At 40.5% G+C, this 106,412-nt stretch overlaps 10 protein-coding genes across 12 annotated transcripts in view; 6 read left to right on the top strand and 4 right to left on the bottom strand.

The window, feature by feature from the left end:
* Positions 1 to 2,491: 2,491 nt before the first annotated feature.
* cdx4 (caudal type homeobox 4) lies at positions 2,492 to 4,311 on the top strand. Its single transcript, XM_033973856.2, has 3 exons — positions 2,492 to 2,927; positions 3,716 to 3,861; positions 4,078 to 4,311. Exons 1-3 carry the CDS (start codon positions 2,492 to 2,494, stop codon positions 4,309 to 4,311), a joined length of 816 nt encoding a protein of 271 aa, XP_033829747.1.
* Positions 4,312 to 5,106: 795 nt separating this feature from the next.
* On the top strand, positions 5,107 to 9,451 carry chic1 (cysteine-rich hydrophobic domain 1). Its single transcript, XM_033973866.2, has 6 exons — positions 5,107 to 5,254; positions 6,113 to 6,167; positions 7,012 to 7,167; positions 7,548 to 7,604; positions 7,983 to 8,042; positions 8,260 to 9,451. Exons 1-6 carry the CDS (start codon positions 5,109 to 5,111, stop codon positions 8,308 to 8,310), a joined length of 525 nt encoding a protein of 174 aa, XP_033829757.1. The 5' UTR covers positions 5,107 to 5,108; the 3' UTR covers positions 8,311 to 9,451.
* A 608-nt stretch (positions 9,452 to 10,059) lies between these two features.
* lnx2b (ligand of numb-protein X 2b) lies at positions 10,060 to 19,730 on the bottom strand. The gene is made up of 10 exons (XM_033973837.2): positions 19,417 to 19,730; positions 15,495 to 16,041; positions 14,820 to 15,007; positions 14,052 to 14,251; positions 13,172 to 13,582; positions 12,903 to 13,046; positions 11,669 to 11,843; positions 11,358 to 11,598; positions 11,107 to 11,265; positions 10,060 to 11,033 (listed from the first exon to the last, which is right to left on the bottom strand). Exons 2-10 carry the CDS (start codon positions 15,899 to 15,901, stop codon positions 10,898 to 10,900), a joined length of 2,061 nt encoding a protein of 686 aa, XP_033829728.1. The 5' UTR covers positions 15,902 to 16,041; positions 19,417 to 19,730; the 3' UTR covers positions 10,060 to 10,897.
* Positions 19,731 to 27,279: 7,549 nt separating this feature from the next.
* slc25a43 (solute carrier family 25 member 43) lies at positions 27,280 to 30,978 on the top strand. Its single transcript, XM_033973850.2, has 5 exons — positions 27,280 to 27,718; positions 28,474 to 28,715; positions 28,946 to 29,118; positions 30,072 to 30,206; positions 30,582 to 30,978. Exons 1-5 carry the CDS (start codon positions 27,447 to 27,449, stop codon positions 30,792 to 30,794), a joined length of 1,035 nt encoding a protein of 344 aa, XP_033829741.1. The 5' UTR covers positions 27,280 to 27,446; the 3' UTR covers positions 30,795 to 30,978.
* A 619-nt stretch (positions 30,979 to 31,597) lies between these two features.
* Positions 31,598 to 33,655, top strand: slc25a5 (solute carrier family 25 member 5). The gene is made up of 4 exons (XM_033973852.2): positions 31,598 to 31,827; positions 32,434 to 32,920; positions 33,003 to 33,143; positions 33,236 to 33,655. The coding sequence occupies exons 1-4, from the start codon at positions 31,717 to 31,719 to the stop codon at positions 33,391 to 33,393; spliced, it is 897 nt and encodes a 298-aa protein (XP_033829743.1). The 5' UTR covers positions 31,598 to 31,716; the 3' UTR covers positions 33,394 to 33,655.
* A 1,097-nt stretch (positions 33,656 to 34,752) lies between these two features.
* Positions 34,753 to 45,893, top strand: si:rp71-46j2.7 (uncharacterized). 3 transcript variants are annotated; one of them, XM_033974361.2, is made up of 16 exons: positions 34,753 to 35,198; positions 35,544 to 35,652; positions 36,629 to 36,842; positions 37,059 to 37,201; positions 38,024 to 38,210; positions 38,329 to 38,384; positions 38,984 to 39,171; positions 39,524 to 39,634; positions 39,739 to 39,864; positions 41,447 to 41,545; positions 41,616 to 41,774; positions 43,024 to 43,600; positions 44,528 to 44,591; positions 44,903 to 45,078; positions 45,154 to 45,242; positions 45,329 to 45,893. In XM_033974361.2, exons 1-16 carry the CDS (start codon positions 35,010 to 35,012, stop codon positions 45,419 to 45,421), a joined length of 2,580 nt encoding a protein of 859 aa, XP_033830252.1. In that variant the 5' UTR covers positions 34,753 to 35,009; the 3' UTR covers positions 45,422 to 45,893. The 3 variants fall into 3 exon arrangements, with proteins under 3 accessions (XP_033830252.1, XP_055080836.1, XP_055080837.1); XM_055224861.1 differs by having other exon boundaries at positions 34,786 to 35,198; positions 37,074 to 37,201; XM_055224862.1 differs by lacking the exons at positions 36,629 to 36,842; positions 37,059 to 37,201 and having other exon boundaries at positions 34,786 to 35,198.
* A 476-nt stretch (positions 45,894 to 46,369) lies between these two features.
* On the top strand, positions 46,370 to 83,195 carry mrpl11 (mitochondrial ribosomal protein L11). Its single transcript, XM_033974505.2, has 7 exons — positions 46,370 to 46,456; positions 60,451 to 60,563; positions 60,861 to 60,909; positions 77,849 to 77,944; positions 79,607 to 79,700; positions 81,323 to 81,482; positions 82,964 to 83,195. The coding sequence occupies exons 2-7, from the start codon at positions 60,490 to 60,492 to the stop codon at positions 83,079 to 83,081; spliced, it is 591 nt and encodes a 196-aa protein (XP_033830396.1). The 5' UTR covers positions 46,370 to 46,456; positions 60,451 to 60,489; the 3' UTR covers positions 83,082 to 83,195.
* tmem265 (transmembrane protein 265) lies at positions 66,827 to 72,323 on the bottom strand. The gene is made up of 2 exons (XM_033974504.2): positions 71,545 to 72,323; positions 66,827 to 69,349 (listed from the first exon to the last, which is right to left on the bottom strand). The coding sequence occupies exons 1-2, from the start codon at positions 71,561 to 71,563 to the stop codon at positions 68,313 to 68,315; spliced, it is 1,056 nt and encodes a 351-aa protein (XP_033830395.1). The 5' UTR covers positions 71,564 to 72,323; the 3' UTR covers positions 66,827 to 68,312.
* Positions 83,196 to 87,634: 4,439 nt separating the features above from the next.
* npas4a (neuronal PAS domain protein 4a) lies at positions 87,635 to 91,556 on the bottom strand. Its single transcript, XM_033974680.2, has 8 exons — positions 91,225 to 91,556; positions 90,822 to 90,982; positions 90,636 to 90,738; positions 90,208 to 90,523; positions 89,996 to 90,105; positions 89,730 to 89,865; positions 87,905 to 89,640; positions 87,635 to 87,809 (listed from the first exon to the last, which is right to left on the bottom strand). The coding sequence occupies exons 1-8, from the start codon at positions 91,397 to 91,399 to the stop codon at positions 87,778 to 87,780; spliced, it is 2,769 nt and encodes a 922-aa protein (XP_033830571.1). The 5' UTR covers positions 91,400 to 91,556; the 3' UTR covers positions 87,635 to 87,777.
* Positions 91,557 to 102,108: 10,552 nt separating this feature from the next.
* The window catches only part of efemp2a (EGF containing fibulin extracellular matrix protein 2a), a 6,960-nt gene continuing 2,656 nt past the window's right edge, over positions 102,109 to 106,412 (bottom strand). The window contains exons 3-11 of the mRNA XM_033974388.2: positions 105,999 to 106,047; positions 105,746 to 105,934; positions 105,259 to 105,381; positions 105,062 to 105,178; positions 104,689 to 104,808; positions 104,496 to 104,615; positions 104,292 to 104,418; positions 103,768 to 103,963; positions 102,109 to 102,832 (exon numbers count right to left, since the gene is read on the bottom strand). Coding sequence (XP_033830279.1) covers positions 102,659 to 102,832; positions 103,768 to 103,963; positions 104,292 to 104,418; positions 104,496 to 104,615; positions 104,689 to 104,808; positions 105,062 to 105,178; positions 105,259 to 105,381; positions 105,746 to 105,934; positions 105,999 to 106,047 — 1,215 coding nt within the window. The 3' untranslated portion in view covers positions 102,109 to 102,658. The remainder of the gene's footprint in view (positions 102,833 to 103,767; positions 103,964 to 104,291; positions 104,419 to 104,495; positions 104,616 to 104,688; positions 104,809 to 105,061; positions 105,179 to 105,258; positions 105,382 to 105,745; positions 105,935 to 105,998; positions 106,048 to 106,412) is intronic.

Genomic DNA, 106,412 nt, shown 5'->3' with positions numbered 1-106,412 from the left:
CTTTCTAAAGCATCTTAGCGCTTTGGCCTTCAGTAGTTAGAGGCCTATAACTTCTCCTGCCCTCTTGTGGTTCGTTTTGTCACCCATGCTGGATGCTACAGAAGAGGTATAACTGATGCCTGTCATTTATACACAGTTATATTGAATAGCTTAACTCAGTCATTTAAACGTGACAAACACTAGGCTATACAAACACAGATTATTAGTATCTTGGAAGCAGGTGGAAAATAAACCTGAAAAGGTTTTTATGTACAGGACAGATGGACAGATAGGCTATTTGGTGAAGTGCATTTAACTAAAGCAGTTTTATAGAAATATCATAGACAGGTCAAAGTTTGATCACATGGTGTCAAATTCTTTCCTCTGTAATTACTGGGTCTATCCAAATCTCGCACAAAATAATAATAATAATAATAATAATAATAATAATAATAATAATAATAATAATAATAATAATAATAATAATAATAATAATAATAATAATAATAATAATAATAATATTCGTCGTTGTTGTTGTTAGTGGTACTTGTAGTTGTAGTTGTAGTTGTTGTAGTATTTCACAGTTACTTCAGAAAGATGTGCCATTATCCATCCCCAAAGACACGATGCGTTGTCAGTTGACAGTTGTCAGTTGGACTTTAATCCAGCCATAATCCAGCAAATTTGTAGATCCTAATCCCTTACAAATAATAAGAGGTTCAACATTTGTGAACTGTAACTGTGGAGATCATAGTTTTAGTATTGGCTCCTGTCTGAAACGTGTGTTGTTGTTTTTTGTTTTAGTTTTTTTTTTTTTTTTTTTTTTTTTTTTTTTTTTTTTGGCAGAATTTTGGTCTGTTGTTCCGACTGAGTCCAAAAGGGGGCAGCAGTGAGAAAGGCGCAGCGCAGAGACAGAGACCCAGAGGCGTGAGGTCTCCAGAGGCGCGAGCTGTCCCTGTGAGTGACCCACGCCTTGGACAGATGAAAGGGAGTCTTATCTGATGAAGCCGCTTTCGGGTCTCACTGCACTTTTATGACACATTAAATAACTGAAATGCCTTTCTTTATTTTTGACATCTTATCAAACCCTTTCACACATCTGTAGGTCAATCAAAATAGCCCATTTGACGCAGTACATATTAGAATTTGATTAGGCAGAGCCCATGTATTCTATCTGTACTTTTTTTTCTCAATTGAACGACGTTGTTGCTGAATAAATCTAAACTTCAGGATGAATATCCCTTATATCTTGTCCTTTACATTTTACCTCTACCTCTATGAGGTACGGACTAGCCAGTAAATTTTGTAGGCAATAAACACTTTCTTCACAAGCATCCATCAACGTTTAATTAGCCTAGTTTATGTCAAACTTTTGACAAACCAATTAGTGCGTCATGAAAAGTCCATGTGCACCTGTCAGCAGAGGACACTGCGTGTTGGTTAAAAACAAAATAACACTTAATGCCATACATTTCCTTCATGTTAAAATTGGCGAAAGAGAACACATTAAACTCAGAGAGAATACCTCATGGAGGCTGCTCTACTTTGTGCTTTGCTTATGCAAGATGTTTATGGCAAAGAGCTCCTGAGAGCGCGGCCTGGGATGACAGATACTTATGTCTTGTCGGTTTTATGAATACAGCGGGAGTTTGGTGGGACTGCAGACTGTTGTGTTGAAAGGCGCTGTTTGTCACAGAGGGGGTTGTTAGAGTTTCCTTTAAACCGGAATTAGCCGTGAAGTGCGACCTTGAGGTGTGAAGATGGAATACGAAAGCGCTGGTTTGTTTCAAGTAAAAAGTCATACTTTGCACCTCGTTTGCAAGAAGCCTAAATATCTTCTCGAGTATTCTGTGGTTTCAGTATAGCATTGATAACAGTATTAATAAATGTAAGCAAAGCACTGAAATCGTAACTGATAATAATATAAAAACAACAAAACATTAAAATTAAGTAAAACAGAAAAGTCTTTGGAAGAAAAAGGATCACTTCAAAATTACACAAGAGGCCATAGTTTGCAGTCGTGCAGTAAAGCGTGCGTAATTACGCACCAAGTCATGTGGTTCCATTTGGAAATACAGTTGTGGACTCTCGAAGTTAATGTATTCATTACATTTAATGTATTCACCCATCCCTTAGCTGGATAGGCCAGCTGAGGAGTGATGACGCTGTATAGGACAGGGGACATCTGGGCCGCGCAGCCAGTGCATTTGGATGTAAATGGGCCCTGCGTAAGGAGGAGAGCTGACGTCAGGAGGGCCTTGGTTATACCTCTAGCATCTTGTCAACACACACACACATGATGAGAGACTGTATCACGAGAGGAGCTACGTCGCATTTGTGACTGAGGAGTCGCTTTGGACTATTACACTTTTTTAAAACAAAACTTCAGTATAGAGGGATTATTTTAGTGGTGCAACAAATATGTTACCATAAAATCGGAGCACGAGGTCCCTTTTTCTATCCTAATTGAGCTTTAATTGAGGGTTTTTATTTTTTATTTTTTGCACAAACCATGTATGTGGGATACCTATTGGATAAAGAGAGCAGCATGTACCACCAAGGACCCGTCAGAAGATCAGGCATCAACTTGCCTCCACAAAACTTTGTTTCCACGCCACAGTACCCCGATTTTAGCGGATACCATCACATGCCAAACATGGACACGCATGCACAGTCTACGGGCAGCTGGGGGCCTACATATGGGGCCCCGAGGGAGGATTGGGGCGCCTACAGTCTGGGGCCTCCAAACAGCATCCCTGCGCCTATGAACAACTCGTCTCCGGGGCAAGTGTCGTACTGCTCACCCGAGTACAGTCATATGCATCCACCCAGCGCCGCCGTGCTGCAGCCACCGCCAGAAAACGTTACAGCCTCTCAAATGTCTCCAGACAGAGAAAGGCGCAACTCATTTCAGTGGATGAGCAAAACTGCACAATCGTCCTCAACAGGTGAGCGTCACAAATATTCCACAACAGGCTGATGGTTCGTGACTTTTGTGTAGGCGTCATCCAGAAGCTGAACATGCAATGCAGATGTTTGATTTTACATTGACTGAAAATATGACAGTGAGTTTTCGGTGGGAATGAGTCAGAAAGGTGCAGGAAGCGGCGCCAGGCCACTTGTGATGTTAATGCCTTGAGTGTGGGAGATGCGAGCCTGACTTCCCCGTCACATTGTTGCGCTCCGTCATATCCAGACGAGGGCCTCTGTTTTCAACACCTCCTCACTTTGATATGCACCCAGCTCTGTTCCTCTGTTTTATTACCGGACAAAGTGGCACTCTTCACAGCTTGTGTTAAGTCCTCACAGTGAAAACATGTCAGGCCAAATCACCTAACAATTTAAAAGATTAGCTAAACCATTTAATATTTCTTTTGCGCCACTGGTTGCAAATATTTAAATAAATATATGTTTATTTATTTGGTTTTGCAACTTTGAACACAGTAAAGTAGTCTAATTTGATATCTTAAACGTGAAGGCCTATGGTATTAATTCTTTCGAGTTTTTGGTCCGATGTTTTGTTAAACGTTGTACAAATACGATGTCTTTGATATTCAAAGCGTGCATTTGTCACCAAAGCAAAGATCAGACGCGCAATTTGCGTATGCACAGAGAGAATGAAGATCATGTGCATTGATAGACCGGTCCTGGCATGCGGATTCCTGCAAGAAATCCCGTTGAACAACTCAGCTGTGGGGTAAAAATAATTAACATTTTGTTTATTGCCCTTTCACAGGCAAAACCAGAACGAAGGAGAAATACAGGGTTGTGTACACGGACCATCAGAGACTGGAGCTGGAGAAAGAGTTTCATTTCAACAGATACATCACTATCAGGAGGAAGTCTGAACTCGCGGTCAACCTGGGCCTCTCCGAAAGACAGGTACAAATCCACCACAGCCTTGGGTTTTTCCAGTAAATACATGTGTGTAATCAAATCTCCAGTAGCCTGCAATATATAGACTATCTCTGCGATCTATTAGGCCTACATTTGATCTGTAACGCTTAAATGAATACTTGATTTATTAGTAGGCCTGTTATTAAATGATGGGTTGCTCCGTATGTCAGTATCTCAAGCTTATTTCTGTTTCATTTGCAGGTCAAAATCTGGTTTCAGAACCGCAGGGCCAAAGAGAGGAAACTGATTAAGAAGAAGATGGGTCAGTCTGACGGCAGCAGTGGCTCCGTGCACAGTGACCCCGGGTCAGTGAGTCCACTCCCTGTGCCAGGCTCTCTCAGCCCCTCAGACATCCATGGGTCTCTGTACCCACCTCAGCCCATGAACACCTTGCCTTCGATTAGGAATATACAGCAAGTGACTGTGACACAGTGACGGAGAGACTCGAGCTCTGGGACTCGAACATAACAGAGCACTCCGCTGACGGACACTTTACGCGCAGCAGACACAGACTCTATCCGTGCGTCAGGACGCATAGAGCTGCGGACTAAAACAAAGCTGATACACTGGAGGCTCTTCAAATATTTTCGCAGAATTGTTTATTAATGTAGGAGAAGACGTCAAAGAATAAAAAACGTCAATTTTATTAAAATATAAATATCATTTTATTATGTGATGGAATGTATGTGTTTGTGAATAACATGTGATTCAACGACCTTTAAATAACTTTCAAACTGGACTGTAAAATGACCATAGTCTATTTTAGATTTGACAAATCAAGTCTTTGAGTGTGCTTTGCCAAATATATAAGCTTTAGTAAAGCTGGCCAGAGTGAGCAGTTATATGGGTATAACTATTGTTTTTTGGCAATATTGAAATGTAAATAAAATGTTTTGCTTAACAATTTTTCAAAACTAGTTTATTTCTATACTGTGCATGGGCTTTGTCTAGTTATCGGGACAGTTTGTTCTTAAATTGGTTAACTTAATCGAGGCCTATAGGCTGCATGGTGCAGTGGGCACTGGATAGGCCTGTGCGTAAATTTAAGGACCAGCTCTGGAATTGGTAAAATGCAGTGTATCCATTGTATTGCTGTACAACCGACAAACATGTAACACATCTACCCGTGTAATAAGCGCTCACATTAGTGTCCAAAGATTCTCTCCAGATGCTGTCAGTGCCGCTTTGGTGCCGGAGACATGCGCACAGCTGCGACTGCGCAGACTGACGTCATGAGCGTCTTACTGCCCAACATGGCGGACTTTGATACAATTTATGAGTTAGAAGACGAAGAGGATGAGCACGTAGTGAGTGAAGAGCACTTGCCCAGATACTGTCCGGAGCCTGTGGTCATGCGAGGGGCCGGGCACATCACTGTGTAAGCAGAAACATGTTTATAGAAATCTGTCGCTCTAGTATTTTGTGTCTGAACCTTTAGCCTTTAGCTTCGGCTAACCAGTTAGCTAACGCAAATCACAACAGTCACTACTTGCCGAGGGTTTTAGCTGTAATAACATGTTACTTCTGTTGTTACCGACATGTATCTGTGTCACAGTGTGTCATATCAAAGTGCCATAATTATAGTCTACTTTACCATGTTTTGTCATGTTGCGTTATCACTGTCAAATGTAACCTTATTGATAAGGTTATCCTCTGAGATCACAGAGGATCTGTCACTCCAGCACTGGTGCCTCATTCGGAAGGGTTTATATTATGTTTAGACTTAATTACAGGAGATCTAAACCTAAGTAACACAATCTCACCTGCTTTCTCCATGACTGGTCTAAAATGTCGACGTTTTTCTTAAAGGGATGAAGGATTGCACAAATGCCAAATTGTAGATATTTGATTATTAGTTTTATATTGCATCCCGATGTGTGAAAATATAGCAGATGTTTTCTTGAACATTGGTTTATTTCCCTTTTATTTTGGCGTGCATCATGGCAGAGATGACTGGATTGGATTGGGAACATTAAAGGCGCATTTAATCCCATACTGTGCCACAGTATGGGATTAAATTTATCTACCTCCATAGAGACAAGCACGTGATACCACCCGGCCAAGTTACAAGTCAGATCTGTGGCGCATAGTGTTAATGCCTTGTTTTTCACGTTTTTTGATGAAAATGGAGACAAAAAGTTGGCAGGCTCTCTAGGCTACCAGAACAGTTATTTAGTGCCCCTTTAACAATAATAAGATACAGTATCTTAATAACAATAAATACATGTGTTTTCAGGTTTGGACTGAGCAACAGATTTGACACAGAGTTTCCTTCTGTTCTCACAGGAAAGGTACAGCTCCATTTTATGCATTTAATGTGATCTTTGTTTAGTGTAATTACATGTATGTAAACTAGTCTCATCTGCATAAACCTTGACTATCCCAAACCATCCTGGTATAACTTGTTCCAGAGGCTGGGCTGCACAGTCAGTTAGAAAGAGATGCAGTGTTTCTCAGTCCAGCTCTGTAAATGAGTAAGCCATCTAAGGGCCACAGTTGGCGGGGACACAGGGTTTTGGAGGGTCCAACTCCAGGTGATAAAATAATGAAATGAAGACTCGCTGCAGACAAGAAAGGAAAGCTTCCTGGGTCGAACGCTTAAACACAAAAAGGCTGCAGGGGTAAAAGCAGGCCGAGGGAAGTGTGGGGCAATAAAAAGAAGCCTCAGCATTGTGACCCATGGCGACATGTGATGAATGAGCTCACAATTATGATGATTGAAGGGTGCAGATCAGGCCCTGCTGGGCTTTATTTTGAGGTCTTTGGCTGTTTGCAAAGAGACCTTTGCATCCTGTCATAAAAGATTACGACCCCAGTTTTATGACGTACAGACTGGGCCAGGAATGAGCATCCATTCAAGTTGTTTGGCCTGCACTGCCACAGGCACTGGCCTTATCTCCCTGTAGGCCCTCCTTGCCTTGACCAGTCTGGAGCATGGTTAGCTAGTCAGCCTTAGTGTTTAAAGATCTCATCTCAGGACAGCATCTGCAAATATCTGCCTGCTGTGATTTCAAAGCCTTTGATCTTCCCAGACAAGATCTTTCGAACATTTAGGAAACCTTCATGATTAGACCCCATAGATAATATTTTCTTTTTCCTTAAACCATTTGTCTTAATAAATTGTTTATTTTATAGGTAGCTCCAGAGGAATTTAAAACCAGCATTGGCAGAGTGAATGCATGTTTGAAGAAAAACCTGCCTGTCAATGTGAAGTGGCTGCTCTGCGGGTGCTTGTGTTGCTGCTGTACAGTTGGCTGCAGTCTTTGGCCTGTTATTTGTCTCAATAAGAGAGTGAGTCCCGACCTGTGACACGCGCCGGACACTTTTACTCTCTCTTACATCATTGCTCATTACTCAAGGGCTACTTCAGGACAATTCAGCTGCAGTGGGCTAGGTGTAATAACATACTGTGTTCACTTAGTGGCTGTGTGCAGAAATAATGCATTTACCACATTGTGTGCCTATACCTGCTCCATGGGTTTGTCTTTACAGCTGGTATTATAGCACGAGTTATAGACAACAAAGTGAAAATTACTAGTTGGTAAAATAGGAGTCAAGTCTATAAATCCTAACACAGCTGTAGTTAACTGATAGCTGTTATGCCTGTCACTGTCATTACTTTCATTAACGACTTTACAACTTCCATTAATGCTGCTCTCCTCTTTGTACAGACGAGACGATCCATTCAGAAATTGTTAGAATGGGAAAATAACAGATTATATCACAAGGTAAGAACACATCATCACCATTGTCAAAGTGTTTAAAACGTGTGTGAGGTACAGATAATATTTTGTAAACACTTAAACTCCAAACTACTAATTCTTGTAAGTCTTATCTGCCAGACTGATTGAGCTGGCTGCGAACTCAGCAGTAGAATCCTGTGTTAATTTTGCTTTGTCTCGCAGCAACAAATGACCGCTAGTAGCTGAGGACAGGCATAAAAAGAAGCTGTTGAGGGTGTCTGGCCACAGTTTGACCCCTGTGAGACCAGACAGCCCTGTTACCAAATTCCCCTGACACTGACGAGGAGATCTCAGACAGATTTTTCTTTGTCTTTGAGAGGAGGTGTTCATTCATTGTGTCTGTGTCTTTTCTTCTCTCTTCAGCTGGGGCTGCATTGGAAACTCAGCAAAAGAAAATGTGAAAGCAGTAATATGATGGAATATGTAAGAAAAACGTTTTGGTCTTTTACAATTTACAAATAATCTGAAAAAAAACTTTAATCCCATTTTAACATTTTCACAAACATTTTAACACCCATAAAATCATCATTTAATTTTGTGTTCTATTAACCCAAGTCTTTTGTTTAAGTTTTTTCAAATGTTCCCATAGCTTTCTTCCTTCCTTTTTTAGTGATCACTTTGTCTGTGTTATTCTTCACAGGTAATTCTTATAGAATTCTTACCCAAATATCCTATATTTCGACCAGACTGAGGAGGCTGATGTGAAGTGGATGTGGGGCCCTTGAATTTTCTCCTTAGTGCCTTGTATATACAGTACAAAATGTTGGAATAAGGGTCTGCACCAGTGTCCCGGGAGGACTCTGTTAATCTGTCTGTGTATTAGACGCTGTCACTTTGCTTTAGAGCAGAATTTGCACATTTTTCAACAAACATGTCCCTTGTTTCACTCCAATATTTTTGTTACATGTCACTAAAGAGTCAACATCAAAGTGCATTTACCCCAAAGAACCATCCTCTGCCCCCATTTCAACTATCAATAAATCCTTGGAACGATAGTGACGCTCCCTCAATCTAATCCTAAAACAGCCTTACCTGATGTGTCTTTTTGTTACTTTGTGTTGTGGAAAAGAGGCAGCATTGTTGCAAGTAGAAGAGAGGATCAAAAATGCCTACCGTACAGAGTATCTAATCAGCTATTTTCTATAACTGTCTGTAGTTGAGGACAAACGAGTTGAAACTTGACCTGTAAATACCAGAAGTAACTGTACAGTGTTTAATTATTGTTTACAGAAAGTTACGTAGCTATTTACTTATTTTTTTCTTCTTTTTTGCCAATCTGTTTCCATAGTTTTGATTAATACAAGTATATGTACCTGTAGTTGCTATGGACCTGTTTACCTTGTAAGCCATATAATTTCAGTGTTGCCAGAGTTAGACTGATCAATGCACTCAAGCCCAGTCTGATGTCAGTACAGAGAGTCGAGGTTAAAGCACGTAAAGCAGTGCATATTTTTGCCAAGACCTTTAATCGCTCGTCACCTGTTTTAGCTGGAGACTGATGCATTTTAAACAAATGAAAATATTATTTTGCTCCGATATTTTTTGTGCAATTTCATTTCATCTATTTTGTATCCCCTCATAATATGGGAATCACATGGACTAACCATACACCATGTGTTGAGCAAATTTCCTTTTTGTTAAGACACTGCTGCAATGCATTGTGTTATTAGTGCCTCTGGATTAGCTTAAGTATGGGTTGAACTATAAAGCTCTTGTAAAAAAGAAGATGTGACTTTCCTCTGAGCATTGTCCCTGTTACATAATCTGTTTTACTACAGAGATCCAATGGCTCCCTTTGGAGAAAGAAAATAAATTGGTCTTTTTTATTTTTATTTGTGTCTTGTTTCATTTCATTTTAAATTACAATGAGTAAATATATTATTAATATTACTAATATAATTTATCAGTTAAACTAATATTAATATTAGTTTAACTGATAAATGATGAGCCACTTAAGTAGAACAAACCCCAGTGATCTGTGGTAATGCTCTCCGGCCACAACCAGCAACAGTACAACATAACTGGGGCCATTTATCATGTTTAACTAGGCCATGAATCGTTAACTTTAACAGGATGGCTTGTTAACACATTTGTAAAAGTCAAATTTTATACAGTTAAAGGGTTGGTTTCTCCCTCTACTTATACACAAAATGTGTGATTTTCCTTAAAAGTTACCACAAACCCCCAAAGCAAAGGCAGACCAGGCTGCTGGGTTTTATGACCCTTTGTGCTGTTGTTTCACATTCACATGTCTCTTTAGCTCGAGGTTCAAACATTCACTTACTGAACAATTAAGTGTTTATAAAACTTGCTAGCATATAAATGAAAACGTATTATAACGTTCTTATTCGAATAAAAATTAAAAAAATGTACATGTTTGTCCACTAGAGGTCAGGTGTGTCTGGTAAATGAACAGATTATGACACACTTGGGACTGCTGTTCAAATCTGTTTTATTCATGTATACACATTATATACACAACTCCACAAGTACATCCTTAAACCTAAAAGCAACCAAATTTCAAATTGAACAGTTTACATAAATGCAGTTATGGTTTGATTTTAGGATCAAATGTATTTGGTAAGGGAACAACATTTTGTCAATATGTATCAGTTACTTTATTAGCTAGACCAAATGGACAAATTGAAAAATAACTTTGTTGATCAAGGCCACTTTTTGTGTTGATCTAAAATTTTAAGAGACAAAGCCATAAAGCTTCACTTATAGAACAGTATTTCCCAAGCAACTTTGGTCATTTAAGGCATTTCAGAGCTTATTGTCCTTCAGTGTTACAAGGCACTCACTTGGAAAAATTCAAATGAAATAAGTGCTTAAAGCTAGAACATACATATAACTGCAAATAATACATGCTGCATACACACACTGAGGCTTTTAATGTCACAATGAATTAACAAGTTAAAAAGATGTTTCTTCAAACTTTGGCAAGCTGATGCAACCAGTTACAATAAGGTGTACATCATTATATATATAATTAAAAGGTATATATAATTAAAACTACACATCCCAATCTAGAAGCAAACACATGAATGTATTCACTAAAAGACAGCTAAATGCATTCAAACAATCATTTGCTTTAAAAATATAATCTGTTGATTGTCACTTAACTACTAGAGCTACTTTATCTGATTATGGCATCCAAGAACGTCATTTAAACTGTGCAAATGTTGCTTCCCAGCTTGATCTTGGAGGATAAAGGATCATTTGAGAGGTCCTTGGACACTGTACATTTCTGAAAGCATGTCCAGAGGGAGCAGGTGCTAAACTAGACTCCCAGGCCATGACACGACAGTCAGAGTCACTTTATTCTTTTGTAGCTTCAGCATTGGGATGAGAGAGCTGTTGTTCATTCCCACTGTAGTAGCTCCATTTACAGCCACGATCTCATCACCGCATCTGAGGACAAGAGCAAAGGTAAATGTCACTGCAGTCATGTGGTGTGTCTCATAAGAGAGCACTAAAGTCTTACTTCAGGCGACCATCAAAGTGAGCAGGTGTTCCAGGCACAATGGTTTTAATGTAGAATGGCTGCTGGCCGTGACTTTCTTCATAGCCTCCAACTATACTGAAGCCCCAGCTCTCGTTGTTGGTCTTGTGCAGTACAATGTCTCGGCACCAGTGCATATGACTGATTTGGGAGGAACAAAAAAAATTGTTACACATTCTCGTTTCTCAAACATGAATAATTTGAAATCTCAGCAGGAGATATGAGGGAGATACCTTGGCAAGCCTAACCAGCGAGTCCATAGCGGGGTCCAGTTGAGAGCGTCCTCTCGGGGGTCATCAGATAGGTCCAACTCATCTTTACTGGTGTCCAGCTCCTCTTCAAAGTCCTCAGACAGAGTCTGAATGACCCGCAGAACCACCTGAGACTGTGCCGTCTGAGCCTTCAGCACAGACACCGCTTCACTGTATGTCAACTGTGTCAGGTCCGCTCCATTGATACTGAGCAAAACATCACCTACAACACAAATGCTTTCAGCAATAGGTCTAATGTGAAATGTAGTGCCATAGAATTCATGTTGGTGCACCTCTTTTGATAGTGCCTTCTCGATGTAGACAGCCAACCGGCTGTACACTGGTGATGTAGACAGGCAGGCGGCTGCGGCAGTCTCTGCCTCCAGCAATAGTAATTCCCAGAGAAAGTCGAGGCTCCTTCTTCATGCTAACAGTTTTCTCTTGACTAGAAAAGCCACCTGGAGGGTCCTAGATGAACAAAAAGATTTTAAAATAACTAATGTTATTGATGACCTATGTTTAAAAAGTAAAATATCTGCCAGATTGACACAATATAGCTGATAGCCTTGGAAACGTTATAGAAAGGTCTTTAGAAAACGTGAACTCTAACAATTATTTTTAAAGACAGTAGAGAAGAAAATACTTATAGTAAAAATATAATACATTTTTAAAATGTGAATTTACTATGGATTTAAATATTAATACTGGTATTAACTTATTCAAATATGTTGTTGAGAAGTTAGTAGCATTTTGTTTTGTGAGGGCTATTTACATAGATAATGTCCCAGTACACATTATTTTTTGCAAACTACTCGTACAAACAAATGTGAAACATTTTAGGTACAGCTGAGAGTCTCAGTTAATGTGTGAATTTAGACACTGATCTCTCGTAACTGAGACGTGTTGAAAATAACAGCTTTAGTTTGAGCTTCTTGTGCCAAGCCAGTTTCTGAAGGGGAAGTGGGGGGAGAAGGGGTGATGCGCTTCCTCCAACCAGCAGGAAACCCATCCCCCCAGAAAGACGCAAAGGCTAAACTCGGCAGGCGAAAGCTAACTGTTACCAGCTTTGATCCTGTTCCATCCAAAGAAACAAGAAAAAACAACAAGACAGTGGTCTGTAGCAGCAGAGTGAGCAGCGCCCCAGGCCTTTTGATCAGGACAGAGCAGACCATACAGGGGGGCAGGTGTCCCCCTTCTGAAACACTCACCCCCCACTGGGGCCCACACATCTACTCTACTGTAAGTGCACAGACTCACAAAGCAGTCATGGGGGCAATTACACAGTTTAAAGGCATTAGATAGAGCTCAGTTTGGTCCACACAAAACACCCAGCTCCTGATACAGTTGAATGTATCAGGAGCTGGGTGCCTTCCAATGCTTCAGGTCCAGAGCACAGATCATTGCTACATGAGCAAGTGACATCACCCAAACACAGTGAAAGTGTTCATATCAAATAAACGTTTCACCAAAATGCACAGTTAAAGTGAGGATTCAAGTAGGGATAACGAAGACCTTACTGTCACTCACCTTCATATATGTGGACCGGCGTCTGAAGTACTGAGGATCAGGGGTTCTTCTGGCAGCTCTGGCAGACTGGCCCTCTCTGCTCCCTCCCTCATCCGGATTCTCTGCTGCCCTCATAACCACAAAGTTCACACGCACCTCGCTGGCCTACATGAAAAAGAAACATCCGATTTCAAAACATGATTCACTGGCATCTCTAACCAGCAGTCTGACTGACAAATGAACAGATGGACTTTATGTGTGGGTGAGTCTGTAACATGCACTAGTGTTACCTGTATGATCTGGGCTGCACTTTCTGGAGTGCCATGCCTTAGGTCCTGTCCATTGATGGCCAACACTTTGTCATTGTTCCTCAGTTTTCCATCTTTAGCAGCTAAACCTCCCGAGAGCAAATCCAGGATAAAGACTCCGCTCTCGTCTGACTTTCGTATGAGTTTGATCCCGAGGGGTTCAGACCGGTGGCTTTTCATGAGCGTGACCTGCAGCACTGTGCCCGGGCTGGGGTGAACGGGCTGGGAATGGGGGACAGAGGACATGGAGGAGTTGTTGGTATGGAGGTCAGACCTGGGATCCCTTATTTTAAAACCCTTTTCTTGCATCACAGTGAGTCTGAGCAGGGAGGGCTGTCGTAGCAGAACAATGGCCCGGGAATGAGGGACTGACGCCAAACTGATGTCATTTACCTGGAAATTCAAATCAAAATTCCATTAAAACCATCAATCAGAAGAGTTTACCTGCTTATAGTATGTGACGGCAATCCAATAGCAACAAAAACAATAATAATAAAACTACATGTGTTACGTAACTAGGAAAATATGTAGATGAAGCAATTCATAACAGTGCTGTAAGAGCAATGACAAAATGAAGTCTACAATGTGTGTAACTACTGCTGAAGCTATGACTCCAATAAGAATTTACACATAACTCTTTTAAAACATGATAACTGCAAAGACTGGCGTATAAAAATCAAAACTTGGTTCACAAAAACTGATCTCAGCAAAGCATGCGACATACTCATTACCATGGAGATAAAACGTGTTTATCCGGTACAGCCACTTTTGACGCTTTGCTGCAAATCCTTGTTTATAGTGACATGTGCGTACTGTTTATGCAAAAGCAACTACAATTTAACTTTTTAAATATTATTTTTACCTCCAAAATATGATCCCCTGGGGCCAGTCTGCCATCACGAGCTGCTAGAGAGTCTCGAACAATTTCCTGGATCACAATGTTTCCCAGTGGAGTGTCTTTACCGCCCACGATACGAAACCCCAGTTCCTCATCAGGCTCTTCTCTGAGGAGCTCCACCACATTGGCCTCTGCCACCAAACTCGACCGCAGAGGAGTATTGTCTGAAAGAGATCAAAACATGTAAGCAGAGGCTAGTTCAGCTGCTCCAAAACAAAAAAGGACATGTTTCAATGGATGCAGTGCTTAATATGATCTTATATATATATATATATATATATATATATACACACACATATATACATGTAGTATCAAACATACTAGCACAATGTCAGGTTTTACTAACAAAGTCAATCAGACAATTCAAGCTACCTTTTGTAATTCTTCTGATCGACCAGGCCGCGTTATATTTTCACACAACACCACTAGATGCTATCTATGTTACTGCTGCCTGACAGAATGCCGGCTTTGGCCTGCCAGAAAAAGACCAGAACACCTTTATTTAGATGAGCCTAAATAAAGGCCAGGTGAGGGAAGGAGGGAGGGGAAAACAGGTTTCAAATCTACCATCTAGTGATAGGTAGCTGCTTTAAGGGGTTTAGAATAATTTTACCAATAAAATCTTTCTGTCTATGCATATGTTTATTGTCTAAACATGAGCAATTTCATGTACGAAAATATGTGGTTATAATTTAGGATTTGGATTGATCATCTTGTTGACATGATTCATACCTTCCTCACATTCCTCATAAGCAGGATTGATAAGTCCAGGGTCTGGCTCTCTACTGGACGTCCGTGGTAAAGCGGTCTGTTTAGCATCAGCAGAAATGTCTCCGTCCCCCCTTCGCCCCTTTAACTCATTCCATGAAGGTCGCTTCCTTTTTTCAGCTTCCTCTCGCAATCTTCGAAAAACAGGACATCTACGAGGGAATAGAACCACCACAAAACTATAAACATTACAGCAAGAAATATTTTTAAGTAAATATTGGGAAAAAACAGAAATGTTACATAATATGTTTTAAATAGACCGATAGTATTGGATAGGATTTAGTAAAGCATAACAAAAAGCAGCACTACTGCTGCTTCCTGAAGCCTGAACTTTGCTCCTGTTGTGTGCACAGTGACATCAGCTGCCCACAGCTGACTTCATTCTTGGCCACAGAGCTGATAAGCACCTCAGTGGAAAACACAAACCTGTACACTTAAAATACCCCTATAACAAACATGTTCTCACATCAATGTATGTGGTTTTGCTTTTAAAAAAAGGGTATTCAGTGAAATACAAGTGCATAACCTTTTAACATGTTAAGCCCTTTATTAGCAGTCCCTGCCTAGACACTTCTCTGCAGTAGTTAAACTCAGATGGTCCAGAGCTGGTGGAGGTGTTGAGCACATGAGTGGTCGTACCTGTTGTGGAGGTGGGGCTGCAGCTCACAGCGCTGCATCTGTGCCTGACACTCAGTGGAGTGAGGGCAGGCCACACTGAGCTTGTCCAGCAGGTTCCTCACCAGCAGACTGGACGGGCGGCACTGCTGCAGCTGCAGTCGTTGTCGGTCCACGGGGCAGAAGTCCTGCTCCTTCAGAAAGTTACTCAGGCAGTGGAAGCAGTATGTGTGCCCACAGGGGGTGTCCATGGGGCGCAGCAGTGGCTGGAGGCAAATGTGACACACAAGCTCGTCGTCCACATCCTCCTGGTACTCGTACAGGTGGCTGTCCTGACAGTCGTGCTGCTGGCCACACTCTTTACACACACGTGCCCACGACAGACCCGTGCTGCCACTGCTGCCTGCGGCTTTGCTCTCTGTTGTAGACATTGTTTTTTTCCAGTCCAAAAAGCTAAAAAGTGTGTGTAAAACTCCTCAAAATATGTACAATTTGTACAGCCTATGGGTAAAAGCAGTAATAGTCCATTATCCCCCACAGTGTTATCTCCAGGTCTTCATTCAGCTGTTTTCTGTTGAGAAAGAGAGAAACACTTTTAGGTGAATGTCAAAGTTGGACTCGTCCTCTCCGTTTCAACCAGATTCACAGGAAATGACAAATCCACACAGAAGCACCAATATGGCAGCCAGCCGCAGCTGCTTCCTCTCAGCAAGTTTCCTGAGGGACAAAAGGAATTCTCATCTCAGCAAAACTCTATGGTGTGCTTTAATTGAAAAGAGCTAAACTGTGAAAACGGTGGATGGGGGAGGCGACTAATAAGGAGTCTGAAGTCAAGCCTCCAGTGAGGGAGGGAACAAAGCATTGGTATGAGTGGTGAAAATTATGGTCAGAAATACAATCCCATCAGTAATGGCCCTATGCAGCCCCATAACCACAGTGCACTTTCTAATCTCCACTAATTCCATTTCATAAGGGCAGTGCTGATTAGGAAGACATTCTTCAGATAACTTTTAGCTGCACAGTCCAAAACATCTCACAGTTTTAACCCATTACTACATTATAATATATGTTTGTATGCAGAATTAAACCATCTTTAACAACACAAAACTTTGACCTACATTTACATTTAATCCTTCTAATTTTTAAAAAGACACAAATCAACATCTTATTCTGTTGCCACTAGGGCTGCACGATTTGCGAAAAATTGTGAAACATGAACTGACAACTTATGCAAGAATCACATTTTAGAACATGTTTGTACACATCTAAACTACAGGGCTAGCAGTTTTTTTAATGCAGAAGAAGACATAAGGTTTCTGTGAAGGAAATGACGGCACTTCAAAAACTGTCCATGCAAATTTTTTATTCTATTAAAATTAATCTTGCAGCACTTGTTGTAACATAAACAGATTTCTGGAAGAGACCACAGTAGCTTTGGGCAACTAACCTAAGACGATGATATCTTGCACCACATCACTAGACCATAACCTCACAGCTTCATTGGCCGCCCGAAGCCTGAGTGAAACCAGAGCTGCTCCGTAACACAATTATGTGTGTGATACTTTTGTGTGCGCACAGTTGTGTTTGTGTGTGCTCCCCCGCTGCTCTGCTGTGGGAAAAGCGGGAGGGACACGGTTATAACGAGGCAGACTGGAGACATACTGAAATCCATGCAGTAAGGAGGTTTTTGTTTTTGTTTTGGGCAGCATTTTAAGCTACTGGTGCAGCCCTCCAGGTGGGACTACAAACACCAACCTGGACTTGAAACACACAAACATACAAACGCTGAGGTCATCTAAGCCACTTCTCTCCTTCCCTCTGCCTTTTACTTCGCAAAAGTGATACCCATTCCTGTAACGGATAGGGGCCACCAATCCTGACTGTAACAAAGCCAAAGAGGGAGACCAAGACACCCAAGCCAACACAGGATTCCTTGTCAATAGCTCATTCACTCTTATTCCAATTCCTTCTGCTTTAATAAAGGTTAGGACACGTAGGATTTCCCAGAGGAAGTAGCCCATCTTCATTAGTCACTGCTTTGACGGAGGATAGACTATGACCTCCGACTTGATTTGCGCTCCCAGTTTACGGTCTCTGGAGGAGGGACGCGTCCAGTTGAGCAAGCTGATAACACACAACTCCTCAAGGATGCAGAAAATCTATATATTTACTCATCTTACTATGGACTTTGTCTTCCATAGAGCTGGGTGACATGCAAAAATCCACTTCCACTTAGAATTTTTTCGCTTGTATTTTCTATTTTTGTTCTGTTTTTTTCCAAGCTGTAAAACACAACTTATCTGGTCAATGTGACAGTAATTGTGAATAATCATAAAATCTGATATCGTGATATTTTTAGAAGGATAGTAACACCAGCGCTAATGCAATCATCATTTGGCTATATCTAAACAACTGTAGACAAGCATATTTCCATTGTGTAAATTGTTTCCATAGTGAACATTGGACTGAGAAAATACTTACATAATGGTCATAATTGTCATGTGACGCGTTTCTGAGTAAATGTTCCAGGTCTGTAACATCTCTGAAGGATTACTAACAGAGGTCCTCCTTCACGGCTGAGCCAAGTCACTCGCTATAATGGCTAATATGAGCAAGTCACATGTAACAACACACCCTCAGCTAACACGGGTGAGGCCATGACAAAAACACAAAAATACTTCTTCAGCACGACAAAAATGGACAAATTTTAGACATTCGACAGAACTAAAATTAACAGGTCAAAGGTTTTATTTACCAATATGTAAATAAAACCAGCAAGAACATGTAAAGTCAATATTTGCATTCAGACGCAACTCCAAGAGCCAATAATGACAACTGGACATTCACATAGACTGTATATCAGATGGCACCTGCTTCTATTACATAACTTACTCCTTGCTTAGAGATGGCAAGGGGGTGGGGGTCCTAAATGTCCTGACTTTTACAACTATGCTTTTACTAGTGTGCACGTTCTCACGTTTCTGGAGTGTGTATAGGATTTCTAAAAATTGGAAGTTGCAAATGTTCAGTAACAAAAGCAGGAAATATCTGTGTAATCCCTTAGTCATCCAGGTATGATCCATAATAAAAGAAAAATTCAAATCTGGACAAAAATGTTATAGGAGTGAAGAAATTTCGCTGCTCATCCAAGTCAGAACTGAAGAAGTGGCTTGGATGAGCAGCGAAACATCTTCACTCCTACAACTTTTTGCCCAGGTGACAGGTTCTTTTAGTAAAGTTCAGTTCTTTTACTAAAAATCAAGAAAGCTCTTCGATCCACATACCACAGGGCAAGTTTAGTGGATGTATATTTGCACTTGAAGTTGGTCAAATCAATGAGTAATCTACATTTTCTTTTATGTTAGACAGTACAGTGACAAATTACAAACTAGACTCCAGCAGCAGTCCAAAAGTCTGTTTTAATAATTAATCTATGTCCTAGGTGTCTTATTTCACTACAATATTGGTCCAATTTATTTAAAACAATACTCATCAAAGCAGCTAAACTAACAGGACTACTATAACACAACTTGGGCCCAAACTTGTGAAATCCTCCTGTCTCTGTGTCATCAGGCTCCATAAATCACTCACTGCCCTTGTCGGTCCGTGTTCGTTTGTTTCCCATCTCCACAGCGATGTGACAGATGCAAAACACTCGAAAGGTCGTAAATGTGGGTTGTATACTTTTTTTGACAGTGAAGTTGACATTATTATGGGCCTCAAAGTGACCAAACTCTGATCTGACAGGGCTCCACCGCCACAGCGCAGGAGCTCACCTTGTTCACGTAAACAAGTAAACATTTACAGGACTTTTTACAACAATCGCCACATTTTGAATCAGCAATTCCAATTAGTATAACAAATCAAAAGCGTATTAAATGTTTCACAGCTTTATCGTTACGTATATCGCATTTTTCCAGTTGAGAGCGAAACTCTTTGATCTTACCTGTGTGGAGGAGGTCTTTTACCGGAAGCAGCTAATTCAGGCTAGCTCCACTGAAACCTACAGAGAAAACGCCTTTAAAACATCCACTAAACCCAAACACACACGGCTGTGTCTCATCTGCTCCTCTCAGCACCGCCGCACTGAGCTGGAGCACCGCGGCTTCGGCTCAGGTGAAGCTCCCGGGACCTTAAGGATCGGGCGACTTTCCCAGTTTCGAGCAAACGTCCCGGAGCAGAGCGCAGCGCAGACCAGGGCAGCACCGCGTAGCACCGGAGCAGGAAGAGCGCGCGGCACGGCGCGGCACGGGGCGGCACGGCACGGGGCGGCACGCAGGTAGCACCGTGCGCCACTGCGCCCCGGCCTGGACCAGAGAGCAGAGAGCAGCTGGAGTCTGTACAAGACCCTCAATCATCCAGTCTGACCCCATACACAACAATTATGAATAATAACATGAATAATTATAAAGGTGTGCCTTTTTCTGTCTGTGCAGAGGTATGTCTTTATTATTTATGTTATTGCTAGCCTAATTATATGTGTATATGCTCATAGATTCAATTGGAAGGGCAGAAACATTAAGACTCCCTTCATTGTAAACGCAAAACTATTTTAAGCATTAATTATAATAGACATGAAGAGCTGAGGGATGGACTGACAGACATGAACAATTGTTTGTCCTTTCTCATTTCGAAGTTGACATCAATCACTCAAAACTATATTTCTAGATGTGTAATTAAGTAAAATATGTGGGCTATAGATTTTTGTAGTTATGTTTAACATCATAGTGTTGATTGACAGAATCAACTGAGACAAATTCAAGAGGATTTGAGCAATATAGAATTAGTTCTTAAAATTCACATCATGTACCAGTTTTTAATATGGCCAAGAGGTATGACATATATAAAAATATACAATACTGCAATTCCTAAAATCTCAACTAGCACAAGTCCTGATTTTGCAGGAACAAGGAAATAAAGACTACACCACAAACCACATAATCTAGGTAATCTGATACTCTGTGTTAAAATGATATTTTACAGTAGTAAAGTGCAGTTGTGTGCCAACCCAGAATGCTATCGTGCGACTCTTTCTATTGTCTTATGTTTGATGATGTTTTCCAAAGGCTGGTGTAGAAATATGAAAGGGCAGTGACATCTGAGGGTGGTAGAAGGCACACTACCCCCTGCAGAAAGGAGGGGAAGTTTGCCATAAAACCTCTGTTTTCACCAGGATTTATGGCTCTGGAAGGAAACCTCAGATCCAAGTGGCATTTGCTGATTCCAATCACAGAATCAGACACTTAACAGTGTTAACATGGACACATCACTCAATATTTCATAATTCTGCACAAAAGCTTTTTATTATTTGACTTTGGAAATAGTAGTTTATATCAACATTTGGCATTTTTTTCTGTCCTTACAGTTCAAATATTAAACCTTGATATTTAGTGGCAAACTTACTTGACCATTTGTCCATGCTGTTTTGTTTCAGAAACAACTCAACATGTACATTTTCTATCAAAAACAGATGTCTAATGAAGGGAAGAAATATTAAAAGTGGTTTATGTTTTATAATTTGCATCAGTGTACAGTTTGAAGATGAGTTCATTAATATGACAGTAAGTACAAGAGTGACACCATGTGGAAACATAGGTCCATTATTAATATTTCTTTTGGTTCAACTATTGGAGTAAAAGATAAAAGCATGACTTCAGTGTCGCTCTATAAACCAAAACTTGTTCAGTCTTTTTTGACATTAAGTTTTCAAGTATCATTTGTAACTGATGGCAAGCTGTGGTGAAGAAACAAAATAAACAGTGAACAAACACATACAGCACATCTGGAAACAATGTTGCTCTCTCGGGCATGCACGGACACACACACACGCACACCCCCCCACACGCACACACACACACACACACACACACACACACACACACATAGACCACAGCAACCAACAAACACGAACGTGGCTGTTTATCTTTCCTGGGATCAGTCAACATCGTCTACACAAACATGTGCTCACAATCTTACACCATTAGCATGGGCAGCTGCACTCTCACTCTGCCACAGCTTTGATCTGTTCTGAGAGCACTGATAATGATGCCACGCACACCTCTCCTATAGCCACAGAACAGTGGTGCAAAGTGGACTAATGCTCCTGTACAAATGAAAGCAAAAGACACTTTCTGTATTTGATTCTATTACCATTTATTTGTCATTGATCCGCAAAGCCAATGTAATATGTAGAGATGATGCGTAAAAGATCAATGGTAGCCATGGGCATTTTGTTTACATGTTGCTAAGAGACAGGGGAAGCTAACATCTGCAGTAACTCGCTAACCCACCCCCTTTAGCCACAGGCAAAATCCAGGATCTTGCCTTTAGCAAGACATCAAGGCATTTGGTTCAAGCTACAGCTTGTAATGAAGCCCCAGGTTCTGTTCACCCTCCATACAAAACCTTTTGACTTCCCAACCCCACAATAATGTTATAAACACTGGGAGTGCTTACATGCAATTAGTATTAGTGAGTATTATTACATTTTTGCCATTAAAATGACATGTAAACAGCAAAATAATCTCTTTGGTTTCTGATCATAGTCCTTCTGATCACTTACATGATTTTGTGTTTTGCATGCAAATTTAATCATCTTAAACTTTAAAAAATAAGGTAATAATTAGATTTAGGTGCTCATATAAACAAAGCCACTGTTTGTGATGGTACTTCAGTGGTGTTTCTGGCATAATCAAATGTATGGTTTTAGCCTTGAACATTTACGCTCTGCACAGTAATATATTGACAATGCCGAGCCTTGTTTTCTGTCCCTATATGAGATTTGTTTGCAGTGTAAATGTGTGTCACTGTAGATGAGCTTCAATGGCTCACTTGTTTGTACCTGCTGTTGTCCTGCTCGTCCTCCCAGCAGGACCCTCTGTATCCCAGGATTAGCCTCTCCAACATCAAAAGGCCGCAGTGATTCTTATCAGATAATATTCTTGTCGGGCTTCCCTCCCCTTTGAGTGCAGCTCAACCTGGACCTGGACCATGTACACTGTGCTCTGGCCCTTTGGCCTTTCCTCATCTTATCACCGTGATGACCTGTGATAAGACAGCTCAGCCTCAGGACTTCTCTGACCACTTCACCTGCATGATTCACATGTGCTGTACAGTATGATATTATTGTATTTTTTGTGTGCATATTTTCTCATGATGGCCGCACTTGTTTTATTAAATTCAAGAGCCAAGTTATTAAGATAATGAATTAAATTCATAATAAAATTGACAGTGGGAATTAATTAAAGCCATTTCATAATATTGCAAAAGAACTGTGTGAGTGAGTGAATGTACAGATTTTCTGAGAAGGCAGACAGACAGAGGACTGGTGTCCAAAGTCATGACCCTGCCCTGACCTGGTTGAAGGAAATGGTCACGCTGCTTCAGACAAAGCAGTGCCCGGGAGAGTCTGAGGGGCTGGCTGGCCAGCATAGAACAATGGATTCGTGCTCTAAGACCAATAGCCACACAAAGGCCAGAGAAACCCCCCAATTCCCATTGCTACATTGTAATAGAACTGGCATTTCACACCGGTCTGTGAACAGCCATTCAATCAAACTACTGTTTAACCTGACCCCTGGCCTACACAGAAATTTTAGGTTTTTGGTGACTGACCTTAGTGACCCTCTATAGCACCTCACACTGGTAATTCCACATAAATGACTTGTGGGTAGCTTTATAAAATAAAGAAGCTTACACACACAATAAAAGATGACTACTGTAAATATGCATGCAATCAATGCAAGATAATAAATAATGTTTGTAGTGATGGGTGCACAACCCAATAGCTCCCGGGGGAACAGGAGACCTCAGCAGACCCTACGTCTGGGTCAACTCCCCTCAAGCCAGGGCAGAAGGAAGCAAGCACATGACCCTTTCTGTGGCTAAAATGCTGCTCCTCCCTGTTACCTGTCCAGGGCCTGAATCAAGGTGTGGGGGCTGCATATCAAACACCCAGGCCCCTTTGAAGTGGATGGAAACACAAACACTGATCTGAGAAGAGTCGTAACAGCTTATTTGTTCCCTTTAGTCATTCATGGAGCTCATTGTTGAATGTGTATGTCTTCAAAGAGGGGCTGCTTGCTGCGGTGGTACAGTAGCCAAGGAGGTCCTAGGGCCCTGTGCCGACTGCTTGGAGAATAGGCCATCTGGCTTCCTGTTTCTTAGATTTGATATTGATTTATTGGATGTACACTGGAAGATAAGGGCACACCAGCTGTGCCTCATTTTGTCTACATCCTTTGTCTTCAGATACACTAAAACAATCATTCCTGTTCACAGATTTCAGTATATAAAATAGTTTATAAATGAAAACTAATTTAAAATGTGATACTGTCTTATATGGTAATACATTTATACAACCAAAATAAATGTAATAAACTCATTCTACTAGGCAAAAGTAAGTAAAAGTTCTATTGCGTTAGTAGTCGAAATAAGTGTTACTAATACTTAAATGCTAAATATCAAATCCATTGTACGCGAACGTGAGTTTACACACTTTTTGTTAGCTAATTTACTGTCCTTCAAAGGTGAGAAAATGGTGCCCTGAATGTTTGCTGTAATAAAGATTGTCCCCATTAATGAGGTGAAAAATTGCATTTACTATTCTTAACAAACGCTTACCATTAACAGTGAAACCTCTCACAGAAACCATTATTGCAGTATTAGGCTGTTATGCATAACAAGTCGTTCAGTGTTGTGAAGTGAGCCGGAGAGGGGCAGCTGTTGGTCTGGGCTCTGTATGTGGAAGTGTGAACATGGTGCCAGGATGACTAATACTTTGTCTTATTTTTCTCACTTGTGCACCCCCACACTTTGAAAGAAGCTAACATACAGACAGGGCATGGTGTCGACTCAGGCCTGTTCCTCTTCCCTCCCCCCACCCCTTTCTTTCCTTTCTTCCAGTCCTCTGATGTGACTGTCTCAGATAATGAGGTGAGAATTTTATTGCACCTTGGCACCAGTCTGTGAGGACAGGGACCTAGGCCACAGACACACCAGTACAGGACATGGGCGCCCTCTGTTGACCACTGCGGAGTAGATATACACTGTGGGTTGTCAGGTCACCAAGATGCACTTCAAAGTGAGAGATCAAGGACTGACTTGCGCATGACAGGCAGAGAATGACAATGCCACAGCCAGACTACACCTACTGTCCCATGCTCGTCCCACAGACACAAAGGCACACAGGCAGCTCTCGCACTACTTTAGAGGAAGTGCACAAGTAGGGGGGCCTACAGTACATACAGGAAGAAGGCAGCGCTCTATCTGAATTCTATACAAATACAAGCTCGGGAAAAGGTCAGGTTAGGAGCCAAAGGAAGGGCAACGGAGGAGACAGAGTGGCCGCAGTTTTAAAGCCATCGTGTTTGATTACTGAAGCATATTGATAAGATAGTGAGATGCAGAGGGAAACCACATGCCACATCTCTTGAGTTAGTGTCTTTATCAGTGAAGGTTCTTGGACTAAATCATCAATGTTAATAGTAAGTCTAATATAACCATTGACTCCAATCAAAGAGTTGAGATCATATGTTTTCACTATTATATAATATTGTACATTTTAATATTTACAGAATGAAATAAATCATGTAATAACTATATAATTATTAGCAAATATTCTAAGAACATGTAACTTGTAATAGTCATTCAGTGTCAATCATTACACGGGACTGGAGAATATTATTTCTTCCCCCCACTCTCTTTTCAGACTATATGATTGTATAATTATCATGTACTCAAGCTTGAAATAAGGAGGCCTAAATATTTATTATCAATAGGCCTGTCATAATAATTACTATACTGACTTATCCTTCAATACATGAAAGTTGGAACAATATATTTTGGGGCTCAATATTTATCACGTGTACAATTTCTTTGCAGTAATAGTGAGATTTTTTCATTTTAAAGTATAAGATTTAAGCTGCAGAGGGTTCTTTCTGTTGCAGCTCAGGCCTTTTAATGATACTGCATTTTTAAAAATAGGTTCAAAGGAATTATCTTGCTTTTTATCAGAGCGGTAAAGTAGTTTCAGTATTATCATTTATTGCAATTTTTTTTTAATGATATTTAGTCCTTCAACTATTATCTTGTTGATTTATTTTTAGTTTGTACCTCCCCTGGATGAATGAGGGATTACACCGTCTAGTATGCTATTCATGATTCATGATTATGTCAGCGGGCGTGGTTCTGTGCACTCTCAAAATGAGATTATTAACAGTTTTATGAGCTATTAAAATGACATGTAAATGTCAAAATTATCTAAATTCATTTGGATCATTGCTGCTGTGATTACTCAGATTTGGAGGTTTCATTTTATTTTAAATGATCTTAAATGCCTTGAAATCAGATTATGATCATATTTTGGTGTGCATGTGAATATAACCACTGATAACTATGATCTCTAACGATTCATACAAGGACCAAATGGATCATGTGCAAAAATACAGCCTCACCGTGCCAGGCCTGAGAGCAAACAGGGAAGTGAAGGGGGTCTTACAGACAGAACCATGCACGTTGTCATCCCAGCAGGAGAGGGAGTCTGCCTTGAGAGCCAGTACAAGGAAAAAACAAACAATTCATTGACAAAAAGGGCAGCCACTGATCCCTGCTGAGAAGCACTAGTCATACATTAAGTGTGATCTTACATGTGTAAATGATAAATTAGGAAATAGACATGTTCCATTCAGAAATATATAATGAAATGTATCATAGCATTTTGAACATAAAGCCGAGAAAAGGACTAAACACCACCTACACATCTGTAAAATACAGTATCATAATCTAGATACACAACAATAATTACAACTTGACTGAACATAGATTGACTGAAAAACTCTCTAAGAAACAAGTCAAATATAAAAAATAAAATATCTCTCCCTCTCTCTTCCTCTTTCTCTCTCCCCCTCTCTCTCTCCCTCTCTCCTTCTCTTTCTCTCTCTCTTCCTTTCTCTCTCTCTCTCTCTCTCCCTCTTTCTCTCTCTTTTTCTCCCTCTCTCTCTTCCTCTCCCTCTCCTTTCTCTCCCTCTTTCTCTCTCTCTTTTCTCTCCCTCTCTTTCATTCTCTCTCTTGCTTTCCCCCTATCCTTCTCTCTCTTTCTTTCTCTCTCTCCCTCTCTTCCTCTCTCTCCGTCTCTCTCTCCTTCCCTCTTTCTCCTTCTCTCTCTCTCTTTGTCTCTCTCCTTCTTTCTCTTTCTCTCTCTCCTACTCTTTCTCTCTGCGTCGTTCTCTCTCTTTTTCTCTCTCTCTCCTCTCTCTTTTTCTCGCTCTCTTTCTCTCTCTTCCTCTCTCTCTTTTAATGTTGACATTTATCTTCTTAAAGTTCTAGTAAAATGTGTTCATTTTAATACTTGCAGTACAGTTTGAAGCATTTGATACAGACTTGGTAAAGATTAAGTACGACCATGCACACATACAGAAATAATCTAAATATATTCCTAGATACTATAACGATGAGCTACAAATATACAATAATATATAAAGTCTTACTTGATGGTGAACCGCGTGCCCACGCCACGTTTGATAAGTCCATGATGCCACGTGCCTGATCGATCCGCCGGCTTCTTTATCTTCCCTTCTTTTATTACAGTAACAATAAAAACGGGTCACACGTGATTTTGAATGTAAGTCTTTAGTATCTTAATTTTTATATGGGATATTATTCCTATTAAGTTACGCGCGAATTACATAACGGTGATTAAAAAAATAATAATAATCCCAATATTCAACAATGCTTAGGTGCCTATGGACCAAAAGTAAAGCCATTGGTGCCATCTAGCGGTCGAGGCGTGGCCTGTCAGTTTCTCTTCAGGAAAAGGTTGCTGGAGTTTATTTGTCACAGGACACTGCTGCATTGGACAAGAGCCCCATTCGTCTGCCTTTCTATATTTGGACACTAAACGATATTAACATTTTTTTCTGGGGCAACTACACTCAAATCGTCGCAGAAGACGTGTTTTTTGTGGATGGGCCTGAGATTATGGCCACAGTCAAAACGGATAACAGACTGACGAGCTCTCAAAGCTTTGTATGTGTCGGATTTGCAGGAATATTTAGTAAAACTTTAACTTCTCCATTGGAAGTGGTGAAAATTAAAAGTCAAGTGGGGACTTTTCACTGCAAAAAAGGCTTCTGGCAAAATTTTGTTCTGATCTATCAAAATGAGGGACTTCGAGCGTTTTGGAAAGGAAACCTGGTCTCTTGTCTACGGTTGTTTCCCTACACAGCGGTTCATATTACTACATATAAACAGTAAGTGTTTAGGTTATATCTTGTTACCATTTGTCATAAGTTTGTTTGTGGTTGTGTAACCTTAAAGCTAAAGACTTAAGACTTAACGTGAGCCAACAATGAGCAGTGCCTTGAGATTGTTTATTTCAGTAATATTAACAACAATATAATAAATGTCACCCAAATAGGATAGCGTGTTTATTAAAATAATCATTGTCTAAACTATTTTAACTTATTTCCCCTCGAGTTTATTTGGTTAGTCTTACTTCCTTATATTTTCAGCCAATCAGAAGGGGGCATTTGCTCATTCGATTTTTAAAGGCGTTTTTTCCCACAGTTTTACCTCACAGGTTTAAACGTACCACAATGCACCACGATATCAAGTACTATTGTGCAATGCTGTGTATTTATATATCGATTTAGTAAACATTACAGTTAATTATATTCTAAAATTGTAAAGTTTTTGTGGCAGTTGTAGCAGCGGTTTTGCCTGTGTGCCAAAAACCAGGTAGTAGCGAAGGAACTCTGGCCATGTTACTATAGGGCAAACTTATAGACCATGCATAATATGACCATGTAGTGGGCACACAATATTGTTGTGGCCTTGGTAGTATTTGAATTAATGTAGTAAGTAAGCAGCGTTGGTGGGTATAATCTACTCATTGCACAACAGTAAAAGTAACACAGTGAATCTCACATGCTAAGGCACTTCTTATTGGGTTGGTTATGAACAAATACAACAATGTATAATGTACTGCAATGTTCAATGTTTTAAGGATAGTTCATCTTCACATGGATCAAGCGGGCTTTATTTCCCAGTGGCGGGCCATATTCGCAGGTGGGCTAGCAGGTGTTGCAGCTGCCCTCACCACTTACCCCCTGGAGGTGGCAGAGACCCGGCTGATTGTGCAGAACAGCAAAGAGCCCACATATATTGGCACAGTTCACACTATCTCGAAGATATACAGAAATGAAGGCCTATCCTCTCTCTACAGAGGATTCTCCCTGACAGTCCTCGGTGCGTTTGCATAATAAATAGCAATCCTCTAAAGTGCATGTTACAATTGATATTTTTATTTCTTTATGGTTAAAATTAGTGTTCAGAATTTATCTTTATTTTCTTATCAATGAGCAAAATTCAGAAACTCAGATAATAAACTAACGTATATTCAATATCAAAGTTATTAACATTAACTATAGCAATATTTTAATAGCAATATTTTAATACTAATTGTTCTCTTTCCCTAGGAGCATTTCCGTTCTCTGTTGGCTGCTATGCTGTTTACATGAATCTGGATCAACTTTGGCAGGAGCCACAGTTTCGCTTTACCCCCCTACAGAACCTGATAAGTGGCTGTGTTGCAGCTGGTGTGGCTCAAACCCTTTCTTATCCATTTGAAACTGTAAAGCGTAAGATACAGGTAAGATAAAAACAGTCTATATCTTTAAACACACATTAACCATGCAACTTCACTGGTCTTAGACTTACTTTGTCACTTATTATCATGTGTTCTTATGAGGGCAGTATAAGAGACCAAAGTCAAGCTTGTTTGGTCAGTACAGTTACCCTAACTCAGAACACTGACACTTGTGCTTGTGCTCTCAGATTGGTATTGATTATTGGATTGATTACATGTTGTTTTGTACAAACTAGATGTTTGGACAGGTTCAATGTACGTATAGTTTTAAAAGACAGATCTCTATCCTACTTCTGACTCTCTAAATTACATAAACAATGGCACTGCAAAGGGCAGAATACTACATCCGGTTTATCAGCCTATTATTAGCAACCACAAGGTTTAACAGCAGCTGGGAATGTGAATGTGTCCCGTGACTGCACAAACTATAGATAAGTTCTCTAAAGATAGCGAGTAACTGTCAGACAACAGGCAGGCTTTATTTGCACTATAGAATGGATAATCAACAAAAATGAAGTAGGTTTGGCCGAGGACTAGGGTAATAGATGTTTAACCATGTTATTTTCTTAGCTGAAGACCACTAAAAGAGTTCAAATCTAATCATGCAGTTCTTCTGTCACCTGATTTTCAGTGAGGTTGTTTTTGGCAGCAGACATAAAGGCACACGATATTTGTCTTACAGATGTTGAAACAAATTCTTTTTTTTTTTTTTCATTTTTAATCTCCATACACGCGTGTGTACACATACACCTATTTATCTTTTTAAGCCCCTACATTGTGCATTATTTTGACAACTTTAGGAAACCCGCATTGGTATCAAAGATTAAAATGTCTTGTTTGTAGCATAGAGCAAGCTAAAAAATAGGACCATTAAAACCTTTTTTTAGGTTAAACTGGGCAAAAAGATGAAATTGTGTTCTGTTGCTAGTTCTGAATCATTTTTTATTTCCCTTTAGGCGCAGAGTTCCCGGCTTCCCCATTTTGGTGGTGTTGATGTCCATTTCAATGGGATGATTAACTGTTTTGTTCAGGTCGTGAAAAATAACGGTTTCTTTTCATTGTGGAATGGTCTCACAGCAAGCACAGTAAAGGTACGTCTACGTGTTTACTGATGCACTGTTGCATTATATGTAAGGGTACTAGCTCCCTTGACCTGTCTTAGAAACTATAATGACAACCAAAATAACTGCGCTGCACATGCTTGGGAACATGAGTGGCTTTATGACGGAGAACAAAATGTAACCTGTGACGGACACTTTGGGCTTTGAAGAGGGAGGGGCGTGGAAAGCTATGTTCGGAGGTACTTTGTGGCAGGAATACAGCAAATAAAATTAGGAACAGCATGACACAAATGTCTTCATAGTGTAATATCTTTTTGAAAGGAAAATTGAAGGAAAATATATGTAAATGACAAATGATCTACATGCCAAAGGTTAAAAACTGACATAAAACTATTGTTTTTACAGATTGTTCCCTACTTTTGCCTTCTCTTTACTTGCTTTGAGATGTGCAAACAAGTTTTCCTTTACCGCAATGGATATATTATCTCTCCCCTGAGCTATAAACCTGCACCGGGAGTGGACCAGAGCCTTAGACCTTATGAGCTTGAAGAGGTGAAGCGCTACTTGAGAAACAGAAACTTTGAATCGGAAGAATCTTCATTACGAAAATGTTGGTGAATGTTCAGCTTCACAAGATGGCTATACAAGACTTTACCATAACCACAAGACCTCTCTTGCCTCTTACAAAGCACTTTTGTATGTTTATGAAAACTTTCTAACTTAATGTAAACTGGTTCTGTTATTACAGTATTGTATATTATTAAGCCTATAAGCCTACATTATTTTGGACAAAAATAATAAATCACTCACCATAGTAGTGTTAATAATGGACAGGCCTACTGTTGCCGAAAAGTCTGATGTTTTACTTTAGTTTACAGGTCATCAACATTTTTCACTATGAAAATTGTAATATAAATGTTTTAAACTTTTATTAAACTAATTTTCAGATGTACAATTGAGCTTGTATTTGATGTGAAGTTTCTTTAAGTTTCTTTAGGTAAAAGACAGTCATGATAAGTTTTTTGAATAATCAACAACTATGTGAGCCAGTCTGCTAATCTAATCACTTTTCCCTACTCCACACAGTCGTGACACCAAAGGACATATACAAAAGTGATGACCTTTAGCCGCCATAGTCCCAAGTCATTCATCTCAGCTGTTACAACTGACATTTCCTACGACCTTGAGCCAACAAACCCTGTCAAAACTACTTCAAACTCAAACAGCTACACAGACATATAAGCAAAGGATTCCTGGAGATGCTTTAGTTAAATGGTTTTCGAATAAATCGGGACGATAGTAGTTAAACTTATAATTTATGTGAGTGATGCGAGACGGCACCAAATCCGAATCCAAGGACATCGTTTAGCCCCGCCCACTCGCCCCTCCGCGGACCAATCAGGAGCGGGGGTCGAAGTTACGTTTGTTCTCGCGCTCGGTTCTCTTAAAATCCGCTCTCTTCAACATCGCTGTCGTCCATTTAGACCCCACCAGCAACCTCCTCTGACCACCTCCCCTCAGCTGCTGCAGACGTCTGAACATGGGTGACCAAGCGATTTCTTTCCTCAAGGACTTCTTGGCTGGTGGTATTGCTGCTGCTATTTCAAAAACAGCTGTAGCTCCCATCGAGAGAGTGAAGCTGCTTCTTCAGGTAAGAGCCATTAGAACTAACCAGCTGTGTTCAGCATTTAGGGCAAACCTCTGCAGCAAAAGGAGGCGCGCTAATTCACACCCTTTTGCAGTCTGTTTGGGACGCACGGTGTATTAGCCTAAGTGATGAGAGAAAAAGATGATACGAGATGTGTTTCTATATATGGACAGACAGAACATGCATGTCAAAGATGGTGCAGTCACCGATGCAGCGCGCGGACGTAATTGTGGCGTATCAGACCTGTTACGTAATACACTGATCAAGCTGCAGTTGGATAGATCATTCAATGTGTGATATAAATGAACCAGAAATGGCGAAAAAGGCTGTGTCAAGCTTTCAAATGTCCACATCTGTCACTTTTATGGTTTAATTCAGAGTGACAATAAAACATCCAAGGTCACAACAAGGTTTACGCCATTATTCCCCTCCCCTGCATCGGGCCTGGTCCCAGCAGAGGGAGGCGGGGCTGTGAATTGTTGAATGGATGCCGTCACAGGCACGTGGATGCAAATATACTCACTGGGGCAGGCAAAAGATGTCACGTTTTTATGTATCTGCTTCTGTACTTGTCTCTCAATGTTAATACAGTACTTTTATTTTCTTTAGGTGCAACATGCCAGCAAACAGATAGCAGCCGATCAGCAGTACAAGGGTATAATCGACTGTGTGGTCCGTATCCCCAAGGAGCAAGGCTTCCTCTCGTTTTGGAGGGGTAACCTGGCTAACGTCATCAGATATTTCCCAACTCAGGCCCTCAACTTTGCTTTCAAGGACAAATACAAGAAGATTTTCCTTGATGGTGTTGACAAGCGCACACAGTTCTGGAGATACTTTGCAGGAAATCTGGCCTCTGGTGGAGCAGCTGGAGCAACGTCTCTGTGTTTTGTTTACCCCCTGGACTTTGCCAGAACACGACTCGCAGCTGATGTTGGTAAAGCAGGAGCTGAGCGTGAATTTAAAGGTTTAGGAGACTGCTTGGTGAAGATCACAAAGTCTGATGGCATCAAAGGTCTGTACCAGGGATTCGGTGTCTCCGTACAGGGCATTATCATCTACAGAGCTGCTTACTTTGGCGTCTATGACACAGCAAAGGGTAAGTTCAAAACATGCTTGAATATTGTTAGTTGCTCAATGAAACTGTGAATAATTGTATTTTTCTTGATCATTTTTTGCAGGAATGCTTCCTGACCCAAAGAATACACACATTGTTGTCAGCTGGATGATTGCTCAGACTGTGACCGCAGTTTCTGGTGTTGTGTCCTATCCCTTTGACACTGTCCGTCGTCGTATGATGATGCAGTCTGGACGCAAAGGAGGTAATTGACATAGCGAAGCACTAGTAGAATCTGGTGACCAAGGTGTATGTTCATTTTGTCTATAATAATCTAAAAATGTTACGTTTTTGCAGCTGACATCATGTACTCTGGCACCATTGACTGCTGGAAGAAGATCGCCCGCGATGAAGGTGCCAAGGCTTTCTTCAAAGGAGCATGGTCCAATGTTCTTAGAGGCATGGGTGGTGCTTTTGTACTTGTCTTGTATGATGAGCTTAAGAAAGTTATCTAAATTTTATCTTCACTGTTCTATTCTAAGGATTAATTGTAACAATTGTAACATATCTTGTACATTTGGAAGGATTTAAATGATGTGATTATATTTATTGGGACCAGCTAGTGGTAAGCTGCTAGTTGAAAGGAGGGAATCTGTTACGTACGTTTCTCCTGACCATTGCCATTTCTTTTTGCTTGTTTTGCCCACACCAGAATGTTGTTCCCTGAGCACAGAAATGTTGCTGGTATTGAGAAATAAAGGTAACCCTATGAGTAAATGCTTCATTTATTTTTGAATCCCGTAGCACTGGCTGTGCACACACAAAACATGACCGAGTTGGCAATTCATTCACGTCAGAGCAGGAGCTCATTTAAATATTTCACAGCTTCCTTTCTGAAATGTAACCTTATAACAAGAACTGCCCCCTCAGTTGTAACTGGAACAGAGCCAAAATCTGCAGAGAAAGCTGAGCAGTTTACAGTGTTCTCTGAGGGCATAAGCACTTCAGAACAATGGTGTGGAAATAATTACAAGCATTATGAATTCTGGCAAACTTTATTTTTAATTCCACATTGTTCAACTCTGCAAACACCCACATCACACTCAGAGAAACTGCTGATATAATGGTTTAAATTTCAAGAAATCATATGTATAGGCATTATGTAATTTTCAAATTAATCAAAATATTGAATTGTCTTTGAAACAATGTCTCTACACACAACATGTTAATTGCATGCATGTTGTGTTGCATTTTAATCGCTCAGTTGACTGACAAACTGAATAACTTTCAAGGGGTTGAAGTAAGGTCAGGGGGCTTTAATTAACACCACAACGTTGGACTCGGGTCTCATAATGGTGAGCTCACATGATGGACCCATTAGCAAAGGGATGTAAACAAACATCTATTCTATAGGCCTAACCAGGGGAGTCGATAGGGGGGGCAAAGGGGTTTCTTGCCCCGGGCCCCCACATTTCTGTTGACGGGCCTGGGCCTAACTGTATGTTTTATTCCTTTGTTGCATTTTGTAAATTTACATTTTTGAATATAAAACTATCTAGCCCTGTTATTATCCATAAGCTTGCAGGGTAGTAGCCAGTCAGACCTAACTTCTTTTTCGATGCATAGCCTACTCTATAGTCAATAAATTGTGTATAGGCAACAGACATTTTAACCTGTTTAAGCAAAGAAAAACTACGTTGTTCACAAAACCATGAGTCACAAAAAACATGAGCCTTGCCATCACACAGACACTGATTTTTTTTCTTACCTTTCCAAAAAAAAGTTGACTTGGACAGCTGCTCTAAAGTCTAGCACTAGTGTTTTCTGAGAGCATCCTCGGTACTGTCATCTACACTTGGCCTGTAGATGGCGTCACGATTCTGATAATTAAGAGCACACACCCGGGAAGTCCATGTCCCCAATCACCACAGCGAAAGTGGTTTAGCACTTTGATGAAGTTCTTGGCCTTTTCCGCCTTTTGATTACGCGCATATTCAAAGTGCTTCTTTTTTTAGATCATATTTTCGGTTTAGGATGAGACAGAACAATGGGCGCACTTTTGCATGCAAACCCCTCAGCTCAGTCTAAGCCTCGGCACGCCTGCAAAACAAGCCTCTCGTAGGAACTGAGGATGTATCTATGGCGCGTCTCCATCGCTGTAACACTTGGCTTGGTTTGGTATTTTTCAGACTGTGGCCGCGTTATTGCGCAGTACTTTTTATGCTTTCTTTTCTGTTTTACTACTCCTCTGGTTTGGGGGAACGCTGGACGAGAGAGCAGCACCCAGACTGACGAGCACAGCCAGGAGAGAAGTCTTCTGGTAATGATTGTAATGATTACCCTTGTTGTTCTCAGCTGTTCTAATGGACGCTCTGCTGTTATCACTGAACTGGTCATGTGGTCTTAGCTTCTTTTATCTACCCTATAAACATGTGACACACTGTGATTACTACTTGTGGAGCAGGCAATGGTATGTCACCACAACATCAGGGTTTAATTATAGTTGGATAGCCTGGGGGTGTCTAAACTTTACAAATACTTAGGCTAAGTGTTGTCGTTATTATGAGTAGCCTGAGGTTGTAACTCCATCCACCCAGTGCAGGTGACAGGGAGTTCAACAAAAGCTTGTTTGTGATGTCTTCTCGTCATTTTTCTGTGTTTTCAGGAAACTATTGGGGAGCAGCTCTTTGGTGACTTGTCAGATGGAGCATGTGGCAGTAAACCAGAGCCACTGGAGTCCCAGTACCCACAAGTGAAAGGCTCTCTGCAGCAAGGTGAGGCATGTTTTTGCAAAATGGAAGAATGGCTTTAAGTTATGATGTTTTATAGATGGAAAAATGTAGTTTCTTTTATCTTCAAAGCCTTGGAATTGACCTTGTTTTATTGTGAATGTTCTTGGTCAGCATATAGGTAGTTTGTTGTTTTTACATGACACAAAAGAGTTTTGCATAGACACAGTTGTTGCCAGGGGTCATGTTACATGTGCAGCTATAGGAGGGACTTATTTGAAAGAATGTGAAAAAACAGATCCTATTGGTGGCTTGGGTTAGAGATGAGTTATGATTCTTGCTCTTCCTTTCTACCAGTTGTTTCTCATCTTCAGGTTTCATATCTATTTCATCTATCTAAAAAGAGTCATGCTCCTTTTTAGCTTCACGTAGGTGTATGCTATAAATATAATATACAATTACAGGGATATATGGAAATGGGTGTATTTTGCCCTATTATGCGGGGCCAGTTAATAACCACTACATTCAGCTTTTTTCCAACTGAGGAGCATTTCACTCAACAAAAAAAAATGTGAGCCTTCCCCATCATGCCTCAGAAATAATCTAATTAACTGATGACAAGTGAATAATCACCTTTTGAACAAAGATAAGTCATTCTTTTGATCATATCCTTGACCCTAATTCATATGTTGCATTGTGACACAAAACATTGTAACATCAAACAGCAAAAACCACTAGCAAATGTGTAGAAAAACCCCACCATTGTATTTTACTTGTTGTAGAAGTAATGAATCATTTAAATTGATGCTATAAAGTGCTTGCTTTGAATACCAGAGAGTTTGTTTTTTCTCAGACTTTTATTGGACATAATGTACAATATGTGTCTTTAACTCTTATGGGAATCTTATTCACACTTTTTGTGAAACGGTTTAAAGGCTTCAGTTCTTCTTTGGTTGATTTTCCCTGTAATTATGTGGGAGTTGAACATCTGATTGATGACTGACTTTGGCTGCTCCTTCAGTGTTTGAATGTGCCTACGCTCAGCTGGTTCTGCCATGGTACATTGTCCCAGAGCCGTGTGAAGACCAGCCTCTGCACCAGGTGCTAAGTAGGGAGTTTGACTTTGTCATCGATCGCATCATTGACCGAGCCAAAGACTTTGATGTGTCCCAGGCAGTTGTGGGTTCAATCCGCATTCTGACCCAGCACTTGCACAACGCTAAGCAGAGTGACAGGTGAGGCTCTCTTATTCTATGTGCAACCTGTTACATGCACCCTTTGCTCTCATTAAGTTTACTGCAAGAAGTCACAATACCTTTTATAGACATGACCTTCAGTGCTCCCCTGTTGGTGGCTCTATAGAAAACACTCACACAATTAAGAGTAAATGCAATATGTTGTATGTAGTGATGTATGGTACACTAAAGAAAACTTGTGCTGTTTCTGTAAAGAGAGCTCTTGTTCAGCTCCAGAGCAGAGGAGGTTGCAGTCCTACGAGAGTTTTCTGATGCACTTGTTCGTAACCTTTTTCCCAAGAGCCTCTGGGGCCATGAAGTCAACCATTGTGCCTTAAATGAGATTGTTGCTTTAAAGGGTAAGAAACCATTACATTTCCCCTTTTGCTGTAACACAGAAGCTTACACAAGGCCTAAGACTCTGTGACAACGTTTACTTGATAATCCCTTGTTGTCAATGCCATTACACAGCTTAGGTCAAGACTGTGTGCTCTACAGGAGGCTTTCTACTATCACTTTAAAATTCACCTCAAAACACCATAGTGCATTTCTCAAAGATGGATGTTACAATCTATTATTAAATATGTCTAAACTGTTATATACTATAATTTTTCCATTTATCTTTGTTTGAAAATGTGATCTTCTGCAAATGGCCCTTTGATTGATGGCATCAGAAAGGCACTCATTCCTCTAGTTGTATTTTAGGCTCACCTCACTACTGCATTTGGCAGATCTCCAGCACTCAATCATTTAAAAAATACATCTAGCCTGTGTTAAAAGTGCATGAACTGTATGTTTTCAGATCAGTCCAGAGCCAACAGAAAACTTTAGGGCAGCTTTATAACACCTGCTGTTAGCTGTATGGGCACTGCTGAACTTTGTGATCTCTAGCCATTGAAAACCTTAGGCAATTCTTATGAAAAGGTCTTGTTTCTTATGTGTGATGTTATTTTCATTTCCCTTGTACACAAATATTTAAGAAGGAACTGAAACATTGAGCTTGACATTTTTGTCTTTAACCACAACAATCTGTTCCCATGCGCAGTAGCTTGTTTTAAAATGTCAAATTATATTAACATGCACTAAATAACTTTAAATCAGTTTTGGATTTAGATGAAGGTTACTTTTAGCTGTTTCACTAAATCCTACTTTTCATGAGTTGTATATTTGTTTTCCCTCAGGGTTGGGTCTACTGGTGTCATGGCTCTCTGACCCAGACAACCTAAACCATCTGGTGGTTAGCCAGTTGGACAGTGCGTCCCCCAAAGGTTCCGTGTATGAACCGCATGGATTGGACCCAGACCAAACCTCTCTGATGTCTCAGGACTATGAGGCCGATGTGGAGCACGAGGGAGAGGGCAGTGAAGTGTGAGTGTCATCTTCTGCATCCCACTGATCTGCCCCACTCAGGGCATCCACTGTAACTGCCTCCTTCTGTGTTTGAAATTGGAACTGACGGCGGGATTGTGTGGTTTGGGTTTTCTAGGAGCCTGGAAGGAATAGGACTTGAGTCCTGTAATGGCATCAAAGGCAAAAAGAGAGGTTAGTCTGTTTAAAGGTTTTAATCTGCTGTATTAAAAAAAAAAAAATACAGCTTCCAAATTAGTTTTCCTTTTCCTAATGTTTTCTTTGTGGGCAAGATGACTCTAAATGTAATAGTCACAATCAGATTCAAAGGCCTGGATCTAAGATTTTCTTTTTTTTCTTTTTGTATTCTTTTTGTATTCTTTTTGTAATTTTCTTTTGTCTTTGTTGTAATAGAAAGGATGACAGATGTAACAAGGTTCATGTTGTTGTGAGCTATGCGTTTGTTAGTTTTGATGTATATTTTGTTGAATATGGACTTCAGAATCAGAATTCTTTTATTGGCATCGTTTGTGAACACAATTCACAAACTAGAAATGAGTGACTTGGATGAGCTTGTCCTGATGCCTGAATACACAAATAACTGCTTAGAAACAAAACAGTCATCAACTTCATAGCCCTTCATGTGTACCCTTTTACTGTGTACACAATAACTTAGCTTTGGCTATTGGCATAACCCTGGTAATATAACACATTTTAATTAAGTCTGTTTGTGGTACAGCAACATTGTAAAAACATTATTGGCGCCCATTCATGTGACTTTGTCTTTTTTTAAGACAAATTAAGAAAAGGATGGAACAGATTTGTGGACAAGATGAAGTTAAAAAGGGTCAAAAAGAAGAGGATGAAGCAAATGGAGCATGAGCTGGTGAGGAGGATCATGGCGATTCAGGGCGACGTGTCCAATGAAGAAGATGTGAGCAGCCGAGAGGGCTCTGTCCACAGCCAGCAGGACTCCGACAGGGTGAGGCAGCACGCTAGGCCTGTCACGATAAATACTGTATCAACTTATTGTTTAGTATATGTTAGATGGAACACTGGGGTCAGTATTTATTGTGGGTACTTTTTCTTTCTTAGTACTAGTCTGAAACTTTTATTTTTTTTTTCCTGGGGATAATAATTCTACTTTAAGGTTTTTGTGTCAGTGGCATAAATTTGCTTAAATATTGTCATTTATTGTCTCTTTTTTCTTCGGCAATATATATATCATACTTCAAAATGTGTTATTGTGACAGGCCTACAGCATTTCCTGTAAATAAGGTGAATATTTGTGAAGTTAGACACATTCAAACCTGCTTGTGGCCAAACACAATTAGGAGGACAGTGATCTGGAAAACTACCTGACAAGTGTCCGAGAAGATATGATGGAATTCAAGCTGTCGTATGAGATGTGGCGCGCTGGCCAGTGGGCTGTCAGCATCCCTCAGGTGAGTTATAAATATAATCGCTGCTGTGCTCTCTCCAGGAGGCTTGTCACATGTCTTCTGCTGTCCTTGAATTTGTTGTTAATGTTGACGTTCATGTGTTGTAGGCTGATGTTGAGAATGAGGAGATCATCTTCACAGTTCATTTGGAGGAAAAGGGCAGCCCTGAGAATCTGCAGTGGGACATCCGAAAGTCTTACCATGACGTCATACACTTCTACAACAGATGGCAGGTTAGACGCCTGATTATAATGCACTGGAGTGAATGTGAGTTGTTATTTGTCCGTCCCTACCTCAAACAGATCTAGGTTATTCAGAGAGTCATAACCATCCATTGGATATAAAATCTATTTTTTCCATTATAAGGAATTTCATTAAGCACAGACTAATCAGTTATATCAACTATCAAATTGAATATTGATCCGTACCTAAAATGGTAAATGGTCACATTTTTATATAGCACTTTTCCATCTTCAAGGCACAATAAGCACTTTATATACATTCATACAGCAATGTACGCAGACACTGGGAGTGTGGTGGGTTAAGTGTCTTGCCCAAGTACACAATGACGGCATTCAGCTGGAATCGCGTCCCAACCTGTGGGTCAGTGAATCTGACCAATGATGTTTATGTCGAGAGCGGGATTTGAACCGCCAACCTGCGGCTCGGTTTAGAGCAGCTGAGTTGGTAGAGTGCTTCTCCACTATTTCCTTTACTTGTGGCTTGTTCATAGCACTAGTCACGATCAGACCTTTTCTTTTTGTAAAATGTCTTCATTAAAGTCAGGCTTCTGTGTAAATGGGAAATGGGGTGAGGTTCCCCCAGAGCCTCCTGCTGCCAGTGATGGAGGTACAGTGTCAGGCAGCTGATTAAAACTTTTATCTGTCTCCATGGATGTGATAGGGCAGCTGCCAGTTGTCTGCAAACTGCAGTGATGGAGAGCCGAACACCACATAGGCCGATAACACCAGCTGGGTCTAAAACTTTCTTTATTTTATTGTTAGGAGATTTTTGGAAAATGTTTCCATGAAATGAAAATGTTGTCAGTTTATGTATAAACTTAAATGTGTCAGTTTATACAACAACAGAAATAGTTTTGCACTTTTTTTTTTGCACTTTTTGCACTTTGTCTAATCTACATCATTTATTTATTCACCAATCTTTCTCGAATATGCTCAAATGAAAAAAATCTGACAAAATTATGAAATATTGTATGTGTCGATAATGACCAGTGTGGATGGAGGAGAAGGATTATATCTGGGAGAAAGAGCTGACATTCACCATAAGACTAAATGAGAGAAAAGACAGATTTCTAATTGAGCTTTTGCCAGAGGCCCATAGAAATCAAACTTGGTCCATATGTTCTCTACCCTTGGTCCATATGTTCTCCACTCTTGTGCTGCAATATCAAGTGTAAGCAATAATTGGAAAAATGCTTGCTGCTTTAGCTTCAACATTTTTAATTTAAAGACCAAGCGCACATTTTCCTTGTGCGTCATGAGGCTAATATGTCCATGTTTTTATGCTAACAAATGACAGAATTAAAAGGAATCCTTTTCTTGTTTAAATCCCTTTTCATTTTTCTATTTTCCATTTAAAATAAGAAGGAATTTAATTAGTGTCTTTTCTGAGAAGCTAAAAATATATATATAATTCGAAAGGAACTAGTGAATAAGAATTGACAACAGAACACTGATCTAATTTAAAATGCTGCATATGTGAACACACTTTTATTTTTTTCCTTTTTACATTTGGAAGTTTAATTAGTTTAAATAATTGTATGCTTTCTTTTTTTTTATTTTTATACATTTCCAGGACTCAAGCAGTCTACCCACCATCTTAATTCTAGAGGAAAACCAAGAAATGGATGAAGTTAAGGAAGAAACCCGACTATCAGTGGAGCACTTTCTGCAAGTGAATACAGCTTTTATACTGTATAATCTAAAATTTAACCTCTTCACTCAGTACTATTTTGGTTTTATAGGAAGTGGTTTCTGATGAAATAATTGGCCACTCTCAACCAGTGTTCCAGTTTCTGTGTCCACTTGATAAATTGCTTAATGAGGAGGTACATTATGGAGGAGTGTGGGGTCTTCTCAGTGGCTTGGCATACTTCCTGACACCTGGGCAAGAAGAAGAGGAGGTAAAATCACACAAATGTTTGTCGAACACCAGCTGCTTTCCTCTACCTGCACTGTGGGGAAGTGGGATTCTGTAGATATATGCTGCCCCTTTAATTTAATGATAAAATTTGCAACATGACTTGAGCAATAACAAGTCCAGCCAAGTCAAATCCAGCCAATTCGGTGATGTTATAAAAGGTTCGAGTGTTTCTCAAATACCACTTAAAGGTCCTATATTACACAAAACTGACTCTTGTGAGCTTTAAGTCATGTTAATTTGTTGTTACCTCATCAAAAACAGACCTGGAGTTGTTTTGTTCCGTTCACACATTTGAGTAATCCTTTATTATTATTAGTCTATCTACGTCGCCAAAGCTCAAAATGCTCTACTCCACCTTGTGATGTCATGAAGTGGCAGTTTTCAAGTTAACAGCTACCTTTTTACCTTTTAGATTAGTAGAGCTAGGCAAATCCAGAGCTGAAATCATCCAAATGATTCTAGTGAAGGTGTATGGTGTTTAAAAACACAGTGGAGCACTTCCTGTATTACCACATGACATCGCAAGGTAGAACAGAGTGTTTTCTGTTTGAGAGAAGAACTCAGCCTAAGTATGCAGGATTTGTGAATGAAACAACATAACAGATCAGACAATGGTATAATATAGGCCCTTTAAATAAAAATGCAAAAACGACCTATTTAAAGCTACATTACCTGGTTTTTCCATCACAAATGGAAAAAGTAGGTATTCAAATTTAAACAAGTAGTTCTTGGCTCTCACTTACCTTTTGGCACATCTGCAGTATTTACATACATGAGTTTTTGGATATGGCCACAGCTTTAGAACAGCTTTTTCAGGCTGCAAAGTGTAGTGGAGTGGACCTTCAGCACTCAATTCAAGCTCAGCAATCAATAAAACATTTAACAATGAGATGCAGACAGCCCGCAGCTGTCAGGTTTTTTTTTTCACAAAGTGGAGCAATTACATTAAACTCTGTGCAGGGGAAACAAAATTTACTTTAACTTTCATTCAAAATAAACATTGGCTTGGTTGTTATATACAGCCAAAGACTGTCACCATTTGGAAAATCATTGTAATTCTTCTCATGCTTGACTTCTTGTACTTGGAATAGTAAGGACAGATTTATGAGTATTTCTGTCCTCATTCCACTAAAAGTAGCAATGCTACAATATTATACAATTCACTTATGTGAACTGAAAAGAAATCTTTTCAGCTGTAATCGTTGTAACCTACAATCTTTTCTTTACAGATGGGTAGCCAACAAAATGAATTCCCCAAAGAGGTCACAATGTCACAATCCAAATCAAAGTCTCCTCCAGACAGTCCGAGCATTTCATCTGAAAGCGATAGCTCGAGCCCTGCCATACCTACTATTATTATCTCCCCTTGTGACACTCCTGAAGAGCCACCTAAAGAGAATGAAGCAGAAAATGAGTCGCCGTCTGCCACCACCTCTGCCCAAGACAGAACAGAGGACTCTGATAATCCTATTACCTCTCACTTTAAAATGCTGTTTAAAGGATTGAGCCGCTCCAAGTCACAGGAGTCGCTATCCCAAAAGAAAATCTTTGATGACGAGGAGCAGTGCAGTCAGAATGGAGAGGCTGAGACTGCAGAGGAGACTTCCACTCAGCATTCAGTCTTTACACGATCAAATAAAAAGGAGAAAATAAGTTTCAAAGTGTCTAATGGGCCAAGCAAGACTAAAACAAAAGACCAGGGAACCTTACCAAGAGGAGAAGATTCCCCCGGTCAGAAAGGTCAAGCCAACTGGGAACAGCAGGAGACCACCAAAGTCATTTTTGATCTGCTCAAAGAGATCTCTGGTCAGTGACAATTTTCACCTATATGTAATTAGTATGGGTATTTTCATGGCCGATTCCCATTGTTTAGAATCCAGAGAAACTGATCCCCGATAAGCTCCTCAAATTATATCATTTAAATTTGCTACAAACTCACCCACAGCCCTTTTAAATCTATAAGAGAGTTCTGTATTCTTTGTGCAGTAATCTCTTTGCACTAAAATTTTCAAATAAACCTTTATGGATCTGCAAAAGAAATTAAATCCATGTGAAAAACAAGAAAAACAAAAAAGTAAGCTTCTATGTGTATTAAAAGTCCTTATACCGAAAAATTCACCTTATTTATTGAATGACCCTCGTACCAAACTGTTTCTACATACTTATCTTTGTAATCATAAGAGGCCAAACCAACTTCCTGTTACCATTGGAAGATTATTCAGCTATAGTACACTGAAATGAACTTGATGATTTGACAAGAAAAAATAATTATAATGCTATTTTTGTATACCAGTGTAGTGTACTTTTTAAAATGTCTAACTCTAACATTGGATTACTTGGAAGAGTTATGTTATAGTGAATGCTCATTTTTATTTAATGGCACTTTTTGAAGGTGAAATGTCTCCTGGGTGCGTTCATGTGTTTTGTTTCAAACCCAGTGAGATTGACAGATGAAAGCTTCCAAATTTTGTGCTCAGAAAATCAAACTGAAGAACAAACAGATGCTATAGAAGCCTAATTGCAGCGCTATGTTTGTTGAGAAGTGTGTCATGTGTGAAGGGAATCATTGCAGCCTCTGTCAGCCTCGCTTTTATGTTTACTCTGACATTTGCTCTCATAAATAGCTCTGTGTGAAGGGTAATCTGTTCATTGAGGTACACTGCTGCATCACAATTCACTTTAGGCCCTGCTCACTGTATCGCCTCCAGAAATAATGTGGCTTTGTTTCAACAGGAAACTCCATCCTATTAAACATATTTGATGCTATCCTGAAACCCGTCATGCCAATTTTGAAAAAGTAAGTAATTTTTGTTTGGTTTTTTTTTTCCTTTGTTTGTGGGAGGAATCATGGACATAATCAAGTGGCTTCCTATAATAACCAGAAGTTAAAAAATCTGCTCCCACCTTTGGTATAAAAATAACTTGCCAACATTTTTAATGATTATTGTCTTTCATAAATATTTTGTGGACAGCCATATTGTAGGGTGATTTTATAGCAGTGCGAGTGGAGTACATATGAATCCACAATGGTGATGCATTAATTCATTGCGGTTCCCTGACTCTATAATGTGAGTGTTTTTTGTGTGGGTGTATTTTTCGCCTCCACAGAAAAATAAACTCCTTCTTGAACAAAATGAACCCGACCGAAGCACAGATGGCGGTATATATCGACACGCTTCGTGCCAAACTGTGGCCATCCAGTCCTGCAGCTCCAAGTGCTCCTCGCACAGAAGAAGAGAAAAACGAGACCCGAGAGCGAGCGCACAGCCTCATCAATGCTAAATGTTAGCAGTAGCTCCTTTCATACAATTATCTTTAAATGTCCATCATCTGAAATGTTAATATTCTTATTCTTTCAGATTCAAATGTTCTTGTGCTAAAGAAGACCGATATGGAGACAGTGTTTAATATTTTTCAGGACAGCGAAGCCAATAAAACATTGGTTTATGTAAGTACAGGGCAACAGTTCTACATAATGTTTGTTTTTGAATTCTCTGTAATAAAACTGCTCTGTTTTTCATGGCCTGTTGATAGATGCTCCTGTCTTTCCTATTGCGGGAGTTTTTACCAAATGAACACTGCCTTAATGTGAGTACTGCTGCTCTCCAAAAAGTGACCAATAACTGACCTATGGATTACTGATTTTAAATTATGTATAATAGGTTTTAAATGCATTTTTTATAATTCTAGTGTTGTTTTTTTGTTTTTACCTCAAATCCAAAAATCATGCTGTGAATGTCTTTACTTTTTTACTGCACATATTTTTTTTTATAAAAACTTATATTTTGTCACTATGAACATGCTTAATCTGTGAAAAAGTGGATACTATCACGTGCCATGATTTCTAAACTCAGGGTAGTTCAACCGGATTTATGTCTCATTGAAGAACATCTTTTCACATCAATTTGCTAAAATAATTTGGTCACTAGTGCACTTTCTTGTTACTGTTTATTTTGATTTACATTTTATCAAGTACCAAATCACTTGATCATCACTTCATAGAAGAGACTGAATCATCAGAAGACACATGAATGTTATATTATGTTGCAATGTAAATTTATACATTCCAAATAAATGTTAAGTAAAAACACAGGGTAAATGGGACTTTTTATTATGTATTTTCAAGTTGTAAGGGCTTCAGAAATAAAATGGCAATGGTAAATGGTTAATGTCACATTTTTATATACCACTTTTCCACCTGCTGGGCACTCAAAGCACATGAGCTACACCAGATATAACTAAGCTGAACTGTGCGTAACGAAAACCCCTTCTTCTGAACCACCAGATGCTGGGCTGTATCAATAAAATCTTTATTCACTGAAGGTGTCATTTATTTTCCCATTGAAAGACTTTAGCTGCTTAGCTGAGGAAAAAATGACCTTGACTGCTCTTTGTATTGACCAACCATGAACTATAACCTACACAATGACTATTCTGATGAGTCAATGACTATATTTAGGACCAAGAAATAATTGTTACGTTTTTGTTTTTTGTTTTGTTTTTTGGAGATAAATTACTTTTAAATAACCTAAGAGTACCCTTTGAGCGTGAAACTCCTCCGCGCCAGCAGGGGGCGCTTAGGAGACCAGCGCCTGTATCCAACATGTCTGCGCCCTGAGACAGCAGACGGCGGCGTGAAGGTTTAAGACGTCAAACAAACAGGTAAAACAGGCATTTAGTGGACTTAAGTGATGCAGTGTTTCGTCTGTCACAAAGTTATTACATCTGTTTGATGGCAGCTCTCTGTTTTTACCGGTGCGAAGCTGCGGCTGTGCGCTGCTCAATGTGACTGTGGTCAGTGGCTCTACTGGCCCCATGCTATTGTGTCTTTACATCAGTCAAGTTTACAGTTAACGTCTTGAGACTTGGTTGGTTACTCCTTGGTTGGCCTTAAAAAGACATAATAGCTCGGTATATTGAGTTTACCTAAAAAAGCAGAGATCTTTACCTTGTCCTTATTTCACCCTGCTTTGTGTAGCCTACAGTTTTATTTTCACACAGCCAGGGTTATGCAGCAGATTTATTCCACAGGGAGGAGGCATATCTGGACCTTGAGTCGGGGTGAATCAAATACGTGTCTAGACTGATTTAATGAAACATGTTTGCAACTGTCAGATTAAAATATTGACATGTTTGGTACAGGCTACAGTGCTGCAGGTAAAAACAAGTTCAGGTGTATCATAAAATATTTGAGCAGAAACTGTTCAGCTTTAGATTATCCCACTAAAGCCGCCTCTTTTTCAGGAGCTCAAGGGGCTTGAAAAAGACTAAATCTACCAGAGCTGTAGTGAAGCCCTGAAAAAGGCAAGGCAAGTTTATTCGTATAGCACATAAACTCGCAACACAACAAATCAAAACATAAATAATCACAAATATTCATTATAAAATATTAAAAATAATAATATTAAAAGAGAAGAGTGCAGAATAAAAACCTTTCAGTCATATGCATGGCTAAACAGAACTGTTTTGAGCCTGGATTTAAACATTCTTAAAGTAGAGTCACATCTTCAGATAGACTGTTCCAGGTTGTGAGTGTGAGATGGTACATATTGCACAAAATCACTGTTGAAGAACCCCAAGGAGAACTCGCATCCACCAAAAACAGCGATAGTTCCTTCTCCTCACTGCTCCTTACTCTTCTTCGGTCCTTATTGGTTCATATTGTTGACCCCTTGATGTAGGCCTGATTTCAGATGCAGCCCCAGTGTTTCATCATCATGCCCATGGCTCAGGATCCATGCAATTTATTATTACAATCTTAAATAGGCTATGTGATCCCTAGAAAAGAAGGCAGCTTCATATTTAAGGTGCACTGTACTGCACTGTGGAACATTTCAGGCAAACCAAGCAATGACATCTCCATAGATCAAGAAGTAGGCGGTGTACTCCCTCACTAGAAAAGTTATTTATAAAGTTATTATTATTAGAACTTTCCAGGCCCTAGCGGTGCCCAAAGTAGAAGTAGGGCTTATGGGCACAATTTCCACTTTAACCCTAATTAGGCTTGTCAGGAGGTGCTAAGATTTGGAAGGAGTATCTAGTATTTTGATTAAATTTAGCTCTAAAAAGACAGCAAAAAGATGAGGATTGCATCTCCTTTACATATTGTGTTGACAATTTACATGTAATATCCGTATGTATTTTCAATTTTCACTTTTTTTTGGTATCCAAGATCTGCTTAAAAGTCTTATCATTTTTCTTGTGTATCTTTAATTGGAGGCATCATTAATTGCATCTTAAAACTTAATCCCCCCGTGACGGTCCATAAGATGAAAGCTGCATCGAAACCTTTAATGTCATTTTGCTGCTTTCGAATTTTGCCTCGTTTTTATTTTTATTCACGTCTTTGCGTTCCTCTTGGGTTGGTCCTACGTTGTTGCGGTTTGTTGTAGATTTATTCCCACGGCTGGCAGTTTGTAACATTTTCTGTCGTGCCATTCAAAGTGATGGGGAGAGAGGGAAATGTAAATCACACAAGCCAGTAAAGAAAACTGCCTCACTGGGACTTGATCACAGGCAGTGGAGGGATAATGCATGCAGCGACCAACGCCCATCGCTCTTCACACAAACTCTGGATTGAACTACGCATGGTGGCTGCTGTGATGGGCATTTCAAAGTGGAACCCATCTGCTCCGCCATCTAATCATATTTGTTTTGCTTTGTCATTTCAGCCTAGGCATCACATGACAATCAATATAAGACACCTAAATCATTAAGTCGTCACAAAGTTATGATATGGTTCAAGTTTAACCGTTTTGCTAATGGTGGGTTGCTTTTATCTTCCAGTAATGAATGGTATGTTTCATTTTTTCCCCTTTGGCTAATCTTGTTGTGGCTTCTCATTTAGCTTAAGCTTAGAATCAATATTTTGTAGGCACAGGGTATTAGGCCTTAATGTGTATACGTTCTGGCTCTGATGGGTGGTTTTTGGGTGTATCATAGGAATGGCAAGCACTCACCCGTCACGCATATCAAGGTTGTAGGAGAACGTTGCTGTTTTCAGACTTTGAAATGGCTGCATTTGTTATTACTTATAGAAAAATTCAAATACCACCTAAGTTGAACTGTCACCATAACTTATTGTTCAATAAATGGAAGCTGGAACGATATATTTTGGGGCTTAATGTACAATTTATTTGCAAAAGTGGGGTAATTTTTATGTTTTTATTTAATAAAGTAAGAGTTGAGCTATAGAGGGTAAATTAAATCACTTTTATGGCTAATTATTCGTTCATTCTGCTATTTATGTGTTGCAGCTCAGGCCTTTTGATGATAACGTCTATTTAAAGTAGTTTCAATATTACTGTTTGTCGCAATATTTTTGTGTAGCGATATATCGTTATTCTGAAAGGTCTACTAAGTTCATATGTTTATTGTGTCCTAAATAAAGTTATTAGTTTGCCTGTCAGATAATGAGTCTTAATACCGGTATGTCCTCCCATTGTGTGACCTTGTATCAAGAGTCCTCCTGGGACACCTGTCTACCTCCTGTGCAAAGACATATGCAAATGAATTGGTGAATCTAATTTACATATAGTGGTTGTAGTGAGAGAGTATGTTTCACTTCCAAGACAGTGGACATAAGCTCCAACCAGCATGTAACAGGAGAACGCTGCAAGGAGAAAGGGACAAAATGCAAATGTGATCTGCCGTTAATTCTGCGAAAATTAAATGGTTGTCAATATTGTGATAAACTATATTTTGTCTGTCTATAACTGAGTCAGTCTAAACCATCTACGCTTACGACGTCTGAACCAGGATTATAACAAGGCTGATGAAATGTAGTACATTTTTAATGTGTAAAAAGTCTCCAACATCCCAGTATATGTATTCTGTTTTTTCATTTCAAAATGTTATCCTCCTAAAAAGTCTCTTTAGAAATTTTGGATATATTGTAAACCATGAAAAAACATGAACAAATGGAGCCAAAAGTGAGCGCACATCGACCCCAATCAAAGAAAAGTCATAAATAAGTAACAACCTAAAAATAAAGTAGTCCTATTTGATAACGAAATGACCATTTTATTGTACCTTAGACTTTAACAAGTGAGATATAAAATCAATAATTGATTCAGGGTGAAATATCTGCTCTGTTCAATGGGAAAGACGCGTAGGCACGTATTTATTTTCATAGTACTGTGAAAAGATCATTGACCAGGTACTTATTGATACTATTACTATTACTACTGCCGCCACTTTCACCACCATCACCACCGCTACCACTACCGCCGCTACCACCACCACTACCACCATCACCACCACCCCTACCACCACCACTACATCACCACCGCTACCACTACCACCGCTACCACCATCACTATCACTACCACTACCACTGCTACCACCATCACTATCACTACCACCACCATCACCACTACTACCACCACTATCACCACCACCATCACCACCACTACCACCACCATCACAACCATCACCACCACCATCACCACCGCTACCACTACCACCATCACTATCACTACCACCACCATCACCACAGCTACCACTACTTCCACCGCCACTACCACCACCACCATTACTACCACCACCATTACCACCTGTCTCCTATCATGATAGGCCTAACTACTACTACCACTAGACTACAGTAATACTACACTACACTAATACTAGTACTACATTAATACTAATACTACAGCTACACTACACTAATATTAATACTACATCAGAGTAACACAAATACTGCAACTAAACTACCCTAATACTACACTAGTACTACACTGCACAAATACTACACTAATACTAATACTGCACTAGACAAATACTAATACTACATTAATACTAATACTACACCAATACTACACTACACTAATACTAATAATATACTAATACTGCATTAAAATGAACACGGATGCTACACTAATGCTAATACTATACTAATACAATACTATATTATTACTATACTAATACTACACTACACTAATACTTTACGTATACTATACTAATACTACACTATAAACTACAAACTGTTCATCTTGGTCAAAGGTATATGACCACATTAAACTACTACTATTCTAAATAACATTACATATATTCTTCAGTTAATATTATGAAATGGAGATAGTAAATAAGATCTGCAGATCCTTTGAATTCACTGTGTGGAACAGTTTGCTCTCATTGTGGTATTGTAATTGCTGTAAAGCTTTTCCCATAATATTAATAAATGCGTTTTAGTATCAGGGCAAGACTAATCCATAGAATGTGAATGTCATTAGCGGTGACATCCAGCCCATTAAAACGTTTAATTATCCCTGTCAAGTTACAACTGCATTTCATTTTGCTCCTATCTGTTTTTATTTCAGAAAGTTGGCAAGATGTGATTTTTGAGTTATAATGATTTTAGACTCAAATGATAGCCTGTCAGTCAAATCCCAGATCCCATCCGCTGGTGCGTTCACTAAAATTAAAGTAACATGTAGTCCAGCTTTACTCTGCTACCCTTGTTTCTATATTGTGTATTAGGGGAGATTAAAGAGGCTGCTGGCTGTAAAAGGGTGACACCACTGTCTTGAGGGATCGTTCAGAGTCTTTTGGAGTACTTGGTTTTATTTGACTGGCCTTTAGCACTTGGCATCCAGCAATCAATAGCTCTAGAGATTGAAGGCATGAATACTAATGCAGCAGAACAGCTTTGGCATGAGTTATCTCTTCATTTTACTTGTGAATGACCTTTGCCCTAGTATTTTCTGAAGTATTTTTCGTTTCATTTTTGGGCTTTTCATTTCCAGGGTCAAAACAACAAAGTGCCTCATGTGAGTGGCACCGCGCATATGCTCTTGGCAAAATAAGCCTCTGCTTGTAACTAATGAAATAATAAGAAAAAGAAAAGTCACCATCAAAGCTAACCCAACCAGTGATTAAACCAACTGCAAAGCTCAGTGAAAATTAATTGAATAAAATAGCAACAGTATCCAAAACTCAGCACTAATTTGTATTCAGTGTAACGTTATTGTGATGCATGACTCTTGTTTTTTGGCCATATTCCATCGATTGTTCATTTATTTCTCTTGCCTTGTGACAGCAGGTGTATTCACGAAATTCAGGCAAATGATTAATTCCTCATTTCAAAGATTAAACGGTATGACTTGCTTAAAGGTACACCATATAACTTTTCTTGGTGAAGGGCTCAAAAAATAGCTTGGAAAAACATGTGTCTCCACTGATCTGACTTGAAACTTTACCTAGTGGCATCACCTGCTTATTTCCATACAGATACATATATTTAATCCCATACTTTGTAACATTCCAGGGAAAGCAATGACATTTCCTTGGAGGCAAGCGGGGGGCAGACCCACCACCAAGTTACACTGTGCACTTTTTATATCTATGGCAACAGAGAAGCCTGAAACTCTTGAATACCAATCTTTTGACAGGGGAAAAAAACACTGCGCCTATTGTGATTTGGATTGCTAATTGCTATGGCACTAGTCTCACTTTTCTTTTGGCTGGAGTTTTTGTATTGTTTCTATGGTCACGGTTTTTAGTCCCTCAATTATTATTAGAGTTGCTTCCTTGCACTGAGGGTCTGTCATTGCTCCTCTCAAGGTCTCCCTGCTCTTGTTTATTGTGCTGTTAGCATTACATTTTGTATATTCAAGGTCAAAGCCTGTTTACTATGTCAGGAATGGCAGTACAACTTTATGCTAAAGCGTGCAGATATCTGAAATCACTATTAAAATGTAGTCCCCCCACACCTCATCAGTGCCTAGGGACACTGGTCTGTCTCCTTCTCCAATACCTGTCTCCTCATTTGCTATGTATGTTTTACTATCTTGCAGAGGACATGCAAAAGACTTCCACGTGTAATTGGAGGCTTGGGTAGCTTAGTATTAATGCAAAAGTTGTCATTATCTCTTGATGGGCTAGCAAACGTACTGGAAAGCACAGTTGATTGGCAGATCTACTTTTAATATGGGAGAGATAAGAAATAATCGGTGTCAAGTCACTTTTTTCATACTAATTTCCTCACTGCCGACTGTCAGACTTGATCTATTATGTACATGGGAACAAAGTGGCTTCTATGCTTAAGACTGTGCACAGACAGACTACTACAGTATCACTTTATTAAGCCTCAACAAGAGGAAGGGTTTATCAAATAATGGATCAGAAATCTCAAGTAGAAAGTTTGTTGAATAAATTTATTATATCGGGAAAAATCACTGTAATTACCATTGGGAACTCCGGGCTCAAATGTACCGTGTAATCGCGATAACAGGAGGGAGTAGCGCTAGCAAATTATACACGTTAACCAGTGATGAACAGAGGACTTCTAACTGTTCAGTTTGTTTGATTTTCTGTCTATAGGTTGATTTGATGGACAAAAGGGGATGAGAGAAAAGTGGTATGTGCTTATGTGCAGGGCAATGCGGCTGGCAGCTGTTCTTACTCACTAATTAGTCCTAAGGATACCATTTTTGTCATAATTCTCACATACACATTTGAAATTAAGGTTGGGGCTGCACAAGTAATTGAATTTTACTAGAAAATGTACCGGTAGTGTTTTTGATTAAGAGGTCGCTAATGCTCATGTCAATGTCAGTAAAAAACGTGCAGTTGGGAGCAGAGTTGAGGCTTTGGAAGAAGAAATTGTACTATTTTTTTGTGTTAAATGGGAAGGATTTCAAGCCTGTATTGATAATGTTTACAAAATAATATTGATAAAGATGTTCCTAATTCCATTTTAATCATACAAAAAATGTTATTCATTTTTCCTACTGTTCAGTCCTGACAGAAATTACACTACCGGTCAAAAGTTTGGACACACTCATTAAATTTTTCCTTTCTTTATATTTACTACTTTCTACATTTTATATACATATAGAAGACATCAAATACATGAAGTAAGATGTATGGAATTGTGTAGCAAAGAAGAAATGGTAAATAACTTAAATATTTTATCTTCAAATCCTCAGAGAATCCACTCTTCGCTTTGTCAAAGAATATTTAGTAGAGTTATTTAGCGTATTGTCTTTGCTACATATCTTGTTTCATATATTTGATGTCTTCCACTTGTATTTAAAATGTAGAAAGTAGTAAAAATAAAGAAGAAAACACTTTGAATGAGTGGGTGTGTACAAATGTTTGCCTGGTGTTGTCCCTGTTCAGAAGTCAAAGAAATGCACAACTTTAATAGCAAGTGTAGAGATGTTTTCCCCTTGATTACTGAGAAATAAGGCTTTAAAAAGTATAATTTTTTTTCCATAAGATGTTTTGAGCGACTCGTAGCACACTCAACAAAACCGTAACAAGTTGCCGCTTCCCTTGCAGCCGCAGTGCCTTTTCTTCTTCATTTTTCGCTTTTATTACAAATGACAGCAGAGAAATGGCAGGAAACCAGGGAGAGAGAGAGAAAAATGACAACAAAAGAGATATAAACCATGGCTGTCTGCTTCACGCTGCCCCCCTTAAAAGAGAAACTTTCTACCAGCTGCAAAATAACTACTCGCGCTATGCCTTCATGACACACAGGTGAGCATCTGTAGCTCTGCACACATCCACTCTCTATTATCTTAAATGTGCGGAGTTTAGCCCTCGTGGGATCAGATTCAGTGTTATAGTTTCTCCCGACGTAAAAGCCAAAACAAGAGCATTTATCTACACCACCTGCTGCTACTGGATTATCAGCAGACGATGATCCAACAGCAGAATTGATTTTAGAAGCCAAATGTTTTCTAGCCTTCCAATAAACACACCGAGCACAAGCCACATTCATCCCTATGTGGTAAAAGGAGACATGTGGTACGTAATAAAAGCCTTTGAATAGAACTAACAATGCAGGGCTCGGTGTAAACGGACTTGTTTATGGCTGCACAAATGTGATTTTTCTGATTGTGATAAGATTTGCAATGCATGTCAGGATTCCATTCACAGACAGAATTTTAAACAGCCAGATATGCTTGAGAAGATTAGCTCTCTTAGTTGTTTCAAACCTGGTAAGAAAGTTTTGTTTTTTGTGCCGAGAACATTGCATTCCCTGTTGGATCCTATGCTGTTTGATAATTGTGGGGTTTGTTGTTTTTTTTTGGGGGGGGGGGTTCCATCTACTTTTTTAATTTGATCAATTTTGCAGCCCCATTTTCAAATGACCTCACCTATTAACTTTGACAATTTTGCGTCTTATTGCTTTGCTCATAGTAATAAACAGGGCAGCAGTAAAATGTAGCAAGTGTGGACTAAATATATTTATGTAGTATTTATTTTGTTGTTGCCTTTTGAACCCGGAGCCCATAATTCAGTTGCAAAACATAATTATTCTTGTGTTGTTTCTCGTGACACAGGCGTCACAATTGCTGATGTATTGCGTTAACAGCTTGCGCGATTAATGCGTGAAGCCCAAGGTACAACTCTAATTTAAATTCTGAGCTCCCATCAATTCATTATGTCCTAACTTTCCTTATTACCTAGTGTTATGCTGGAAATTGCATGTTCTAGGAGGTTGTTAACATTGCGTTTAGGCTGGCTAGAGTTGAGGTAATTGTTGAAAATTAATGAGCAAAACAAGCCAACGTATTGAGTGTCCAAGAATAGATTTCTGTGTAAACTATGTGGCTGTTTAGTGCTATTTTGACAGCACCCCCTGGCCTGCTTAGTGTAGCCATCTTATCACTATGCAAATCATTACAATGAGTTTTATTGTTTATTTTATGTTACCGAGCAAACAACAAAATGGAGCTGCAAAAATGGTTTACAATTCAGTGAGAATAAGGAAAAACATTCATCTCGAGACACACTGTAAAAGAAAACCTAATGAAGCATCTCTGGACACAAACATTTCAAATTAGCCATTGTCACAACAGCAGAGTGCTTTTTCGAATGCTTTTTTCCCTCGTAATGTATTCTAGCCGTGCACCCGGCGTTGGCATTGGAAGAAGATTTGACTTGTCTTTTTCAGATGTAATTTGGCTGAGAGATGAAGACCCCGAGGCGGATGCGGAGTTACAAAGGTTATCCGACATGAACCGTCTCAGGTACGAGCGGAGCCCCACAGAGAAGTCAATTAGCATCCTGCCTTTATTTCATCAAACCGCTGTGTAAAAGACGGATAGACCTGGAATATGCCACTGTTTCCCCCTGGCGTACTGGTTTCATATGTCTGCACTGGGGCTTGCTGGGCGAGCATATTGTGAACACAGTGCTTCTCTTCAGTGTTTAATGTGGCGCTATACTCAGACACTTTTCCTCACCCTCTCCCATGGGTCAGTCTCCATCATGCTCGCCAAATAAACCAATCGAAGTTAAGTGTGAACCGTCAGAAGAAAAAGAAGGTGGTTACTCACGTTTTAAACATGGTGTAACAAGTGTGATGATTGGGAGCTAATAGGGCTGCAAGATTTATCCAACCAAAACAAACCTCTACAAAAATATAGGCAAAGTAAGGCAAGTTTGTGTACGAATTGTGCTATACAAATAAAGTAATTAAAAGTTCTTTACAGAAAAGAAATACATTAAAATCACTATACAACAAATCAAAACATAAATAATCATTATAAAACTAACATTAAAAGAGAAGAGTGTAGAATAAAAACCTTTCAGTCATATGCACAGCTAAACAGAACCATTTTGAGCCTGGATTTAAACATTGTGAAGTAGAGACCTGTCTCACATCTTCAGGAAGACTGTTCCAGAGCTGCTTTAAAGTCTATTCCCTGAGCTATAGGAAGCCAGTGCAGAGAACTGAGCACAGGACTTATGTGCTCGCTCTTCCTGGTTCTAGTCAGGACCTGAGCAGCAGCGTTCTGGATGTGCTGCAGCTGTCTTAATGCTCGTTACTGAAATGAATGCGATTGTTTGCATTAGTTTAGCAGTTAGTTTAGCATATTTTAGTCTTTTCTCAAATATGAATGCTCCTAGACATGAATCCCACTCGTAAATCCAATCACAATTTCAATGTGAGAAAAACTGCATAGATAGTTTCATTTCAGTTCATGTTTTCTAAGGTCTTAAAGTGTGACATTATTTTTTTGGCATATTGCCCACCCCTTGTCTGCACTATTTATTTTGGAGTTTGAAAACCACAGCCATCCATCGTTCAATTCAGAGCATTGTCACGCTGTTATCTCAGACTAGTAAATGCCAGCACATTTCAGGGCTGGCGCCTATTGACGCTGCCTTTGTTTGCCTTGTCTCTGTAATGAAGACTAAAGAGTGTCTAATAGCCCACACAACAGAAGGCTTCACCAGTTCTGTGTTAAGTCCATATTGTTAATAGCAACTTGATTAATATGCTTAATCAAAGTAAGCGCTATCCTTGAAGAGCAGTCCATTTTAATTAGGCTAAAAGACCACAAAATCGGCAGTTAGAAGTCCTTCAGAAAGATCAGGCGTGTAATAATGAACAGATAATAAAATCTAATGGGTTTTTAGGAGGGGGAGTTTGGTTAAAGATCCCTCTCTAGAGCTGTTTATGTCAGCTTTACTGTGACAGCTGGGGTTTGGGCTGCCTCTCCTCTCTCTGCTCACTTTTATTGACGTGTTTACCTCTGTCAGACATGTTCTGCTCCATCCCTAGTAGTTTGTTTGACACTCCGCGGGGCTGCTTCAAAATCTTCACATTTTATCTTTTCCAATAAATTTGACAGACAAATAAAAACTGGAGCAGAACAGCAGTGGTTCAGATTTTCACAGATACTATAACCAAAAAGTGTGGGATCACATTTGGCAATAAAAACGAAGACAAAACAGAAATCTACTTTGCATGTTTTTTAAAATTTTGATAATGCCTCCGTAATCTAGTGCTTTTTTAAAATAGTTGATTGACTTTGCATTATTCATCCACTCTCCACTCTGTCCAAAGTTGCCCTGAGGTTGAAAAACTGCACTCTGCACCAACAATTACTCCCACATCACATTCATACTGAAGAGGTAAAGTCCCTTGCCTATGGACACAGCAGCAGTTTGATCTATGGTCCATATTGCTGGGTTTCAGATGACATCACAACATATATATTTAATACAGATGGGGGGCAGATAAAATTAATATTGGTAAAGTGCAGATTTTTGTTGTAATACAGTGAGTTCTTGGGTCTCATCACTAAAAGAAATAGATCTGGTTCAACATTTGTGCATTTACCTTTTGGATATTTCAACAGAAAGTACATTGTAATCAATAGAGGAAATCTGACTCTTGCTTCCCATCTGGTAGAATAGCATCATCACATTTTAGAATCTGAAAACCGCCAACTGGAAGCATTTGTCTACTGATCTAAAGGTTGGCGGTTTGAATTCCCCTCTTGACATAAACATCATTGCGGACAGATCCACTGACCCAGGTGTTGAAGGTGTGATTCCAGCTCCCACAGATGAATGCTGTTATGGTTTCCTTAACCCCCCGCACTCCCAGTGTCTGCGTACATCGATGTATGAATGTGTGTGTGAATGGGTGAGTCGTAAAGCACTTTGAATTCCTTGAAGGTGGAAAAGCACTATATAAAAATGTGGCCATTTACCATTTATCTCTTCATTTCTCCTGTCTTGCCCTGATTGAGTGACAGGTGCATTTAACCAATGAAAGTAAAGTGTGCACTTTCAGAAACAGCAGATGCCGGATGTTACCTGTTATAAGCAATATACATTTAGTACGTGCACTTGACTAGAAAATGGTGATCTTGGCTGTAAGAAAATTAGCTGGGATTGAACTGCTAATCCTCTAGTTTTAAAATGGCTACTCCACCGCCTAAGCCTCAGTCTTGAACAGAAATGGTCTAGTTGACCACTTTAGAAACAGTAGCACAATCTTGTCTTGGTGAAGGCTTTTGGTTCATTATGGCCCAACTTTCTTTATCAAGTTGAGATTTAAATTCAGCCTTTGTGCTGTTCAATTCATCAAACAGATTTAAGACAAACACTTACTACAGATTTAAGGCAAACACTTTACTGCTGGAGCTCTGTCCAAATAAATTGCTCCTCCTGCACGCTCCTTGTTATCAACGGCACTGTTTCCAGTAATTGCCGTAAGAATGTAATATCCCAGCTAAAGAACGCCTCCTCGGTTGCTCTTGAATTACTGTGCCTTTGATTTGATTATTCACAGCCAAAATAAACCTAGTCCTTGTTGAGGCTTAGTGTTCAGCCTTGATGTGTATTTCCACCTCTCTGAGTTAATGCAGCTTTATTCCTTAAATCTAACGTAAATTCATTGGAGTGAAACGCACTGTCAGCGTAGTTGAGTTGCCTTATGTAGGTCGATTCTTCGCTGCTGCTTGGCCTTGTGATGACTGATTTCATTTTGCTAGCAAACGCTGCTTTTATTATTCATACTCCAACTGAAATGGAGTTATGGTGCATTAAAGCATGGCGCTGTCAGTCCCCCCCTCTCAAAACTGGTATTATCTGCACCAAATTACAATTAAAAATTTGCTGCTGGCTTTCATTTTTATCCTCATTTGGCAGCGACGCTTCTATTTTAAGGATTTAGAGAGCTTGTGTTGTTTGAGATTATTTCTCAAAAAAACGCACATTGTTTACTGCCACTTTGTTGCATGTGGTTAATAGTTGAAGTGTTTTTTTTCTTCAGTTTTAATGCAAACATCTCTCTGAGTTTAGCTGTCTCCCTTTAGATTGATCTGAACTGCAATGTGATTTTTCTCCAACGAAATAGCAGAACACACTAGGCACGCAGCGTGAAATTGACCTCCCCAAAGCAGCAGGCTCTGTGAGTGCTGTTGAAAAGGCTGCTATTGGAGAAGATCAAGCCAAATGGATTCTTCTTTGTGCACCGCGTGTTATCAGCTCTAATGCCCTCACAAATACAGCCATGGTGGGTGCACCTTAGCCAACTGCTCCTGCTTATTCAACTGATACGACGACAACTTTCCCTGGGTGCACTAAACTTTCCCCTTTGTTGCACTGACGCAGCATGAGGTCCCATATATCTTTAAGCCACTGTCTCCTCTGTTGATCTAATTGGATGCCCTCTGTTGCTTGCAATGAATCATAGCTACAACTCTTCTCTGCACTATAGTACTTATTTTTATTGAATGGTGAGTTTCCCTGAATCATAAGCCACAACCTTAAAACTCGAGATGGTCTCTTGGCCCTGTGTATTGATTTAACTTTCTTTTTTCCCCCGGCTGTATCACTATCTGGTTTATTTTTATACAAGATTATGGTTTTACTTTTATGAGTTTCACAGCTTCACTGAGGGGCCACTGGTTAGGGTCATCTCACCCACTCCACTAATTGCATCCTAATTTGTAAAGTGGTTCTATGATTTAATGTAGCAACCAGCCTTTTCATGCTGTTACATGAAACAAGGACACTCTTGCTTGAGTATTTGTACTTATCCCTCCTCCTCCCTTGGCATTTGACCCTCACAGCACATATCAAATATAAGTTAGCCGATTTGACATGCTCTGTGATTTCAGAGTGCAGAGAAAATCCTGTCATCTCGTGGGAATCCAAACACATCCAGTGGGCCGCTGCTCCAAAATGCCTCCAGATTAGTGTCTCTTGCCGAAATGATCGAAGCCAAAGATTTTTTTAATTACTTTGTGCTGAAAGGAATGGTAAGAGTGGAGTTTAGCCCATGGTTATAGTATCGACTGAGGTATATGATGTTTTAATGAGTCCAGTGTGTTGTTGCAGTTATTGTAACCTAAGAGAACCTAATTTGTTGTTTTGTGTGTGTGTGTGTTTCTTTTCAGTGGATGGATTCACTACTGGTTTGAAGTAAATCGACCAGAATGTCTAAGATCTCCAAGGCAGCGAAGGCGGTGAAGAAGCTGGATACAGGTGGCATTATCAGGACGATTGTCAGGTCAGTAGGGATGGGACAGATAATCTCCAACAAAGATAACCATAACCATTATATCACTAGAATGTTCAGAAAAAAGCTACTTATTCATAATGTTCTCTGCTAGATCGTAGTTGTTTTCACTGATACAAGCACAATTATAATTTTAATGTTATGAATAAGTTTAAGTATGGTATTAATGCCCATAACATTCTTAAACTGTCAGCAACGTAAATGTTTATTGTGATATTATCATTAATCTAAATTATTTTGGAGATGAAAATCGTGACCCAAAATTTCAATATTGTCCCATGCCTACAGGTCAGGACAAGCGGCCCCGGGACCCCCACTTGGACCTATTCTGGGACAGGTACTTGTAACTTTCTCTTCTCCTTGGTCTGCCCCTAAGTAATCAGTGGTAATTGCAGAAGCCATTCTCATTAAGCACCGCTTCCCAATCTCTTGATCAACCCCATGCACCTACATCACCCCTGCCCTGCCTATTCTTATTCTTGCCACATAGCTCCTTTGTGCAGACAGAGCACACACTCCAGCCTTTGTGCTCAGCTGTGCTCTCTGTATTTCTTGGCGACATGTGCTCACACCGTGCACTGTAGCACCTGCCTTTGTGAATTATCCTTGGTCCTTGGGGGGGAATTGGATGGAATGAGATCGAAACCAGTCAAGGTTTACCTTAAATTCATGTACACTTTGGTGTGCTTCACTTGCACTTTGGAAACATCCCGAGGTTTCTTGTTTTGTTCCATTTGACTCCAACCTCCTACTCACTACTGTTGTCCAATCTATCTAAAATAAATGTGTTTGTCGCTTGGCCTAAAGAATACTTAATGAAAGCCTTGAATGAACTGTGCAAGTTCATTTATGAGCAGGATGAATCAAGCAACAAAGTAAGGCTAAAAGTTTAGGCAGTTACCTTTAACACCCCCAACTATTGTTTAAAATCGTCTGTCAAGTTTATATTGTCCACTATAAAGACACAATCTGCGCGCACTTAAACTGGTGTTCATCTATTACAGTTTGATTGTCCTCTACAAATTGAACCAAAGCAGCCCCCTGCCTCGTCCAGCACATACAAATGATCTTGTTAGCTCCCTTTAATGGACAGTGCTCATCAGCTCTGGATGCTATTCCCCCTGTAGGAAACCAGATCAATTCTCACGCCTAATCCATCTCTGTGACTTAATGACGACACTCGTGGTAGAGAATGAAAAGTGAACACGCACGGCAGGGAGTAGGCGTCTGTAATGAATAGTTTCACAAAGAAATAACGGCTCTGGAACATTTATCATTGGACGTCTAAAGGAGTAAAATTCTATTAACTTTATTGTTCGCTTCAAAGTGATGTTCACTGTCAGCAGTTGCAAGATGTAAAATCAAACACAATATCTACTTGTTACTGGGAACCTGTTCTCTTTACAAAGTCAGGCTTAGATTAGAGATGACATTTGCCAGCAGAGATTTTTATTAAGGCCATCTTGTATAGCACATTTTGGATACATTGACAGGAAGTACTAAAAAAATACTTCATGCAATGCAAGGAAAATATATTTCAAATTGCAGTATTACAGTCGACATGGATTACTTCCAATCGGGTCATGTTTGGTGTTGGCTGTGTTCAAAATGTGATGGTTGGAAGCATAAGTAATGAACAATTTTTATTTTTTTTTTATGAAGTTCTTTTATTGTGAATAAATAAAGAATATGAGAATCATCATAAGGCATTTATAAATTACATATTTTTGACTTGTAAACAATTGTGTTTCTTGAGATCTCCTTTTCCTGTTTTCACCAATGTTAGACTAATAAGGTGAAATACCCTTTAAATGATAGAGAAGAACTGATAAAGGTAATTAAAAGATATTTTACTTGTCCAGATTAAGAAAAAATGTTCAGTTTATATGTGTGTATATATATATATATATATGTGTGTGTGTATGTATGTGTATAGGGGTGTGTGTGTGTGTGTGTGTGTGTGTGTATATATATATATTTCTTGTATCCATTAAATTGGACTAAAAGAACAAAACTTTCACTGTAAAGCTATACGTGTTTATATAAATGTTTTTTCGTCCCCACAACATCTGTCTAGAAGATTCTAAACAACTTGGCTAGATTTCTGTCAAAACACAACTCACAATTCTGTAGCGTAGATGTACTGTGAACACACTTTTAAACAAATGCTACTTCTTTTGGTAAATGCCCACTGTAGCCCTTGTTCTCATTCCCTTGGACCGGCGCAGACTAAGCTGTCTTTGAAATGGGTTCTGTCGTCACAGGTGGCTGCCTCATTAATGTCTCCCCATGATTCCTTTATTCATGTGAGTGTCGGGGTTGAAATAATAGAAAATGTGGAGGTAGAAAATGGCGAGCAGTAGGTGGTCAATGACCCAGTTGCAAATCTGAGCACTCGTCCAGAAACCTACATCGAGCCAAATGACAATGAGCCTGGACTGACCTGACTGAACTGAAGGGGGCGGGGAATGATGTAAAGAAATGTAATGTTTGTTGTTGTTGTTTGAATTTGACAATGAATGAGTGACATGTCTTGAACAATGCTTTTCTCCCACACTATTTAGACAGGTTCATTTTGCCTTCTACGCTTTTATTTGTGACTTTTATTTAAAGCATTTACAGGTAATGACTGAGGCTTACCTGGATTTAGAATGTGTGGCTGTCTTCATGTTTTGTATTGTTAAACATTAGCTTCTTTAGTCAGCTCTTTGCTCATATTTCATATGTGAATATTATTATAGCGGTATGCAAATATCATTGTCTCTTTGCTCAAGTCTACTCTGACCCACTCTCCCACTCCATAATGAAAAATGTGTTTATAATAAGAATTAAGTACTTGTGCAAATTTGAATAGTAAGTAAAAGATAATGAAATGCTTCACGGGTGTTGAGGTGATTCATTTACCCTACACCAAATGCCTCATTAAATTATATTGCTCTGCAGTTTGAATTAATTTAATCTATAAAGATTAAAAAGAACACACCAAGAAGGACGCACATTCCAGTTTCCCCCATCAACCCAAAACCTGTGGACTAGAACCACCTTGGCTTTAAGGATTTACCCTAACAAAGTCTAGCTCAATATCTGGAGATGGGTCCTCAGTGCTTCTGACAGATAGCCCACTATTAATTAAGTATGTGTTAACCTTCATGCAGCCTTCATGTAACATGTCACTCCTTTGCTTCAAATCATTCATATTCAATGTAAGATTTCTTTGTGCAGAAGAACTTTATCTGGCAACTCTTTATTTGACAGCCAATGACAGTGATATTTTTTCTATCCTACCACACACACACACACACACACACACACACCTCCCCACCCCCACACACACGCACACACACACACACACACACACACACACATATATATATGTGTGTCTTTCCGAGTTTTTCTGTCAGATGTGTCTTTTATAAGCAGACTAGTGAGTACAAACAGAAATACAAAAGCAATTAGGATAAAAAATATAGCTGTACACAGTTATGCAACAAATTATTTCAGGTCCAAGATTAAATCAATCAGTATTTTATTTATTTTTATTTTTTTTTACAAAAGACCAACAGACAAAGACCAACATGTCTTGGGTCTTCTCCAGGACCTCCTCCTAGTGCAACATGGCCAAAACACTTCTCTGAGAAGCATCCGGAACAGATGCCTAAGCCACCTCTCGACATGCAGAAGCAGTGACTCTAATCCAAGTTCTTCTCATTTGACTGAGCTACTCACCCTGTCTTTAAGGGAGCATCCAGCTTCTCTGTGGAGGACATTCATTTTGACCCACTTGTTCTTTTGTCATTACTCAAAGCTCATGAATATAGGTGAGAGTAGGAATGTATACTGACTGATAAATTGGGAGCTTTGCCTTTTTATCCGATACAACAATAACCATAAGTGAAAGTTTCACACAAAGCCACTATGTACCAGTTATGTGAATTTAGTTTAACAAATCACATTTAGCCGAAATAACAATAAAAAGTTTGTTCTTGAGCTGTTTGGCAGACCTCTCCTTTTGCCTTTTGAGTTGGAGCAGAGTTTTAGTCGCCTCTGATTTGGTTATTCCTGTTTGATGTCCATCCACTGAAACTTCAAATATAAAACTTTTCTTACCTCCCATTGCATAATAAAAGACAACTCTGACACTGTGTGAAAACATGTTTTTACAGCAGACCTCCATCACTCACTGCTCACTTCTTTTGAAAAAGGAATGAATTTCTGAACAATGCATCAGTCTGTAGGCCAGTGACATGAGGCAGGCATGTCGACTGGTTATAGGATGGTCTCATTTGAAGTTTTAAAAGTTGTATTTGCTTCGATGTCGTGCTGGTTGTCATGGAGCTGTGAAGGCTGTTTTTTCTTTTAGTCAATGCTGTCAAGTGCTGCAAGATTTCTCTTCAAAAGTATTGGTTATTGATGTGTCATAGAAATTATTAATTTTTGATGTGTACCAATGATGCTGTGGACATTTCTTCACAAAAATCCTTGAGAATAGTATGGGGTTGAATGTAAGAAACGGCAACTTCATGTTCCGTTTTGAATCCTGTCTCTGATTCTGTTTAGTGTTTCTTTGGGGAGGAAACTACACTTTGAAGCCCACCCAGAAGCAGTAGTGTTGATGATGTGTGCTGTGATGAATGATTTAGACATGTCCGTTAAACGCTGATTCGCTCTAACTCTTTGGCTCAGGCTTGTGGGCATCCTGTAGCGATCACCACATCAAGGGTAATGAGATGAAATGGGTATCAGCCAAGGCAGAATACAAACTGGTGTCGCCTTTAGGTGTCTCTGGGACATGTGTATATAGAGTCATTATTGTCAAGTGTGTGGTCGTCCTTCTCATGCTAGCTCCTACAAGCACCGCTCGGACAACTATAAAAAATGGAAGCTACCAGCCACTGTGCCTTAGGCGGTTACCTCAGATCTTTAATCTCAGCTTGTCTTGACTCTTCATTTTGTTTCCCCTCTCGCCATGACTAACAACCCTCGACAGGGAAGTGCAGAGGGGTAGGTTGCCTGTCGACTCTGGGGCAAATTTGAACAAATGAGAGAAATAAAAGAAGCAAAGGGTGATGGATAAAGAGAGAGTGACAGCTTGGGTCCAGGAGAATAATTACAGGCCACAGTGAAATTAGTTGCAGTGAACAGAACACTGAATATACGGTGACTACAGAACAGAAAATGGTGGCACAAGTGCTCGTTTCTTCTGGAGCTGCTTCTGAGTTAGTGGGTGCTGAGAGAAAATGCTGAGTATTGTGTTCAGGCCCTAACAGGTGTAACAAATTCAAGAAGGTAGTCATTTGTGGAGGCTGCAGCTTTTGCGATCACTGCTTTTAGTATAATAAAAATGTGAGGAGTTGCCGACAGGGAGTGCACACTGAACGCATGTGTTTAAAATGTAAAGTGAAAGATGAGGCGGGAGATGAAAGACACCGTAGAGCTGCGTGGATGCTGTCTGCTACACCACATATCCCTGTGCTAGTTTCCTTTAAAGTTGCTGAACCCGAAAAAAAAATCCCCCGAGAGTTTTTGTGGCTGAGAAAGTACATTAGTCTTAATACATTTTGTAAACATAGGCTGTAAATCTAGCATAAAGCAGGGTAAATACGTTACGCATTTTGACGAATGTGCTCAGTTTAAATTAATAGCACCATTAAAGCTTGGAGAAGTCGGTGTTCATCCAGGGCGCCAAGTGCTATTCATTGACTGTGGATACTGTGCCACTTGATGAGCTTCACACACTTAACCAGTTCTTCACATAGCAGCAGAGAAGCAGACTACACTTTGCCGAGTCACACGGTTTCTGCCTGTGGATCTGGGATGACAGGGCCATGGGAGTAATTGAGATAAATTGTGGCCTTTTGTCTCAGAAATAGCTGGAATATGTGGGGTTTCCCGATCAAAACAATGTGCAGCCTCTGACTTTATGTGAGTTCAAACCAGGCACTGGGCTTTTTCAATTCAATGCTTTCTTCTTTAAGGGTGAATAATTTGGACCAAGCTGTTCTCATTCGGGCATTTAGGGAATGACAGGCTGCCAGTCGGCCCCTATGCAATGGCCAATGAGCTGTCAAAGCCAGGCGAGTATGAGACACTTTATTAGTTTGCACTCTGTCCTGGAGGTGTAGCTGACAACAGCTGCTGTGGAGCTAACACTACACATGGCATATGTCCAAGATCCACATGGAGCTTTGTGAACACCAGGACCAACATGGAAAAGATACACTGAACACTGGAGAAAGGTCAGACAGAAACCTTTACAAGTTGTAATTTTTCATTTTCTTTATCAAACTGCACACAGACAGTAAAAGTGCAAATATAACATCAATATTTCAGGAGTAAAGGGATTACTTACATAGTTTTCTTTCAAAAAAGTGTAGTAAAACTGATCTTTGTCACAACAACATTTTAAACATGTTTGGGGATTGATGTTAAAATTTTGCTTGGTTAATGAAATGGTTTATAGAAATTTGTTGCTCTGACATATGTGTGAAAGTGGTTTTAAACATTAAAATACTAGACTGCTATAGTCCATCTTAAATCATACCAGAAGCAGACTTTCACCAAAGGCAAAGTCAGTGTTTTTCTGATTACCATTTTGTGCCCAACATAAAAACGTGTCTCCAAGCGCGCTGCACCCTATAGCTCCACAGTAGATGTTTTCAGATGCAGAGTGGGTAGACTCCTGCTGGTACAGGGTGTATGTCTTGGACCCCAAAAACAACCATTGCAAAATGCAAATGTGTCATTTTGCTTCATTCCTATAACATACCGTAATTCCATTGTCAGTTAAAACACATTTATTAATACAGTGTTATTATTTGATTACCGTGATATAATCTTGCAACACCAGCTGAGTGCTTTGCTGTTCCTCAGGGTCTCCCAGCTCTCATTTGGAGACTGCTATTGTCTAATACAGTGGTTTACAAAATTATTTGAAGCAGCCAAATAAGTGTTACTTTTACTTGATTTTAACTGTGGTTTGTAGCGTATCGACACCTCTGGAGGAAAATGTGAACGTTTCCAGTTGTTGAGCTGCACAAACAGATGTAATGGACAGTCTATGAATGACATGAAGAGCCACATAAAGAGCCACATAAAGAGCCACATAAAGAGCCACATAAAGGCTCTCACATATACTCACTGTTAGGATAGAACTCAACTTTACTCAATTAGCAAGTCACATGACTGTCAAAGGCGATGGGTTATATTCCCTTGTTTATTATTATTTGGCTGCATCCTTTTCCAGCTGAGGACACTTCAGCTATAGATCAGTACATTTCCAATGGTTATCTTTTACAGTTTTTCAGCTTTTTTTTTAAATCTAGTTTTGATTCCCCTGATCAGAATTGTAATTTAGCTTTTTTCTTTAGATAAAAAAAAAACCCCAACTGGCAACATTAACAGCATGAAATTGATTCAGATTAACATGGATAACTCGGGGGGAGTGCACTGAGTGGGTGTAAATCTGAACTGATATTAAGAATGTACTGCCCAAAGTTATTCGGGCACTTGGGTCAGTGAAAAAATTATTATTATGAGACTTTAGCAGACAATGTTCTTTTCGCACATACTTCAGTTCCCAATGTTCAATTTAAATAATGACACACAAAAATCACACCGATGCAATTTGAATTGCTTCAGAAATCCACGTTGAGCACAGCTTTAAACGCATGAGTGAGGGACCGAGGCTTAGTGCAGATATCTGTTTGAAATAGATACAGGCGTCTGTGTGCTGTGCACTCTCTATAGTTCATGAGAAATGAAAGAAGGTCCTAAGGCCGTCTCTGAGGGCTGGAGGCTCACATGAGACAGTGTGTGGCTCTGAGAGCGCGTCAGAGAGTGGTAATGAGATGGTAACTCTTTAGCCTGGGCCTCTCTGGGCTCTGAGCTCTGGCTCGGCCCACTGGAGTCTCCTGCTTCCACTGTCGTGCCTCCAGCGCGTCGGTCCTGTCTGTGCCTCTCCCATGCCGAGTTCAGCTTCACTGCCAGAGCCAGCAGGTTCTTCCCCAGGAACACAGTGGAGATCCGAGGGTCCCGGTACCACAGCATGCCTGTGCCCCTCAAGGCCAGAGTGAAGAGGTTGATGGTGACCAAACTGAGCCAAGGATACAGAGCCTCCTTTCGGGGCCCTCTCTGCCCTGGCAGTCCAGTGGCCCCTAGCTCTGTGAGAGCCACACATGGCAGCAGCAGCAGCAGTGCATAGCAGTAAAAAAACACCAGGCCTTCGGCCCATATGGGTAGCTTCTGGTCCCCAGGGAGCACTGTTCCCCCTTGAGACTCCCACAATCCTGCCTGAAGATCCAGGACATCCAGCAGGTCCACCACCACCCACAGCAGCCGACCACGCACCTCCTGCTTCCTTCGCTGGGGGCTCATGTGGTCAGCCCCAGTCAGTATGAGGAACAGGGAGGGCAGACAGATGGACAGCAGTAGGGTCAGTGTCTTTCGGGCCAACGGATCGGGCGGGCGCCGCTCCTGCCGGTAGTTGTGGCAAACAAAGAAGAGCTTAAGTTGAAGCAGAGACAGGAACATGAACCATAGGGCGTTGGCAAAACCACGGCGTGGAGACCGAGCCTCTGAGACCACACCGGCTGACACAAAGCGCAGTGCAAGGAGGAAGCCCACGTCACCTAGCAACACGGCCACACACTGCCACACACTAGGTCCCGAAACACCGCGAGCTCCCAGCATGCTCTGCTCCAGCAGGTAGAGGTCCACCACAGCCATTGTGCTCACCGTCACCAGGGTTGATACGCACACCTGGGGTGTGGGCACCATGCCTAAAAAGATCAAAATGGCTTAATAAGAATGCAACACGGACTTGGCTTTAACCTATGCTATGTACATTGTTGTGTTCAGCCACCCGTCTATTGTAAATACTATACAGGACAGATGAGAACACGCCTTTACCTGCTGTGCTATTTAGGAAACAAATGTAAAGTAGTTTGTTGCTATGGTTAAAGACACTGGCGCTTAGTAAGCAATGAGCGCTCTTCATCTTTGGCCAGAGCTCCATCTACCCTGGTTTCTCACACAGAGCAGACGGCTGTTTTTTCTTCTCATTTTCTTTGAATTACATTTTGTTCGTTTTACATACAAACATGTTGGCATTGTTTTTTTTAGTTTTTTTTTTTCTTTTTAAAGGAGATATTGTCTTGGCTTTTGCTTTTCATTGTGCAATGATTTCACCCTCCTTAGTATTCATGTATTAATTGTGTTCAGATGCACATGCCTGGTCAAACTGTTTGTTTGATTGTGTTGTCTCTGATGCCTGATCGCCCTCCCTGCTGCAGCCTTTAATCATCTCAAATTCAGCTCCTTTTGCAGATGAATATTGATAACCTGCTATTTGTTTAGAGCTGCTTTGACTCGTGAATGTGTGTACACACACTGTGTACATCTGCGTGAGCGCTTGCAGCCAATGCTAATTTGGCTTGAAATGTGCTTTCATTTTTTTTGTCCTGCTCATATTTCAGTCTGAGACAGTATAAACCTCAGTATTGATCTTGACTTGAGAAATGATCATTGACTTTACAGTGCGATCGAAAAAACGTCTCTTTGTCGTATTTAGCTGAAAAGCAGGGCACAGACCACTGGACTGTGTTTTATCTGCTCAGTGCTGCTCCGTGTCAACCCCTCACCACAATCAATGGTATTATAATATAAAATCATTACTAGCTCAGATGTGCCATAATGGCAACAGTTGAGCCTGATCGAACAAGAGATATCCAGCATGATTGCATGAAAGTGATAAATGTATTGATATCTGGCTGATGGAAGACACAACTTCCCCAGTGTTAGACTAACAGGGGATGTGCCATCTTTTGTGTGCCCACTGAATCATTGAAGAAGGAAATCCTCAGGGGATCTGGGCTGTATTTGGGATAGGGCTTGGAGTTAAAGATTAATAGTCAATTTGGCTGTCTACACACCTATAAAGTGTTACACCAGGATGGCAATAGTTCATAAATAATCTCCCGGTGGGAAACCTGAAGTTGAGCGGAGAAATACTCAAATTCAGATTTAAAAAGGACTCTCCACACACTGCAGAGACCAGCATCAGCATGGCCTGACTGATCCTGAGATATAGAGACATGGGTTTTGTTCTGCATCAGATGAATCAAAGACATGGGAGAAGAAGCGATCTTGAGTGATTAATCTGCCGTGAGGCACAGGGGGAAGGCTGCTGTGGATCATGGCACCATTCGTAATATCAGATTGTCTATGAAGCCTTTTGTCTCTGAGAGCAACTCGATTTACCATGCCCCAGAAATGAATGAATTTCACCGAGCAGCAGATTGAGAGGATATTGCTATTTATATGTGTTATTTCTTTTCCTCGCCTTATAGGAGAATGGAGAGGTTGATGGCTGGCTTTCTTGAGGTTGAATTTCTTAGTTCAACCTGCAGCATAAATTTCACCATGGAAATATCCCTGTCAGTGCCTGTTTGTGTTGTGAGTGGCCGTCAGCGCTGTGTAATTTATTCTGCTCCGAGTGAGGCAGAGAGACGACAGCGCGTGTGTCCACTCAGCTCATCAATAATGACCAAATTCATCATTTCTCTGTCACCGAAAATGACACTTCTGTTGACAAGGTGAGGCAAAGCATTTCACTTTAAGCATGAGTAATGCTATGTAATGGTGTGCAGGCGAGATGTGTGTTCAAATTCAATTCACCTAAAATACCTTTCTCCTACTTTGTCCTGGACACATACATGATTATGAACTATATTTCTCTTAAATCAAGATTGTGATTTTCCAGTTAGTTTACACAAAATGTATGCAAATAAACATGTTAAACTTCTTACTTGATCTCTAAATTACAACCCAGACCTACAGTACAACTTATCACAAGTGCATTGTGCTCCAAGGACATCTGGACAGCCGCTGTGCCATTATGGGTGTAATTAATAGAGTGAGGCGGTGTGCAATCCCCGATAATGCATTGCTAAATTAACCCAGTCCCCAGACTTACAGCCACATGACTGAAGCATCTGTTGATTTATCAGGTGGTACCCCCAAGTGTAGCCTCCGGGGCTTGTTGTGCCAGTTTCACAGTTTATCCCGCTCTCTGTTCTCCTCAAACGCGTATCATTAGCTGGCCGTGGAGCAGTGCTGTCGACTCGCTTCTTGCATCCTTTGGCAGTTTGAAAACCTCAGTTAAAGCCCTTCTCCGCAACACCTGTTTCATAACTGCCCTATTATTGGCAGGTATCGGGGTTGGCGGTCTCCGTGTGCCGCTCTCATCAAAGTAAAACAGTTGTTCCCACAGCCATTCGTCTCGCAATCGATGCCCTTTGCGTTCATTTACGCCGTCATTTTCACAAGTAGAAGAGCGGTGCTGACCAGTAAAGTGCCTTTTATGGTGCTTAATGACGGGCTGATCCTCGTGTCCGTGCAGTTCTCTTGTTTGGAGATAGTCTGGCGTTAGATGGTGAAGAAAGTCATTGTGCGGCCACGCCAAGCAAAGTCTGCTCCGTAGTTTGGAAGCTTCTGGTCCTGCACAGGCATGGCAGAAAGAAACCTTCGGCTCAAAAGGGCTGGCTGCGCGGACAGCACGCTGGCAGCTCCGGTGGTTATGCAGAGGCTCCGTGATGTGGATCCGGCCGTGCAGTGTCGCCTCCTGCAGTGTCCAGCTGCGTCGGCGCGCGGCACAAGAGCCAGACCAGTGCAGCGCGAGAGGGAGGCGAGGGTAAAGAAACTCGCGCTGCTTGAGTTTGGTCGTGCTGTTAATTTGTACGCAGGTTACGTCCCTTTCTCCAGACCCCCACCCTCCCTCCTCCTCATCCCTCCCCCATCAGCTGTTGAAATTTCGCTGGGAGAAAATGTAATGCTCCGCGTTACAATAATATGCTATTATGTTAATGCTATTGCCAGGAGATTAGTGTCTTTGTTTGGAAAATGATGCTCCTTCCTTATTTAGCATCCCTCTTTTGAAGGAAGTGGAGCGAGCAATGCCTGTAAGACACGTTTAGAGCCCAAAAAGCAGATGTTAGAACTTTAATTATACCTCCTTCTGTTTGCTCTCATTTTCAGTCTCAAAAGGGACTTCTCTATGGAAACAATATACTTACTGCTATACTATTATATGTTGTCTATAATGTTAATAAAACTAAGTTGAGCTCCACACTGATTAGTTTAACATGTCCGGGGAACCTCAAGGCATTTTGTTCGAAATGATAGTCTAATGAACAGATTAAGCAAATGTGGCATAAAAGGGATATATTTTAGCTATATATCCTACACACTACTCTGGTTAATCTTTTGGAGTTAAAATTGCTTTTGCAGTTCTGGAACATATACAATATTTGTAGCAAATATTCATCTGATACTGTACTTTGAGACTTGGTTACTTTTCATATTGGAGGTTGTGCTTGCACTTTATAGGTGGGATTTTGAAGCGTTTCAAGGTCCTGCTTCTGTTGGAGTATCAGTAGCATGTCAGCGCATGTCTGTAGTAACTGGGGCCTTCAGCACCACTGCTCTGGGGCTCCCATGGTGCCGGGTTCATTCTGGAGTGAGAGTTTTAATCAGACTGGCGAGAAAGAGGATGGAGACTCATCTTTCTTGTCAGATTCAGCTCTGCGCTCTGCTGATTTCCAAGAGAAGAGCTTTTCTATTTTCCACACTTCGGCCATGCATTTTTCAGTTTTTCCCTCTTTTTCCCCACCTGCCCTGTCTTTTATGTTTATGCCCATCTCTCCCCTCTCTGGATACTCGCTCCCCTGTTTTCTTGTTTGTGTTTCCCCTGGGTGTGGCTGAAGGTCACTGGTACCAGCTCATGCCTCAGCCAGGCCGGCCACAGTATTGTGCACTCATCACTTCTAGCTCTGGCCATGATTGGAGAAGGGCACAGAGGGTTACGGTCTGTCCGAGAATGGTAAAGGACATCAGCATGATCTATGGGCTACTTCAGGGCTGATACTGGCCACCAGGAAATGGATAAACATCTACATTCTTCAATTACCATAACAATACTCTAATACATACAAAAAAAATCTAAATAATCTACACAATATTCTACAAACATACTATGCTTTCATCGTCACCATTTGCTGCCATGTTTAGCAAAATAGCCCATAAATTTATTACATTTTAAATAAATTATACAACTATATAAATTATACATTACACAGAGATATTGTCCAAGTCTATATTTCAAAGGACTAAAAGCTCACATCTGTCCCAAGCGACCATTAAAGGTGACATTTTTGTTCTAAATTATGATTTAGTTTGTTAGAAGATCTGTCCCTAAATTTGAAGAGCTCTTCTTTGATTGAGGTATTGTATGTTTACTGTTTTGAAGCCAGAATGTATAAGTGCAAACAATGTTTTTCTTGTAAACAGAGCACATGAAAATGACAAATTTTAATCATGCATAAAAGGCCACTCACAAACACTTTTTTTTCCTTCTTTCCATGGCTGTGTTTCTGTAAGTGTTGCCTGTTGATTGTTTATTTATGAATGAATATATATTTTCCTTATAACTCACCCACCCACTGTTTGATTCTAGGGTTTCACCTTCTTCTGCTGTCTTTCCCTTTGCTTGTATGGCCAATCTGAAAGAAATGTAAAGAAATCACAAATGACAAATCTAAATGAGGCATGAAATGTCAGTCTATGTCCATTACCTGCGGCCTCTCACATGATTCATATTTTATAGCCCAGCTTGTTATTAATCAGTCTGACGCTGCAGCCTTAGAACTGCTATTCCCCTCTGAATCTTGCTTTGTAGATCTGTCACCATCTATTGTTTCATTGTGACTTTGTTGTTCCAAACTCTCTAGCTCCCTGTCAGGGCACCTTTGATTTCTCCAGTGAGGATGTAGATGGTCTTTTCTGCCTCTCCAGTCTCGTGTGATTAATCATGTGATGTGGCAAAAAAGCACAAAGCATCACATCTGTGAGAGGTGCCTAATGGGGTTGAAAATGGGGATGTTTTGTAGCACCACGATTCATTTTGTTCTACTGTAGCTGGATGGCTTTTCCTCTGACTATGCCCTCAAACAGGAAATTATTCTTATTCTTTATACAAAGGTGAAGCCAGTGTCTATTTTAAGCAACCATTCAGAGCACTGCACAACTTTTGGCTTGATTTGGTTGTCCCTGAATTTTCTTTACTCTGTGCATTCTTGTGCCTATTCTCCACACTTCTAAAAGCAACACTATATATTGGCCTTCAATTCTGGGTTAAAGCTGTTTTCACTCTAGAATTAATCCTGAATCGAAAATAAAGAGAAATATCCAGCAATAGCTCAAAATTATGAGGTACTTACTCTTGATGTAGTTACAGGACCCAAACGGACCTGGTGAGGCTCTCTTGGTACTCTTTCATCTCGAACTTTCCCCTCTGCAGAGTGGGTGGTTCCCGACATGACACCTAATCACCTGCATGACACTGCAAGGGGGCAGAGTATGATAAAATGCCAACAGCAACGCAGATTAAATGAACAGAGTAATGACTGTAATGAATGAGAGTGTTCCTGCTGAAGACTTTAATTAACCTCGCCTCCCACCAGGCTCTCTCTCCCTGCGTAACACCTTCATCATTGCGTCGCACATCCCTCTGTCCACTGCTCATGGCCGTTTATCCTGTGGCCTCGTGTGCCAGTAGCAATTAATCCTGTCTGATGCCCAGGGCCACGTCCTATGTCTGTGTCCTTTATAGCCATGTTTGCCACGCTTCCTTAAACACAGCAGTGCTTCTGACCTGCTCAGGCTCTATCTTTGACCCTTCTTCAAGTGTCATGTTTTCCTCCTCTCAGATACAAAGACACCTGGTTCCTCCCTATCAGCAAATTCTCGCAGTTTATTATATGCACATATCCAGATAGACTTGTCAGATTAAAATTAGGTCCAGGTGTTCATACATAAACATCTGTGCAGATGAATCCTGGACATTTTGATGAGAGCCTCCCTCTAGTTTTGCTCGGCCCTGTTCCCCTCGGTCAAGCAAACCTTTTTCATTGTGCAAATAGTGGCCGCTACATTCTGACAAGTTTAATGTACCTCAGCTGTCTCTTCTATCCCATTTTCTGCTTCTCCTTTGTGCCCATCAACTCTCCTCCTTCTGCCACACTAGAGCTACATCTTGTTAAAATGAGTTAGTCAAGCCGAAAGGCCAATCACATTAACACGAATGTCAAAACGACTGCAGAGAATGTGGTGACGGGGTCGATTCAAACGGACACTGCACATATTTTAATTGCAAATGCTGAATTGCTCTTATAATCACAACTAATGTAACTCTACTCATGTTGTTGATGATACAGCAGTTGCTTACCATATGTGCAGCTGGATTTTATGATAAGAAATGTCTTCTAGATTAGCATTTAATCCCAATGACCAGCATCTCAATTGTCTTTTGATGATTTATGGCTGAGTGTCCTGGTCCCTCTGTGTTTGACGGCCCTGCCTTGGGTGATCGGCTGCAGTCGGTTTATACTGGAGAGCGCTCTAATCAGTCCTGGTGCACGAGAGGGATTTATCTAGTAACTAGGGCTCTGGGATGATTAGATGCTCAGATGCAGTGAATGGGGAAAGTGATTTGGCCTGAGCATAAATGTTGCTGTGCCAGTTCCCACTCTGATAAATGTCATATGAGGTTGGAAAAGCAAATCTTGCTGCTTTTATGGCCTGCCGTGCCCCCACAACATTTAAAGATTGTGATTTCCACCTCTACTAGCATGACCAAATTGTTGTAATTACAGCAATTAAACTATTAAATAGCCTGGAGACAAAGTAAAAAATGGCTTCTGCTCTCATCTTCAGAGACTGAGTTGTCTGGACTGCCATGGACGGCTCATGAAAAATATTGCCACCGGTCTCGAGTGCATTCCTAACCGTGTACAAACCCAGGGCCTCCCTGCGTCCATGGTGCTGTCTTTAGAGCTGTTGTCCACTATATACATAACTGTCCAAGCTTAAGCACATTTTTGAACCAAGGCTTTGTGTGCTGCTGGTCGGGAAGGTCTTTTTATGGCATTGTGTGGCATGAAAGGGCAGTCTGAATCAGTGGGAGAGATCATTATCCAACTGTGGCTGTACAGAGGGAAAGAAACAGGAGCTGAATGTCCACAGCTAAGCCAGAGGCTGTACTTCTACTCATATGTAACATCACAGTCTTATATAAATCCATATTTAATTATGCCCTGGCCCCCACACACCCTGCTTGTTTACTTTGCAGTGTTGTTTTGTGTTAGGGGCAGGTTGGAGAGGAAGGTAGTGAGGCTGACATGGGATTACTATTAATAAGCACTAGAGGGAAAGATAAGGTAAAGGCTAGAAATGCTCCTGGGACAAAAACTGCTTTTCATTTTATTAGCAGGAGATTTAAATTCAAATATCACCTAAATATGTGTAAAATGTGTATTGATTGAAGTGGTGTGTAGAAATAACAGTTTGTGGTCACTGTGTTGTGCACATAAGACACTTTGGTGTCTTATGAAGCAATGGGGTTGCACTGATCACAACTGATTACTATGCAGCAGGTGCTTTGTAGGCCTTTAGTGGGATGATGTGCACTAAAGCTTCTGCTCTGTTAGTTTCAAATAAATGCCTTCCTTCTCTGTCAGTAGAAAATTTCTCATGATGACTGACTTTTCATCAGATTCATTATTTGTATCTGGGGGCTCTGCACTCTTGAGTTCAGTCACACCACAGCTGACTTGTTATTTCATAATCCCCTTTTCCTATGCTAATTTCTGAAATTAACATTTAGATAAAATTGTTCTGTTTGGGGATGTAGGTGGTTTGCATTGACTTTTAATTTACACTAGTGATAATAATTTGATTCTTTGCGTCCTGCTTCAAAAACCCATGGTGCAGGGGAACAGTGCTGGACGGGTGTTGACTTAATGTCACCCATCCATTTTGTTTTCGCTCTGGTTGGCCTCGCTGGAGCTGGAAAATGGGAGGGTCATTCATCACTGGGTTTCTCTGGCTCTGGGCGCCAACATGCATTCAGTCATAGAAAGAATGACAGACACACAAACAACACTGCTGTATACACACACAAAGGCATTTCACTGTGAATATAATGAGAAAGTAGCATGAAGTTTAAAAATGTTTCCTCAAAATGTTGCAGTGCATAAACCAGGCTGTCAGAGGCCTTCCCTCCACTGTGCATGTGTGCAAATGCATTCAAAACACTCTGACATTTGTGACAGTTTGACTGACAGCACCAGGGCATCTGCATTCAGACTACAGTGGTGACACTATGAGCCCAGGCAGCAGCTCACGTTGGAAATAATCTGTACATTTCTCTGGTCTCTTTTTAGAGAGGAATCCCCATTGGGCAATTCTGCAAAGACTTCAATGAGAAGACCAAAGAGCTAAAGGAGGGTATCCCTCTTCCAATCAAGATCCATGTGAAGGTACGTCTGCCTGCTCTAACCCACCACTGACCCTTTACAGTGCATTCTCTCTCCTGCTCACCACTGTGGTTATTCCTCTGGCTGCATACATTACCAGCTCACTTTTATTATTCATACTCCCTCACTGAAGTAAGCCTTTCCATTTGCATTCATTAATGAAGCAATGCCCAAAGGAACCTGGCGTCAAGAAGCATTAAGTGCATGGTGGGGATGGAAACTCCTCAGAAAAGAGCTGTTGCATTTTCTTTGTCAAAGAACTATGTATTACTTTTATGTGTGGAATCCTTTGAGGTGAATACGTCTGTGCTGTATGAGCTATGAGCATGTGAAGTGATGACTGAGAGCTGAGTCCTACATAAGGCTTAAGACGTTTTTAATATCCCTTTTTTTTCACTCGCAAATGGCGCCCTCTGGTGGCGTTTCCATGGCTAGCCAAGTATCAAGAATGCTCAAAAATAAATTGACCTTTTTGATGACATATCTTTGCCTTATGAAGCTCAACAGTGACCACCCACTTTGAGCCTAAGGAAGTAAATTTTACATATATTCTTTTTCCATAGCTATTAAAGGTTTTTCAGAGCTTGCTGGGGGCAAATCAGCTATTTAGTAACTAATGACCACAAGGCCTATAATATTATTTATAATTTCTAAAAGTGAAATATTTAGCTATTTGTTTTTTCAACTGAAAAAAACACATAGCTGATTGCCTATGGAACTACAGGCTAACTTCACAGTATGACTGAGCACCAGCTATGGTGCAACTTTCATTTTGCATTGGCCGCCTTTATCCTCAAAGCAGCAACTATAACAGTAATATTTAAATATTTTATTCTGAACATTTTTCTTTGTTTTTTGATTAACAAAGGCAGCTCTCAAAAACTGAGTAATGCATTTGCAAGAAACACAGTCCATTTCTGAACATGTAAAAAGAGACAAATCTACCATTATCACTCGAAAGGTCAAACCCCAGAGTGATAATGATAAACCACTTTCTACCGTCTACATTTTATTGGACCTTTATGATTTTGGGGTATATATGATAAATGGCCTCTCTCCAAGGGAAAGTACATCAAAATTATACTAGAGATAGGCCAATATATATAGGTTGGCCGATATATTGGGGTGATATTTGGACTTTTTAGTGTTTCGGCCTTTGGCCTTAAATCTCCAGCACAGGCCGATATTTTGTTTTGGTCAATCTGTTGCCTAAAAATACAGAGTGTTATATTAACACTTTAATACGAAGAGAGCTGTACAAAACATGACTGCGCCAATCTCTTATAGGGTTGTAGTAAAAAGATGTTAGGGGGGAGTTTATTGTAAATTTAAATGACATCAACAAATGAGAGTGATACTTAGACAAAGTAAGGCTTTATGCATGCTATTGTAATTGGGTCATTATAACAAAGTAATTCAGGCTGGAGCATGTCTGTAAGACTCATGACCACATGATATCAACTGTTAGTAGAATCCTCATTAGGATTTCACAAATCTCATCACTTTTAATATATATTAATTGCATTACAGAACATTTCACAGATTTGGTATTTTTAATTTTAAAAAGTATGCTATAAATCTGTGTGGACACTAACATCTCGCACAAATTAAGAGAAACCATGTTTTGAAATTATGAAATGTAATGGTGTTATTTTTTTACTTCAGCCTGACCGAACCTATGATCTGAAGATTGGACAGCCAACTGTGTCGTACTTCCTCAAACAGGCTGCGGGCATCTCAAAAGGAGCGGCAAAAACAGGTGAGCCCACTGCTTCTGCAGATCCCCACATGTAAAAGCTGCAGATTCTTGGCCTCCGTTTGAGCTCTGAGTGATTGATGTAATATTCATTGTATTGGGGAGCATTGGCTGCAGAGGCTGGAAATGGCAAAGGTGCTTTTAAATTGGTGAAACAAAAGAGAATATACAATGTATATATATATATATATATATTTCCCTTTAGTGTCCATCCATCTTCTTCCACTTATCTGAGGCCAGGTCACGTTCTAAGCAGGGACTCCCAAAATTCCCTCACCCAAGACACTTCCTCCAGCTCTTCCGCGGGGACCCCAAGGAGTTCCTAGGCCAGCCAAGAGACATACTTCCTCCAGCATGTCCTGGGTCTTCCCCAGGGCCTCCTTTCGATGGGAGGCGTCCAAGGAGGCATTGAGGACGCAACTGAAAAAGATGCCCAAGCCGCCTCAGCTGACTCCTCTCAATGTGGAGGAGCAGCAGCTCTGCTCCGAGCTCCTCTTGTGTGACTGAGCTCTTCACCCTATCTCTAGGGGAGCGCCCAGCTACCCTGCTGAGGAAACTCATTTTGACCCCTTATATCTGCTTAGAAATTCTGTCCATAAAAACAATAACTGCACTGGGAGCAGGTCTGACTTGCTGCTGGCAATGCGAACACAACTCCTGCTTCGGTCTTACAAGGACCAGACAGCCCTTAGCAAAGAGCCCCAGACCGCATACTCCCAGAGCACCCCCCCAAGGAAACAGCCAAATGCCTTCTCCAGATCCACAAAACACACGTGCACTGGTTGGGCAAACTCTCATGAACCCTTAACCCCTCAGTTGAGGGTATAGAGCTGGTTCAGTGTTCTGTGGGTAGGACAAAAACCACACTATTCCTTCTAGATTCGCAGTACATTGGAATTTACCTTGCTGAGGAGTGTGATTCCCCTGTAGTAGGAACGCATCCTCCAGACATCCTTCTTAAACAGAGAGACCACCGCCCGGTCTGCCAATGTAGAGGCACTGTGTCTGACCGCCATGCGATGTTTCAGCCCTACAACATCCAGAGACTTAAGAATTTCTTTAAGAACGGCCAGTAGTCCTGCTCCATGGCATCCTCTGAGCCCCAAAATTTTGCCTCTGCAACTTTAAGAGGTTCTGTGTCCGGAGATCCAATCACAGAGCCCCCCCAGGTTTGACTGCTGCCAAGATCTCCCTTCACTGCCCCCTTACACATCCTCTTACAGGTTGTGGGTCCCCGGGAGAACGGCTCCACTTCACTCCTTTGGCCTGTGCCTGGCTGAGCTCCGTGGGGAGTGGCCTGGCCACCAGCTGCTCGCCGCTGACCACCAGCCCCAGTGACACCACTACGGCAACGTAACTTCTTCTGATACTCGTCATAATGAGCTTCAGAATTGCTCTTGGTTTCACCTGTCCCCTAGGACCTGTTTGCCATGGGTGATCCTATCGGGCGCATGAACCACTCAAGAACATCTCAGGATCATTCAAGCGCTCAAACCCCTCCACCATGTTAAGGTGGCAGTTCAAATAATTTTAACTTATGTCCAGCCTCTTTGAGCTGTCCACTCTGTTTGTTTTTTTTAGTCTAAACTGTTTATTTCTGACCATGTGTTTTTCTGCTCTTAAAGGCCACGAGACAGCGGGAATGGTGTCTGTGAAAGCCATTTATGAGATTGCACAGGTCAAAGCCCAAGATGAATGCTTCAAAATGAGAAATGCTTCACTGGAAAATGTAGTAAAATCCATCGTAGGCTCGGCGCGCTCCCTTGGCATCAAAGTTGTTAATGAGTAAGTTTGTCTGCTTCAGGCAAAGTGAGACTCATGCAGGAGCTTCCTAAAAGACATTATCAAATAGTAATAATGACACCTGAATAATTAATCAAAAGAAGGTTATGCATATTTAGTTGTATTCACCTGCAGGTAAACGCTGCTGTGAGGATGGAGCACAGGGGAGATTAGAACAACCTCAGAAATTACACTGAATAATATGAACTCTGTTTAAAAGTATTTATTTGTCAAATTTCCCCTTGCAGACAACTTAATGCCAAATAAAATAAAAAAATAAATACAAATCTTTTAATTTAGAATTAAAAGTCACCAATTTCACATTCAGGAAGTTAACACCACAGCCATCTGCAACACCTTTTCTGGTTGTATGATTTTGCATAGGGCTTCTGACTGTGACCACACATGTGTTATACACAGACTAGCTGTTCTCAAGCCGGCCGGGGAAAGGGTGCCTTGTTGACTTGGTGGTGCAAATCCTCCTATATTATATCATATTTTAGCAGCTAGTTCTCCAGTGAAATGGATGGAATTAGAAATGTCAACTACAACAGCAATGATGGATGCTGTGTGTTTGAAAAACTTTTTTAAAATTTTCTTTCCACACCATCTCATGCAGTAATTTTAATTTTCCAGGCAGTTAAACCCATTAAAATGTAATGTTGTATTTGTAGCGAAGGAATCTACACCAATTATTTTGATGTTTTAAATCAAGAACAGACAGTTGAGACCAAAACACATATTGTATGGTATGTTCTTTCAAGGTTTCAGATGACCTCATACTTATACTTATATTCTTAAAATGCAGTAATGAAGAGAGTTATGGGAACTGATCACAAATTTTCAACACTTGTGAATTCACCTTTTAAACATTTTTAATTTGAATCCCATATAACCAACTAGAAAACCTGGCTGGTTTTAGGAATGTAAACTTTTATAGTCTAGAATCTGAAAACCACCAGTTATAAAATGCTGAAATATGTATTCTTCAGCTGTATTTTTCTCATGTTTGGGGGTTAGAGCAGATTACAGATGTGGTTCACTGGCACAATGTTCACAGGTGAATGTGTATACAAACGCCCACCTGTGCACTGTTAGTCCACACTCATTTATCATGTTTACAGGTCTGAGGTCTGAGGTTTTTGTCAACAAAACCAAAGTTGTGGAATTTCAGCACTTTTCTTTTCTTTCCAAATCTGTCTCATATATTTGTCTTCTACCAGAAATCTCCCCACAATGTTTTTCTGTCCCATTAGTCAAGACTTATCTCCTGGGAGCTACAATTATTGGCTGTTTAAGATTTAGTGAGTTCTAAATGAAATGTGCTTAAGGAAATATGACTCCATTAGTGCTTGTCTTATTACATTAATTAGAGCCCATGGAAAATACTCCTACATTCTCAGTTTTTGATTCATTTTTTTACTTGACCCTAATAGCTTAAGCTGAAATCCTTTTGATGACTGTTCTTCTGTCTTGTGCTGTAGCCTGTCTGCTGAGGAATACAAAGTTTTCTTGGAGCAAAGGGAGGAGAAACTTAAAGCTGATGCTGCTGAAGCCGCTGCTGCAGCTGCCGCCGAATCTGCTACAGGAAAAAAGAAATGATTCTGTCCCATTCCTATTTATTATTGTTTCTGAGCTACATCAAGACTGTAATTTCCCTCAAAGCCCACTGTATGTGTCAGATGTTAATAAAAGATTATGCTGTTTTTCACTTTGTGCTGTTGTCCTCCTTGTTTGTTTATTTATAGTGAAGTGTACAATAGTGGCGACAGGTTTTTTTTGTTCAATTTGGATTTTTATAAACTTGCCAAACTTTCACTTCCACTGACTTATACTGAAATTGTATCTGCTTAGAAAGTTTTTACAGTCAGTCTTTTCTAAAATTAGTATGTATTATGTACACTTGTGATTCTGAATGCATTTTTTATCAACTCGGCTAGGTGCTAGAGAAATCATAGAGTCCCATGCTTAATTTATTTATTTAGTTAAACGTATGTCAAAGGAAACCAAGACGCAAACTCATAATGACTAATATTTCATATAGGTTATGTCATATTGGTGTTAACAATTGTTACGTTAACAGCCCAACAGCAACACCTTTTTGATGTTCAGCAAGCCCGTACAGTTGCCTCAGAAAGTTTTCAGACTTCTTTTCAATTTCTTTTTTCTTTTTTTAATCATAATGGAGCCACAAACTAACTAACTCCTATTGAGGTATTTTTTTTATTCCAGACATAATTGTTTCCTAGGAACCTAGTCCCCAGCTCATGCACACACAGCCAGTTAACGAACGAACAAATTGGCAGCTGGATTACTTGGTGATGGGAACTACATGGGTGTGCACCTTCCATGCTGTGTTAATATTTAGTCAGGGGTAGGGGGAAAAAATACTTGATTATTTTAATTTTGATATTTGTCTGTAAACCAATGCACATACAAGCGTTCAAATAAGCAAATATGAAAGAATGAAGAATATGTTAAGGCCATGTATATGTTACATACATTTCTCACAATGCAGCCGTGTCACAAAATGGGTACTTCCAAAGGGTCAAAGGAACTATCCCAGAGTAGGAAATGAACTATGTTCCAAAGCAGTGGTCCTATACAGTTCCTCCCCTGTGCAAAAGTATCACAGTAAAGTATTTAGTTGCCTTGGCACATCTCAACAGCACAGTCACTGCAGCACTTTAAATCTCTACTACAGACAAATATTTTGTCATTGACATTTGATAAGTTTGAGAGAGTGACACCTTGGGTTTGTATTAATGTTTTAATCTATATAATGTCTAGATCTGGTTCTAAAGCCACAGGGAACCCTCAGAGAAGAATGGCCTTAGAGAGAGCAGGAGGACTATAATGAGAGCAGCATGACACTGTTTAGGTATTTCTCAAAAGAGTAATTCGTGCTTCATGCAGAATGTATTAAATCCAAAACTCAATGTCCAAGCTAGTTTACGACACCTTGAGCCACCATCTTTTGGCCAAAGAATAATTAGAGCTTTGTTATCTGAACAGTGTAAAGCTGCAGCCTGAGATATCAGAGACATTTGTCCTTCTGAATCTGTCGACCATCTGCACATGGCTCTGAGAAGCTCAGCCGCTGTCACCACTGGACTCCAGCTCAACTCTGTCTAAGGTCATTCTTTTCCGATGGCTCACTTTGGGAAACAACCCTTTTACTAGATACTAAGAAAATGTGAAATTGTAGATTATTTAAATATTTTATTTTCTAAATTAGACTAATCAGATTTACTATGCATCTACATCATCATAATAATTGAAGGGATTCTGAAAACGTCCTGATTCTAAATTTCATGCTGATGTGCATCTTCATCTTTCTCATCATCCAAAAATCCAAATCACATTCTCACTCAGAAATTTAGTGGCAGACACCGTCTGTTTCTGTTATGCCAGCTACAAAAAGAAGATCCATCACATACAACACAAGTATCCCAGCTTACATTATAAAGGCATTTATAAATCGGTTATGAAGGAAAAATTCCATATTTACTATGGATCATACCTGGACGACTGATGTTTGTAAACAATGTTGTACAAGTTTGTATAGCCTTTTTAAATCTCAACTTAAACAGGTGAGTTTTCTTGTTGTCTAAGTGAACAAATGGCAGGCTTGGTTTGATACTGGGATTTTAGTGACTGATAGCCTGTTGTATCCTCAATATTAGCCTCAAAGTAAAACTACCTGACAAAAAACCTAGATGCGCTGCTAATTTCTCTAATTGTTGTGTCTCTTTTTTGCTTGGATAGTAATATCTATTTGATGGATCTGTTATTATTATTATTATTATTATTATTATTATTATTATTATTATTATTATTATTATTATTATTATTATTATTATTATTATTATTATTATTATTATTATTATTATTATTATTATTATTATTATTATTAGTCCCGCAACACTGTGTTGTTGACAGGATTCAGCACCAGGGGGCAGCACTTAACCATGTATGCATCCATTGGCAGCCCAACAAAGACATTGCTGTAGCCCATGAATGGTGCTTTATTTAGATGGCCTTATTTGACTGAAAGTCTAAAATAATGATAAGTTATAACATTCATCTTATAATGAGGCTTATAAGGAAAACATTTGCCATTGTCATTTAGGCCCACTGTGTTGTGCTATGTTGTCATCTAGTAATTTCATGCACAATAAAATCATGCATTGGGTGGGCTGAAATAGGTCCACATTGACATTGTCTGGCATATCTGCCATACTGTACATCTAATTTTAGCTTTCTGTCTTCCTTTGTGTGCCCCTCCCCCATCTTTACAGAGCTTCTCAATGGAGGCTGAGAATAGCTCTCAGAACAGGAATGCCTATATATGGAGTCTGGCAGACGCAGGTACATCAACTGAATGTGGGCAAGTGTAATTTGTAAAGGAGGTTGGTTGTGATGCTGGTGATGGGAGGGGGGTCTTATTGTGCCTACTATTATGCACCACATCATCATCATCATCATCATCATCATCATAAGTGGGAGGTGGTTCTGTGCACGCAAAGCCTCTACGTCCAGCGAGTGCGTCAGTCTGACTCAGATAGTGTCTCGTCATGCGTGTGCGTCAGAGCTGTTGCTGAGCGAAACTCGCTCCGGGGCAGAACGGAGGAGAGGCTGGGAGGGAGGTGGGACTGTTATACTGAGGATGGAGCAGGGATCTTGGCCATGACGACACAAGTGCATCAGCAGCATTAAGTGCACTTTAATATAAATGCATTTGTATGACAATCAAATACACTTATAAGCATCACAATAGAACACTGGTCCACAATGTCCATTTGCATTAGCATATTCATAATACAGTTTATCTCTTTTTAAATGATAAAAATCTCTCTTCTATTTACAGTCCAATAACTCTTCATACAAATGTACAAATGTGTACAACCTTTCTGTAAAACACATATGCCTATATCCACAGACATATGCAGTATGCAGTAACATTGTTTTCAAATGTCACACAAACATACATTTTACACAATATATTAACTTAGCCTTTAAAAGCTAGAACGTAGGAATCAATCCTTTACTTGACCGTAGACAACTCTACGTGAGTATGTCGACACCATGGGAATAGTACCATTCTCAACCCGTGTCGCTTGGTAACTGAATAGAAATAGCACCCCATCCATATTCTCATTTTTTAAAACAAAACATTTTATATTATAACCCCTCTTAAAAAAGAAGAATCTCTCATTCACAAAGTCAGTTGTGCCTCAATGCACCGCACTCCAGTGGAGCAGCGATGCAACTATCCATTTGTCATGGACTAAGATGAAGAGTTCAGAGTTCAGCAGGTCAGGGGCATTTCAGGCACAAGGAGCCGCTATAAGCTGCCAGCATGGCAAATATCCGGCCGACTGCCCTCAGGCCCCACAAGACCTGGAGAGTCACATTCAGAGTCTCATGTACAGTACAGCGTAGCAGTGGATTATGGCATGATCAGAGCTCCGGCAAACATGTAGACAATCTCAAAAAGCGATGAACACTTGGACATACTGTAACTGAGATCACCACATGCCAGGATCTCTTAACGGTTGAGTATTTTTAGTTTAGTTTTTTGTTTGTTTGTTGCACAATACATAAAAATACACACATTTTAGGATGAAGTTGTATGTATGGAATGCTAAAGATTTGGAGCAGCAAACCCAAAACTTAAAGTATTTTAGATTCATTCAACACTGTGTTGCCTTTTAAGGCAGTGAGGAACAAGACTTGAATCTTAATGTTCTATTGAAACATTCTGAATACAGCAATAATGGTTATCCTATGGATATTATTTGTAAACATTTCACTTTTAAGGTTTGGATTTGTGCTGCTGCCTGTCTAGCAAAAGTGCTAGAATTGTTCTGTCCATTGACAAATAATGTAATTTTTTTAGTTCACAACAGAATTTTCACTACGAGTGAATACAAATGCGCGTCTGGAAGTTAAACAGCGCAAATTAGTTGAGAGAATGTTCTCTTTTTCTTTTCTAGACGAGGTGTCTGTCTAGTTTTTATAGAGGAGGTTAATGGAAACTGCACAAGCTCAGGACCCAGTCAGTCCTGAATCCATGTGATTTTACCATTGACAAAATGTTGCACCAGTTTGTATTAGTACTGTAGAGATTATGACTTAACAAAAGCCAATTATTTTTCTCATAGATATGTCGGAATTAGTCCTTTAAGTTATATACATTATGTATATTTATACACTTAATCATTTTTTACTTTTCAGTAAAAGGGGCTCCATAAAATATGACAATATGCCATACTTGATGAAGTAAGTCACAGACTTATTTTAGAACGGAGGAACTTCCACTCCCATCTGAAAGACAAGAATAAAAATAAGGAAAATGTTAGTTACACAATTACAGAAGATGTTGTGTCAATAATACATTTGATGTGATGTATGGGGCTTACCTTTGTGGAAGCACTGTGTGGATGGATGACATTGGAGTTGATACAACTCAGGTTGTTGCCCCAATCCAGGGGTGATCGAGGCACCTGCCCCAAACATGGGTTCCAGGACAGCCAGCTCCTCGAGGAGGGACTGAGTGCAGGTCATGGCAGATGGCGGCGAGGCGACAGGTGAGGACACTGGACCAGGAGACGCCGTGAGGATCAGGGGAGGGGAAGCTGGGATGGAGGAGCAGGACGACACAGGAGATGAAACCACCTCAATCTCCATGGGCTCCTCTGCTAGCCCCTCCCCTTCAGCATGGACCCCGCACTCCGTAGTCGCACTCGCCCCACAGCCAGCCATGGAGTTACGATGCGCCGATTGGACGCTACACATGTGGCCCACTCCCTCAAACTGGGAGGGTTGGTGCCAGCACATGGGGGTCTGAGGAGATGTGGGATCAGACTGTGTTGGTAGAACTGGAGGTGAAGGAGACTGAAGAGAAGCAAAGTCATCTTGGAGGAGGGTTTCAAGAATATTCTCTTCAAAAAGAGAGTTGTCCTCATCGAGAAACATAGGAATGTCCAACCCCCGCCAGGCCTTAATGGGGTAGAACTCCCGAAGCACATGAACCGGGTCTACATCAGTGGCCTCTACCATGGGGGACATGAATGGAGAGGGGGGGCATGAAGAAGGGGACATTTTGGATAATAAAGGGTCCATGTAGAACCCCTCTGCCAATGAGCTGATGTGTTGGGCAAGAAGGGAGATTTCAGCATGCTCCTTCTCTCGCTCTAATGAGAAGAATGAGAGACAGGGCTGTTTGCCAGGGGAGGCCTCTGGTGTAAGCAGGCCCTCAGGGGGGCACTGAAGGGGTCCCAGGGGGACATCTACATAAAGGGGACCCCTAACCTCAGGCAGCGTCATAACTGTACAGTCACCATCTCCTGGGCTGTCAGGAGTGGGGGGAAGTTTTTCATAAAGCGATCCACTGCAAGGCTCTATGGGGAAAAGAAGGTCTGTAGATGGGGTCGGCAGGGCCAGGGGCAGTTTAGCGGACAGAGTTGATGGGGGCACAGGGCTGGATGTGGTGGTGGGAGGGGCAGAGGGAGGGGCAGTGGAGGTGGTTGTTGTAGTGGTTGTGGCGCTGGGAGGGGGCGTGGTGGTACCTGTGGGGTCAAAACTGAACAGAGGCTCACCAAATGGGAAAGCAGCCCCACTGACCTGGGGTGTGTAGGGAGGAGTGCACACAAACTCTTTGGTCTGAGCCTGTGAGGTGGGCACAGGGGGTAGGGGCAGGGGTAGAGAGGGCAGCGGTGGGTCGAGCTGGAAGGATGGTGGCAGAAGAATATTTTGTGTAAGAAAGTCTAAGTCTGCCACTGTTTCCACGGTGACCGGCGTGGGGGAGGATGTTGCAGACCGGGTCTCATCTCGGACAGAAGGATGCTGTTGGAAGAAACTCTCCTCCTCCAGGGAAGAGAGACTGGAACGGGGGTCTCCCTCCACCTGAACGGTCTCTGTGGCAGAGCTGCTTGGCTCATCAGAGGAAGCTACACTGCAGCCGGCAGTGCTGAAGTCAAACGACTGGCCTGACAGGCCGCTGCTCCCCGGGGTGAACACTTGATCAGGACTGGACAGGGTCTCAGGGGATTGAAGGCTGAGACCCTCCTGTTGGGTTGTCCCAGCACTTAGCACAATATTGAGTTGGGTCTGCTCTGAGCTGAGCTGCTGACGAACTGCCCAGGCCTCAGAATCACTGCAACACAAGAGAGACTTTATTTAGACTTTTATTTAGACTTTTATTTTATGTATTTTGTTAACTGAATTAATGCTGCTGACACTCACCTGATGATGTAATTGTTGCTAGTGACTGGCACCTCCCCAGGCTGTAGCTGTAGTACCATGTAAAGCCAGACCCATGTCAGGTCTTGAGCCTGAACACGGACCACCATCTCTGCTCGGCCCTCTCCGCCTTCCCTCACTGTTAAAGACAAGAATAGTTGTTGACACCACTTTGTCATCTCATGAATCTCAGTGTAGTTAGCATTGTGCCTGTGGGCTCAGTGTGTTGTGTGGGCAGCATGTTTGTAGCATGTGAAGAGTGTACTCACACAAGCTGCGGTGTTGTGCTGAGGCATGTGACAGGTCCTGTGGGTGGAGGAGGCTGTACCAGGAGCGGGATCGCAGCTCTGTCACATCAAAGCCCAGATAGAGGCTCACACTGCAGGCCAGAGTGGGCGTCATGTTAGAACATGATGCTTTAGTTTCTACTCAACATCAACACGTGATGGTTGGAATATGGAGAATGGAGATTTGCACTCACCTTTCTTGTGCAGAATACAGCCTCATGTCCCGGCCATGCTGTGAATAGAAACAAGCCAGAAACAGGTTGGCTTCAGCCAGAGGAGACCCTGTGGTGCCGGGAGCCTCCCTCTCAGTGCCTGGTCCAGAGCGACTTGGGTGGGGCTCCAGAGGAGAACAGAAACACACCCACACAGGGTTAGATGCCCAGTAGGACCCAGCTGTCGACGAGGAGGATGGAGGAGACAGGCAGCGAGCTCGTATCAGAACCAGTTTATTTCCAGCACTCTGCCTCCGGACTGATTTAGACGTGTTGAAACGGCAGCGCAGGAGACGATCTGTGGCAGTGAACAGTTCAAAGTTTATATTTTTATATCATATATCATATTTTATTGTATATTATACATCACCAAAATCAATTTCACATCATATTTAAATGAGCATTTTTACCATTCTCCAGTGATGAAGAAGTTGATAGGCTGGTCCTCATAATGAAATGGTCCGATGCATCAATTATATCATACACACTATCCCCTTGTGCCACTAGATCAACCTGTAAATATCAAGCACACTTATGGTTACTTCTTGCCATCTCATCTAATATGCGTTATGATAGTTATTGTCATTTTAACTTACCATTGAATGTCCCAGATGCTCTGAGACACTGTCAGACAGGTATAGGAGCTTGCCTTCTCCAGTCAGTAGCATAAGAAAGCCTGGCACCGCCTGCATTAACTCAGATAGCTCGTGAAAAGACAGAAATCCTGCAGACTCTTCGAGACTAGAACCCCCCACCTCTGTGGAAAAAAGACAAGAACATAATGCCTTAGTTGCTATCATACAACTACACCACTGCATTACAATGACAGGCTGCGGCGTTTCAGCACCACGGAGAGCGACACAAGAGCAGCGCTTCAAAACTATCTGCATCCATTTTCTTCGCTCTAACAGTTATTATTTAATACCAGAAACTCATTTCTGTCTCACACGAGCACTTGTTGATTCAGAGAAAGTGGTGTACATTTCAACAGGTCCTTACCTTGAGTGAAGAAGACGGACTTTCTCGTGTACATGCAAGCCAGTGACATGATGTGTAGATATGAAAGACGCGCTTTATCGGAATCCGCGATGGGTAACAAGTCTTTCAAGTTCCGAATCTCGGCGTTGATTTGGTCCCGGCGAGCCTTGGACGCGCCTTTGGTTGAGCGGTACATCACGGCGGAACTGCGGGGATTCCTCCGGTCAGAAGACAAGATTTTCTGAGTGGAGCAGACGGAATTTGGAGATGGTGGAAACTAAGAACTGTTATTGGACTTTCATCTCAGCTCTGGTTGCGCCAGAGTCAGGTTTGTAGGACGTCTGCTGCGCACGCTTAAGTCCGCACAGCGCCAAGGTACAGTTACCACGAACCGTAAATCTGGTTGAAGACTCTGCTCGCCGGTCACTTATATAGCCTGGGACTCCCAACGCACCAACACCGACGTAAAAGAGCGGGAGGGGTAGCTTCTACGTGGGGAGGGGGAGACTTCCACCGCTCAGAGCGCACACAGACTGCGTTGAGCTGTGGAAGTCTTTCTCCTTCCTCCCCTCTTGCCCTCTCCTTTCGGTGACTCGGTCTCGACGTCAGCTCTTCCCTCTACTCGTTCATGACGTCGGTCTGAAAAGGGGAGCTCCGGCGACGCAAAAAGCCCGATTTGGACAAAACCGAGAAAAAGGCGTGGTCAGAGTAGAAACGTAAACGGAGTCACCACCGGACTCCGGTGTGCTGGGGGTTTAGAGGGAGGGGGGTGCATGAGCAGATCTGTGCTTATGTGCCATCGTCGAGCTGCTGGAACCGATCTCTTACAGAGAATCTCTCCTTCAGACATTGCTGCTGTCCGGCCATTCAGAGAAATATCCAGAAAGAGACGCCTATACGGTTAGGTTTATTTTTAGAGACCTCTTAACATAAGAGGGTCTATCAATATCGGCATGCTTGCACCTGGACTGGACTGTCATCACCAGTGAAGTTGTGTAGCACATTGAGCTAAATTAAAAACAATGAAAGTGCACAGCTCATTGCGCAGTATTTTGCACAGCTTCACAGCTATCTATCCATCATGGAAACAAGCAGGTGACACCAACAGATATTTTTTTCATTTGTTTTAGCAATCAGTCACAGTAATTGCTTAAATGCAAGACAGATTTAGTTTAATTCAAGCTAAGATAAAGCAAACTCATCTCCATGAGGACAAGCAGGTGGTGGACCCCCACCAGAGAAATCACTGCACATTGACTATACCACAGTATATAAAATGAAGGGTCTAGGAAATATTCTAATCTAGATGTTTTATTGTTATGAAATAAAATGCCGCAGCACAAATTCTGTAAGACTGATGCAAGATGTAGATGACCAACTGCTCTGAGTCAACATCATTTCTTTCACATTTGACGTTTGCTAATTGGCTTCTTGAACATAATAATAATGATGTCCGTGCGTCAGGATCATGGCGCTGTGCAAAAGCTTTTCATGACGAGCTCCAATAAAAAATGTTTTCCTTTAATGACATGAATAGCCTAATTCTACGCGCGTATTCCGCCTTATTGCGCAACCCGCAAAAGCCGTCGCTAGTAGCACGTGAGGCAAGCATGCTGCAGCTAAAAATAGATCTCACCTGCGACCGACATAAGGAGCGCGAGGGATCCGGATCCCAATCATCGATTTATAAATACCCATCAAATTGGCGCCAAAATAGACCACACTTGTAGTACACACTTAACATGTGGAGTGTTATTATTTAGGTCTTTCTGATGAGGTGATTCTGGCCATGGACCACACGGTTTAAATGTTTTGAGGTTTTGAGAGACAATGGTCTTGATGCTTAATTTGCATTTTGTATCTTCATCCAGTATTTTTGTCTGGCTGCATTTTTCTGTTTCTGTCACTACCACTGTACCAAATACTCTACTACTGGCCTATTACCCTACTACAACCAATACCTACTGCCAATACTACAACCACCACTGCCAACAATACTACAACTACCACCACTGCCAACAATACTACAACTACCACTACCAACAATACTACAACCACCACCACTACCAATAATACTACAACTACCACCACTGCCAACAATACTACAACTACCACTACCAACAATACTACAACTACCACTACCAACAATACTACAACCACCACCACTACCAATAATACTACAACCACCGCCACGACTACCAACAATACTACAGCTACCAACAATACTACAACTACCACTACCAACAATACTACAACTACCACTACCAACAATACTACAGCTACCACCACTACCGACAATACTACAACCACCACCACCACTACCAACAATACTACAACTACCACCACCACCACCACTACCAACAATACTACAACCACCACCACTGCCAACAATACTACAACCACCACCACTGCTAACAATACTACAACTACCACCACCAACAATACTACAACCATTACTACCAACAATACTACAACCTGCTTCTGATATTACTCCACCAGTATTACTGTTACTGTAGTAGTAGAAGTACTGCTGGTCATTGTATTGCTGGAGGTGGTAATAGCAGCAGCAGCAGTAGTGGGCTGGTTGTTGGCAGTAGGATACTTGTAGTAGTAGTAGTAGTAGTAGTAGTAGTAGTACCCTAACAGTAGTATTGTTAGAAGTGATAAGTAAGAAGTGGTAGTAATTGTTGTAATATTGGTAGTCATAGAGTTGGGAGTGGTAAAGGCAGCCGCTGTAGTAGTCGGGTGTAGTTTTGTTGGGAGTGGTGGTAGTAGTACAGACGTCACACAGGCCCCCGGGGACAGAGCTGACAGATACATTTCCACTTAGAACTTTTGGCTCTTTTTGGGCACTTTTGAAATGCCAATACATTTAATGAAAAGCACTTTTACAGTTGCAGTTATTTATTGATTTATTGTTACACAAACTCAGATTGCTTAGCAACAAATCCAAATGTTAAATTGCAAAATGTATTTGAAATGTGTGGTATAATTGTATTTCAAAATGTAATTTGTAAAATGCTCTGTGATTTAAATTTGGTCTAAAATTCCATCCTTAAATGATTTGTATATGTACTTTTTTATATCAAATCTTTTCTCTTATTACATCACATTTTCAAAATTCATGTTTAAAATGTGTGTTATATTTTGAATTGAAAAATGCATTATTATTTTAATAATCTAATGTAACAGTCTAAAATCTCATGTCAGTATGTCATTCAATGTAAAATCATTTATTCTTTGCAATAAAAACTGGAAAGTGCATTTCAAAAATGTCCATTAAGATTCAATAAAAAGTAGTAAATAAATAAAAAGTCCTATTTTCCATTAAAAAAAATGTCAGTTGAATAATTAATTCTGATTGGCAAAATTCAATTTTAAAATGTCTGTTTCAATTTCAAATTGAATAAAGGGTCCAAAAAACCTCCATAGCTGCATTTCTCTCCAGTGAAATTCAAATTATGTTTCAAGAGTTAAAATGGTCTATTAACAATGACATGAATGGGTTTGAACTGAGAGGAAACATGAATTAATCGGTGCATTTTATTATAAAAATACACACTGTTTTTGTTTGGTTTTTTTGTTTTTTGGGGGGGGGGGGGGGGGGGGGGGTGAAAACTAGTGTGTTTTTCCAGATGACTTTACATTGACCTTGTGAACTTCCACAGCTACAGAAACGTAGCTATACTTCACTTTAATTTGGTTGTGATTTGTCAGGAAATCTTTAGAGCCTCGTCACTTTCAAAAAAAACATTCCTCTACATAATGTAATTGACAGCCGGCTCATTACTGCTGTCAGCAAGTCACAAACTTGTAAGATTTATGCATGTTTTGTAACTTTGAAGCTGTTGCATTTGCTTCTTCACTATTTTGTTCTCAGGTGTTGTTTCAGCACTTAAAAACTGTGGCATATTTGAAGGTGCCAAGTGAAAGTGGAACATTTGTGAAAGCTTGACACTTTCCTTGATATGATTAACTTGAACCTTAGCCAAGAAAGATTTGTCAGAGCCAGGCTCATGGTGCATGATTCTCAATATTAGTTCAAAAGAGCATTGTACTCACAAATGAAAAATAAAATCTCATATTAACAAGATACCATTACAAAATACCATGATTTGTTTAACGCACAACAGCTACCCCACTGGCCACAGTACAGAGAACAGACAGCAGTGCTTTGACAACCAGGATTGGATTGAATAAATGCAGTCTTAAACTTATCACATTACTCATGTTTTGCCTTTTTAATTGAAATTGTTCTATTTGGAGAAGTGTGTTTTTTAGTATTTGTCAGAGTTTCAGTTATTTATAGGTCTGTAGGTGAAAAATATATTATATAATGTATTATCTTGATTTAACTGACTTTTGTAGGATGTGCAATTTTTACAATGTACTTCACTGATCTGAACCACTGAAGTTTATTAGTAGTTTAAATATTTGCTTGAAGATAAGTGCACAATAATTTGTAGTGATACACAAAACAGTGTGAAGACTCATTTCTGCTCAGAGCCACAGAGCTGTGCACTCGCTCACCGCTGGGACAGTAGTGAACATAGCACAACAGCAGAACTTTTTGTTTCTAAAGTAAACCAACTGTACTTTCACCTAATTGTCCTGTCTTTTTTCCAACAAATAAGATTTTAATGAGATTAAAAAAAATAAACTGCTGTGGTTCATTCATGTTTGTTATACTTTCATGTTTGTTACATTGTACACTTGGAAAGTGTGGATCTTTTTTTACATATGAAAATGGAGCATGAATGGGCCTTAAGTTTTATTTATAGGGACAACTGACAAATGGGGCAGTTGTTAAGTGATTGGTGATGGTCAAAGGGGCAGATGGTGGAAATTGGCAGCCTTGTGTCAGTCTGCCCAGGGCAGCTGTGGCTACAATAGTATAGTTTAGCACCTACTACAGTATAGAGTAAATGAATAATGACCGCAGTTTAGTGCTTTAAGAAGCTTCAACAAGCCTATAAAAAGCATTTCAAGTTTAAGTCATTATTATTATTATTATTATTATTATTATTATTATTATTATTATTATTATTATTATTATTATTATTATTATTATTATTATTATTATTGTTATTATTATTATTATTATTATTATTATTATTATTATTATTATTATTAGTAGTAGTAGTAGTAGTAGTAGTAGTAGTAGTAGTAGTAGTAGTAGTAGTAGTAGTAGTAGTAGTAAGTGCAATGCTCTTCCTTATGTTTGCATGTTATCTTTTGTTTATGAATTTATTGCCATGTTGCAACCTGATATGATTCAATTATGATCCAAAAATAGCCATTCATTATTTCCCAGTGCTCTAGATTATGAGGAATAAAGTATCTGAGTTCTTAATGCAAACACGTATACTTGACCTGTCTCCAGTTCTATCATTGGATTATTGTCATGTTAATCGGTGGCATTCTGAACAGGCTAGTCTTGGTGTCGTGGGTGGAGGTACAGGGAACATGGTTGTAAAAGGAGGATGAGAGAGGAGCGAGGGTCAAGCCATGAGTGCTCATCTCCTTGACAGCAAATGGAAATGAATCCAATTAGTGAGCTGTATTTGAGCAAAAAAAACAAAAAAACAATCAGAGTTTGTCTCAATATTGATGGCTGATGGGCCCGTCTGATCACTCCACTGGTTACACAGGACTTCACTGCACATGGGCATTTTCCATGAATCTAAGGAAAACATTTCTTATTAAACATTAATACCAAGATTCTAATCAATACCTAAACTACCAGTGAAACTAGATTATAATTTAAGCAGCTATCTGGGTATGCCCTAATATTTCAGTAGTAGTATAACCACGTAATGAAAATGGAGAAATGATTTTGGATTATAATTACATTTATACAGTGTTATAATGTAATCACTTTGCAGTGACATCAGGCTGGAGGCGTTTCGACATGTATGTGTATGGCACAATGTTCATCAGTTACCATGGTGACACAATAACATATTAGCACAGCCAGAAAGTTTGGAAATGTGAAATGGATATAAAAAAACACATATCTTCAGGAGCCTGTGATCAATATGAGAGTTCATGGTCCTGTTTAGCTGTTTGTTTTTCAACAAAAAGGTGAGAGTGACTAACTGAAAATCTGTTGGCTAATGTTAGCTAGATTGTGACTAATGTTATTTGAGAAGGACTTGTTTAAAAGCACGAATCAGCTCACCTGTTGTAGCTCCAACTAAATCAGTTCTTTGTGTTCAAATAAAGCTCAGATTAAAGTCTTAACTTCAGTAACAGAGGTTCAGGAAGAGCAGTGCCTACAGTTAGCATCATACCCCTGGAAATGTTTATGACATCATCTGCAAAATATCAATTGTAAGTTCATAAAATAGTATCATTTTTAGCACATCATGATATCTTAAGTAATATGCAGCCTTTTCTCAGTATTGGAAATTGAAATTTGTGGCATTGCTACACAGCAAATGCATTTAACGAAGCCTAGGATGGTCGGTAATAGCAGCAACACATTTTTATTTAGACTTTAGAATTTGAATGCACCGGTATGTTCCTCTTTTGTCTCATGCTCTGCTCAGTGATTCATTCCCAAATCCTCATTAATTTCTGTCACTCCCCAACCGTTTTATTCTTCATCACTTATTCACCGACACTTACTGTGTGTCACTATCCACAGCGACAGCTGTAGAAAGGCCACAATTATTCTGGGTCTCTCTGGGACACTCAGACACATGAGTTTTATTTTTTGTCTGTTTTTCACCAACAGGTGGGATTTTCACAGCTTCGACTTCTTTGGCAGAGAGCGAACGTGCGGATGAGGGACAAGCAGCATGTCCCTCCACAACCTTAGTCATCACATCACAGGGAACAGAGTGGACAGATCATGGCAACATTTGTGTGAGTTTGCAAAGTTTCTGCACAGCAAATGTCTTCACTGGCTGAAGTAGTGTTCTGCTCAAATATGTGGATGCTTAGTAAACAAAAATGAGTTTCACATACCAGAGGTGATGTGTTTGTCCTCTTCCCCATAAGGCCGCCTTTCTTTTACTGTTTATTTTTACACCCAGAGCGTCAAGGTCTATGCTCCGTTTCTTGAAAGGATGGAGCTAATCTGTCGCCTAGCAACACCTCCCACTCCTGCATCCAAGCGGCAGTGAGAGGATGTGGAGTAAAAAGGATAGCTGAGTGAAAAACTGGGTAAAAATCTGGGGATTTTTAGGCGATAGCACACAAGTGATTCAAAAGTGGTACAGCCAACTGTTGACCAACTGGCACCAAAAACACATCTCCAATATAAGAGCATTTTTAACGACTCATGTCATTTTCTGACTGATATGAACCTAAAGCAATGTAAACTAACAGCTGAATCAAATAGTTCATTTGCAAATAGCTTGCATTAGATATTTCATTCATGCATGTCATAAATGAAAGACATGAATGTTGTATTTGATTCATAACAACTTTCCCAGGCCCCCGAAAGCGCTTTACACTTGTCCCTTATTTATTCACTCCTCTGTCACACTGGAGCTCCTCGTGTAGCCGCTGCAGCCCTGGGCCTTACTGACAGATGAAACTGCTGATGGTCTTTCACACAATTGTCTCTCAAAATGTGCAGAGATTGGTATCCAGTTGTGCTACCAATTCTTACTAAATCCTAATTCTCATATATCTCTCAAGTATCTGTCACTTTTTGCTTCATTCTGTTTTGTGAGCTACAACCTTGTACCTATCTGCTGCTTTCAATATGATGCTTATTTTTAGCTTCCAGGGCAGAGAACAGGAGACACAAGTTTTCACTGGCGCTCATAGTTACGTTAGTACTCTTTGTCTGCTCAAGGTCCAGCATCACAGCCAAGAGAGAATCTAACTAGATACTTTTATAGAGGATGGAGTTGGCCATGTGAGGTTTTATTATTCTGAATGAGACTGTCTGCTCAAGGATATTAGAACAGATCAGGTGAAAATAAGAAGGCATAAACAGCCTTCAGCTGTATTTTTAGCTCCCTTGTTTATATGTACTGTACATCTTCTTTTGTGTATGGTTTTTATTATCCAACATATGTCTTTTCTCTCCAGTTACTTGGTACTGATGCAGGGTTGCTATGGCAACATGATGTAGATGTGTTACATCATGAGAGACCTCCTAGCAGCAGAGCTTTCACTGAGACTCACTCTCTTCACTTCTCTCCCCCATTCATTCTTTCCCCAATTTCATAACCCCCCACAGACAAGAACAGATATCCACATCTGCACTGTGCTCTTTTCTTAGTCTCTTCCTATTACCCTAAATGTCTTTGTGCAAAAGCTGCTCAAAATAAACATCTCTTGACCAGATTTTTTCATGTTCATGATCACGTGACTCCCACCACAAAATCACATCACCTTTACATCATTTTGTCCCCCACTTCTCTCCACCGTGTAGCTGTTATGAGCAATTTACTGATTCATTCATTCAGGGCTCATTCATGAATGGACAAGGTCAATTACTTGTCAGCTTCACATAGAAACCAGGCATCTATCTATAGCACTACTAAAAATACATTCACACAAACAGAACCTGTATGCTGTTAAAAACCTCAACTACAGGTGCCACATTGGTACATTTTTCCTCTAAAAACTGTGACTGGGTGGCATTGTTTCTATTAATAAAACCACATGAAACACTGCAGTTTAGCAGCCCGAGCCAGCTGCAGTACCTTGATATGATGTTGACTTATGACACTTATGTAAATCCATTGCAGAGTTAAGCTTGCTCTATGCTGTATTGTTTTTGTGCTATGGCCGATGCTGTTTCCTCTACTGTTATAGTTTTCTCAGTGTAAGCCAGAAATAAGTTTGGAGGTTTGTACTTTGGTTGGTGTGGCAAAATACCAGATAAAATAAACATGGGTAAAAGTAAGATGCCTTGATGGAGACTTGATGTTTGCTTTGTCCATGTAACTAAAATAAAGTAACACTATACATGCAGTGCTTAGTTTGTGGGATCTGTAGTCCTTAAGAGAATGATTTATACCTCCGTTCACTCACCGAAACCAAAAACTCACATAGTACCGTGTTTTAACTATTGCTTCTCAGCCAATTATAAAATAACAACAATCACATCAGTTTTCATAGCAGTTGTATATTCTTGGTAATGCTGTCAAATAAAGATATTTTTATTTTGTTTACATTTCCTTGACACACAACAGCCGCAACACATATGTGAGCTTTAAGTCTTTTGTTCAAGTATCTGCATTAGTCTGTTTGAATGTGTTCAGGCCTGAATGTCTTTTCAGTGTGAGGCCCTCTTGCTGCTGTACACCCACACCGCCCTAGCAACATGTTGTCGATTCTTGGTAACCACATTTACGCAATATGTAAAGAAATTGAAGGTGAGGTTGAGTAGGTAGCGTATAGGTGCTGCCTTATATAAACTAACAAAGCCTTTAGAAGGGAAACGGTTTGCCATCACATTATGACAATTCAAATTCAATGAGACAAATATGGCACATAACCCCAGCTGCTGTGCAAAATGACACTGACCTGTGGTAATGAACATATGTAGCTGAACCTGTAATTGGAGTGGTCTAATTAATAAGGTAATTATCACTACAGCTTACAAGGAAGTGGCTTTTATTACTGAGTGAGCCATTAGCGGCATTTACAAGCATGGCCTTTTAGGAGGTCAAAGTTAGTTTGACATGTTTGTTCATCTTTATTTTATTATATTATGTTATACCATAGATACCATTTCAGCCTTCACGATTTTGATCTGCTTGGTATATAACTGTGCTCCCTGTTTATTATTGTGTATGTAAAATATGCAAAGAGATCCATTTCCTGCCTCCCACTCTCATCTCTCTTCCTGACCAGCCCTTGAGCCTCTCGTTGTATTGTACAGCCTGTTTTTGAAGTCCCACAGATTCCACTGGCCGTTGTTTTGCTTAATGAACTAATCTGGGCTCTCTGGTGGTGTGGGTGGATGAAATGGCTCTCTACCTTGCTCCTCCATTCATAAAGGTAATACCTGAATTGTGGTGTGCCAGGTAACAAGGGCTTTTGTAATGCAATAAGGGCAGATCAAAGAGAGAGACCTGGGGACAGTGTTGATCAGGAGATGGACACCTGAATGAGTCTGTGCACTCTGGCCTTTTGGTCTTGGAGTTCCTCATTGTCTCCCACTGTGGTTTAGTGGCCTCCCTAAATTAGAGTCGCATCCAGGCTCAGTCAAAGTTGCTGGAAAAGAAGTTGTTTGAGTCCAAGCCTCCTGCCAACGCTCTCCTCCTCGTGCTCTGTGTGGGCACTGCCAGGCTCCGACACATGGTGCCTATGTAAACACCCACTCCCCCTTGCTGCTCCGTGCCCACTGTGTGGATGAGGCACATTACTCTGCTGTGTAATAGCCACAGAAACAGTCGAAACTCAAACCTGAACACCCTCAACCTTTCCACATCATTTGGGCACAGCTCATATACCACTACACTGCTGTCCATCCACGCTTTTACAAGCAGTTACTGGACAAGAAAACACACTTAACTCTGTATATTACGTAAAAGTTGGTTTGAAACTTTCACACCTCACCTTCATAAGTTCATGGAAATAGCAGAAACTGTTGGGTTATAAAACCAGAGCTTATTCAGGAGAATATCTGTAGTGTCTGCTGCCCCCTGGTGGTGCGTCACTGTGTGTTTGATAACATAAAGGCACTTTGATGTGTGAGTCATCACCCCCCCGGTAAAGGCAGATGGGAGTTTGTGTGGGATGAGGCGCTGGTCTTTGGAATAAGGGCTTTCCCCACTCTCTTCTCTACCCCTTCGATTGCTCGTGTCTTTTATGGTTGAGCTTCAGTTGACGCTACGCTTCCATCTGAAAACCTCCCCCCAAAACAATCCCCACGAAGCTGTCTCAGTGTTTCTTGATGCATCGGTATTTTATGAAATGAGACGCAAATAATAAAGTATTTGTATTTATTTAAATTCCAATAACCGTCAAAAATACAATGTAAAACACACAGAAAAAGGTGACAAACATCAGACAGAGAATACATGGAGAGGAGTGTAGAGGTTGTGAGGTCGGATGTGAGTGGTTACTGAATCAGGTGTCAACAGGAAACAGGCCTGACAAGAATTATGAAATGACAAACAAGGCAGAGTGGAAGATAAGGCTGTAAACTGCTGGAAAACAGACTATTGTGGTGACGCCAGTATGAATCATTTCACCTGAAGGCTGGTAGAAAAAACGCCACGCACATTCACCCACAGCAGATGTGAGATGCATCAGGATCCAGTCGGACACAGAAACTGACCACGCAGCTCCTACATAGTTGTACTGGTGAGAATATTATTTAGTGTCGCATCTGTGAAACACTAGACATGTATTGTGCACTGTATTGTACTTAATATTCAACTTGTGTTTGTAAAAAAAAAAAAAAAAAAAAAAAAAAAAAGGGGGGAAAAAAAATACACATCACAGTGATTGGTTCAACTGATTCACTTGTTTGTCTTTAAAAGGAGTATGGGCCGACGTAGATGGACAGTCTCAAGGCGGAGCTGCTTTGGTAGTTGCCCTGATAACTGAGACGTGGGTTTACTGACACCATCTCCAGGTCCAGTGTGTACTCCCTGGGCCCGGACACGGCTCGAGCCAGGACGAGCATGGCACTGATGTTATTGATTTGCTGCAAAACCATAGAGATATCAGTGAGTATCAACATCGACAAGCAATAGACAGCTGCAGTATATTAGGAGGGGTAAGAAGTAGGTCAGTACTCAGTTTTGGTACTTAAGTAAAAGTACAGATACAGGAGCAAAAAGAAAATTATTCAAGTAAATGTAAAAGTAGGCAACCCTTTTAAAAATTTACTTAAAGAGTAAAAAGTTAAGTATTTTGAGGTCTGATAAAGCTTCAAATGTAGTGATTTTGATCAAAATTTGTGCTGAATTGATAGATGTTTGGTTTTTTGTAGCTGTTTTTATTTACATATTTTTGTTTGTTCAAACTGTGAAGTTGAATAATAAATAAACCCTCAGCCTTTTAACCAGGTCTAAAAAAAAATATAATAAAAAATACTTTTACTTTTCAGTAAAATTTGTACTTAAGTTCCACCACTGAATAAATACAATACATTTGACTCAGTACCCCACACATGAACAAAGCCAATAGTAGATGAATAGTAGCCTCATCTATGAAGCAAACATGTTCAAATGTAACATGTTCAAATGTAATTGTCATATTATTTATTTGCAAAATAAAGAGAAAAACACATCTGAAATCCTGAGTTCCTTGCTTTGAGTTGCTAGATTTTACAGTTGAAGCTGTTGTGTCCTGAGTATATGTGATTATAATGTATATGACAGGTGTATATGACTTATTATGATTAGCCTACTTAGTTTGGTGGGATAAAAATATTAAAATAGTTTTACACCAATCAAGAGGGAGTTTGTGAAGAAAAGTTGAAAAAAGACAAATCTGGAGCTGAGAGCTGAAACATACTGATGACACAGGAAGAGAGATTCAATTCCAACAGAAGTCGGACAAGTTAAAAATTTTCTAGCATTTATAGTATTTTTTATTGACTCTTGAATCACTTCATAACTGCTATTTGTGCCTTACTCTGATGTAGAAATCGCCATTGTCATCTCCAGAGCGGATTCTGAAGGTGTTGTAGGCGCCTGAAGACACGCTCGTGGCCTGGATCTGGAAGATGTCCGATGGGACTGAGCGCTCAGAGGTGATGCTCATGTAGCGGTGCACGATGGAGAAGGGGAGCTCGCGACAAGCAGGTTTGTTGCCAGGACACACACAACGGCTGAACACAAATAGTAGCACATTCATTGGTGTTACTGATGCCTAACAACAAAGTGCACTTCATAAATGAACCAGCAGATGGGGTGATTTCACAAGTAAACAGTACCAGTGTTTTCTCTGATTTTTCACAGTGAGGTTTGGTAAATGACCTATACCTACCAAGTACCTACAAATACAAAAGGTTTTCTTACCACACTGGAACATGTTTAAAAGTACTTTGAAACATTTTGAGGGAGTTTAACTTGTATCAGAAAATAATACTTGATGTATAATTGTACAGTTATGTACAGAGGCTGATATGAAAGATGACAATGAAGTCAGTTACTCACTTCTCAGACACTTGGATATACGGATCCTGGCACCGGTTCGCGTCAACGCACTGGTATCGTCCATGGATGTTCACACAGGTCTGTGCCTCAGAGCACTGGTGCTCACCAGTTTCACATTCATTTATGTCTGTGAAAAAGCAGAGTCCACTATGAGGGTGGGCTGTAGTAGATTGGACTACATTAAATGGAGACACAGGAGCTTACCTTGGCAAAGTCGAGTGCCTAGCAGCTGGTATCCTTCTGGACATTCACAGGAAAACTTCCCAGGTTCATTAACACACTGGTACTGACACAAATAACTTGAATAACTGCACTCGTCAATATCTGCAGATTAACATTATACAATTATTTTTAATGGAAACAAGTACTTTGTAGAAGAGACAGACATCTTTCCTACCGTTGCAAACAAATCCATCAGGTCCCAGCTCATAGCCCTGGTCGCAGCGACACAGGAAGGTGCCATACGTGTTGTAACACCTTTGGGAGCAGGGAGCTCCCATGTCACACTCATTCACATCTGTAAAGAGAGCAAATGGAAAGACGTCCCAGTAAAACCAATGATGGCGCATTGTACCATGAAATTAATGAACTGAGCCAGTTAAGGATGATGTAACCTGTAACTGGCCCAGAGTAAAAGTAAGCACAGCCTGTAAAATTTGCTTGGTCATTTTCCACTCACAGCAACTTTTGGCCAACTGTGGAGTTAAATTTAGCTTGGATTTTGTGTGAAAGTAAAGCCACATAATGATGTGGGATGTGGTCACACTTACCGATGCAGGAGCGGTTGTTGCCTGCCAGCTGGAAGCCAGGTTCACACTGGCAGGAGAAGGACCCAGGGACATTAACACAGCGGTGCTGGCAGTACCTGTACCTGCACTCATCGATGTCTGTGGGAGAAAGACTCCAATTTATTAAACGCCAAGAACAACATTCCCAGTTACTAAATCTAGAAGACCAATAAACTTGCCAATGCATTCAGTGCCAACTTTGCGGTAACCTTCAGGACACTGGCAGGTGAAAGCACCAAGTGCATTGATGCACTGCTGGCTGGGCTGGCAGTCGTGTTCATCCCTCTCACATTCATCAATATCTGTCACAAGACACCGACACCGGCCTTGAGTAAGAGTCACAGCATCATGTGATGTGATTGAGCGAAGGACAGATGCGCTTGTCCCCATTTGCACTCAAGAATCACAGTCATGACAAGTCATTAAATGGACACAAAACACAGCAGCTGCTTCTGTGTGAAATCTTTCAAATTCTTACTGTCTGACTGTGTGTCTACCCCCTGTGAATATTCACTCACACCTACACACTTGGCACCAGGCTTCCCCCAACACCTGCTCAGGCCACATGTCCCTCACAGTAAAATCACAAGAACAGGCATCTTGTGGTTCGTCCTATTGCCACCTGGCCCCTCTGGGCAACGTAACTACTAACCAGCAGAAACCTACCAACGCAGCTGTCGCCCTGTGGCTCATAGCCCAGAGGACAGGGGTTAAAGGGCTCTGTGGGCGTGATGGCAGGCTCTGGAGCAGGGATGACCGATGCAGAGCGGGGCAAACACAGGTATCCTCCATAGTGGTTAAAGCACTTCATCTCTCCTTTGCAGGCATCAGGAATAGTCTCACACTCATTAATATCTGCCAGATAAAAGATGTGTTACAGTAGAAAGACAAGAAAATACTGTAATTGTATACACTTTACCTTTGCAATGTTCAGTCTGAGGGTCCCAATGATACCCATCTGTGCATTCCTACAGAGAGGAGAGTGAGAAACGGTGGAAAGTTGCTCTGAGCCAGGGAGTTGCAAAATATGTTCATAAGACATAATAAATTCCTGTTGGCACGGCATGAAAAACAACACTAGCTCACTGAGGGGTTTGTTGTTCGAGAAGCAACACTGAGCCAAAGTGAACTAGAGCCTGTGTAAGCTTAAGTGAATGTGGCGTTTTCAACTACCCTTCTTAAGCCAAAATGTCACTGTGAACAGATGTATTTTATGGCCAATGTTTGGGAAAAAAGAGTTACGATCATTTAAAAGAAAAATAAACTGCTGCAACCTGCATGGAAAATTAAATGAACGACTGAAAGAACCATGGAATTAAAACTAAAATTACCC

This window comes from Periophthalmus magnuspinnatus, chromosome 10 (assembly GCF_009829125.3).
Source record: "Periophthalmus magnuspinnatus isolate fPerMag1 chromosome 10, fPerMag1.2.pri, whole genome shotgun sequence".
Taxonomy (NCBI): Eukaryota; Metazoa; Chordata; class Actinopteri; order Gobiiformes; family Gobiidae; genus Periophthalmus; species Periophthalmus magnuspinnatus.
This window is presented reverse-complemented; position numbering and strand designations above follow the sequence as displayed.

What these genes read in the sequence shown, in the direction of transcription:
- cdx4 (XM_033973856.2), top strand. Translation starts at nt 2,492, where the DNA reads ATGTATGTGGGATACCTATTGGATAAAGAGAGCAGCATGTACCACCAA. An exon ending in TGCACAATCGTCCTCAACAG is followed by an intron (nt 2,928 to 3,715) that starts GTGAGCGTCACA and finishes GCCCTTTCACAG; the next exon opens with GCAAAACCAGAACGAAGGAG. An exon ending in TGGGCCTCTCCGAAAGACAG is followed by an intron (nt 3,862 to 4,077) that starts GTACAAATCCAC and finishes TTTCATTTGCAG; the next exon opens with GTCAAAATCTGGTTTCAGAA.
- chic1 (XM_033973866.2), top strand. Translation starts at nt 5,109, where the DNA reads ATGAGCGTCTTACTGCCCAACATGGCGGACTTTGATACAATTTATGAG. An exon ending in CTTCTGTTCTCACAGGAAAG is followed by an intron (nt 6,168 to 7,011) that starts GTACAGCTCCAT and finishes TTTATTTTATAG; the next exon opens with GTAGCTCCAGAGGAATTTAA. An exon ending in TTATTTGTCTCAATAAGAGA is followed by an intron (nt 7,168 to 7,547) that starts GTGAGTCCCGAC and finishes CTCTTTGTACAG; the next exon opens with ACGAGACGATCCATTCAGAA.
- lnx2b (XM_033973837.2), bottom strand. Translation starts at nt 15,901, where the DNA reads ATGTCTACAACAGAGAGCAAAGCCGCAGGCAGCAGTGGCAGCACGGGT. An exon ending in CAGCCCCACCTCCACAACAG is followed by an intron (nt 15,008 to 15,494) that starts GTACGACCACTC and finishes ATTCCCTCGTAG; the next exon opens with ATGTCCTGTTTTTCGAAGAT. An exon ending in AGAAGGCACTATCAAAAGAG is followed by an intron (nt 11,599 to 11,668) that starts GTGCACCAACAT and finishes TTTGTGTTGTAG; the next exon opens with GTGATGTTTTGCTCAGTATC.
- slc25a43 (XM_033973850.2), top strand. Translation starts at nt 27,447, where the DNA reads ATGGCCACAGTCAAAACGGATAACAGACTGACGAGCTCTCAAAGCTTT. An exon ending in CATATTACTACATATAAACA is followed by an intron (nt 27,719 to 28,473) that starts GTAAGTGTTTAG and finishes CAATGTTTTAAG; the next exon opens with GATAGTTCATCTTCACATGG. An exon ending in ATTCTCCCTGACAGTCCTCG is followed by an intron (nt 28,716 to 28,945) that starts GTGCGTTTGCAT and finishes CTCTTTCCCTAG; the next exon opens with GAGCATTTCCGTTCTCTGTT.
- slc25a5 (XM_033973852.2), top strand. Translation starts at nt 31,717, where the DNA reads ATGGGTGACCAAGCGATTTCTTTCCTCAAGGACTTCTTGGCTGGTGGT. An exon ending in CGTCTATGACACAGCAAAGG is followed by an intron (nt 32,921 to 33,002) that starts GTAAGTTCAAAA and finishes CATTTTTTGCAG; the next exon opens with GAATGCTTCCTGACCCAAAG. An exon ending in GCAGTCTGGACGCAAAGGAG is followed by an intron (nt 33,144 to 33,235) that starts GTAATTGACATA and finishes ACGTTTTTGCAG; the next exon opens with CTGACATCATGTACTCTGGC.
- si:rp71-46j2.7 (XM_033974361.2), top strand. Translation starts at nt 35,010, where the DNA reads ATGTATCTATGGCGCGTCTCCATCGCTGTAACACTTGGCTTGGTTTGG. An exon ending in GGGCTGTCAGCATCCCTCAG is followed by an intron (nt 39,635 to 39,738) that starts GTGAGTTATAAA and finishes CATGTGTTGTAG; the next exon opens with GCTGATGTTGAGAATGAGGA. An exon ending in TCTGCTCAAAGAGATCTCTG is followed by an intron (nt 43,601 to 44,527) that starts GTCAGTGACAAT and finishes TTGTTTCAACAG; the next exon opens with GAAACTCCATCCTATTAAAC.
- mrpl11 (XM_033974505.2), top strand. Translation starts at nt 60,490, where the DNA reads ATGTCTAAGATCTCCAAGGCAGCGAAGGCGGTGAAGAAGCTGGATACA. An exon ending in ATTATCAGGACGATTGTCAG is followed by an intron (nt 60,564 to 60,860) that starts GTCAGTAGGGAT and finishes CCATGCCTACAG; the next exon opens with GTCAGGACAAGCGGCCCCGG. An exon ending in GGCATCAAAGTTGTTAATGA is followed by an intron (nt 81,483 to 82,963) that starts GTAAGTTTGTCT and finishes CTTGTGCTGTAG; the next exon opens with CCTGTCTGCTGAGGAATACA.
- npas4a (XM_033974680.2), bottom strand. Translation starts at nt 91,399, where the DNA reads ATGTACCGCTCAACCAAAGGCGCGTCCAAGGCTCGCCGGGACCAAATC. An exon ending in AGCAACAATTACATCATCAG is followed by an intron (nt 89,641 to 89,729) that starts GTGAGTGTCAGC and finishes CTTGTGTTGCAG; the next exon opens with TGATTCTGAGGCCTGGGCAG. An exon ending in CACACAGTGCTTCCACAAAG is followed by an intron (nt 87,810 to 87,904) that starts GTAAGCCCCATA and finishes CTTGTCTTTCAG; the next exon opens with ATGGGAGTGGAAGTTCCTCC.